Source organism: Phodopus roborovskii, unplaced genomic scaffold (genome assembly GCF_943737965.1).
Source record: "Phodopus roborovskii unplaced genomic scaffold, PHOROB, whole genome shotgun sequence".
NCBI classification, from domain to species: domain Eukaryota; kingdom Metazoa; phylum Chordata; class Mammalia; order Rodentia; family Cricetidae; genus Phodopus; species Phodopus roborovskii.
The window spans coordinates 377-144,555 of NW_026125098.1; the positions used below are offsets into that span (position 1 = coordinate 377).

The 144,179-nt window shown below is 46.5% G+C and overlaps 2 protein-coding genes across 2 annotated transcripts; one reads left to right on the forward strand and one right to left on the reverse strand.

Moving 5' to 3' along the window:
* Window positions 1-12,537: 12,537 nt before the first annotated feature.
* On the reverse strand, window positions 12,538-79,408 carry LOC127225904 (whirlin-like). The gene is given in 9 exon segments (XM_051189549.1): window positions 12,538-12,746; window positions 12,749-12,800; window positions 13,438-13,650; window positions 14,569-14,605; window positions 15,797-15,924; window positions 15,926-16,000; window positions 43,650-43,775; window positions 53,756-53,974; window positions 77,950-79,408. Coding segments are annotated over 9 exon segments (1,671 nt in total). The 5' UTR covers window positions 78,571-79,408; the 3' UTR covers window positions 12,538-12,546.
* Window positions 79,409-132,734: 53,326 nt separating this feature from the next.
* On the forward strand, window positions 132,735-139,959 carry LOC127225910 (V-type proton ATPase subunit G 1). The gene is made up of 3 exons (XM_051189560.1): window positions 132,735-132,912; window positions 137,110-137,210; window positions 139,204-139,959. Exons 1-3 carry the CDS (start codon window positions 132,831-132,833, stop codon window positions 139,375-139,377), a joined length of 357 nt encoding a protein of 118 aa, XP_051045517.1. The 5' UTR covers window positions 132,735-132,830; the 3' UTR covers window positions 139,378-139,959.
* The last annotated feature ends 4,220 nt before the right edge of the window (window positions 139,960-144,179 follow it).

A 144,179-nucleotide genomic window follows, 5' to 3' on the forward strand; every position in this document is an offset into this window, starting at 1 on the left:
CTAAATCCAGAGCTGAGCTCCCCAAGCCCTAAACCTGCCCTTCCACACCAGGACTGCTGCTTCTCAAGCTGAACTGGATAAAACAGCCATATTGGGTCTCTAGCCTATAAATGGAAGTCCTGGGATTGAGTCTCTAGCCTATAGATGGAAAGTCCTGGGACTTCCTAGCCTCCACGGTCACCTGTGTTGCCCTCATGAATCTTCCTGTGTCTTAGAGTAATTCTGTAGGCTCCTTCCATGGACAACGCTGGCTAATGCAGGCAGCATCAATGCTGAATGAATAGTCCTAGGCCGCCAGGGCTGGAGGGGAGGCATCATGCTGCCTTATAATTTGTGTGCATGCTAAGTTGGGAGGGGGCACGATTTAGATCCTAGAGGGCACCCCATGGCTACCAGCATATGGTACACTGGGGAGCAGAGACTAAGGAAGGCTTCCTAGATCGGCCAGAGGTAGACACTGGGTCTGACTGTGAGCAGGGAACATGTAATTAGACGCTGGAAATTGTGTGTGCATAAACACCGAAGGCTGCTTGAGAATTTTCGGCCAGCTCTTGTCTTGACTTGGACTCTGAGCCCGAGGGCAGTGGGCTGCCTCAGAGATGAGGTCAAGTTTGCTTTCCATGAAGAAGATTCCATTGCTCCGTCTCCCCCCTGCCAACTGGGAACGCTGCAGGCAGTGTAGCTCTTCTCCGGCCATTGTCTTGGCCTGGGCTGCAGATAGTCCAGACCTGCTGGCTCCCAGGTCACCTCCCCTGCATGGGGTCTACCTGAGCAGCCCACTCCTCCCTCCTGTCCCATTTTCCTTTTCCCTCTCATCATTGCTCCCCACACCCAGCAGCCAGACAGTCCTTGGAAAAGAAATCAAGTCATGGGCACCCCCAGTTCAAGCAAGGCCCCGAGGCCTTAATAGGCCACTTGGGAGAAATTCCCAGCCGCAAACTCACTGTTGGCTAAACGACCTGGCCCTTTCTTGCTGCCTCTCCATTATATTGGCATCTACCTGCCCCAGGGCCTTTGCACTAGCTGTTCCACCACCTGCACCTTTCATGAGTCACTTCCATCTTTCTTTGGCTCTCGCTGCTTGAGGCCTCCCAGACCATCCCTGTCTCCTGGGTACCACAGATAGCATCTTTCATCTATCCTGACCTGGTCCACTTTTTCCATACCCAGGTCACACGTGGCTGCATTATATCTTCTTCCTCTGGGTATAAACTAGGGCAAGACTTAGGTCACTGCACCTTCACTGTTCAGAACTATGGCTGCTGGGGCTACCAGGTAAATAAATGGATTTCTTGCTTTAGCTACTGGGGGCTGAGCAAACTGGGAGTTGAGGAGGGGAGGGGTGCTGTGTTCTTTGTGGGGGCCAGTAATGATGGCTGGAAACAAGAGGGAGGCACAGTTGTACACAGAAAGGCCCTGAGGCGGGAGCCTCCTTATATAGATTCCTACCTTAGATGCTTCTCATATTCTGGGGTGACAGTGGATATGTGTTTGCAAAAACCAGTGGTGAAGTCAAAGATGGACAGGATGCTGGGTCCTCTCTCGAAGGTTACTCCTGAGGTTTTCATGGAGCTCACATCCCCACAAGCTCTGCCTTTATGGCTGTGTGACAACAGGGAAGTCATAAGCCCTCTCTGTTCCCCACTGTAAAATGGGTAGCTGGCCATGTCATGCGGCTGATCCTCTAACCCTTGATGGCTTTCCCACAGGGGCCTGGCACTGTACCTTGAAGGTTTACCTCCACAGAAATCCAGGAAGCCTCTTAAACTGCCCCCACAGAGAAGGGCCTACAAAGTATACCATGGCGCCTGAGGGTGAGGCCCTCAAAGGGAAAAATCATGGAGCTTTCCCACAATCCCTTGTCAATTTCCTGAAATTCCAGGTGGATGCCGGGCATCCGAAAACCCCCTCCTAGTTGAAGTGAGTGGTAAGGCCAGTTTGTCTATGCAGATGCTTCCAGAATTCCACAGCCAAGCTCTGGCCTCAGTAGGAAATGCAGAATTCAGGAAAATCCATGGTATCTATCCCAAGGACAAAAGAAGCCTCTGCCATAGGCACACACATGGCCAGTGTCACCTGTTGTGAGGATACTGGGGGAGTAGGGTGAGTCTCAGATGACTGCAATTGGGCAAACCCGCCCTGTTCTGGGATCCTGGAACATCATTCAGTCACTCAGCAAACACTGACCATGATTTAGGAGGGCACATAGGAAGGTCTTGAGGGTCATGAAAGGCCAGGTGAGGATTAGGCAACTAGCTCATCTCCTTACCTTACTGTATGTACCTTCATGGCCCTGAAGCAGGTACCAAGGCTTTGCTCCATCATCTGTCATTATAGAGCTAAAGGAATATAACAGGTCCAAGGATACAGGGCCCCAGTCCTGCCTAATTTTATGTCAACTTGACACAAGCTAGAGTCACTGAGAAGGGAACCAAGTGAGAAAAGCCTCTAGATCTGGCTATAGGCAAGTCTAAGTTCTGATTTTAATTAGTGATTGATGGAGGAGGACCCAGCCCACTGTGGGTGATGCCATCCCTTTTGGCTGGTAGTCCTGGGTTCCAAAAGAAAGCAGGCTGAGCAAGCCAGTAAATAGCTCTCTCCATGGCTACTGGCTGCACCTGGGTTCTCACCCTGTTTGAGTCCCTGTCCTGACTTTCTTCAATGATGAACTATGGATGCGGAAGTGATAAGCCAAAAACCCTTTCCACCCCAACTTCCTCGGTCATGGTGTTTCATCATAGCATAGTATCCCTCACGAGGACAGCCATTCTATGGTAACTTGGGCAACTAAGCCAGGCCTGCGCCATACCACCCTGGAACTGGACAGAGCCCCGGATGCTTCAGGGAGAAGGATGACAGTGAAGCACACAGCAGGATGCTGGTTGGAACGCAGTGCAGCAGCTAGCCTCCATCTGGTAGACCCATACACCTCTGAAGCCCCAAGTCCTCAGTCATGTTTCTGAAATAGTTGCAGCAAGCCCAGCCAAGGACTAAGGCAAGCCATCATACCCCAAGAGCCGAATCTGAGGTCTGAGGCCACAGTGAATGCCTGCACGTCCTGGACACTGCATCCCAATCCCAGCTGCCCTGCTGCTTTCTCCAGCCCCAAGGGGGCTGACACATGATGAATCCACAGCCTAGTCTGAGCTTAGGGTCCAAAGTCACCCATCAATGGGAGTGCTTCCCACTCAGACCCAGAGAGTGTCAGTCCTTGATCCACTGTTCCCTTCTCCATCCTCCTCATGGCTGTGGGTTGCAGAACAGTCCCTCCCTTATATTTGAGCTGGTACCATAAGGGTCCAGACTCTCACACATCTCCAGAGCAATGGAGGAGGGGAAGAGGGTAAGGTGAAATGAATGGCCAGGCTAGTGCTTGGGCTGACACTCCACCCAGATATATTATGGACAGTAACAAGTTTGTTTTTGATATCATCAGAGAGCCAGGTGTTGTGAGCTGCCTCAGCAAAATAATGCTCCTCCTCACTCTGCACCTCCCTGCCACCCCAGTTTCTGCTTCCTTGCTTACATAAAAGGTGCTATTTTTAGCTCTTTATTCTCCCCGACTTGTTACTCAGTGTTAGGGACACCCTCCCCAACCACAAAGGCACCTAAGGTCTGAAACTGGATGGCCCATTTCCAGCCTAGTATGGAGAAACTGAGGCACTGAATTACAAAAGCCCAATGACGTGTGTGTGTGTGTGTGTGTGTGTGTGTGTGTGTGTGTGTGTGTGTGTGTGTAGCTTGGGATCTATGCATGACCAAAGGAGAAAAGGGAGACTCATAGGGAAAAGTATGACTGAGGGGGAAGATAGGAGAGGTTCCAAAGTAAAAATACAGTTGGAGAAGGCCAAACAGTTCAGCAATGGGAAAACGAGAGGCAGAGAAAACAGGGTGGCAGTACGAATCAGGCTAGTCTAAAAAGCTCTTGTCACCCCAGGAAAAGTGAAGGATGATGATACGATTTGTGGGGTAGAAGTCCTGGCATGGCTTGGGCATGGCTTCATCCAGATTTGGGAACTGGGGGTGATTATGGCTATCTGTGGAAACAGTCCCCATTCCATCACTCCCAGAACAGACAGCTCTCTCAGAAGGAAGGGCACATTCACCCTCTCAGGCAGGGCACGGTGGCAGAGAGTCATATTGCATAAACCCAGTCAGGGGATGCTGCTGGCCCAGAACGTGCTTCCTTCACTGACACCTGTCCCGAGCCTCCCTCCCTGTTCTGGGAAAAGGATGCCAGACCATGGAAAGAAAGTGTGTCCCACAAATGCCAGGTCATGAGGAGCCCTGGGACAAGTTTGTTGAAGGGGAATCAGGGTCTCTAGAGAGGGAACACAGGGACAGACAGCCTGGCACAGAGCCCTCTTCAATCAGCAGTGAAGGCAGCCACCACCACCAGGGATTTTTCCTGTCACTCAGATGTCAACAGCATCTCCCAGTATCCATGCTGTCCTTACAACCATAGTAGTTCCTGACTCTACTACCCCCCTCACCAGGAGAAAGCAAGCAAAACCATGGCCATTGTGCATTCATGTTTGGAGAGCCACATCATCAAAAAAATTGGATGCTTTGTCATCCTCTCTTCTAAATTCCTAAACAGTTACACCACCATCCTGAGAAGGAAGACAGGGGCTCCACTAGCCTCCAAAGAGGCCCAGGGCTCAGGCAGTGAAGGACTCTCTACAAGCTAGCACACTGGCAGACTTCTCCATTTGTCAGCTAGAAGGCACTTTCTTGAGACAGCAGAGCTCAGCTATTCAGAGAGGAGCTGAGCCATGGATGTGGTTACCCCATCCCTCACAGGGTGAGGCAGATGTTCTGTGAATGCAAGAGGAGGGAACCATTTAGACTGGTTGAGGAACTAAAGCCCTGGGGTACCTCTGGTGATGGGATGGTTCTGGGGTGCTGGGATGTGTAAGATTGCTAGGATGAAGTGATGTTTGTCTCAGTGGGAGGGACACACCCTGGGATCATGGAGGGTAGGCAGCTTCCTGGCATGGGGAACTGTCAATAGTGAACACATCAAGGAATGAATCCACTGATTAGGTCACAACCCTCAGGATCCCATCATCTTCCCAAAGCTGATCAGCTGGTCACCAAGTCCTCATGAGGCTGTGGGAGACATTTAATATTCAAACTATTGACAGTTCCCCATGCCAGGAGAAAGAGGAAATAGGGCCTAGTTGGAGGATGTTATGTCACTGGGAGTGTGTCACAAAGCTATGACTTATCCTAGCTTTTTTTGTACCTCCTTCTCTGCTTCCTGCCCACTCCTCCAACATGTGAACAGTCTCCCCTTTACATGTTCCAGCCACTATGAGGCTCTACACACAGGCACGGGACTGAACAAAGATGGGCAGAACCTCTAGAACCATGAGGCAAAATAAGTTGCCCCTCTTAGTTATGCAAGATAATTTGTCATAGCACAAAAGATCAAGCCAACTTGGCATGGCATGTCAGCTCACCAGGGACCTACATGGTGCCCACCACTTTCCTGTCCCTCTATACACACAGGTGGCTCTTGCCCCACATCCCATCACTCCCAACATCACTCTTCATGCGTCCCTCAGCTTAAATCAAAGCTCCCAAATTGTCTTGCTCCTAGTACTGCCAAACTCTAGATCTTAGTTTGACTATTTCTCTGTGGTGTCCTGGTCATCAGGCTTAGATCTATCCTCTCATATACCCTCAGGCATTGAATTAGTAGATTATTGGCATAAGGCAGTACAGATGGAACCCAGGGCCTGGCTCATCTGGCAATAACTAGCTACAGTCTTACTTCTTATATAGGACTCTTTATCAAAATTTTCTTTCACTGGGCTTGTGAGCTCCAGGTGGGCAGGGTAGATGGTAGGAAGGGCTTAACTCAATAAACATTGCATTGCAAGGGCAGGCTGAACAAATGAATGGATTAATAAAGGGTTTCCTCCTGAACCTTTAGACCCAACAGGTCAGTCCTGAGTCAAAGGAGGGAGCAGACCCTGTGCTTTCTTGTCCCATTTCTGAATGACAAGCAGATGACACTCAGTCCAGAGTGGCTTGAGCATCTCTCCTTCAGTATGCACCAAAGAAGAGGGAGGCTTGGGAGCTGATGCAGCAATGCTGGGTGCCTCTCTTGCCTCCCTGTGGTAAGGAAGAGGACAGTGTGGCCTTCAAGGGTGGGGTACCATCCCAACATCCTTGTAAGCCACAGGGCCTCACTCCAGACATAGGAGAGGTGTTTGATTCCAGGCAGGAAAATGTGGGGGTGGTAACCAGATTTCATCCAGTTGGTATGAGTGAACAGCAGCAGCCTCGACCTCTAATCATTTTCTGCCCAACCCTTAGAGTAGTACCATGGGCAATTTACATGCTTCCCGCACATGTCCACCCAGTTTCCCTGAACAAACCAAAGCTACCAGGTATTTCCAATCCAATGCACAGATGTGGGAACAGGATCAGAAAGCTTATGCTACCAGCTCAAGACAACCCACCAGGAGTCTGGAGAGCCAAGCCCAGCTGGTAGGATTCACAGCCTGGGCAATGATGCATTGGTCCTGCTCACACTAAAGATGCACAAATGTTGGCATTTGTTTTCTTGGCCACTTTGCAGGTCAACAATTTCTACAGGGAACATGATACTGTTTAGAGGCTGGGGGAAAGTTCCAGGTTGAGTGGTACACAAACTGAAAGAGGATGTCATTTGTCTACGGGTAGGGTGGGGTAAGGTGAATTGGGGTGGGATGGGGGATTTCTTTTGATTGATGGCTTCTGCTCTGAGCAGATGTTGCCACACACACAATGAACCATGTGTAACCTGGGATGGATCGTTCTACCATGTGACCCAAGGAGTCTAAGTTCAGTGGAAAATGAACCCATCTGGGATGCCTGGGCCTCTAGGTCACCAGTAGCCAGGTACTGGAACAAGGTGCATTTCCCTGAGATAGAGAGGCATATGTTGGAAGACAATCCTATGGGTGGCTGAAGGCACTGCCTCCTGGGCTTTTGTTGGTAGGATGCAGTCCCTGCCTGTCCCCAACTACTGTCCTTGCTACTGGGGAAGTGAGCTCATTCAAGGGTCAGAGCAAGACTGGTGTTTCTGATGATGTAGTTTGAGTTCTGTAGGAAAAGGAAGGAATGGGTTTGGCTGTCTTCTACAGATATGCAGGCTTTTTTTGTTTTGTGTTCCTGCAGTGGAAGCTGCAGTCTAGTCCCCAGTGCCTGGTGCAGGAAATGTCTCTTCCACATCTTTCTCCCTCTGCTATAGCCCTTGTTCAGATGAAGAGTTGGGGCACACTGACACCATCCCCTGACATGTCTTCCTGAATACTTTTTAGCACCTGTAGTGGTTTGAATGAAGATGGCCTCCAAACATAGGGAGTGGCACTATTTGTAGGTGTGGCCTTGCTGGAGTAGGTGTGGCCTTGCTGGAGTAGGTGTGGCCTTGCTGGAGTAGGTGTGGCCTTGCTGGAGTAGGTGTGGCCTTGCTGGAGTAGGTGTGGCCTTGCTGGAGTAGGTGTGGCCTTGCTGGAGTAGGTGTGGCCTTGCTGGAGTAGGTGTGGCCTTGCTGGAGTAGGTGTGGCCTTGCTGGAGTAGGTGTATGGGGGGGGGTGGCAAAATGGTGGGGACCTTTGAGGTTTCAGGTGCTTAAGTCAGGCCCAGTGTCACTGCGTCTTCCTGCTGCCTGCTGATCCGGATGGAGAACTCTCCGCTCCTTCTCCAGCACCATGTCTGCCTGCATGCCACCATGCTTCCTGCCATGATGATAATGGACTAAACCTCTGAACTGTAAGCCAGCCCCAGTGAAATGTTTTCCTTCATAAGAGTTGCAGTGGTTATGGTGTCTCTTCACAGTAATAAAACCCTAAGGCAGCGCCTCTCAACAGAAAGTATGTTTGGAAACTGAGGAGCGGAGGACTGACTGCCTTGGTCTTAGAGATGAGGAGACTAAAGCAAGAGTGGGAAGGGCCTTCCCCCAGAGGCACATGGCACTGGAGGGAAAAAGAGGTGCTAGAATACCCTAAAAGAGATGTTTCCAGGTGGAGAGGTCTCCCTTGTCCCTCACCCAGGTGGTCTCCATGTGCAGGGTCTGAGGCTGCTATGTTCAGGAAGAGCTGGCACCTGCTCAGTCCATCACTGTCTCTTAGCAACTGACTGCACCGTCTCCACAGAGCCCTTGCTGTTTCCTGGGAACGAGTCTGTGTGTCCCTTGATGATTCTCAATAATCAGAGATCAGGTTGAAATAAACCAGACTACATCCTCCCGGGTCAGGGGAGTTCACAGTCAGTCTTCAGCACGTGGCCTGCTCTTTGCTGTACTCACCCTGCTTGGCCTCCACTTGCCTCCATTTGTGCATGAGGGAGGCATGCTCCAACCTTAGGGCCTTTGCTTATGCTGTTCCTGCTGTCTGAACTCCCCACCCCAGAAGCGGGTGTGGTTCTCTCTCACCTGCTTCAGGCCTTCCGCAAGGGTGCCCTTGCCAATTTCCCCCAGCTCCAGGGGCCCTGCCCTCTGTACTATCTTCTCTAGCTCTTATCACTGAATGTGCCACTCATCTTGTCCTCCGTCAGTCCTGCTGGCCTCTGAATTCCAGCCGAAGAGAGTGTCTCTATTATGTTCTGCTGCACTGTAGCCCCTGGGCTGCACACAGCACATGGCATGCACCCCATAAAGATTAACAGAAAGGAAGAGGAGGGAGTTTGGAAAAGACAGATTGGTACAGACCAACACGCTGACTGCTAGGTGATACCTAGCAAACAACTTTTGGAAGAACGAGGGTCAGAGGACAGGGTTCACAACACCACACAGAAGCAAGCAGGCCAGGGACCCGGTCTAGGAAGCTGTGTGACCTGGCGTAAACAGCTCCCCCTCTCTGAGCTTCTCTGTAACAGGAGGGCCACAAGTTTGAAAAATGCTGGAGCCAGGCCTTAGAGAAGATTCCCCCAAGTTCCTGCTGTTATCAACAGTATTAACAGGGGAGGCTCCAGCATTCACACGGGCTGAGGTGTGTGTTAGACTCCAGGGACACCACAGTGACCCAAGACACAGTCACTTCCCTCAATCACTGGTCACCAATAGGGGTAACTGAGCACACCTCTCCTGTTCACAAAAGTACAATGAGGCAAGAGCTGGAAGTCACCCCCTCAAGGGGGCCAGGGAAGGCTTCCTGTAAGATCTGCCATCCCAGCTATGGGGACAGGCCCCAGGGAATAGGAAGGAGAACATTGCAGACAGGCAGAGGTGATGACATACAAAGGCTGGTCACGTTCTCCACTGCACAGCACGGGATGATCACCTTCCTTTCACAGATCTTAAAACTAAACTCAGAGAGGCAGAATTACTTGTTCAGGTCACACAGCAAGTGATGGGCTAAGCCAGGATTCAAATAGGGGTCTCAAGATATGCATAGAGGCCATTGTCCAGGGCATGAGACCACGTGAGGTGGGGACCAGCAGACAGACTGAGCAGCAAGAACACTGGGTCCCCAGATGAGACAAATGCAGAGGCCAGGGGCAGCAGGGAAGGGCTCAGCCCCCACCTCTGCCCTGCCTAAGGGACTCCCCAGCCCCCCACCCCTGCAGAAGGACGGTACCTCCATCAGGTCTATAAGCCACAGCAGCCGCTCCTAGGGAGGGTGGATGGGCAAAAGGCAAAAAGAAAAAATATATGAAATGAATGTCAGGGGATCAAGAGGCAGAGTCATCTCCCCCCCCCCCCCCCCCACACACACCCCATATACAAACACACCTACTGAGGGGAACAGCAGGGTCCTCAGAGGAAGCTGGAAGGCCCTGCTGCTCTGGGGGAGCTGACCCTATCCTTCTCAGGGGTCCCCAGAGGTCGGCAACTTGGGGCAGGCTTGGTGCCAGCATTTCCATTCACAGATGGGAAAAGCAGGCTTGAAGGGAGCAGTTTGTCCCAGGTCACACCTGCTGAGGGCAGGCAGTGATTCATGGGGAATCTGCTTGGAGACTTTGATTCAGCAGGCAAGGCCCTCAGGGATAGCTGCACACCTAGAGCTGAGCTTCAAATAACTGCCCCGGGGAGTCCCTGAGAGAGGGAGGCCGGCAGCCCTCAGCCAAGGGTCTTCCAAAACCTTGCAGTACATCAGGCCCAGTGAGCTCATCTCCAAAGGGGTTGCTTAAGCAGGAAGGGAAGCAGGAATAGGCAAAGTGGCATCTGTTCCAACGCTGTGGCCACATTCCAGTACACATCCTGGGCCCAAGATGGCTTTCTTTTTTTGTTCTCCCTACAAATTGGGAACTTAGCATAACAATTCCCCAACAAGGGAGGAAGCTAAGGCATAAAGAGGTAAAAGGACTTCCCCAGACGCAAGGCTCTGTTAGGCTCCAGGCGTTCCTCTCTGCCTGGGGAGTGTGTCCTGTTTTGACACTTTTGGGCACCCTGATTGGTCACAGATTCTGGAGTGGTCCCCATTTTAGGAACTATGCAAGGGGACTTTTGGGTACTCTCCCATCTCCCCCAAAACTGCTTGTGCAAAACCACTCATGATGTGTGATCTGCTGGCCCAGGGTGTGCCCTGCACACTGGGGCCTTGCTAGTGCTGTTCTCAGCTAACCCGAGGAAAGATTTCTCAGGGATGGGAAGGTCACGGCTACTCTCTACAGACCCCTACCCAGGCACAATGGCCTCTTGGCTCCTCTTGTCCTGTAACCTACTGTGTTCTCAGGACCTGAGGTTGCTGCAGCCAGAGATAGCAGGACGTTATGCAGCTGATGCAGGGGAAACTGAAGCACAAGGAGACTAGGACTTAAACCCAGACTTCCTGCCTCCAAGACCAGAAGAGATTCCATTCAGGCACTCTGGTCCTGACCAAACAAAAGCTGCATGCAGCCTGCACGAACCCCCCTGGGTTTTAGAGCTAGCTGTGCTTAGTGGCTCTTGGAGCTCCTCATGGGCATCTTAAGGCCAAGATCATAAGAATCAGACTTAGAGAAAAGCTGAGTGCAGACCTGGGTCCAAAGCCTGAAATGACCTCATTGTGAGATGCTTCAAAGCCTGTGGTTGGAGCAAACTTAGCAGCATGGGTACAGGGCCTCAGTCTGGCCCTGGAAATGACTTGCCCTTCTGGGGACTTGAAAAACAGTTGTTGCCACACCTACAGCCCTGGAGGACAGGCATGACAATCTCTGGGGTCATCTCAGGAAAGGACAAGGACACTTGAAGATGAAAGAGATGGAGTGAAAGGTCCTCCAGACTCCAGAACTCTAGTATTAAAGAAAAGCCAGAATCCATAGGAGTGAAGGCTGCTCTCTGTGGGGTCACCAGAGAGCCACTAGCTCATTCCTCCTACAGGCTAGCCTGTCACTGAACCTACCAAAGTCTGGCTTCAGAGTCACAGTTACTTCATGCCCTTTCCAAGGATGACAATACCAACTTTGGGCCTCCAGCGCACCCACCTGACTCTCTCTCCTATAGGATACCTGGCTGACCCCTAAGTTAAGAAACAAGGCATTTCAACAAGATGATGGGACAGACTTAGTAGACTTCTTAGGGGAGGAGGCCTTACCCTCTCCGAGGAACAGATGGGAGGTGATAGGGGAATAGGGAGAAGCAGGAAGAGAGGAGGGAGGGGTTACTGGGATTAGGAAAAAAAAAAAAGTAAATGAAAAATAAAAGAAATAAGGCATTTGTTGTTTGGTGTGGTAGCACAGTCTACTCAGCACTCAGGAGGCAGAGGCAGGTAGATCTTTGTGAGTTTGAGGCCAGCCTGGTTACATAATAAGTTCCAGGCTAGACAGGGCTGCATATGTCTCAAAACAAAAGGAAAAAAAAAAAAAAAAAAAAAACAAAATAGGCCAAACAAAACAAACAAACAAACAAATGAAAAAAACTCCAAAGCAAATAAAACCCAAGGCATCTGCCCTTGAGAATCCTGGGAGCAGAATCACATTCCAGGATCAATTAGGTGCTGCACTGGGAGCTGCTGAGTTGGGAAGAAAGCCAAGCCAGGCTTGGAGCTCCAGAGACAACAGGTGGCCTCTTGTAAAACCCAGAACCAGAGTCCAAACCACCATGATTACTACTGTGTCAACACTGATCCTGAGTGGAACACCATGCCTTCCTGTTTGATTTGATCTTCCTGTAAAGTGCACTTAGATAGCTTTTGTTTTGTCTAACTATACTTTAAATTTTTATCATGTGTTTACTCTCTCTCTCTCTCTCTCTCTCTCTCTCTCTCTCTCTCTCTCTCTCTGTGTGTGTGTGTGTGTGTGTGTGTGTAAAACTTGTACAGCTGCCTGCAGAGGTTAAAACAGGGCATCAGGTGGTGCAGAGGACAACTTGCAGGAGTTAGTTTTCTCCTTCCACCATCTGAGTCCCAGGGACTGAACTTGTTTGGTAGCAAGCACCTTTACACTCTGAGGCGTCTTATTGGCTCCTAACTGTCCCTTAAAAAATCCTTTCCCTTAGGATCCCCAGACTAAGAGCCCCGAAGGTGTATCTTTCTTATAGTTCCACTATTCCCGTGTCCAGCACAGTACTGCACAATAGCCAGGCTCTTACAGACGAGGGACCCGAGGCTGGGTGAGGGGAAGGTTAACATCTTAACCCCTGACCTTCTCACCAGGGATAGGGCAGGGGCAGCTCACCCTGGCTGAGCTGACAGTTGTGGAGGTGCCATGGCTGCCTGTGGATGAGCCCGTGTCACTGTAGGATACCACAGAGTAGGTGTCTCCAGCACCAGGGCCTGACGGCTGCCGCGCCTTCATGGACTCGATCTCCCGCCTCAGCACCAGGTGGTCAAGCGTTCCAGGTCTTGGGGTGAGATGGTGCTCCTCACCTCAGACAGAAGAGAGAACTGCAGGGGAGGGTGTGACAAACAGGATGCTCAGACACTCAGTGGAGAGCTCCACCAGCATGTGAGGCTGGTACCTTTATTCTCAAGTGAGCTAGCTGCATGCAAGCCTGCTTTCCCTTCTGTAACCTTCTGTGCTCTCCAGTGTTCTCGGGGGAGCATCCAAATATCTTTACTCAGACACCAGGCCCAGCATCTCCTGACACCTTCTTCTCAGTCGCTCTTCCTTCCCAACACACACAGGTGACAAAGTCCCAGAATACACTACCAAATTCATGCCACAAGGTGTTTGGCCGTCCTTTCTACCCAGAGTGCCCTCTCAATCCTGACTGCCTGCAAACAGTATTTCCCCTTACCTGCCTGAACTTACACCCTCCAACTAGATGTAGTTACTCCCTCCTGTCAGCAGTTTCTGACCCAGACTTCCACATAAGCAGGCTTCTCAAACTGGTGAGCCCCTCCCCTGTCACCCTGGACCCTGTTTGCGAGGAATATTGTGTAATAATGGCCACTGAAGGTGGTCCCTGTCCCCAGACGTCTGAGTTTGGAGGATGAGGCTGCCAAGGTCCCCTGTGTCTACCCAGGGTTCAGTTGAGCTGAGGTCTCTGGTGACAGGGTGGGGGCAGAAGGCACAGGTCACCTTGGCGTGGGTGTTGAACAACTCAAACAGTGCCATGACCAGGGCCTCCACAGAGATGGTACCACCACGGTACTGGTCCAGGTAGTACATCATGGTAGCACGCTCCTGCTCCGTCAGCAGGTGCCGGGCTTGGTCATCCAGAAGTGCACGTGTCTGATTCCCCAGGCTGCTCAGGGTCACCTGGGAGCCAGCTGGGCCCTTGTAAAATCCTGGCTGAAAGACAGAAGGACAGGGAAGTCTAGGCTGCTTGGGAGCCAGAGGACCTGGGGAGAGCCAGCAGCAACAATGCAGAGGGACACCGTGGCTTCTAGGTGCCCTTGGATGATCTATCTCTGATGGCACTGTGTGGTCATCTCTGGCCACAGAGCATTCACGAGGCACCACTTTTGTATTTGTCTCCTGTGTTTCCTTGTGCCTATCCTGTCACACACTATAGATCCTCTGGGCTTTGCTATCTCTCAGTAAGCCGTGGTGATAAGAGCCCCTGCATTTCTAAACTATAACTCAGATCTATGTCCCTAACTCATTCCAAATTATACCAACAGTCTTCATCGCTGGCCAGTTGATAGCACCAGTCTCTCCTCAGTTTCCTGGGCCCACACTGTAACCCTGCTAAGAGAGTCTAAAATGATCTTGGAAACACAAACTCATTCAGTGGCCCCAAAGCCTGTGAGCACAGGTTAGCCTGCCTGTCACTCTGCTCCTAATCCCCACTCACTCTCTTCCATTCTTCCACTAACACATATCCTCGCATACCCTCGTCTGTCTGTCCCAGGGCCCTGGCTCATTCTCTTGCCTTGCATGGCTTGCACCTCTCCCTCTGCTCATTGTCGTCCAGATTTAGTGACCATTTCTTACTCTTTCCTAATGCACCTGGCCTTGACGGTTCCCAGTGTGTTCTCTCATTAGATATTTGTTTGAATGCTTGCACTGGCTTTATTTGTGAGCCTTCCACCGTCTGTGACCTCCCCCGCCCCATTTCCAACCTCGAGGGTAGGGACCTGGCGACTTCTGTTCACTGCCCTTAACCTCTGGAATGAGCACAGTGGCTGGAAGCCAACAAGCATCAGGACTGTTGGGCAAGCCTGCCTGAAGCTCCTGACAGTGTGTCCCACAGATGAAGAGATGTACCTTGTTTGTCCCTTCTTCTGTGAGGTCCCCTGGAAACCTATGGAGAGAAACAAGCCCTTTCAGTGCATGTTAGCACATGGAATGGAGCACACAGGGAGAAGGCTGACCTGGAGCAGGAAAGCCAGGCTTTGTATCTGGCATGGTGGCACATGCCTAGGATCTCAGCACATGGGGAGATCTGAAGATGAAGACTAGCCTGAGCTACAGAGCAAGCTCCAAGCCAGCCTAGGGTATGTGATCTTATCTCAAAAAAATCTTTCCATCCCAAAATAGAGCAAAAGTGTGAGAAATCACATACCCATGCATCATGGCCACTGCTTGGAGGCTGCTGAGGGGTAGGTAACCCCTGAGAGCTACAGGTGGCTTTTAGCCTTCTCCTTTAGCAACATGATGAGCATTGATACATCAGGTAAGGTAGCCTCCCGAATGCTTTCTGTCCTAATGGGACCCAGAGTTCTCTGGTTGACATGGGAGCAACGGGGAGTCGGGAATCATGGGTGTGAGAGCATGAAAGGCCTCTGGCAGGTCAAGCATCCAGGTCAACCATCTCATCCCCTGGGAGGGTGGAGAAACAAGGCTGGGAAGCCCCTAGGGGCAACACGCAGGGACACCTCAGCTTTAGCTCATATGATTATGAGAAAATGTAGGCTTAAGCTGCAAGGGTTTGGGAGTTTAATAAATAATCAGAAATCCAGTTTTTAAACAGGAAATCTCATTTTAAAAATATGCTGGAAATTAAAGTTTTAAAAATATGTAACACTATGTAGGAGAAAGGAAGTGAATAAGGGAGAGAGAAAAGACACTGTTAGGGTGTCTGACTAGGAGTCACCAGCCACCAGGTGGAGATGTCTGTTGGGGACCATGGGTGACAGGGGTCACATTGCTAGCAGACATACAGCCACCCAGCCACTGTGCATGAATTTTGACTTCTAAGACTTTCATCCCAAGAGGACATCTCCTGGTGTCCTCTCTGGCAGTATAGGATGAGGGTGAGAGCCCACTAGGCAACCAGAAATAATTAAGTGGTTTGCCTGCTGGCAGAGACTAGGGACTCTAAGTCCTGCATTTCGGCTTTTCCTGGGGACACTGAGGCTACGACAGGAAAGGGAAGAGCCCATGCTCATCCCAGGGTGGGGACACCAGGCTGAGTCATGTGGCAGAAGATGAGAGGAGCATTGCTTCTCAGAAGTCACCCAAGAGTCCCTGAACCCTGTGCCTGAGGTCAGACCCTGCTGAGTTGGTGGTGCTTTCCCCAATCCGGGAACTGGCAATCCACTTGGTCTGGTCCACGGTGGTACGTGCGTGGGGCAGCCTTCCAACGTCCTTCACAGTCAGGATGAGGTGCCGGGATGACTTGGAGCAGCTTCACCGCCTCGTCATGCAAGATGCTGAGAAAGCTCCGCCCATTCACCTCCAGAATCTGGTCCCCAACCTGCCAAGACCCAACACCATCACATGGGCTGCCCTTGCCCCAGCTCTCCATTTGCCTGATTGAAATGAGGTCATTAGGGTTTAGACAGACTATGTGGATGGCTGAGGGTCACATAAGAAGGAAATGACAACTTCCTCCCAATGCCAGTCCTGAGCCCTGCTCCTGTTGCTAGAAAGGGCACCTCCTATCTAATGACAGCTCTGAGAGTAAGTCAACTATGGCTTTCCCCAAAGTCCCCTGTCTGAAGCAAGCCAGCTCAGAGACAGGCGTCACACGAACTCACTGCAAGATGAGGTGAGGGAAGGCAGACACCTGTTGTTTCCATATCTTATTGAATACTGTTGAGATTTCTTATCTAGCACGTTTTTTTTTTTTTAAAGATTTACTAATTTTATGTATATATAAATGAGTGCACTGCATGCATGTGTGCCTGATGTCCTCAAAGGCCAGAAGAAGGGTTTGAATCCCCTAGAACTGGAGTTGCAGGTGGCTGTGAGCCAACACATGAGAGCTGGGAACTGAACCTGGGTCATCTGCAAGAGCAACAAGTCCTCTTAATCATTGAGCCATCTCTCTATCCCCAGTTCACATTCTTTTGTCACTTTAGAATGTCAGCACCACTTTAATTTACTTAAGGAAAAAAAAAACCCTCAGAAAACGAAAACCACAATAACAGACACCCAGCCTCCCACTGAAGGAGTACACACTGCTCAGAGTCTTATGACAAGCAGGCAGTTTTATTTCATAAAATAAAACAGACAAGCAAGCATGAAAAGATAAAAAGACAGACAAAACCACTAGCTTTCCAATGACAGCAAATCGGAAACAAAGCCAGGAGAGTCAGGAGGAAGGTGCTTCAGTGTGCAATGAGGAGCACTAACTACCCTAGAGTGTGGGGACTCAGTGGTTGGCTTCTCTTCCAGAAGGTTCCCAAGCCCACGGATGGAATGCTGTAACCTGGAGGGTAGCCTACGGGCTATTCTCCTTCTTAGCCTGTATTATCAATAATGGGGGAGTCAGGCCTTCCCATGGGATGAGCTGCTTGTGGGGGTGTACTTTCTGTTGATGTTGCTGCCTCAGAGTCGTTTATGCTACTGTAGGTAACTTCAGTGAACTCTCTGGTTCACTAAACTGGACCTGGGAGGAACTGCTTCCTCTTTGGTTTGGCACTGATGCCTTGTGTAGGGAAAGGAAATATTTGTTTATTTACCCTCAGGAAAAGCTATACAACAGGATACTCATCCTCGGTTTGTGGTCACAGCACTAGTAAGGGGAACTGCATCATGTAAAACATGGGTCAATGTGGCCCAAGGCCAATTTGCTTCCTATTCCTGCAGCCTGTTGCTCCTAGGGAACCGTATGGCTTGGCTCCCAACCCAGCCTAATCCAAAGCCACCTTCTTTAGCTCTGCCTACAACAGCCAGAGGTTGACTCTGACCCAACCACCAACTCTGCCTGTATTTCACCAGCAAGTCTCATTCGCTCTTCCCCTTCCTCCACTGATGGCCTCTCTCCTGGGTCCCCACCTGGTCATCTGGTGGCTCCTGACTCAACATTTCATCTCTGTGGGTTTATATGCAAATGACCACAGTCATCACGTAGAAGACTGTGGTTAAGGTCTTCAGAGACCATCAGAATTGGGTTCAAGTCCTGTTCCTGTTATTCCCATGCCATATGACATAGCCCCACAACCTGCCTCCCTCCTAGTAGCTTTCATGCCCCACTTTCCTTGGGTGGGTACGAACTGGGGCCTTGGCCCAGGATTGTCCTCCAAATGTCTAGCTATTTGGGCTTGTCTTTATACACCACCAAACATTGACAACATTCATAATGACAAGTCTCACTCACTTGCCACTGGCTTCCCTAGTTAGAAGACTGAGTACCTGAGATTGTAGACAGCCCACTGGGCTCCCAATAAAGAATGTGGAACAGGACTCAACAGTGCCTTAGGGCATTGCCAGCAAGTGCTCAGTAAATGCAGCTTTCTCCGGATGGTTTGAGTTTTGTGAGCTCTACCTTGGCCCACCTTTCTTGGCCTACTCTGAAGCCAAGCAGCTGAGCCCAACACAGGAGAGCCCAGCACTAGCCTTCCTGTGCATAAAGGGAAAAATGACCTCTCTCCACGGTCACCTGCCTAGAGCCTGTCAGGCAGCACCCCTGGATATCTGATATCACAGCACTGTTCTGGAGTCTCTGCCACGGGAGCCACGGCCAAGGCTGTACCTCTTATATTCCAGTGTTTTGTTTTTGTAAGTGTCCCTCTGCAGCTTCAACTTTTAATCTTCCTTTCCACTCACGTTATTACAGTTTAATTAAAGGCACTGTGTCTGGGAGAGCAGCTGTGTCCAGGCATGCTTCAGAGAGCTGGGCTCTGGATCCTATCGGGGGATGTCCAGGAACGAATAAGCTCATTCATAGACCTGTGAGACTGGACCAGGAGCCAGATAAAACACAGGTCATCTTGTTAAATGGGAGCTTCAGATAAGTGGCAAATACTTAGAATGATGGATGCATACCCCCAATATCCAGGGCCACCACTTCAATTCCTCCCAGTGGTCCTCTTTGCTCACATGAACCGTCTATGGCTGTGGGCCCCCTTATGCTCACTGCTTAGGTCCAAGAGAAGCTACAAATCCCCTAAAGGGACCAGGCTACTGATGGGCTATTGTGATTCTGAATTTCAGCCTGACCCCTAGCTTAGATTCAGAGCCTATCATTTCTATAGTCTGAGCCTATGAGGGGGTCCAGCATAGTGCAGGATTCAACTACACCCTGGATATCTATGTGTTGGAATCTCAGGTTGACTGGCTGAGCACTGCTTCCTTGGGCCTGTTGAATAAGCCTGTCCCTGTGGGAGGAGGCTGAGGTGACAGGGCTTCCCTGCCATCCAACTGGAGAACAGATGGGGGTCAGAGTAGGACACATGTCACCCAGATGGATGCCTATGAGTCCAATTCCCTCATCCCTTTTTGGCCTCCAAGGGCTAAGCAGAAAACTCCCATGTTTGAGGGGTTAGTGATGGGCCCTCCATGTTGACCCCCCCTAGTATGTGACCTGGTCCAAGTCACTTCACTATCTAGGTTCCTTTACTCCCTCTATCCCTATCATCGTCGGACAGTCTAGTGGTTTGAATGAGAATGGCCCTCATAGGCTCATGTTTGAATGCTTGGTTTCCAGTTAGCTTGGGAAGGAGGAGGAGGTGTGGCCTTGTTGGAATAGGTGTGGCTTTGCTGGAGGAGGTGTGTCACTATCAGTAGCCTTTGAGGTTTAATAGCTCCTACCAGGGCCAGTCTATTCCTACCTACAACTTATGCATCTGATGTGAGCTCTCAGCTAGTGCCTGCCTGCTCTGCTCCCACACTCCTAGCCATGATGGTCATGGATTAACCCTCTGAAACTGTAAGCCAGCCCCAAATCAAATGCTTTCTTTTAAAAGCTGGTGTCTCTCACAGCAGTACAACAGTAACTGAGATCGAACGAAGGCTTCGTGCACCCAGCAGCTCTGTGGGCTCAGACACTGACTGCTCAGTGTGACTCTTCAGGTGACAAATCACTCTCAAGAAAAGCCACTGGGCCTCACTCAGTGTGCTCCATGGAGTGTGGAGCTGTGTCTCCACTACAGCCTTCCTTCAGAGGTCAGGCAAAGATGACAGTAGCCAAGTGGCCTACACTACTCTCTCGAGTATTCCCCAAGTCTCAGTGTTCTTATATGGTGTTCTAACCAGTCCCCCGGGTCACCGTGAGAACCACTAGGAATTCCACAAACAGAAGCAGATGCACATGGCTCTCTATAGCTCTCCATCTGTTTCCTTCCAAACAGAAGAGACAAGTTCAGAGACACCAAAGTCATGCCAGAAATGAACAAATGAACAGCACTAAGCCCACACTCTCAGGTTCAACACCCCCCACCCCCACCACCTTCATTAGCTCAGAGAAGGGTAAGGCAGTGAGGGGATGTGGATCTCCATCTTTCCATGGCTTCTTTTGGCTTGTGTCATAAAGTTGGGGGGGAGGGTATTCTTACCCTCTCAAAGGGAAAGCTTGGGTTCTGCCCATTGAGATGTGAGTCTTTCTTCCTAGCCCAGACTGAGAGGTCATGTGTACAAACAAGGTGAAAATAAAGGAGCAAAACACTATATCAGAACCTTTCCTGGGGTCTCCTACACGTGGAGAAACTGAGGCTTGGCAAGGACATGTCACAACAATGCCCTGAAACCAGTGCTCTCAACCCTGGTCCCTGAGCAATGTGATGGACCATCTATTACTGCTTAGCTTGCTGTGGACACTGCCAGGAGGATGGAGAAGGATAAGTGAGGAAAGGCAGCTTTATTTTATTGGTCACCATGGCCACCCTTTGCAGCATTAGTGATGGAGGAGAACTGGGCCATGGGAACGCCCTTCACTTTAAGGCAGAGAGAAACCTGTGCCATCATCTCCAGGCCCCCTAGGGGCAGGCTCATGTTCTAGTGCTCTGAGAAAGCGAGAAACACAGGGCACAGGGCTCTGGCTTTCCTGAGAACTGGGCCACCAGGAGCCAGGATCCACAACCTACAGTGTGGGACCCATTCAGGAACACCACAGGGAAGTGGCCCTCAGAGGCAGCAGGGTGGCTCGTGCAGCCTCCAAGAGACCTAAGAGGAACTTTTCCATGATTCTAAGCCTCTACCCTTAAAATGGGAACAACATCTTTGTGACTGGGCCACCCAGACTGCTGTGTCACAGACCATAGGGAACAAGGGTTTTTGAAGAGGATCTTGGAGTCTAAGCCCAATTCCGGAATCTATTTATTTACCCACTGGGCTTCTGTGTTACCTTCTCTGGAAAACCCAGAAAATATCAGTCACTACTCCTGAGTGAGTTAGCATGCCTGCACTGTGTCTTCCATACTTCAAACACACTTATTAGGTCCTCAACAAACACAGGATGGACCTGCGAAGAGCACAGGAGACTGCTTATGTTCAGTCAGCACTCAGTGTGTTAGCTGTATTTCTGAAGACTCCTGCTTGTGCCGATGGCCCTCATCACTCACCAACAACTTCCTGCCATTCTGTCCCTCAGAGTCCCGCCCACCATGCCCACCTCTACTGCTTCCAGCATCAGCTGACCAACCTCCCGGCACTGAACACCCTAAGTTCCCGTTGCCATCTTGATTTACGGACATCTCGGCTTCCGCCCAGAAGTGAATGTGACAAGACTGGAGATGTGATGTTGTATCTCCAGCCTGCACTGTCCCTCAATTGACCCCTCCTTTAAGAAAAGACACACAGTGAGGGGCTCTCATGAGAAAGTTTCTAGTCTATCTACGCACGCGCGCGCACGCACACACACACACACACACACACACACACACACACACACACACACACACACAGCCCCTTTATGGATTTGCCGGCTTTTAACTAACCAGAAACTACAATGGGGGTTTCTTGTGCGTCTGTGTAGGGAGGGGCTCCAATAGAAGAACAGTCAGCAGCAGCAACTTGAATTTTTTTTCAGACTGTGAAAAATGGTCATTAGTGTAAGTAATGTTCCCAAAGGCTCTCTAAATGATAATCATCCCATAAAGCTTTTTACTAGAAATCCAAAAATTAAAAAAAAAATAAAAAAGATTAGGAAAGACACTCTGACTGCAGTGAAGCATGCATGAAACCAGTGCCTTGGAGCTGAGGCAGGGGCATCACAGGTTTCAGGCTGGGCTGCCAACAAGGAAATAAGCCAGCCAGCCTGTGCTTTCTTCACCTCGTGCCCTGCTCTCATCCCGGGCTTCACGACAAGACATGCAGGGACTCTATTCACGCTGGTGACAGACAGCTTGAGAAAGAGAAGTGAGAAGAACCCAGGGTGAGCGGCAGAGGCTCTGAGAACCGGTAGCAAAGTTTGTCAGGAATGAAGTTTGCCGAGAACTCCTTCTCTGTTTCCTGCTTCTGGCCCTCATCCTTCCCAGGGCTCCACAGAACTGAAAGGTTTTGTGGATCTCTCTAGGGCTCTACCAAACTCCAAGGACCCACTGAAGCAGACTTGGGGGCCCCAAGTGTGGCTCCGCTGAATAGTGTCACCACAGTTAGCATTCCCATTCTATTAAGGAGTTTTATTGCAATTATGAATCTTTAATAGTTTTCCATGTCAGCTATAAAAGTTTAATGGTTCCCCTACCCCGCCCACCCCCTTCACTACAAGTGAATAATGCAGTTTTAATGAGACAACATTAGTTTTTCCCAGCAGTTCAGAAGCAGGCAAACCTTGCGCGTATTTAAAGAAACAACAATGAAAGACTGAGGTCAGTGTGCAGCTGGAGTGGGAGTAAGGACTAGGTGGAAAGGGGCTGGTCTCGCGCTGCGCCTCTACAAACTCGGATCCTGTCCAGGCAGAATCTACGGAAAAGGCAGTGGGCGGTATAGGAAAGCCCATTCAGGCTCAATTCCAGCTTGTGGCACCTGCTCCCCTCCTGCAGCCTTGGCAGATCCGTAGTCTCCACGGGGGGTGAGGGGGCGCTGATCTAAGGCTTCAGGTCAACATGGGAAACCTGAGGTCAGACCGGGTCAAGGTCAGAGCTAGGTCTTTCCATGGGGAGCTCACCAAGGGTCAGATGCAGGGAGAATAACCCACAGGGACCCTCTGAGTGCCTGGCTTAGGCCAGTCACCCACTTCCTTTAGCTCTGACCTTAAACCCACCACCCAAGGCAGATAAATATTAGATAAGGTTTCCTGTTTTATAGATGAGAGCAGTGGAGATCAGAAAGGTAAAACCACTTGCCCAAGGATGCCCAGCATGCCAGCTGCAGAGGAGGATGACCCCAGATGGATGACCTCCCGCTCCAACCCCAGTGGCACATCAGGCCATTTCACATTTCAGCTCTGATGACATGGGGACATCTAACCTCATCACACTAGATGGAAATACCACAAGGAAATGTTCTAGGAGTAACCGCTGCATGCACATTTTTCAATTCTCCCACTTTCATTAAACATAAATCCTTTTCTCACATAATCTAATCAGAATAGTTTCCCCTCTCTCTACGCCTCCTAGTTCATCCCAGCACTTACATTTACATTAATTAAAATTAAGTAAAATGAAAGCCATTCCCCAGGACAGAATCTCCATTTCTCTGACCACCTTTGATGATGGCTACCTTAACAAACTGAGCTCTTCGAACCAACCCTTCTCCAGTGTCTTCTTGTAAGCCCACTTTTCCCCTGTGTTGTGGAATATTAATTTAAGATGTGTTACATTCACTTATGCTGTGGAATATTAGTTTAATGATGCAAAGACGTGTTGCATTCTTTTCAGTTGTGTTTGTTTAACTCTGTGAAGCTGTGTTATTGAGCCTGTCTAAAACACCTGATGGTCTGATAAAGAGCTGAATGGCCAATAGCAAGGCAGGAGGAGAAAGGATAGGCGGGGCTGCCAGGCAGAGAAAATAAATAGGAGGGAAAATCTGGGAAGAGGAGGAAGAAGAAAGATAGACCAAGGGGAGGGAGGGAGACATCAGGGGCTAATGTCCCTGCTACACAGCAAGGCACAGAGTAAGAAAGCTAAGGCCGGGCGTAAATAAGTAAGAATAAGCCTCCGTGTGTGATTTATTTGGGACCTGGGTGGCAAGCCCCCCAAATAGTAAAAGAGTAAGAGTAAAAATATAACCATCAACAGGCCTGGACTTATGAGAGGCAGGGACTTGAAGCCTAGCTCCACAGGATGAATGAAGCAAGGAAGAACAGCTGAATTTTCAATCACATGGATGGCAAAGAGGTAGAAAGACAAATCTTAAGTTTGTTTTTGCTGGAAGCACAGGGCTCTGGGAAATGGAATTAATTACGAATCCCCTCATTCTACAAGAAAGGAAACCAGAAGGCTAGGGAGATGGCTCAGTGGGTAAAAGTGCCTGCTGCCCAAGCCTGCCAACTTGAGCTCAAGCCCTGGAACCCACATAAGAAGCTGGATGTGGTGGTGTGCACGTGTAATCTAACACTCCTAGTAGAAGACAGAGTTAGAGAGACAAGAATTCCTCGGAAGACCACTGCAAGACAGTGGCAGAAACAAGAGAGACCCTGCCTCAAAACAAAGTGGGAGACTCCCAGAAATTGTTCTCTGACTTCCATTTATCATCTGGACTCCACATACACTAGCATGAGTATGCCCGCATTTACATATATGGATGGAATGAGGAAAGAAGAAAGGGAGGGAGGGAGGGGGAGGGAGGAAGAGCAAGATCTGGAATAGCAGGTGGAAGGCTGGTATCCCAGCCCTTAGACTTCCAGTCTACCAGGGCAAGTGGCCCAGACATGGCCTACTGAATCACATTGGGATTCTCAGTGGACCTCTCAGTTCTCAAGTTCAAGTCCACAGCCTTCACAGACAAACAGTGACCAGTCAGAAGATATAATAGAAGGGGATCCCATCTGTAGTAGCAACAGGGACAAATCCTTAAGAAAAGAGAAGAAATGTATAGTACCATATGAAGCAGACTTGAAGCCATTCCATATCAAAGAAACGATTTCTAAGGACAGAGGCAGAGGCAACCTCTATGCGAGGATTGGGTGATGCCCAGTTGCAGCTCTTCACTTACTTTTTGCAATGGCAGCCTAGTAAAAACTGTAGCCAGAATTCATCAGGAGTTAGCATAAACAAAATGGATAAACAAAATCATACTTCAGTGTTCACTGCAGAATCGTAGCACTGTACCTATTGCTTGTAACAGTCCTTAGTCCATTAAAAAACAGCAAAGAGAAGAGTCGTCAAGGTCCCCAGCCCATCTGAGCAGATGGAAGTGTCATTTCCCCAGGCTGGTCCTGGCAGGTGGTGGACCCAGGTGCAACTGCTGTGCTGGACCCTCACAGTGAAGCATGATGCTGTGTCTCTAATAAATATGTTAGAAAATAACATGGCAGAGGAAGAGGCTGATCTGAAAAGGCTCTACGGTGTATGCTTCTAACTCCATGACTCGGTGGACAGACAGGAAGATGGGGACAGACAGAAATATTCACAGTGAGAGGATCAGAGGGGCTTGAGACCTGGAAGAGGGAGGGACTAAAGGGGAAGGAGGCTAAGTGGAACATGGAGGTTTTTAGGGAGGTGAATCTACACTGGATGACACTGTGACATTGGCTATATGGCATTATTCACCTAATAAAACGCACAGAACTGCGAGCATGAATGCAAATTACAGGCTCCAGCAGATAACGTAAACCTCACTGGCTCATTAACTATAACATGTGTCTCTTACACACTTATACTCAAGGTTGCTAATAGAGCTGAAGGGAAGCTCCGTGGTAGAGCACCTGCCTAGCATGCAAGAGGCTCTGGGCTATACTTCCAGTATCACAAAAATAAAGTGAAACACACACAATAGAATAAAAATAACAACTGGAGGGGAAACTCCATGAACAGACAGGGAAGGGGCACTGCATGCAAACGCTACTGTAAGCTCAAATTTTCTCTAAATCTTAAATAGCCCTCAAAACACATCTATTGCCACCAGGCTATGGTGGCAAACAGCTTTAATCCCAGCATTTGGGAGGCAGAGGTAGGTGGATCTCTGTGAGTTTGAAGCCAGCCTGGTCTACAGAGAGAGTTCCAGGATGGCCAGGGCCACACAGAGAAACACTGTCTTGAAAACAAACAAACCAAGAAACAATAGCCAACACAACAACAACAACAAAAAAAATGTATGAATCAGAAATCATTTAAAAAGTAAAATAATACATTTCTTATTTTAAAATGAAATTAACTAATATTCTTTCTTCCTCCCTCCCTCCTGTCCTTCCTTCCTTCCTTTCTTTCTTTCTTTCCTTTTTAAGGTACAGAGCAATGAACCCAGGAGCCCATGCATCCCAGGAAATTATCCTGCCTCTGAGAATATAATCTCACTAAGTTGCCCAGGGTGGCCTTGAATTCACTAAATTGCCCAGATTGGAATTGAATTTGAGATCCCCACCCTCCCACCCCCACCCGCCTCAGCCTCCAGAGTAGATGGAATTACAAGCCCATGCTTCCAGGACAGGCAGTTTTTAATCTTTAGATATAAAAAGTAAATTAAAAAATTACAGAAAAATTAAAATGCAAGACTGGTTCGGCAGACCCTGCTGCAGAAATGAAAGGGCCCGAGGGGCACCGTCTCTCTGTTGTTGCCTCAGGGGACCCTGATTGGGAGGAGACAGGCAGTGGGGCTGACCGGAGACAGACCAGGGACAGCTGGAACTGCAGATGTGACACTGGTGTGTTACAAACCTCTGTGACAAAGGAAGACTTTATAACTTGCAGCACCAGGATCATGGTAGCTGCACTGGTTTACACCAACATTTCCTAACTAGAACTTGGTGTCAACAAAAGGACCAGGATCGACTGATAGAAAAAATGACAACTTAGGCATTGGAAAAGGCCACTAAGTCAAGAGAAAATGACCAGTGAATACTATCGATTGAATGTCTCCAACACCCCTACCCCCAGCTCATCCCTGTATCAGTGATGTTTCCCGTCACTGTCACCAAATACCTGACAAGGAGCAGGGAAGATGGCTTGTTTTGGTTCACAGTCTGTCTTTTCTATTGATGTGATAAGACACCATGGCCAAGGCAACTTCAGAAGAAAGATTTTCTTTGGGCTTATAGTTTCAGAGAGTAGAGTTCATGCCATCATGGCAGGAAGCGTGGCAGGCAGGCATGGTGTTGGAGCAGTAATTGAGAATTTATATCCTAACCCACAATTATGAGTTAGAGAGAGATAACTGGAAATCACAGGGGTATTTGAAACCTCAGAGCCTACTCCTTGTGATGCATCTTTAACAAGGCCACACCTCCTAACCCTTCCCAAACAGTTCCATCAACTAGGGAACAACTATTTGCCTATGGGAACATATGAGCCTATGGGAGCCATTGTTATTCAAACCACCACACAATCCAGGGGGTACAGTTCACTTTGAAGGAGATGGCATGGCAGCAGGCAGCTCCATGGTGGCAGAAGTGTGCAGCCAGGACACCCTCCTCCTCACATCTTAGCAGAACAGAAAGCAGAAAGGACAGGAAGTGGGGCTAGACATTTCATATTCAAACCGGGAAGAAAACGGAGCCTTTGCAAAAGAGATACAGGTCGGGAGGTCAGATGGATGGAGACCTAATCAAAAGGGACTGATGCCTTCTAGGAAGGTGAAGAGACAATAGAATCCTCTGTTGGGGACCTGGGGAGAAGCCAGCCACAAAATCAGTCTCCACAGGAATCAGCCAACCACACTAACCTGGCACTTCCCAGCCTCCAAAACTGGAGGAAATAAATGTCCATTATTTAGTCCACTCTATCTATAGTGTATCAATCAGCCTAAGTTGGCTCAGACACGATGCAGGTGTGTGTGTGTGTGTGTGTGTGTGTGTGTGTGTGTGTGTGTGTGTGTAATATATATTACAGGTAAGGGCCAATTATTGGTAAGGCTAAAGAATGCTTTCATTATGTGTGTGTGTGTGTGTGGCGGGGGGGGGGGGTTATCCAAAACTCTAATAACAAAATATAAGCAAATGACAAAATGGCCCTTAAGCATATGAAAACACATTCAGCTTCACTCATAATAAGAAATCCACACAGTAAAACTACACCAAGATATAATTTATAGCCCATCACACTGGAGGAAAGATTGAACAGGTGGCAGTACTTGTCAGAGCTGGAGAAACAAGCAGACTCTCATGCCCTGCTGGGAATTCAGGGTGGAAAATGTTAGAACCTCCTTTCTAGAAATTTATCATGAAAACATACTTCCAAGAGAAAATACATAAACACGTGACCCTCATTGTGGTGGCATTTGCACTTGCAAAAATAAGGAAAACAAACTAAATATTATACAGAGAATAGCCAAATAAACCATGGTACAGAACTACGTAACTATAAAACAAACAAAAAATGACAAAAGGCCACTGTGCATGGACACAAATGATTTCCTGAATAGCACATTAACAGTCACAAGTGCAAAAGGATACCTATGGTGCACTTCCTTTTACATAAGAAATGAAGAGTGGTCTGCAGGAAGGTGCAGCAGGTGAAACTACACACCCCCCCACACACAATTAAAGCATAAAGAAAGGTAGAGGTGCCCATGGCGAGACTTTCTGCTTTTACTCACTGCTCTGATAGTGTATTAAGTGAATGTCTATGCTCCTCTTAGGAGATGGAGATGAAAATATAGAAAAGCATTTGGGTATACAGCAGTGTGAGATGTATGACCCTTTGGAGTTCTTTACAGTGTTGTGACAGCGGTGTGTGTGTGTGTGTGTGTGTGTGTGTGTGTGTGTGTGTGTTTGTGTACGTGTATGTATGTTTATGTGTTCTTGCCTCTATGTGCATGCTGCCATCCTGGTCCTCCCTTCCCCTAAACTTCTCCAGCTCATGGGCTCCCCCACCCCCACCCTATCCAACTCATTTCTCCTTATATCCCAGCTATACTTGTTGTGCCAGGTTCACAGAGCCCCAGACCAGCCCAAGGAGCCAGACAATTCCGATGCAAACGCAAAGGTTTCTCTTTATTGTTCAAGCTGACCAACTAACAATCTGAGCAATAGTGGAGAGGCTACCTTAAATGCCCTTCCTGATAATGAGATTGACAACTACCTTATCTGCTATCCTAGAGCCTTCATCCAATAGCTGATGGAAGCAGAAGCAGACACCCACAGCTAAACACTGAGCTAAACTCCTGGAATCCAGTTGCAGAGAGGGAGAAGTGATAAGCAAAGGGGTCAAGACCAGGCTGGAGAAACCCACAGAGACAGCTGACCTGAACAAGGGGGAGCTCATGTGCCCCGGACTGGTAGCTGGGAAACCAGCATAGGACGGACCCAGACCCCGTTAAAGTGGGTCTCAGTTAGAAGGTCTGGGCCATCTATGGGACCTCTGACAATGGAACCAGGATGTATCTATCCCTGGTGCACAAAAGGATTTCATGAGCACATTCCCCATGGAGGGATACTCCCTTAGCCTAGAGACATGAGGGAGAGCCTAGGTCCTACTCCAAATGACTTGATAGGATTTTGATGATCCCTCCTGAAAGGCCTCACCCTCCCTGGAGAGTGGATGGAGAATGGGACAGGGGGATGGGAGGGAGAGGGAACTGAGATCAATATGTAAAGTAAGAAAAAATTATATTAAAAAAAAAAAAGGAAGGAAAAAGAGTTGCTGTGGTCATGGTGTCTCTTCACAGCGACAGAACACAGATGAGAAGGAAAAAAAGTCCTAGAAAAAAGATCTGGGGGTGCATGGCTTAGCCCCCCTCTGCCATTTTCTCATCTTTCACAAACATTTCCCTCTGCTTTGGGGGTTTGGAGAAAAGGGGCCTGAGGCAGAACTGCTCTGCCCCCTGCCTAGCAAGAGACACATCCTCACCATGACCAGAACAAGCCTTTTAGCAATTTGAGCTAAATCACTCCTGCCCCCAACCAGGCTTTGCAGCCTTGCAGGCACAGATAGGTTGGGTTGGGAGGGGGTTTAAGCTGCTCTGCAAAGTTCCACTGAGGGTCCTCTCATTTTGTTGCTCTTTTTGGGAAAGCCTTACTTCAATTAAAAACAGCTAAATGCTTGGCTTCAAGGGAACAGTCAGGTCAATTATAATGCAGCCACGGATGGAATATTATTATGCAACTCTTACGGATTGTGCTTTAGGGGGTTTTAATCACTGCTCCTGGGAAGACACAGGCGGAAAATGTGACACACAATGCGGTCTACACAACTTATTAATCAATCACCTAAAAAATTATATAGAGAAAAGAGTGGAAGATGCTAACAGATGAAACCAGTCCAATAGCCCACCGGCTAATGAAGGAACAGTGTGGTACCACCACATGATAGTATATTATTTAGCCATAAAAATGAACTTACTGACACAGGCTACATTATGCTAAGTGGAAGGAGCCAGTTCAAAGGCCACATACTGGGTGATTCATAGATATCCAGTGGCCCAGTGGCAAAGATGGAGACAAGGATATTAGAACTCCTGGGGAGGTGGCTCTATGGGTGCAGGGAGTTTTGGGGGGGGTGTTGCTGCAAATGTTCTGAAACCTGACTGTGGGAGTGGCCACAGATGTTAGAAAATGCTGATGAGAATACTGGAGCGGGACAGGCTTATGAATCATAACTCAAATGAGGTTAACAAGGGGGCTGGGGACATGGTTCAGGGCACAAAGCACTTGCCACATGAGCTTGAGGATGGACGTTCAGATTTCCAGTACCCACATAAATAAATACCAGGCAGGCGTGGAAGGCACAGTCAGGACAGACTGGCTAGCTATACCAACCAAACTGCTGTGCTTTAGGTGCAAGTGAGAGACCCTGCCTCCATATGTTAAGATATTTGATGCCAACCTCTGGTCTGGTCTCCCACACATGTGCACACACATGCACATGTATCTGTATGTGCCTACACATTTCTCATGACACCCCAAACTCTGGTAGTCTGGTTGCCTTCCACCTACCAGCCTCAGCTAACAGCTCCTGGGCTTATGAATTTTGAAAGTCCAGGTGCATCTAGCTGCTGCTTGAAATGGCTGTTGGAGCTGGTGTCACCTACCCTGTCCTCTTTCCTGCCCCTTCTGCTGCCCCCTCCCTGCTCAACACCCGGTGTGCACCCTGCCCCCCAGTGTTCCTGTTAATCTCTTCTTTAGTTTCTCTGTTTGTGAGTCCCAGCTCCACATCTGCCCACTATCCACATCACACGGGGCACCGGCTTGGTTCTGCAGCTTCTGTCTAGGCACTGGGCATGCAGATGGCTGGCAAGTATTTGCTCATCCTACAGGGCCCAGCCACACAGACACTTTCTGAGAAAGACTCAGTCACCCTGCCTGAGTTGGAGCCTGGCTTTGCCATGTCTTAGCTGTGTGGCTCCTTACCTCAAGCTTGCTGTTCTTGCTGTGGGATTAATGGAGTCAATGTTGGGAAAGTGGCACGGGCAGGGCCTTGGCATGATAGCTATGTGGGCTCTGTCAGGTCCCCCAAAAACCTGGGACAAGGCTTACTAGGTGAGTGTAGCTCCTTTCAGCACTTCTCACCCCACCCCTACCCTGGACCGCTCCAGCCCAGGGGCTGGGTTTGATTCCCCTCCTCCAGCTGCTCTACCATATAAACCCACCAGTTTGAATATGCACTCTCTTGGTCCTTGGCTCCTCTCTTGGTCTGCTTGCCTTCTCTTCTCTCCTCTCTCACTCTCCCCGTCTCTCTTCTCATACATAGCCCTACTCAGTCTGGACTCTTCCTCAAATCGACAATAAAATCCTTCTCCTTAGCCACACCTGGGAGTAGTCATGTCTTCATTTTCATTCAGGTGCTCCAAGTACTACAGTATCATACTAAGGATATGACACCACTCTTAACACTCAGGATATGACACCACTCTAGACTCCCAGGCCATTTATTCCTCTTTCTATTACTCAGAAGCAATTTCCAAGCAGAACCTCTGTTACCTCAGAGGCATCTGTGGTAGTTTCAATGCTTGTCCCCTCCAAGCATTGACTTGTCACTGTCACAGTACTAGGTAGATGGGACCTGTGTGCTGGGGATACAGCTCAGGGGAAAAGGCGCTTCCAGTTGCACAAAGCGCCGGTGCAGTTACCAACACAATGTGACCTGGGTACTGTAGAGGAATGTCCGAAGTTTAAGGCCATTCATAGCTACCCGGTGAGAGGCCAGCCTAGTCAGCACAAGACCTTACCTTTAAAAACAAGAACGAAACCAAAAAACTTGAGGTAGGCCCTGTCCTTGGAGACGTTATAGACACGCTACCATCTCTGCCTCAGGTCCCCATTCTGCAGAGGGCTGGCACTGCACTGAGGCTAAGTGACAATGCAGCATTCTTCCTTGTAGGGCCACAGGGTACAGGGCAATGACAGCCACACTGATAACAAATGTCTGTGTGCTGACAGGCTGCCTGCTGTCGTTGGTAGTGGGTCTGGATTTAAAGAAACTGGTCAAAGCCCCTGCTCAAACACGAAAAAGGTGACCGGGAGCCTTTCCCTTTGGAGCAGGGCTTCCTGTGGGAGGAGCCTCTGGACCTGCCTCAGCTAGCCCACTCAGAGCTTTGAAACAGGCTTGGTGCAAGCTGCTGGATGAGGCCTGGGCCATCAGATCCTCCTCCTAGAGCTGCCTGAGGACAGAGGACATGACTCAGAGGAGGCACCTGGAGGGGCATAGCCTGCCGGGAGAGGGCGTGGAGGTCACTTGTCCATCTTAGTCTATCATAGTCATGAAGATGCAAGTAGTGTCCCTGGGGAGGCCTGAGACTGAGCAGACACACCCCACAGGGAAGCATGAGGCAGAGACACCACAGACACTGTACATGCTTAGGGAATGTGTAACTCAGCAGTCTGCAACAGAAAGCCCCACGTCTTGTCCTCCCTTGCATGCTGAAAACCACATCAAAAAGGTACCGTGGTGACAGCGGCCAGACTAGTTAGAAGGGCATGAGAGGGAGGGCATGGGAACAAGATTTTTCAGGACTGGATCTTATCCCTTCCAATCCCAGCAGCTCCATCTACTAGCTGTGTGACCTTGGGCAAGTTGTTTAACTCTTCTGTGCTTCAGGTCCCCATCTGTAAAGTAGAGATAACATCGATGCCTCCTTCCTCACAGAGCTAAAGGACTGTGGCTGGCACAAAACAGCCCTCTCCAAATGCTGGTGACGGTTGTATTTCTGAAAAAGCCAAAAGAGTCATCTGCCTCACACTGCCATCCTTTGTACCATTCCCACCAGGGTTTCACCACTGAGGTCGGAAGTGACAGAACCCTCCAGATCCCAAACCTTAAAGCAAGACAGGCAGGAATTAGGCCGGGCTGTCAGTGTGCTGAAGGGACACATCAGAGGGCACAGCAGATATTGGGAGCTTGAGATAGGATGCTCATTACTTCTATTGCACATATGTGGGGTTCCTAGCCAGATGGTCAGATACCAGAGTAGGGCCACCATTTCTTCGTGTGACCTTGGGCAAATGTTGACCTCTCTGTATCTCATCTTTAAAGGAGGCTGGTAGGCTATCTACCATTGAGATTGGTCGGGACTCAGCAGGGTGCCTGGCCTATCCACCTCTCAGGGCATAATTGGCTGTCCTGGCTTGCTGGGATGGGGGTGGGTGGGAGGTGTAATCAGGTAGGCGAGGAAGCCTACAGATCTAGTTAGGACATGTTTCCTCTTCTCTACATCGAGCAAGATTATTTCTGCAATTGGAAAACACAATTGTGTTCTAAAATAGTATTATACCTGCTGGAGTCTCTGGCTCGCCCCTCCATGGTACAGGAAGCTCTGTTCCTTCTCATTCCCCCTTCCCCAAACCCTGCCTGCTCAGAGTCTCAGAACAAAGGAAAGGTGTCAAAAAGTCCAGTTCTGCATTCTTGGCTGCTATTCAGCTTCATCCCCTGGAGTTGCTACTGCCCAAGTCCTTGCCTAGGTGCTCAGCTTTCAACCATACCAGGGCACAAACTCAGCTTGCGGTGGACGCATCATCACCCCAGCCTACAAGCCATACAACTTTCCTGGACAGGTGAGTTCTCTGGCCTTCTTCTCTGAGATCAGTGAACCCATGGGGTATTGCTTTGCTTAACACACCTGTTTTATACTTTTTCAACTCAGCTTCATTTGGCTTACTGAATCGAGGCAGAAACCCATCAGGGGGGTTGGGGGGGCAGAAAACCTATTACCATCCAGCTCAGTTTGTGGTTAGCACAGCTTTTTCTCCACCCTCCACTTTATGGCCCCCCCGACACACTAGAAGGGATGCTCTTAAGAAACAGTCTTAAGTCTGACTTCTGCCCATTCTTCAGCCCTGTTTGGAGCCTCGTCCATGAGGCAGTGATGACTTGACTATGAAGCTCTAATGTAATTTCCAGCTGCATGTCCCTATGTTATGACAGTGTCAGGTCCAAAGCCCTCTCCCCGCCAAATGACAGTGCTGGTGACACTGTCCTAAAGCACTCTGGCTGGGTAAACAGAGGACCGTTATCAGGCAGGCAAGCCTAAAGGTTTCTGTTTGGTACATAAGATCTCTCAAGGTAGTTCCTTTCTACAAGGAACCAGCCTTAATCCTCTAGGAACCTCCTTTAACCAAAGTCAGCTACCCCTGGCAAGGGCAATTTGGACAGCCCAGTGTAAGGGGTATGGTTTTTCCACCCGCCGCCTGGTATTGTCCCGCTGCCGCGCCAGCCCCAAATAACACACAGAGACTCTGTATTTGATATTATACTGTTGGCCAGGTACTAGTTTCTTATCGGCTAGCTCTGCCTTAGTTATTAACCCATTTGTGTTAATCTATGTGTGTCCACGTGTTCTTACTGGGAGCCGGCTGCTGCATACTGCTCTCTCCTGACTCTCCATCTTGACCCCCTCCTTCCCTACTTCCCTATTTCCTCCTTGTCTCCTAGTCCCTCCTATCTTCCTTTCCTATTGGCCAACAGTGCTTTATTATTAACCAGTATGAGAAACATATACAGAATGACATCTCCCATCAGCCCAGACTTTTTCAGCTCAGACCCCCACCCTGCTGACTGTCCTACAAAATTTTCTTGCTTTTCCACCATTTTGCTCTGTACTTCCTCTCCCCAGAGATTGCCTTGTAGGCCTGACCCCCAATACACCTTCCTTCCTGCCGATAGAGTGGTCTAGTCCAGTGGTTTCTCTGTGCCATCTTGTATAAATACTCAGTCTTTCCTGTAATCACCTCAGTACCGAGCCAGGCGCACTTGTTCTTTGACTGTGGGCGCCCTCTTGGAAGCACTATGCACACTGGATATACTTCATTTATTTACCTTTCTGCTTGATCCCATTTTGGCATGTCTTTGCATTCTGGCACCTGAAACTACAAGCTTGGGCTGGGGATGTAGCTTAGTTGGTAGAGTTGCTTGCACAGTATACACAAACCCTAGTGTTGGATTCCTCAGAACAGCATAAAGTGGGTGGGTGCTACAGGCCTGTGATCCCAGCATTCGGCCTTAGAAGATTAGAAGAGGGGCAGAAGTTCAAGGTCATCCTCCATTCAAAGTGGTTTGATGTCAATCTGGGCTACATGAGAACACCCCCACACATGCACACACACATACGAAGACAGGGTTTCAGTGTATAGTCAAAGCTGGCCTCACGTTAGTACTATTCCTGATTCAGACATAAAGTAACTGGGATTACAGGCATGTAAACACAGGATTGCAGCATCCCTAAAATAAAATCACAAAAGAAAGAAGTCACAAGCCTATCTTAGATCTCTTCCTCACCTGACATCAGTCCTTTTTATCAAGAGCTCAGGTTCTTAGGTTGTTTTTACCTGAAGAACAGTACTCAAAAACCCAGACATGAGTGTATGTGGGGAGCATTATATGGGGTGTCTCTGCCTCCAGCTTCTCCAGCCCATTTTATGCATGGATTGAGGCATTGTTCATGCACACATGTGCCATGCACCCTCTGTGTGGTTCTGAATCTGCTCCCTTTCTGTGTGAGTTGACTAACCCTGAAGCACAGGGCTTCCCCGTCTCCCCTTTCCTGTAAATCTATACTCATGACTTTCGTGACCTCAGGCTGGCCTATCAGGTGATTTTCTTGGAAATGACATGTTTTCACAAGTCCTAATCCACACTCTTGGAGAGGAGAAAGAACTTGTAGCTAGAGTTACAGAGTGAAGCTAAAATGCTCCGCCACAACCCCCCAGGTTCTGCTCCTGCCTTCCTGTTGGCAATACCTTGGGAGGTTGTGGGGACATTAGGAGGTGCAGCCTGGCTGGAAGGAGCAGGTCTCAAGGGTTTTTATAGAGCCCTGTGACTCTGCTCCTTCTTTTATGGCCCAAGCTTCCCCTGCCTAAGGCCACTCCACTCACTCATGCTTTGCCATATGCATTCCTCTAGCCCTCAGGACCCCTTTGGGAGTCACATGACCTTTTACATGGGTCATCTAAGACTATCTCCATATCAGATATTTACATTATTATTCATAAGAGCAACAAAATACCATTATGAAGTAGCAACAAGATGATTTTATGGGTAGGGTTCACCACAACTTGAGGAATGGTATTAAAGTGTCGCAGCATTAGGAAGGTTTAGTTAGAACCACTGCTCGAACAGCACGAGACACCACTGGATCCCCTGTTCACCTTCCGTTGCTCTGCAGTTTTAGGCAAAGACACTTAGTTCTTCAACATGTGAATAAAACTTCATGATCCATGTTTGCTATATGTGTTATTTTAAGATGTTATTTTTAACTGTGTGTGTATGGGGGTATATAAACATTAGAGTAGGAACCTGTGGAGGCCAGAGGAGGGCATCAGGTTCCTGGAACTGGAGTTACCCAAGTTTTGGGTTCTGCAGTAAGTGTTCTTAACCATTGAGCCATCTCTCCAGCCCTTGCGTATTTTTTTTTTAAAAGATATTCTTCATTGATTCTTTTCCTTTAATCCCGAGTTTGCTAAGGGATGTATGTGTGTATGTACGTGTGTACATGTACATATGTGTGGATGCACATGTATGCATGTGCATCTGGAGATCACAGGACACTACATATCTTATGTGATTTCTCTCTACCTTAACTTATTATGGCAGGATCTTTCAATTGAAACTTGAGCATGCAGATTTAGCTAGTCTAGCTTAGTCAGTTTGCTCTTGGATGCCCTGTCTTTGTCTCCAGAGTGCTGAGATTATAGGTGGCCACCACACCTGTGGCATTTATGGCCTTTATGTGTGTGCTGGGGATTCCAGCTCCTGCCCTTGCACTTATGCAGTCTGAGGCACATTACCCACAGATTCATCTCTTGGCCCCTTTGTTCTTTCAAATACTGGTGGATTTGGTGATGTTCTCCTAGGGGTGCTAGTGCCTACATTCATGAAGGACCATGCTCTGTCATTTTCTTTCCTAGTACTGAGTTTGCTTGGTCATAGTAGTATATCGTGCTGGCTTCATAAAATGAGCTGGGAAGTACACCCTCATCTGTTTTCAGGAAGAGACTACACTACACAGAACTCTTGGTAGCTTTATCTGTGAAAGTGTCTGGGCTTGTGTTTTCTTTTGGGGATGGTTTATAACTACAAACTTAATTTCTCTGACACACAGCTTGGGTGCACAAATTACCTATTTTTCTTTTCCTAAGTGTGAACAGTTTGTATCATTCAAGATCATTGCTTCATTCATTTTAAGTTGTGGAATGAAAGGGGAAAGCACTGTTTGCAAAATGCTCTTAGGCTCCCAAGAACTATAGAAACATTAGACGATTATTTCTGTCATCTTAACTATGACTGCCACAAAATCAACTAACATTTCTTAGCATCGCCAAGGAATCCATCACATTCTTTGAGCTGAGGTTCTTTTTGTTTTTATTTTTTTTTTTTTTTGTTTTTTTTTTCAGGAGTTCTATAAATTTGAAGACAGTGTGTGGATTATTTTCATTATGATCACCATATGATCAACAGTGTTTCTAAAGTATCTCCGTGTTCTTTTACTATCTGGCCAACTTTGGGTCCCTAGGAGCATGCGACGACACAAAGCCCATTTGTAGGACCTTCATTTAACAGCATCATAGAACAATAGTTATACCCTTCTCTCACCCAGAGGGAAGAGAGAGCAGCCATGGACTCTGCCAGACTCCTCTACTCCCGCAGGATACCCCCCCCCCCAGGGAAGGGGAAATGTGAGGCCCAGCTGAATGGTGGGAGGGATCCTGTGGGAATCCACATCTTAAGACTCTTCCCATCCTCTGGCCTTCTCTCAGCTCAGGTGTAAATGAGTAATTTGGAGGCTGAGATGTGAGCACGGACTTGCCTTCTACTGAGGAAGCAGAGAGTGACTCTGGAACGTTCCCAGGGCACCTGCAATGAGCAGCCTCACTGTCACTGTGGGTAGTGGTGCTATGCAACCTGCTTCAGCACAAAGGAATGAGCAGAGGAACAAGGGCTGGTTGTGCAGTCTGCATCCCACGTGGGCAGCAAGTTTAGTATGATGGTTGGCGAATCTTGTCGTTTTGGCTAGACTTAAAATCCCACAAAAACATACCTCTGGGTGTCTAGAAAGGTGTTTCCAGAAAGGTTTAATTGAGGCTTCACCCTAAATGTGTGTGGTGTCATTCAGTGGCGTACAGTCCCAGTCTGAATCCTGCCTGTGGGTGGGTTCCGACTGGCTGCCTTGCGTTCCTGCTGTCATGATGGATTGACTGTACCCCCCCAAAACTGTGAGCCAAAATAAACCCCTTTATAAATTGCTTTTGTCACGTATTTTGTTATGACAATGAGAAGAACGAATTAATAAGCCACCGACACCACTTCCATCAACAAGCCAGCCCTGCTGTGTTCAAGCTGAGATACAAGGGAGACAGGGCTCAAGATCTGAGCTTGGTCAGGTTCTGTCCTTCCTTCAACCCACGAGCTGTTTCCTGAGCAACAACTATGTATAGCTGATCTGTTGTGGGCAGGGGCACCAGGGAGCGAAGTACACCATAGGCTCTACCTCACACAGCGGGGGAGCTGGAACACTTCAGACAACACACTCCTGACACACCTGGGACCCCAGGTTCCACCACTCTTGCTGAGTTGTGTGAAGATGTGAGTGGATGAAGCAAGCAGGTTTCCTGCCACCCGGAAGGTCCCCTGCATGAGGTATTGCTCTGAGGAAGCTTGATCCAAAGGGACCAGGAGGACAGAGCTGGTCTGTGGCGGGGTCAGTCCAGCCCCACGAAGGTTAACACAGCAATCCAGGTTTCCTGACAGACCTGCAGACCATCCCTGTCACTGAGATACTGTTTCTTCTCCAGATGCATGACAGGCCTGCTCCAAAGTCACAGGCTGTAGAGCAGAAACCCCACAAGTGAGACATTCCCAGGAGCAAAGGTCCTGCTCCAAGGATCCTAAGACAGTGGTCTGGTCCCCATGATGGGAAAGCAATGGGCTCCCAGCCTGGACAGACTCAGCAGAGACCACGGAGTTAGTTAGGTCAACCTGGGATAACACCAATAGGGCAGTGGTGGAACCAAGTATATAGGTAAGAAGACCAGAAGGGCCAGCGCTGGGATCCTTGTATGACCCTGGGCAAGTTACTGCACTTCTCTGAGCCTCAGTTGCTCATCTGTTAAATTGTGTTGTGAAGGCTCCCCACCCCCATCCCACAGGGCTAATGGAAAGGATTAAATGCAAGCAGATGCATCTAAATGTTAGCACCATGTTTCACTCATAATAACCCGTTAATGAATGGCAACTGCTATTAGATTGCTTCTGAATGCCATTCAAGATGGGCTGTCCCTAAGGGAACAAAAGAAGTTTAGTGGTCCACTCTTTGTAAAGATTAGAGAAATAGGAGAAATCCAAAGATAAACTGTGATGTGGGGAGGGGCTGTCCCTGCTGGGAAGGTAGACAAGCTCCAATCAGCACAGACCTCCCCTGGATTAAATGCTGGGGGTCTGGCTGACCTCCCAAGTGTTTTTCCACTCAGGGCCTGGGCGTCCTGCCCCCTCTCTGGACTCACACTGGGCCCTGGAAGCTAAGTGGGCTGAGCAGCTGGAAGCCCATGGAAGGGCGGTGTTTTCCTCCCAGGAAAGCGCTGCACCACAGCACGGAGCGCTATTTACAAATAAAGCCTGTTCTGGCTCCACCACCCACACAAGCAGGCCCTTTATTCCATTTCAATATGCCTAATTCCACAGAAAGTGCACTGCAATAAACAGAATTAATCAGTGCTGGATGCCCAAGTGAGTGTGGGCAGGTGTCAGCACAGGCAAGGGGCCTGTGAGGGGAAAGGAAAGTGTAGCTACCATCAAGCGCCTTGCTGCTGAGGATAGCATAGAAGGACTTAACCGAAGGTGGGCAATTTGTTGCAAGCAAATTACCCGAGTGCCTACAACCACCTGGCAATCTCAGGCAATGGTAAAGTTTTATAAAATGTGCCTCCCTTTGCCTTCATTCTAACTAAATGAACAGAGTATCTTTGTTGCCCATCTTCCCAATAGTACATAACTCTTGGAGGTCAGAGACAGTGTCCCCCAGCACCCACCGTGTGTGTGTGTGTGTGTGTGTGTGTGTGTGTGTGTGTGTGTGTGTGTGACCCAATGAGTTTCATTAAACCTACAGGTGCAATTTAAACAGTAGTTGCATCACTAAAGAAAATGTCTCTCCATCCTCCAGCAAATATTAGCTGCCTATTAATCCTTGCTGAGGGCTGGGGAGGAAACTTGTGATCCCCTATCTATAATGTAATGTTGACAGGTGCTGCAACAAAATCCCAAAGACAAAATGGCTTACGCACTGATTATTGCTGACAATTCTGGAGGCTGGACAGCTCGACATTAAAATGCCAGTGGATTCTGTGCCTGGTGAGGACCCTCTTGCCAGGTCACTGATAACATAGATGAGGGTTCCACCCTCATGGTCTAGTTGCTTTCCAAGGGGCCCCAACTCCTGAACCCAACACTGAAGGGTGAGGATTTGAGTGTGTGAATTTAAGAGAGACACGCAGTCTACACCCATGTTTACTACAATAACTAATGGTGCCATTAGTTTGTTTCTTTTTATCTTTTCAACAGCCTTGAGTCAAGCATGTTCCTTAGTAGGGACAGGGAGGCTCAGACAGGTAGAAGATGTTCCAAGATCACACAGCCATGAAGGAATGGAGTAGAGCTGGGACATGTGCTGTCTTTCCTCATTAGAACCCAAAGCACTTTCCAAATGCCCCACATTTCCCAAAACCCCATTTTGCCTTATCTTCCCTATGACAGTCTGTTTGCCATACTGAGTTATGGGGTCCTGGGATCCCAAGATAAATGTATGCATGCAAACATGCATGCATGTACACACACACACACACACATACACACACACACTCACATGCATGCTCCAGACCCTTTGTTGCAGACTCCAGCCTTGCCCTTGGGCTAGGCACTCTTTTAGTCACCTGTGGTCAAGTCTATGAAATCATTCTGCACTGCATCCCATTTCTCCTCAGTGTGTTTCATTATCTACCTCTCTCAAATGCCACCTGGGCCCAATATCGGCACTCCACATCACTGCAGGCCCAGCATCTATGACTATTCAAACACATGCTGTCATGTATCACAGTGATTTGGGTCCTGGCCAGTGTCCTTGCATGCAGAGTCTCTGGCTCTTGGATGAGTTGTTAGTTATCCCTAGTAAGGGGTTCAGCACTGCACATTACACCCTGGGCTTTGGGATTTAGACAAGACTCATTAGGCACAAGCTTTGTTTCAAAACCTACTTTAGGCCAGTGAGTGGGACTTCATTACATCTGGAAGAACCTGGGACATCACCTCACTCCACCAGGTAGCATGGAATGATACATGTGAGGCGACACAGCTCTGCTTAGAACATGAGCTAATTAATCATGCACTTGCAGTAGCTGCTGGTCTGGATTGGATGCTAGCCCTGAAGCTGCCTGCTATAGCCATAGCCTAGCTCATAGCTTCCTCTCTCCTGCCCTTTGCATGTGTCATAACAAGTCCTGGTGTCAGGGCTATCAAGGGTATCCACAGTGTTTGCAAAACAGCCTCAAAAGAGCTGGGCTGTAAGAAAATGCTCCACATCCTTAGCTATCAGGGAAATGCAAATCAAAACAACTTTGAGATACCATCTTACCCCTGCCAGAATGGCTAAAATTAGAAACACCAGTGATGACTTATGTTGGAGAGGATGTGGAGAAAGTGGAACACTCCTCCACTGCTGGTGGGAGTGCAAACTCATACAGCCACTTTGGAGATCAGTATGGCGGTTCCTCAGGAAAATGGGAATTAGTTTACCACAGGACCCGGCAATCCCCCTCTTAGGCATATACCCAAAGGATTCACATCAATGCAACAAAGACATCTGTTCAACTATGTTCATAGCAGCACTATTTGTAATAGCAAGAACCTGGAAGCAACCTAGATGCCCTTCAATTGAAGAATGGTTAATGAAGATGTGGCACATCTACACAATGGAATACTACTCTGCAGAAAAAAATAATGGTATCTTGAAATTCGCAGGCAAGTGGATGGCACTTGAAGAAACCATCCTGAATGAGGTAACCCAGTCACAAAAAGAGGAACACAGTATGTACTCACTCATATATGGATTTTAGACCTAGATCAAATGATCACCAGCCTATAATTCACATCACCAGAGGAACTAGGATACAAGTTGTATTCTAAGAGATTCATATAAAGTCCCCTCACAGAACTGGGAAGGGACAAGTCCCCCAGACCTCAGGTATAGTGGGGGAGGACAGCTAATGGAAAGAGAAGTAGGAGAAAATGAGAGGGAGGAGAGGAAGGCATGTGTGACTAGGAGGATTGAGCCTGGTTAGGAATGGAAAATAGGAAAGAGAGAGAGAGACAGAGACAGAGAGAGAGAACATAAAAGAGGGAGCCAATATTGGTTTGAAGATAAAGTTGAACACAAAGAAAGGTCGAGGGAACTACAAGACTGCTCCCAACTAACAATCTCAGCTTCCGTGGAAAGGCTATCATAAATGCCCTTCCCGGAGAGTGAGATCAACAACTAACTTCTCCATGGAGTCCTCAACTAATGCCTGTTGAAAACAGGAGCAAACACCCATACATAAACACTGAGTCAAACTAGAACCCAGAAGCAGATGGAGAGGACAAGACCATGCGGTAGAAGTACATAGAGACAGCTTACCTGAACAAGGAGGAGCTAAGGGCCACTAGACTGATAGCTGGGAAGCCAACAGAGGTCTGACTCGGACTCCCCTGAATATGGGTCTCAGCCAGAAGGTCTGAGCAGTCTAAGAGACCTCAGACAGTGGAGCCAGGATGTATCCCTGGTGCACAAAAGGACTTTGCAAACATATCCCCCATGGAGGGATAACTGCCTTATTCTAGAGATAGGAGAGAAGCCCTAGTCCCTACTTCACAGGACCTGTCAGATCTACATGACCCCAACTGGATGGCATTCCCCTACATATTGTATTGTGGTGGGGGGTTGGGAGGGGAGGGTGTTTAGAGTGCATGGGAGAGGGTAGAGAGGGCAAAGGGAGGGAAGGAGGGAGGGAGGGCTTGGGGGGAGGGAGGGAGGGAGGGAGAGGGAACTGGGATCGACATGTAAAATAATAATAATAATAAAAAAAAAAAAAAAAAAACGCTTTGACTCCAAAAATTTAAGTTGAAGAACAAGTTACTGGGGAAAAGTATTTCTATTTTTGTTTCCACAGAAAATGAAAAGATGTGGATTCCTTCCAGACTAATGTGGTTTGATCACACCAGACCGCCTGAAACAGAGTACAAGCTGATCCTACATTCCAAACAGCTGGACAAAACAGCCCTACAGACTACAGCTAGGATATCTGAATCTTCTTCGAATCCCCCAAGACAGCGCCCCTTACCAGCAGGAAGTAGTTTGGAAAGAACGACGCCCAAATTCCCAAATATTGTGTATAAATGTTTGTTTTCATTTAATTGGACTTTGTTATATAAAATTAAATAAAAAATACTCTATATGCAAAAAAAAAAAAAAAAAAAAAAAAAAAAAGAGCTGGGCTGGCCCACTGCCTAGCGCAGTGTAGGAGGCCACCCTGCTGATGCTCAGAGCTGTACACTATGGACCCAGCAGCCAGCAGGGGCTGCCCAGCTGATCCTGTCCTCAGCTGGGCCACCACCTGCTGAAGTAAACCAGCTTTGGAGATCTTCCCCACCCACATCCCCGCACATGCAGTCCGTGGCCCGTCGTCCCCTCACCTTGAGCCCACTGCTTTCTGCTTCAGAGCCTGGGTCCACACCAGTGATGTAAATGCCAAGGCCGTACTCAGCTCCACCTCGGATCGTGAGGCCCAGGGACCGGCCGTCCCCCAGCACTAGGTTCACCTATAGGAAGAAGAGAGGTAGCTACATTAATCTGGAGGGAGCCAAGCTCTGGTGGGGAAGAGCAGCACACCACAAAACACCCTCCCAAGTCCCGGAAAACACCAGATCCTAGCCAACACAGCAGTGCTAGGCAAGGCCTTGTGGAAATCCCCAAGGCTTGCCTCAGCCCTGCCTTACCTGTCCCTCTGTTCACTATAGGAACACAGGCAAAGCAAGGCACTATCCCCAAAGGCCCCTTAGCACTAACATTCCCAATGCATTCACCCGTGAGGATGGTGTCTATTAACAGTACATCTTGGGGCTGCCATGAGCATCACCTAGGCTTCAGCCAAAGGTGACTTCTTGCTTCGGGGGCTCGGCCCACATACTTACTCCTGTCTTCCCTCCATAGGATCAAAGCTTGGTTGCAGCTTGGTGCCACAACCATTTGAACCCAGGAGACCTCCCTGGAGGGCCTCCCACCACTGCAGGGTTTCCAACACCATTGTTCTGCTGCGTTCCACTCCATTCTGCACACTCAAGGCACACCAACCCAGTAGTAGATCCCTCTGCTGATGTGGGGGCTATGGAGATGCATAGACATTACCCTACTCAGGAAGTAGTGCCACAGATCCAGAGCACAGGGAGGGACACATGAACCACAGGGCCACAGAGAGACACAGGCCCAGATAGAAATCCAGGGAGGCAGGGTTTTCTGGGAAAAGAAGTGTCTCTGAGAAAGTGGGAGGCTGAACACATAGGTAGAGCTGTCAGTGCTGAATAGTAGGGGCACAAGCCTTGGGGGTGAGCCCCAGGGTCCTCTAAGGGGAGAGGTGCATAGGAGAACAAGTACCTCAGGCATGTGATGATTATGGGGAAAAAAGAGGGGCTAGCTCAAACCTAGCCCAGAGAGATAAAAACCCCCCCCCCCACCGCATCAAGAGAAGACTCATAAAAATGTAAAACACCCATGGTGGAAAGTGGAGGACATGACCCTCAGGCATCACGGAGGGCAAATGTCACTATTGACTGTCTTTTTTATTTAATGATCTAATTTTGATTTTACGTGTATTGGTGTTTTGCCTACATGTGTGTCTGTGTGAGGGTGTCAAATCCTGTGGAACTGGAGTTACAGACATTTGTGAGCAGCCATATGGGTCCTGGGAATTGAACTCAGATCCTTTGGAAGAGGAGCCAGTGCTCTTAACCACTGAACCACGCCTCCAGCCCCAACAATGAACTGTTTTATTCTCCAAGGTGAATAGTTACAGTATGTTCTATCCCAACCCCAGGAAGAACCTTTTCCATCACTCCAGTACCTGGTTTATTCAGCATTCACCTGGACAGAGGTACCAAGAGACGAAAGAGCAGGGAAGTCATTTAAATTCTCTGTCTCGGCTCTGCTTATCTGAACACGAGAACAAAGCTGGTATCTGCTTTTCTTTATAAAGACACAAAACTGGTGCCACATAAAGTTTTAATAAATTTTAGGACATGTTCAATAAATGGGATCCATTGCTGGGTGGTTCCATTTTGCATGTGGTAAAGCTCTTGTAGGGAAAAACAAAACAAAACAAAATTTTAAAAAACCTGCTGACCCAGGCAAGTCTATCTGACTGTAGCCAAGACCAGTCCAGGTGCTTAGCTTTCTCCTGCTCTCTTCCTTTACCCCTGAGCAGCACAGAGGGGTGGTGAAGGGTCCAGCTATGACTCTGTGAGTGTGGTAGCCACTCAGGATAGCCTTCCTCAAGCTACCAAGGGATGCACGTGACCATGAGTCAAGGGGGATCAGAAAAAACAGGCCTGTCCTCCTGAACCCATGGCTCTACAGACTCCCAGCTCAGATCCAAGAGCTGCTGCCCAGACTTGAAGTTCTGCCCCACCACCCTGCTATAGGGCCCACCTAAGGCTTGTATGGACTTGAGTTGACCTAGGTCTGATGCCCACCCTGGTCCCTTGTCACATATGGGCTTGTACATCTGGGAGGTAAACTTCAACCCCTCAACCTTGGTTTCCTCACCTAGAAGGGAGAAGGGTAGAGACACACTGAGAACACCCAGATTGTTGCTATTTGCAGAAGGGCATCATAAGGCAAGCCACTGGCTAAGCTTCCAGAAGCAGAAACAATTCTTGGGAGGTGATGACTGTTGGCTGCCTCATGTCCTAGACAGACTGGTGGATATGAGCGGGCACTGTCCTTCTATCCAGACATGTGATCCAGAACCTTGTGTCCAAGCATAGACAGAGAAAAGCCTGTGGCAGGGTCAGTCCCTGGAGAGGCTCCTGCCAGTGTAGGGTAATAGGGAAACAGAAAAGGGGATGTGGGAAGGTGCAGGAGATCCCCTGGGACAAGGGCTGGGGTGTTCACCACTGAGGCTTCACCAGAGTCATACCCAAAGCCTCCCCAGAGCTTCTCTCACTTCCAGCACCAGTGAAGCCTCTACTGTGACAGCCATGCAACCCCCTCCTTCCTTGCCAGGCCTGTGTCCTCTTACCACCACTGGTGTCTGCAGCACTGAGGAATAAATTGTGGAAATCAGAAGCTCAGGACAAAAGCAGTCTCGAGAGTGGACAGTTTGGATCAGACAGCTAGGCTGCCTTCCTTCCGGAGGCTCAAGACTGTGCCAGCATCCAGGGGCCTGTCTCATCTCAGAAATTAGAACTCCGCCCCTCCCCCCACTTCCAGCACCACATCAAGTCACCTCTGACCCATACCCTCCTATGCCTCCTCTGAGGACACTGGTGACACTGGGCTGCCCATATAACCCAGGACAATTCTGTATCTCAAGACCCTTCACTGAGTCACCTCTGCAAAGTGCGTCTGCCACACAGAGCTTGTAGGTTCCATGAGGGAAAAAGGAAACAGTACGTGTCCTTAGACACAGCAATATCCTGTTACCCTGGTATCCTCTTATGAGCAATCCTCTTTCCATAGACCCTGGGCTTGGTGGTACCGAAGCTTGGGAGCAGAGCCCTGGGAAACAAACCCAAGAGCCCTGTGAACTGCAGGGAGGGAGGGGGGAGTGACCATTCCACGGCACAGCCTAGCCACTGGGTCATACCAGGACTCTGTGCGGCTGGAGTGTGGTGGAGCTGGGCTAGCATAAGGCCAGAGTAGGTGACAGACACAGGCTAGTGTTTTAGAGTAGATGGAGAGAAGCCAGGTCAACTTCTGGGGACCCCTATAAGATGAGACGAAATACAGAGGTGGGCTTCAATCAGCAGTAAGGGTGAGGATGACTGGGGTGAGCAGATAGCTTCAGCCTCAAGACTGCTCCCCAGCAGGACAGAACCATTCCAGCTGTGCCTTCAGGGCATAGGCACAGCAGAGACCCCACCCTACACCTAGGCACCTGCCTCACCAGGCAGGCCCTTGCAGCTCCCAGGCACAAGGATGTGAAGATTCCACAGGCAGGGAAGAGATATGCTGTTAAGACTAGGCACCCAAGCCCAGGACACTAGGACAGCAGCAGGTACCTGAAGCAAGCCTCCCTGAATCCCAGAGATGAAAACAGGGCACCTCCCATCTCCTTGATTCCCCCAACAGATCATTCACATTAGACCAGAATGGAATTTTGATCACAGAAATATAATAAAATTCTACCAACCACAAGGTTATCTGCCTCCATCACATGCTGGAAATGCAACCAGTGTTTGACATGAACAGAATTCATTTATGGGGGAAAATGAGGGTGTTCTTGCCAAGCAGGAAGAACACCGCTGCCATGATGCATTTACTAGATCAGGAACAAATCACTCCTGGAGTCACCAGACTTGTCTCTTGTCGCTGTGGAGATGGTGCTCAGGTTGCAATACAGTTCCTCCATTAATGTCACTCTTGGTTTCTGTCACCAGTCTCACTTTCTAGAGAAGGAAACTGAGGCTTAGTTCTCATTGGGTTGCAAAATGATGGAGCCATGATCCACACAGGCCTGAGTTCAGTCCAGGTCTTGTCCTCCACTGCTGGGCACCTGGGGACAAGCCTCATTACTTCTCTATCTTCATGTTCTCCACAGGCAAAATGGGAATCATACCAACTGCCTGGGGCATGTGCTACTGGTGGCCCAGCCAGAGGCCATCCCCTGTCATGTCTTGTGTTGAGTCCAGAGATCAAGGGGAGTTTCCCAGAAGTCAGTATCTTCCCTCTGGCAGCTCCAAAGCTCCTTGTTTCCCCTGTCAGGGTACCTAGGAGGTTGGTCCTGAGTCAGTTTTAGCTAAGAAGCATTGTAATGGCTATCTGGTAGCGATTCTCAGAAAAATCATTTATTCTAAAAAGTAGAGACTGGGGGTGCTTCCTCAGGACACAGCCGTGAGGGGCTATGATGGCAGCAGCAATGGATGCAGACTTGTAGTCATGAAGCAACAAGCCTGGAGGTAAAAGCCAACAGTGAGAGGAAAGGAACACTCCAGCTCCAGACTAAGCTGCCTAGTTGACTACCTGGTCAGTGCCACTGAGCAATAAGCACGCTTCATGTATAAGTTCCTGTGACCCAAGAGTGTCAGTTATCTGCAGCCCAAAGCATTCTTAATGCATTCCATTCTTCAGAGCTGTGGTGAGGGCTAGGATTCTCAGATCCTCCATCCCCCTGTACCCCGACATCAGCCTGGCATCTAACATGGATCTTGTCCCTCTTCTGCTCTAAGCTTCTCTTCCTTAACGAGGAATGTTAAGGCTTTGCATATGGTGAATGGTTTTTTTTTTTTTTTTTTTTTTTTTTTTTTTTGCCTCCATCTTCTTTAACTTTAAAACAGCCCCTTGAGAATCATCTACCCACAGGATGGCAACACACCTATTACCTCTTAATGGAACCTTCTCTGCCCTTTCTAAAGCCACCCCACTGTGTGTTGAGCCCTTCTTTGGTGAACCCACCCCCGTATTATAACATGCTACACACCATTTGTTCCAATACTTGTGCAGCAGGCCCACATACTGGAGGGTCACCCTCCTGGATAATGGCCATCTTTGTACTTCACAGAGGTGTCCGTAATACCCAGGGTGGTTTGGGGCCCATCAGAGGCATTTGATCAGTATGCTATTATTAAAATGAATTGCCACATCCCCCCGCACAGCACTCTGAGCTTATATGCATGGCTATTCTTGATACAGGCTGGTGGGAAGGTCCCCAAGTCATGTACAAGGGCACTTAGGTGGTTCACTCAGGTTTGTTTCAAGTCAGTAATAGAAAGTTCTAGAAGCAAGTTTCAACCTGCTGCTGCTGAAGTTGAAGCTGCTGCTCTTTTGGGACCAGGCTGGCTGGTCCTGCTTCTGTCTATGAAGAACCTTGAGTTGTGGCAGGTTTTAACGGCCTCATCTCAGAAAGAAGCCATACTGTGAGACTACAATGAAGACACTTGGTGTCATGAGCAGTGCAGCTCAATGTCTATGGCTGTGCAGAGGCCAGCTCCAAGGCCAGAGCCAGGGGATACTGAATAGTTAAAGACAAATTGGAAAGTGAGGCCTCCTCAGCCATTTACCAGCAGTGTGCCCTGGGGCAATGCACTCTGCCCCTGCTTGCCTCCATGCACTCATCAATACTAATGACACCATCTGCAAGAACCACATAGCTCTGGCCTTTGAGCCAAACGATTCCACAACACCCCACTGCAATCCTGGAAGCTGTGGCTGGGGTAAACAGCCAGCCAGCAGGCAGATGTCCATCAGCAGAAGAATGGCCTCTCTCAAACAAAAAACGGAAACAGCATTATGACATGTGTGCACCAGCAGTAAGGAAGATCTTTGTAGAACCCCAGTCTCTGGGACTGCTACAACTGAGCTAAGGTCAAACTTTTACACACAGAACACAGGAACAGAGTCTCTAGCCCAACCTGCTTCCCCATGGAGGGTCTGCAAGCCTCCTGCCCTTTCATTCTGAGAGCCCCAGCAACACGCGCTCTCCCTCCCACCCAGCTGCCTCCCTGCTCGGCCTTCTCCCAGTCCAAACAACATTTCAGGCCAGGGCTTCGCATGGCAGTTTCACTGCAAGCTGTTTCTAAGATGCAGTCATGCTCAGTGCAGGGACTCTCTCACCCTGGGCACACGCATGGGGCGAGCATGGTGAGCTATCCAAACAGAGACAGGGAACTTCCTCCTATAAATTTGTTTCCATCTTGGCTACAACCAGCCCCATCCTCACTGGCTCCAGGACTCTTCCAACTTGCTCTTAACCAATCCCTTCCCTTTAAGAGTGTGATCCCTTTCATTTCCAGGACCTTGCCAAGGTCCTCTGCAAATGTGGAATCCATTCTTTTCATCTCCCCTATGGTCTATGTCCTGCATGAAAGCACCCTCACACACCAACACTCACAGCCTGTATCACAGTACATGGCTGCACAACCAAACACACCACTCAGGGCCTGTCTTGTTCTTCCAAACTTCTATGTCACTATCACCTGTCCCCTTTGCCTTCAGCTCCCTCTCAAGGCCAGCCCCTTCTGCCTCTTCTAGGAATCCTGCCTTCACCTCCAGGTGAAGAGGAAAGCACCCTTCCCTGTCCTTTAACGCACCTCAGGCAATGTGTCCGGAAAGGTTCTTCAGAGGCATCCTAAATGTGCCGCCTCACACTGGAGTAGTGGAATGGTGTGCTAGCTAGAATGGGAGGCTTGGAAAGGGACAGCCTGGCCTTGCTTAAACTCTGTTGTGTCCCAGCTGTGACCTCCAGCACTGTCATCACTCAGCTAAGGTGTCACACAAAGGTCCATGGTGAAGACAGATGAGGAAAAGGCTGACCTGTGTTAGGATGACTGATTGCTCACAAACAGAGAAGAGACACTGGTCCTTGTGCGCTGTGGATGGAATAAAACAGCACAGCTGCTGTGGAAAATGGTACAACAGTTCCTTTAATAAAAGAAATAAACATTGAGCCAGGTATGTGGCACACACCTGTAGGTTGAAAGCCACAGCCAGCCTGGGCTACATGAAATCCCATCCTTACAACTCAAATCAGGGGCACAGGAGATGACTTGGTGGCTGAAGCCTTTGCTGTGCAAGCAGGAGGTCCCAAGTGCTGATACCCAGCACCCATGTGAAAAGCTAGGTGTGGTGGTGTGTGCCTGTAACTCCAGAGCTCGGGGAACGGCAGGGACAGAAGGGTTCAGGAAGCCTGCTGGCCAGTTAGTCTAACACGAAGCAGAAACAGCGAGCTCCAGATTCAGTCAGAGAAACCTAGAGCCTCCACAGGGGCATGCAGAGTTGGGGCTAGCTGGGCAGAGAAAAGGAACTAGTAAAAGTGGGAGGGGTACAAGAGAGGGTTAGAGAGATAAATATGGTCAAAATACATCATGTACGTATTTGTATGATGTATGAAATGTCATAGTGAAACCCACTATTATACAGAATTAATATATGCTGATAAAACATCAAAACAGATTATAGGTGTACACCTAAAATCCCAGTATTTAAAAAAGTAAAGGTAGAGGGGCTGGAGGAGACTCAGCAGTTAAGAGCACTTGTTACACTTGCAGAGAACCTGGGTTTGGTCCCTAGACCTCTATGATTTCTCAGATTCTCAAGACAGATGCGAGGCCAGGGAGAGCACCAGAAGAGAGGGAGAAAAAAAATGGTCTCCACCCACCTTCCCAGTGTTAGTTGCTTTGAATGTTGCTATGACAAAATATCTGGCAAGGCAACCTAAGGAAGGGAGGCTTTGTTTGGTTCAGTGTGAGGACAAGGTCCATCATGGTGGAGAAGCCATGGCAACAGGAGAGTGAGGGAGCTGGTCACATGAGGGAGGTGAACGGTGGCACTCAGGTGGCTTTTCTTTTTTGTGTAGTCTAGGACTCCAGCCCATTGAATGGTACCTCTCACATTTAGGGTGACAGTTCCAAACTCAGTTAACATAATCTAGACAATCTCTCACCAATACACCTAGATGCTTGTCTTTTGTAATCTTGTCAAGCTGACAGTCAATATTAACTGTCACTGCCCCCAAAGGCTGAGAGACCTGTTGGCTTTGGCTGCATGTCCCTATTTAGGAGTGACATGGGACTGGCAGGGTCTAGGAGGTATTTTCCATCCCTAGAGGTCGGGGGCCACGATGAGGGCTGCTTCTTAAAAGCCACCACAAGGATGCTACCAGCTCTTCTCTGGGTGGCTTCACAGAACAGCATGCCTGTGAGGATGCTCCAACCAAATTCAGATTAGCTATGGAGCAAAGACTGAGCCTCCATGTCACTTCTAGGCAAAGTTATATCACTTGCACTCAAGTAATTCCCATCATGACATCCACCGAGGACTGAGGAAGAATTAGGGCTCAAACTAGAACCTCATTACCATGGAGATTCCACGGGGGTGTCAGAGGAGGAAGCCCGGTTCAGACAGGTTATACAACCTGTCCAAGGTCACAGCTCACCAGCAGCAGAACTACCACTTGAACTGTTCCTGCTACACTGGTGTGGTCCCTTGTAACCCTGTGACACACTCAGCTGTGTCGCCTGTGGCAGACTCCTGGGCTGTCACTGGGGTAGACCCTGCTTCCTGTGGAGTTTGCATTTTCCCTATCTCTGGGATGCGCCTTCTAAATTCTTTTTGTAGGCTGCCCCTCTGATGCCCATGAATTTGGGACCAGCCAAAATTATAGCAATCTCAGCTCTGAACTCAGGTTCTGCCCAGGACAGCAGTTTCAGAAAATAAAAAGTGGGTTCTGTGCCTATTGCTGCAAAGCTGGCTTTGACCATAACTCAGGTGACTGACTGATAACTCTCCCCTTGGGGTGGCCTAAAGTGCATGTGCCTGGTAGGGAGGCATGAAGGCCTGACTGCTGGCTGCCATCCTGTGCACAGCAGCTAGTTTCCCAGACACCAACACCTCCCCACAAGCCAATGAAATCTCTCTGTGTCCCTCATATTGATGTTTGATCAAAGAACACAAACCACTTTAAGTAAATGTTATGGTCTTATCGACAGGAAGACAAGAACTGAGAGGGAGTCTGCGGAGGAAGGAGCTTGGCTTTAGACCCCATGCTATGTGGTCTCCTGTCTGTAAGGATCAAGATCCTAAAACAGAAGAGAGATGCTGGCAGGTGGTAGTGACAGTTATTCTTGATCCCAGAAGAACACAGGGTGATAATGCAAACAGAACCATGCAAACAACACCCAGAGAGGCTAAGGTGTCAGGGGGCCCATTTCAATCATTTCCCCCCATTCTTCCCTGTAGGAAATAGCTCACTTTCTGAAGGAGGAAGAAGGCTTTATAGAAGAATTTTGCTGATGCCTGGCTTTCTTCCGGCTACAGAACCCCTTTCCCCACCAGCTAGAGGGCTAGTGGTCCTGTCAATCAAGGTTCAAGATATCCTGCCAGCCAAAAAGATGGTCCCTACCCTGAAATAGAAGACTGGAAGGGAAGGATATGGTGTAATTGTGGTGGGCATCCTTCTGCAGATGCACCCTGAGTTTCTCGGCTCCGGTTCTTGGATTGCTCACACCCTTCAAGTACATTCTCAAATTCCAGAGTCAATCAAGTTGGTTTCTGCTATTTACAGCCCAAGACCCCCACTGTCTAAGACTCTTCTAGAATCATGATGCAGACTGTGCATAGTCAGTGCCTGGATCTGGACCCTGAAGAATTCAATGCATATAAAGTTCACGTGTAAAGACATATCCCAACTTTCTTCCCCTGTCCTGGGTGCTAAAGCAGGGGCCTACTGTGGCCTAGATTCAACTACTAGAAGTGACTACCCCTAGGAGCCAGTGGATGGCGGGGATCCACATGCCTGAATAAGCCCTAGTGCAGAGCTGTATACCAGCCCTGAAGGTCCCCTCTATCTTGCTGTGAGAGAAAGATTCATAGTAAGCCACAGTATTTGTACTACTTTGTGGCAGCAGCTAATCCTAGAAGGCAACACATAGCTTAGAGGTCACAAGCAGAAGCCAGGAAGACCAAACCTGAGGAAATAAAAAATAACAAAGCCTGGGTCCCTCCTTCTATCCTTGAGGGAGCTCTCGAGTATACAAGAAGCTTGGAAACCCAAGGCCCCTCCAAGTCTACCCACTTAGACAGATCTCACCTTTTTCTCGTCTCCACTCTGCAGGAGGTGTAGGGCACTCCTCCGGTCACTCTCATGCTGTCTCAGGGTGCTGCCATGGGGCTGGGTCAGGCTGGAGGGAGGGGATGTGCTGCGACCCTGTGGGTCCACCCAGGTGTAGATGTGGTTGGTGACATAGCCTCCGGGGATACGCCCAGCTGAGTACACAGACAGCACAAGCTTCTTGGAGCCCTTGAGAGCCTGAAGAGAGAGCGACACAAATTTAGAAGGAAGGGGGCACTCCCACTTGGCCATTAATTCACCTCCTATTAAGAGTCCACACATGGAGGAGGAGCCCCGCCACCCGCCCCCAAACCCTTAGTGTTGGCATGTAAAAAAACGGAGCATCTATCCCACACTATTTCAAGTGGTCCAAACCCCACCCGCCCCCAAACCCTTAGTGTTGGCATGTAAAAAAAACGGAGCATCTATCCCACACTATTTCAAGTGGTCCAAACCCCCACCCGCCCCCAAACCCTTAGTGTTGGCATGTAAAAAAAACGGAGCATCTATCCCACACTATTTCAAGTGGTCCAAACCCCACCCGCCCCCAAACCCTTAGTGTTGGCATGTAAAAAAATGGAACATCTATCCCACACTATTTCAAGTGGTCCAAATACAAAGTCATCTCCCAAGATATCTGTGCAGAGGACAGTGAACTGAGCAGGCCTGAGGCTGCTGTCCCTGCAACGCCTGCATGCAGGACTGGCCCGGCACTGGTGTTGGAGACCTTGGCTTTGGAATGTAGCTCTAGGGTCTCCCTGTTGGACACCGCCTGTGCACAGTGTGGTTATGCTAAGCACCTGCTCACCTTCTGCAGTCTGGAATGTGGGTACCTCAGAGTTCCTATGTGACTGGACCCCAATAAACCAGATAGTATCACATATGTATCACAATTTGATGTGTATGTAGGTGACTCTTTGGGTGCCTCCTCTGGATTTCATTACTGTCACTCTAAATCAGAGTCATGGAGTTTAAGGACAGTCAGCCCTCTCTACACATAGTTTCACACCCACAGATTCACTCAGCCTCAGAACAAAAGTGTTTTTACTTTTGTTTTGTTTTAATGCACCCAGGGGCCTGGGGGACAGGTGGCTCAGTGGTTAAAAACATTTGTCATGCACATGACATTAGATCCCAAGGACCCTCAAGTCAGGCTGACAGAGCAACCTCTTATGATCCCAGCAGTTGGGAAGCAGGGACAGGATCCCCAGGGCAAGTTGGCTAACTAAACTTGCTGACTCACAAACTCTAGAAAGAACTGAGAGACCCTGTCTCAATAAATAAAGTGGAGGGTCATCGAAAAAGACATCAAATACCAAATTTGGGCTTCCATGTGCATGTGTATATATGTACACACACACACACACACACACTTGAGGATTTATTTTTAAGTCTGAACCCGTCCTGAACATATACAGACTGTTCCCCATTAGCATTCCCTAAATAGTACATTGCAGCAGCTACTTGCATAGCACTTACATTACATTAGGTATAGTCCTCTGGAGATGATTTAAAGTCTACAATGGGTATACTATACCATTTTAAGTTCTTTTTACATGTATTTATTTGTATTTATGTGTATACACACATGTACCATGGCACATGTGTGGAAGCCAGAGAACAACTTGTGGGAGTTGGCTTTCTATGTCCACCAGGTGGGTCCTGGGGATCAGGCTCTGGTCCCCAGATTTAGAGCTCCTTCATCCACTGAGACATCTCACTAGCCATTTTACAAAAGGGTCTTGAGCGTCAACACATGCTGCTGCCAAGTTGCTACAGATTCTAAGGGACAGGAATATAGGCTGAATATGTGTGAAACTGTCTAGCCTAATAGTGGTCTCAGGACCCCAATAAAATATTAGATAAGAGTCAAAAACAGACACATCTGTAACAGTACAGTAGCTTAGCACCAAGCAGGAGCCTGTATGTGGCAAGGATTCCGACCTACACCTGGCATGTACAATCTCAAGGAATCCCTATGAACTCCTATCACGGATAAAGGACCCCCCCCTCCCCACACACACACAAAAGAAGAGCCAAAACCATAGACTGAGCTCAGAGTTGCAGGAAGCCAGCCATTTGCAGATTGCATAAGAGAAACAGCTGCCCCCACTGCAGACACCAGGTGGTTGTAAATGAGACAACAGATTCTGCAGTTTCAATAACAGCTTGTTTAAGGAAAAAGGCTGACTTCCCCTTTCTGCCCCTAATGAAACTCCCCAACCCCCTTTCCTATTCCTTAACTACAAAATCCTCAGCTTGAAGTGTGTAAACTGTGTCGTGTCGAGGTGCCTAAACTCTTGTCCTTCATTTCTTCCTACAAACAATTCTTACAATTATGGGTGAAGAGGGATCTGCTGCTTCTGTGAGGAAGGGTACGGACTCAGTGTTTTGCATACACAGTAAGGGGTTCCTTTCACACAGCTACTAATTTCAAGTGTAGATACCATCTTTGCTGTACAGTTTTCCAGTATAAGGATGGAGAAACACAAGGAGTAAGGAATAAGTCAAAGTCTTTGAGCTGGAGTAGAAGCTGAGGTCAGTCATATTGCTTTCCCACAATGTACCTGTAATGGAGATGAAGGCATAGATTCTGGGAGACAGTCACTTTGTATTGGATTAACAGCAAATACACCTCATGTTAGGAGTTCCAATTTGTAACTTCCCTCAGATTTAGACACTGTTATAGTGAATGTGAGGATGGGGCCTTTAGGGGGAACGAGGCCATGGGGATGGGGTTTTCATGATTAAATCAATGGCTCTACACCAAGGGTGGGTAACCATACCAGAGCTTGCTTGCTTCCTTTCCTCTATACAGGACACAGGAAGAAACGTGGCCCTTTGCAAGTCTGGCAGGTCACCTGATCATACCCACATGCTGTGTCAGGCTCCAGCCTCAGGAAATGTAAGCCACCCACTATGTGATGGTCCTACTAAGGCAGCTCCAGCTGACAATGCACCCTACAGTTGGGGCTGGTCTGACTCTGTGAAGGTTTCTTCAGGTCCTGGACTTGTATGCTTGCAGGAAGAGTACACCGACAGAGGCTTTGCAATGTCACGGACATGACGTATTCTCATGCTAAGTGGGGTTGACAGGCTACAAATCATGGCTTCTAGCACAATCTCAGTTATGTTGGGTGAAAAATCATGCAAGAAAACAAAACATTAGAGTGCATCAATGCCCAGCAGCACCTCCCTCTGGGTAGGATTGTCCATGGCTGATATTTTGCCTTTCTTTTTTTCTTTTTTGCAGTGTTTTTCAAATGTTCTATGATGAAAGCACATAGCTTTCAATATAAGAAAATAAGAACACCTAAATTGTGGGAACTAAACTGTTAGCCCAATCTGCTTCTCTGAGCTCTATGAACTCCACAATTCTCAAGGAACAATTGGGATGAGGGATGAGGTTTCCTTCAGACAGCTTGGGGCCCTGGCTCTCCCAGGGAGCAGGGTCTAGCTCTCCCCTCCACAGGCAAATGCCAGGCCCTGGTGGAGGGGTAGTGAGTATGGCAGCTCTCCAAAACTCTTCTTAGAAAGATTCATGAGATGATGAGCAGGGAAAGATTTACAGTGTTCTTGAGTATTCCCCACGGCTCCCCTGATGGAATGGTGGGGGAAAATCAAACCTTTGTTAAGTTGAAGGTGCAGGATGGAAGGGTGTGTTTCTGCTCCAGCAAAACAGAAAGTGAGTGTCCAGGTGAGGGTCCAGGTGAGATCAGCAGAAGCAGAGGTTGCCTACATCCTCTGTGCCTTCATCTTCCTGAACCCTCTTCCCTGCCTGCTGCTTCCTGTTCCAAAAGGGTAAAGCTTCCCTGTCCAGTGCTGTTCTGACTAGCAGGAGTCCTCCATCCCATCCTAGGCATATGATGAAATTGAGCCTGGACAATCACCCTGTAAGCCCCAACCAAGAACCTACTGTGTACCAGGCCTGTCAAGGGACAAAGTACTACCTTGTGCACAGTAGGCGCTTATGATACTTATGTTTTAAAAGACAAAGTATTGCCAAGTGCACAGTAGGGTCTCACAACACTTGGGTCAGATAAGTGACAGGCTGTGCCTGGGGAGACAAAGCAGCTTCTGGTACACAATAGGCCCTCAAAGCAGTTATAGCCTGGTAAAATAAGGTATGAGTGCTCACACAATGGGCCCTCACGATGTTTGTCCTTGCTGAGGGGCAAGACATCATCAGGTAGTATGTTAGGCCTCAATGACATCTGCAGTCTGCTGATAGACAAGACATCACTCGGCATAGAGTAGGACTTCATGACACCTGCACCTAATGAGAATGAGGTAAGACACTGTCTCTGATATAAAATATGTCCCCACAATACCTGCAGACTAATGAGAGACATAGCTTGGGTTATCACACAGTAGGTCCTGAAAAATGACTGACTGGCCTGACTGGATGATTACATAAGAAGCACCCCACAAGAAATCACAACCACCAGAGGTATCATCATGCAGCCAGGCTAGCAACAAGGGTCAAGTTGCACTTGCCTACTGAGAGGCACTGGGCTGGTGGTTTGCCCTCTCAAAGCAATATGTGTGAATGGGGAGAGAGACACACCTTGATGGGGTGGTATGGGACAAGTGGGACTATGGATATGAAATCTGGGCGTCTGTACCCAGTAGGTGTTCAGCAGACATCAGAGCTCCCCTTCCCACCTCCTGTGGGACTCTCCACGGAGAGGAATCCACAGGAAAGCATTGTCTGAGAAGTCAGAAGGGAAAGCGAGGGAAGAAGAGAATTGCTGCAGTGAGCATCAGCATCATTTGTATTCTTTCTCACAGGCAACTGGTCGACTCCACTTGGTCAGTTCTATAAATAGGCGGGCAGCAACCTTGAGAAAGAGGGAGGTTAATGCCTTTGACGAGAACACCATTGCTGGTGCTGCTGAGGTTCGGCCTTGAGTGCCCACACTAGTGTCCCCATGCTACCTGCCCTAATGTTTTATAGAAGGGCTGCCTAAAAACCTGAGATGGGAAGGGACAGCGGGCGAGGGTAAAAGACACTGCTCAGGACATGGAGTCCCAGCTCTAGTAAACTCCAGATTCCTCAGTGCAAGGCTGTAGGGCTGCCAGCCACATCCCTCCGACCATTCTGCAGCCAGATGCTGACTCTTCTTTCAGGACAAATGTGGCTTTCAGGGATTGTGGAGGGCAAGAACATCTGTGGCTCTCTGTATTTTTCTGGAAAAACAGAAATAAACAAGATTCCTTGGCACTTCCAGCTGCCAAGCATGATTGAAACGCAGCCTTGGCCCACTGGAATTAGAAGGAGCATGCCTACCACACCACCCTCTTTAATTAACTAGAGGTGCATGTCTTACTGGAAGATGTTACAGCCAGTTGCTACCTCCCAGTCTCCACCATGGCTCATCTCAGAGGGGTCATTAAACAGAGGAGTGCATTCTGAAGGACAGCTGGGACATCCACTATTCTGGCCTTCCACACTGACTCAAGGCTGCTGCTACCTTGACTCCTGGTGGTTCTGGCTATCTGGGGACAGCAAGGACCCACTCACAGGAATGCCAGGCCAGGCAGAGTGTACCTGGTAGCCTGCAGCCTCAGGCATCAGGGAAAACTGCAAAGACCTCAGGCTGGTGAGACAGAGAACCAGGCCCGACTCTGCCATGTGCATTCCGGTTAGGGAATCTGAGGTTTCTCCCCTGCCCTTGCTGGGCCTCCATTTTGCCATTTGGCAATAAGCAGGTTGGACTGGTAAGGTACTGTCCAAAAGGAACTTTGATTTGGGGCCATAGAGTGAGTGGTCATCCATGACAACAGAGAGGTCAGGGCCTTGGGGACATGTAGAGACAGACTACAGGATATCCAGTTTCCTCAACTCTGGGGGTGAACATAACTGCTAGCTGCTGTTCTTACCATGTCACTGGCCCTTACCCTTGAACCTGGTGAACTTGGGACATTGAGGTATCCCTACCAGCTGGGGGCAAGAGGGGTTCAGAAAACACACACACACACACACACACACACACACACACACACACACACCAGGGCATATGGAGGAAGCACCACAGGCATGCCAGAAGCAGGCCCCAAATTGAGTTTATCAGACATCTGAAGGCTAGGGAATGACTGCTCTAATGGAGAGGTAAAAAGCGCAAACACTTTCTCAAAAGGGGCAGGTATGAGCTGTGTGTGTGCTGACATCAACACTCTTCCCCTACAACAGTGCAACAGTGACCCTGGGACCAGACTGTCTGCATCAATCAACTACCCACCAGCTGTCTGCATCATGTGAGTCACCACGCTTCTCTGTCCATCTGTTTCTGTGGTGCAAGCTGAAGATCATCAATCCCACTCCCTCTGTGGGTGGAGGAGCCCACTGCAAAGGCAGTTGTCAGAGTGCTAGGTTCTCACCGTTGCCATCACCCACTACTGGAAAAACCAGACCCAGGGGTTTGCCCTGTGCTTGTCCAGTGCAAATCAGTGTGGTCCCAACCTGAGTAGCAGATGATGTGGTGCTATCCATCACCAGACTGCCATTCAGGCCCATGTCAAGATAATGGGAATATGGATTATGCCTGCGTGTCACCACACATGGTGCTTCCAGGAGACCAATCGCCTTTCTTAGTTCTTTGGAGCCGACTCATGCCCCTCCACAGCAGAGGAGAACAACACAAGTCCCTGTAGAGGACAGAGGAACAGCCTGGAATGGCCACAGTACAGGACTAAAGGGGCATGCCAACACAGGGATAGATTGTGCTCAAATACATGCATGGACACAGACATAAAGAGGGCCACAGGAGTATAAGGCTACCAGGTGGCAATTAATGAAAAAAAAGTTTTCCCACACCCAAGGTAGGATGAGGTGTTTCAGGACTCAGACCTCAAGGAGCAGACTCTTCCCTGTGAGAGCGGACTCTAACTTTGAGGAAGACCTCCTCTAAGACCCATGTTAGTGGTCTGGAAAGGAGGGGAGGATGAAGCACGCCCACTCTTCCTAACCCCACCTCAGCCAGGGTTCAGAAACACTGGAAAAGGTTCCTAGTTTCCTAGCTCTGCTGACAATTTGCTTTGTGATGCTAAGCAAACCACCTAGCCTCCCTGTGCCTGTTTCTGCAAGAAGGAATTGTTGAAAAGATTAGTATGACAATGTACACTGTCTAGACATTAGGGGTTAGTAAAATAACATACTTACTCTGCCTCGACAGTAGGAGTTAGTATGATAATTTACACTGCCTAAACAGTAGGGGTTGGTTTGACAATGTAGACTGCCTAAACAGTTGGGGTTAGTATGATGATGTAAAGTACCTAGACAGTAGCTGGCATGTAGTAGGTCCTACTTCTCCACCTCACTATTTCCAAGTCCCATCAGTTCTGGAAGTCTTCCTAGACTGTGACGGACTCTCTTCCAAGGGCATCCAGCATGCTTCTGTGTTTCTGTTGCAGCTCACTCTAGGTTCTAAGTCAAGTTCACCCAGCTTTTAAGGAAAATACCTGAAGGCGCATTTTCATGTTCTGTTTTCTCTATTATCTTGCCTTGCTTATCTTCAATATCTATATAAAAGCCAAGAGCATGTATGCAGTTTCAGCACTGGGCAGGGTGGAGGGTAGGTAGTCAGGGAGCCGAGACAGGAAGATGGAGGAAGGGCTCGCTGAATCAAAGAGTGCCAAGTGCAGTAAGAGACACTGTCTCAAAAAATAAGGTAGAGATTGAGGGAGACACCCAAAAGATGCTAACCTCTGACCTCTACATGTATACACATGGGCGAGTATACCTACAACACACATGTCCATCCACCCATCATCCACCCACCCATCCATTCATCCGCCTGTCTATTCATTCATTCTTCTATCCACCCATCTATCCAGCCTTCCATCCACCCATTCTTTTGTCCACCCATTTACCAGCTATCTATCTATCCACTCATCTATCATGATATTTAAAGAGCTTTCTATAGTGACAGCTCTCAGGAACCTGTTCAAATTAGGACATGACAGAGAAATATATCACACTTGAAGTCACAGACTGAGGTCACCAGCCTATAGATCTCCATACAGTGAAAGCACAGAACACTTGGACTCATGTGAAGCATGACCACACCAACAGAAAGAGCAGCAAGAGCCACGCCTTCAGAGACTCCTTAGGAATCTGTCCTAGCTTTGCTACTTGTAGCCTGTGGCAAGTCACCCATCTATACCCAGCTTCCTGGGCCTCATGCTGAGGCCTCATGCTGAACAACAGTGGTACCATGTCTCAGACGGTTCAATGAGCCAATATCTATTTAGGTGGGTGGCTCAGTAGATAAAGTGCTTGTTATACAAGCATAAGGACATGAGTGTGGCTCTCTGGCACCTATATAAAAGCCAGGAGTATGTCTGTAGTCCCAGCACTTGGCAGTGTAGAGGGTAGGTAGTTGGGGAGCAGAGACAGGTAGATGGAGAAAGGGCTTGCTGAATAAAAAGCTCCAAGCAAAGTGAGAGACACTGTCTCAAAATGTAAGGTGCTGACCTCTGTATGTACACATATGGGTGAATATGCCTGCAACACACATGTAAACCACACATATATATTATAATAAAATAAAACTAAGTACATGTGCCTCGAACATATGTTAGGAGTTCAAAGGGTCAGGCATTATTCTAACAAGGGACCTAGAATTCCACTTTGTTATCTGTCGTTTTTGCCTCAGTCTGGCATCTTGCAAAACCATCTATGGATATCTACAAAGCTGTCCTCTGGGGCTTAGGAGATGGCTCAGGGGCAGAGCATTTGTCTATCATGCTGTGCAGGCCCGACTTCAACCTACAGCACTGAAAAACAAACAAACAAACAATATTAAAACTGTCTTCTTTACATGCAAATGGACTCATAATGGTATTTTTTGATTCATCCATCCATCCATTCTTTATTGCTTTTGGTGTTTTGAGATAGGGTCTCATGAAACCCAAGCTGGCCTCAAACTCCTGATCCTCCTGCCTCTACCTCCCAGGGGCTGTGATTACAGGTATGCCCAATCATGCCCTGCTCCTCTTCTTTTAGATGAAAATTATTTGGGGGTATTTCATGACTAGTTCAGTGAAGCCCATGTGTTTCCACACTGCATGGAGTTCTTACCCCTCTGACACTGGAAATGTGGGCTTTCACTCACTTCTTTCCAGGAGAGACATTTGTGATTAGCATCCTCTTAGGTACAGGTTTGAGCACACATGCATCTAATTTTCTAGATTGGGCATATTCATTTATGAACAATTACAGTTTCTGTGAAGATGTCCCCAGGACCTGCTGCTTCTCTGACTGCTGTAATTGCTACGACCACCTGCAGGGGGCAGCAATAACAAAATCACAATGACAGCCATAGTCTTCCAGAGCACAAATGAGGAGGAAAGATGTGCCTTATGCAAGGTCACAAAGAAAGTTAAGAGGCTGGGCTTGGATATGAATCTAGGGTGAACCCACCACCTCACTGGGGGTTCAGGTACCACAAGCCCAGCAAAACCAACTCTACACTTTATCCCAAATAGAGGAGTTTTAAAGGGGGACATGGGACTTCCAAGCTGCAAGCTGGCAGTAGTCCTCAGACTTCTGAGCTCCAAGCAGGTGCTAGGATGGCCACATGGTCTGAAAAGGCCTCCCTTTTCTGCCTGCTTTGGGACAGAGTAGCATTGGCAGTGTGGCCTCTGCCCCAGCAGCATATTTCAATGCTGTAAGTAATAAACACTGAAATGAGAGTTATTTCTTTAGTGTTAATGACCTCTAACCACAGGGCCTCCAAAACCCTCGTTCAGTGCCCAGACCAGCACTACAGAGTGACCAGACTCCCTTTAGATTGAAAATGGCCCCTGCACCTTCCCTGGGCCCTCTAAGGAACCAAGCAAGCTTTCTTTTCCGGCATTGTGCCTCAGGCCCGCGCCAGCCCCGCCCCCTGGCAGCTGCATCCCCTGCTGGCCACCTGAGCTTTCTAGCAGTATCAGGTGCTGCAGGCTCCTTTCCATCTCAGGCCTCTGCACGTAGGGCTCCTGTGCCTGCAGGCTCACCTCTCTACATTCCTACCACAGGCGATCATGCTATCTACGTTGTCCCCAATACACTGAAAGGCAGAAAATTCTTCTGGCTTGACATCGGGTGTATCCAGGGGTAGAAAACATAGAAGGGGGCAAGGGATTCCACATAAAGCAGCAGGCAGTGACACATGCAAGAAAGCCTTCCTCTTAGGGTTGGCCACTGGCAGGGATGTTGATGTTACATATCAGAAGGGTTCATGACTTGTCTAGTAAACTGAAAACAATTCATTTCCTATTTCACTTAAAAAAAAAAAAAAAAAGCTAAACAGCTCAGCTGAAGTTTAAATCATAGTCTTCCTGCATCCACCCCTTGACCTTAAGTGCTAAGATTATAGGCACTCAGATACTGATTCCTATTTTTGTTTTGATTCTAGAAACCTCAGAATTCAATTTAAAGGTGAAACACACACACACACACACATACACACACACACACACACACACACATCCTAAGATCATTTTTGTTCGTTTGTTTGTTTTGTGTATGTGGCTTAAGTGTGTATAATACATGCGTGTTTAATGAGCACACTGGTACCCACATGTCCCTTGTTCACGTGAAGATTAAAGGACAACCTTAGATGTTAGTCCTCAATTTTCACCTTCTTTAAGATGATTAAAGGACAACCTTAGATCTTAGTCCTCAATTTCCACTTTCTTTAAGATGGGGGGTCTCTCTTGAGACTAAAGAAATGATGGCTCAGTGGTTATGAGCACTAGCTGCTCTTGCAGAGGACCCAGGTTTGGTTCCCAACACCCACATGGTGATTCACAATTGCCTATAATTCCATAATTCCAGCGCTAGGGGATCCCTTTTCTGGCTTATTTGGGCATTACATGTATATGGTGCACAACAGGCAATGTCCTCTTCTGACCTCGAAGCACATCATGCACATGTATACAAGTATTCAAAGCACTCATATACATGAAAAATAAATCTTTTCAAAACAAACAGATAAAAACATCTCTCTCTTCTTTTTTCTCTCTCTCCTTCTCTCTACCCCATCGTTCTCAGCCTCATACACCAGACTAGGTAGGTTCTGGGGATTCTCATAGGGCTGTTGTGATCATAACTGTCCTTTCATGTGGGTTCTGGGGATTAAGCTTGGGTCTTCACAGCAGTATGGCAAGAACTTTACCCACCAGCACTGTTCTCAACCCTTTAATTATTAGAGTCTATCTCTGATCCCTCTGCCTTTTTTTTTTTTTTTTTTTAAGATGGGGTCTCTCCCTGCATAGCCCTGGCTATCCTATGTAATCCTTGCTATGTAGACCACGATGGCCTCAAACTCAGAGAGGTCCACCTGCCTCTGTCTCCTGAATGATGGGGTTAAAGGTGTGTGCTACTGTGCCCAGCTCTCTCTGTCTTTTTAATGATGCACTTTTAAAGCTTAAATCGCTGATCACTTTTTACCTAAGTGGGAATATTAACTAAGATGTCTAAAAATAAATGAGTTAACCAGGTAGAGTATGGAGAGGGTGTTAAATGCCACCACTGTGGTGGGTGCTCACTGACACAGATGCTGGGTGGATGAACATGTGACCCTTTTTAGTCTAGGACTAAAAAGCTCTGTGCGGTCAGAGACAGCAATCCTCCTTCCTCTCCCTAGCTTGGCCTAAGAATACACACAAGTTATATACATCCCCTTACACAAACAAAAGTCGCACACTGTTATTTCTGTATTGTCTTGGGATGATGGCATACTTGTTCCGTGGTCTGATAAGAACATGCTATCAGCCGACTGCAGCTTGACTCCAGCATCACTGACATCTGCATGCCAAATTGGGAACATGATGTGGTCCATCTGCTCCAGATCTGCATGTTGCTAACACGGAGAAAACACCCTCTTGGGGCGTCTGTGGGAGTCCTTCAGGGCCTGTTCCTGCATCACAGCTGAGTGAAAGAACCCTGAAAGAACTTGATGTACATAGGAAGGGAGAACTTCAAGGAGGCAGGGGACCCCATGCACAGGAAGTGGGCTCTTGGGCACAGGAAGTGTGACAGTGCCAGAATGCTGAAAGGAAGGCCAGGAGGTGGCGCACAAGTGGGAAATGATGGGTTTCTTTAACATTGAGAAATTTGTCTTTCAAGGGGCTCCTGAGGTCCTGCCCCGCCCCTCCCTGAGGAGCCACAGGTATGTTTGCTATGGAAGGGAACATACACCTTTATAGGAGGAGCCATTGGTAAGTTGCCCATGCTCTTGTAATAACCCCCAACTGTGCTCCTGTCATCAACACTACTGAACTCACTGAGACACACACACACACACACACACACACACACACACATACACACACACACCTACCATGAAAGCATAACTGCTAATTGGAGGTGAAAGGGAATGAAAAGGGGGTGATGATCAAAATGCACTGCAGTCCTGTAGAATGAAACCCATCACTGTGTGTAATATATGCTAACAAAAATAGAAAAGACACTTGCCTGTCATTATAGCCTCCCTGAGGGCTCATTCCCTCCCTCTTTGCTTTGAGTCTTTTACCTCCTCCAAAGTCTCTGTGGGAGAAAAGAAACCTTCACTCCTGCCCTGGGAACATCTGGGGCTGGGACAGAGATCTGACATCTAAAAGCCCCTGCTCTTTACTCTCATTGCTCCTAATAACTTTACTGGGTCGTAGCTTGCCATTCAAAAAGAATTTTTAAAAAAACACCAGCAAGCAAAAGAAGGTATGTGTTGGGGGCGAGGTGTGACACCCTGACCTTGGGAGGGATCTGTAAGAAATCTGCAAGGGAACATGGGTGACAGGGACCATAACTCCCAATATGAGGGCAGAGACGTTTCCAGAAAGACATTGATTCCTTTTCAATGCAATTCTTCAGCTGCTCACAAGGTTGCCTTTTGGTGCCTTAAAATATAAGTAAATAGCTTTACAAGTGTTTTTAATTTTGTCTTTTTTATTCTCCCTCTTTTTCAGAAGAATTAGCAATTCTCTAGGAATCACAAATACAATTGCTCTAGATGAATCTCCATGGGTTTGCAGTGGAGTGTTTTATGGCCTGAGATCAATGGCCAAAGCGCATGTCTGTTTCTATCAGTGTCAATTTCTCAGCTCAGGAGCAGCTATGCCAAGGGGCTTGATTTTCCTCCCAGCCTGGTTACAGCTTCAGCCCTCACTGCTAGCTGACCTTTCTCAGCTGAAAAGGGATGGGCTTTCAATTTAACTCAACCTCAGCCTGAGGAACCTGAATTCAAGGTGGGTGATCAACCATCTTTTACAAGCCAACCCAGCAGATGTCAGAAAGGAAAAGATTGATAGAGTTGATGACATCGAATACAAAACTTGCTATTAAACAGGCAGTATACCAATAGGAAGTTACATGCCGAAAAGCATGAGCACATTCTCACACACAAACCATGGATATGGAAAATGGGATAGTGTCTTATCTACCAGCTTGGAAAATGGAAAAGAAATACAATAACCAGTGTGGGCACAGATGGTTAGAAATGAGGGCTCTCACTCACATGCTGCTAATGTGGGCAGGAGGGACTGTCAAAAAACAGCCCTCTTCCTAAGAGCAGTTTGGCCACAGTTACCAGAAGATGTAAAATGATGCCTGTACCCCGATCCAACACCATCTCCAGAGAGGCAGCCTGGGGAATTATTAGAGACATGCTTAAAGATTAATGTGCAATGATGTGGAATGCAGCAATATGGATAACTCTGAAAATAAAAACTGTCCAACAAGAAGAAATTAGTTAGATAAATCACTCATCTCTTCTTTCCAATATATTATGCTGTCATTAAAAATCACATACTAGAAACATTTACCAAGGTGGGAAAACTGTCCTATACATTGTTGGGTGAAAGCAGCAGACAGACAACTGAAGTCAGACAGGCAGGTGTGTGAAGACTCCCAAATAGCAAGGTCCTCCCAAGGGGAGTGGCGACTCCCAAAACAGTGCTCATGGGGACTGGGAATACACTAGTCAAATTATGAATAAGAATCGCTTCTTGGTAGATAGGATTATCTATAATTCTAAGACCTCTGCTTTTTTTTTTTTTTCTTTTAAGATTCATTAACCCTGGTCTTGCCTGAATGTACATGTGTGCATCACATCCTTGCTTAATAGGTGCAGAGGTCAAAAAAGGGTACCAATCCTTGAACTGGAATTACATACTGCTTTGAACTGTCATGTGGGTACTGGGAACTGAACCCAGGTCCTCTACAAGGGCAATAAGTACTCTTAACTGCTGAGCCACCTTTTCCAGCCCCCTGTGGTTTGTTTTATTTTTCCTTATACATGTGCTTTTCTGAACCTGAGAACATATTTATCATTGTGTGTTTATAAGGTATGGGGGGGACATGCACTTGCCATGATATGTACACGGAGGTCAAAGAACAAAAGTACAGAGTCTCTTCTCTTTTTCCGTGTTTATGTGGGTCTCAGGATTTAGCCAGGTTGTCAGGCTTCCATAGTAAGTCCTTCTATTAGCTGAAGCACCTTGGCAACCCACTGCTTTTCAATTGAACCCTTATATTACAAGTCATACAACTAAATACAGAGAGGAACACGTGCACATATATATAGACACCTACACTACATTTTACTTTAAAGATTTAGGCAGACTTTTTACATGTTTTCCTATGAACCCAGCAAATTGGACCTGAGATGTGTCCAATCAGACAAGTGGATGGGTGGGTAGCCACAAGCTTTTTCTGGGGGAGCCAGAAGTCCTCTGATCCTGTTTGGATAGCTGCATGGATAAAGTCAGGCAATGCACCATGCAGGATGACTCACCAGCACTGGGTTACTCCAATGGCGAGAGGAGGAACAGGGAAGTGATTTGAGGTGACTGACATCTAGAAGAGAATTTTCATCCACAATGCATAAAATAAAACCTTGACAAAGCCAGGTATACTGGTGCACACCTTTAATGCCAGCATCAATAGGGCAAAGGCAGGCAATCCTCACATGATCAGGCAGACATAGCAGACGACCCTCATATGTTCAGATTAATGGATGTACCCAGTATTTCAGTACACTCTCTGCATGGCCACCTGCACCTGCATTTAGAGGTGAGGAAACCTGAACAGAGAAGTCAGGTGACTTGCCTACACTGCATGATGGCTCACACTTTAAAAAATAAAAAAGTTTGTTTATTTATTTACTTTGTGTGTGTGTGTGTGTGTGTGTGTGTGTGTGTGTGTGTGTGTCCGTCCATGTGTGAAGGTTAGAGGACAACATTCAGGCATTTCAGAACACTTGCCTTGTGAAGGATCAGGCTTGAACACTCCTTCTGTATTGGGGCTAGAGCCATCCCCACAGAAGACTGGCAAAGAAAGACATATCAAGGCTACTGGTGGCTGGCATTGGCATACATTAGAGCACGAGGACATCATGGATAGCAGGGCTAGGAAATGTATAGAAATACAGACATTTGATGGGAGAGTAGAAAGAATCCATATGTATTGACTTTAGCTCTTTCTTAAGCCTGGAAGAGAAGTCTTGGGAGACCCTGGGGCTCCAGGAAGAGAAAAGGTTATGAAAGTGCTGGTATTTGCAAAAAGGAGGAGAGAAAGAAGCAAAGGAAAGGGCAAGCTTGGTCCACATACAACAAAGCAGGCCACCTCCCTTTGAGTCAGAGGATTAAAGGGCAGAAGGAAAGCCTGTATCCTAATGTTTGAGTGCAAATTTGCACAGCTACATGGAGATGAACTTCTGAAAACTGACCACATTTCTTAATCAGAAACCTCTTAAAGAGGTCTAGTACACCATTACAGATGTGGTTTAAATCAATTACAAGTTTTTTTTTCTCCTTAAGTACAAAATGTCTGTGCTATCAAATCAAACTCTCACCTGCATTAATTGCTTTAATGGGCTCTGGAAATAGCAGCCTCCTCTCCTTCCTCATGGGGACCCCTAGGGAGGCCATCAGAGAAGAATGCTGAGAAGCAAGACCCTATCTTCTCTGGGCTGCTATGTCACGCATCTGTCTCATGAGCCTCCCATTATTTAAAGCCTCACACAAAATAATCAGAAGGCAGGTGAGGACACCCAGTTCCATTTATCCAGCAAGCTTTATTGTGGCTATAAAGCAAAACTGCAGATACCAAAAGTCAGATAGGAGCCATTGCATTTTAAAAGAAATGGGATGTTGACTACACTGAGCACATGACTCTGCAACTCAAACAGCTACAAGCAATCACACAGGCTCCACGTCCTGCTACTTTTTACTAATAACACTTAAAAAGCAAAGCAAAACAAGCAAACAAAACCCCCAAACAATTAAGTAGGCAAGCTTTCAAAGCCCAATTAGATCCATTGACAATATTTTCATTGTAGTGCTTACAGTGGGACCTTTATGGGCCAAACTTTCAAATTTTCAACATGCAATGATATAAGGACAACGTCATGTTTGTGAGGACCATGAGTTATGTTCAGTATGGGGGATGCCTGAGTCACAGAGAGACAAGGAGACATGCCCAAGGTCACTGCTAAGAAACACTGAAAGGTAAACCCAGACCTACCTCCAAACTCCATCTATAGACCTACCTTCCTTAGACTTTACCATCTATCAGCTGACCTTACACATCTAGATTGATGCTCAAGGGGGTGGAGTATGAGAGTAGTTGGGTGGGCCTAACTCACTGTTTGTTTTTGAAATAGGGTCTCCTGTAGTCCAGGAACCTCTAACTCCATATGTAGCCAAGGATGACCTTAAACTGATTCTCCTGCCTCGATTTCTCCAGTGCTAGGGCTATAGGCATGTACCACCACACACAGTTTACATGGTCCCAGGGATTGCAGTTAGGACTTTGTGTTTATGAAGCAAGCATTCCACCAATTGAATACATCCCCAGCACCTCTGGGCAAGTGTGTGTGTGTGTGTGTGTGTGTGTGTGTGTATGTGTAAATGTTGGTAGAGGTGGGGATCCTGAAGCAAGCAGGATTCCCCATAATTTAGTGTGAGTGTGGCTTGGATTTGCCCAGGGACTTTATCAATTCTTGGTCTTAAAGCTAACATTTGTGAGTTAACAAGTTAGCGCTAGACTCTAGATATTTATAGATACCCCCTTTCCTAGTTATTTCTTCAGAATCTTCCCATGCAGTCCAGGCTGGCCTGGATCTCCTGTGAAGCTTACAGTGACCTCAAATACAGGATCCTCCCAAGAACTGGGTTCTCCGTGTGTGCCATCATACCTGGCTGCAAATGTCTCTTTCTGATGTCACTTTCCTATATCCCTTCTTATAGCCTACAGCTTTAGACCCAAGGGACAAAGCCATCTCAGGACGATGGGGGAAAAACGATGTATTTGCTTTGCTTTCTGTGTCAGGAGGGTGCTGATACTAGCAAAGTCAGGTAGGGACAGAAGGCTGACCGACAGGCTGACTGCCAGCTAAAGCACAGCCACAGCCAAGTTAGCAGAAGGCACACACATTCTCAACGGGGAAGGAGGCAAAGGTGCTGGGACTGGGGAAGAGAAGCACCGAATCCGCGTCTGCATTCTCGACGGATACTGGGCTGAAGCGCAGGTGTGATGACTGGAAGCCTAGCCTGGTGCATGCTGGGGCTTCTTGCAACTTGAAATTGCTCTAATACAAACCCCCAAAGCCAGGTGAAACTCACCCCCAAATTGGCTCATTGATTGCATGAGAATGCATAAACAATTCTATTTTGGAACCACAGACACAATCAGAGTGCTGAAATAATCTACTTCTGGGAATGTGGCTTTAAAATTAAGAGCAAAGTGATAAATTAGGTTGCCAACAGGGTCTCACAGAGTGGAAGTGGGCCACAGAAGGTGGGAAAAGCTGTTGCCTCCCCAGACAGACTATGGCTTTTAAAAGTCTTTAAATAAAATAGAAATAGAGGGTTCAAATGTTTTCTCACCTAGTCAGTCACCAGATACCCAGAACCACTCCGGAAGGAGGCAGATGGGAGGTCTATGCCCATTTCACCAGCTTCACGCACAGCACACACGTCAGCTTATAGCTTTCCTTAGGTTTCCACTCAGTGAAATGAAGGCATGCTTACTAGCCTGGGACATCATTTCATCCATCCAGCACTGTTTTATTGAAGTTCACTGTTTTATTGAAGTACCTGCAGGGTGCCATAGGAGGCATGCCAGGGCTATGGGGGCCATCAGGGCACAGGCAACGTTGGCTGTCACAAAGCTTGTATGTGGTGGGGAGGTGGATGGTTGAGAGACATAAAGAACTGCTTATCTTGTGGTGACAGCTGTGCTGAAGGGAACCAAAGGAGGACCCAGGGTTAGAAAGATGGGATGGAGGTGAAGGTACTGCTTTCAATGGGGGTGGCAAGGATATGAAGGCACAAGGACGTCACAGCACTTAAAATGCTTGGTAACTTGTAGATGCTGTTGGAGCTGTGCCCTCCTACTTGACTCACTATGGACAGGGGTTGTGTCCTCCGCATCTCTGACTTCCAATGCCGTAGGATTGTGGCTCAGAGAATGTAGGGACAAATGGCTCTAATGGACAATGAGATGGCCTGAAACACATCACTTTGCTCTGAGGTTAGGGTGTCTGAGTAACTCTCTAGTGGCCTCCCGTTGTCAGGCTCAAGTTAAGACATCTACCAGTCTCTCAGAGGGCTTCTGACATTGCCTTCCAGGACACTGACTACACAGCCCTTGGGCTGGGTCCCAGTCAGAAACCTCCTTGACCATGATCTTTCTTGTCCCCACCCCTACCTCCCACCCCAGGACAATGAAATAGCACAGGAGGCTCAAAACACCTAGCACAATGCAAGCACTCTGAGTAGTGATCTAGTAAAGCAAAGATGGGACATAGCAAATGCCAACTCTGGGCTCTGCAGGATGAGGCTGTGTGAACACACATGCGGCAACTGTAACATCTTCACCCTGACAGGGCTGCAACCATGGGGAGGGGGCTGTACACGACTGGGGGCTGGGGCAAGTGTAGGGAGTCTTCTTCTCACTCAATTTGACCATACACTTAGAACTCCTCTCAAGGGCTGGCGATGTGGCTCAGTGAGTAAAGTACCTGCTGCAAAAGCATCGGGGTCTGAGTCCAGATCCCCAGCACCTACTGAAAAGGCAATCATGGCAGTGGCTATCTGTACCCTAGCCCTGGGCAGTGGAGGGCAAGCAGACTCCTGGAGCTCAATGGCCAGCCAGCCTAGCCAAACTGTTGGACTACAGGTCAGCAAGAAACCCTGTCCCAAAAAATAAGGTAGAGAGCAATAGAGAAGGTCACCTCATGTCCACTTTGGCCTGCTCCCTCCCCCGTCTTACACACACACACACACACACACACACACACACAAACTTGCTCTCAAATATTAAAAGAAAACGAAAAGGAAATCAAAAGCGAGGCCCTTGTTCTCTGACCCTTGGTACTGCAGCCTGCAGCTGCCACCTGGAATGCTGGGAAAGGAATGAAAACATGCTTCCCACTCTGCACCTGCCCGGCTGTGAAAGTAAAAGGAAATGTCGCAGCCCAGAAACTTTTTAAAAGCTCCCCCACCCTGCGGCACAATTAGACATCTGTGAGCTTAGACTCCAGCTTGCATTCTTGCTTGGGGGGGTTGAAAATGAAAGAAGGAAAAAAAAAAAAAAAAAAAGGAATGGGCATTCAAAGATTGGTATTTCAGCCTCCAGCTACTTCCAGCCATTTAATGTCATTTCTTCTAATCAGATTCTCTGCTCCTGGCTGCAGACTCCGACTGATGTCCCTAAGCAATGGGGACCAAAACCCATAAAAGAGCCTTGCTAGAAAGCCAGTTGAAGCCCTAATCCCCTCCAAATGCTTCTATGCAAAGCCCTTTGCAGGGTGGAGGGAAGATTAAGGATCTGAGGAGACATGCATGAGCAGATAGGCAGCCTGCACTTGATAGGTGCATGTGGGGCTGTGTTCCTGCATGTGGCTGGAGGTGGGCAGAGGTAGCAAGCAGCAGTACACACAAAAACCTAGGATGTAGCGGCAGTGGTGTGGACCCACACTTCTCTCTACAGCTCCATCCAGATGAGCACCTGAGGCAAATCATAAACTGCCTGGGGTTGTCAGCAGAAGGGGGTGATTGGAGTACCATAGCTAGTGCTAGGCTGACTCTGAATCTCTTTCATGTCCAGCTTCAAGTCAGAAGACAAGAAATCCACCAGACCATCAATGCTTCCATACAAAGGCAGTACTGGAAAAAAAAAAAAAAAAGTAGCTTTGATTTAACGGCAAATAACCGGCTGCAAGAAGATTTGTATGACACAGGCATGGTTTTCTAAAGTCCCCGGTGTCAGCCTGAGCCAATAAATATACAAGACGGCATTAAAGATACAGACCCTTTCCTGGACCTGGGTAAAGATTATGAGGTAACCAAGAGCTTTCTGCAGGTCACAGCTGGCAAGATTCATGAGACCCAAGAATCGCTACTGGGCCAGAGAGGAACTACTGTGTACCCATGGTTTCCAACTGGAGCTCAGAAAGAGATCAGGTGCAGGAAACTAGGTTTCAGATGCAAATCTGGAGGTGATAAGAATATATAGTAGCCTCACTAACCATGGACCATGTAAAATGACAAATGTGTCATTTTGAACCTTCTGAACCAAATATAATGACTTATATTAATGTTGACAGATTCCTCCTGGGTTATTATGCAAAGGAAGGGAAAAGTGATAGCTCTAATTAATTGGAAGGGCCCACAAACACTTCTTAATATCTGGAACATTTCAAATTCTAATTTGCTGCTCAGATTTACCTGTGGGAATGCTGAGACTACAATGAATCTGTTAAATTTTTATTAAACACACACACACACACACACACACACACTAAACAGAACCTGAATATTCTAAGGGCTGCTACCTATATCAACATGGGACTAAAAAGCTAGTGGGTGAGTGGATTGTCTCTAATGCTCCCAAGATGGTGCTGTTTGTGACCCAATACTACTGGCAGTTCCCACTCACTGTGGATTCCCACCAGGACTTGGGTTGAGAGATGAGAGTGAGAGACAGCCGGGCTCCCGACAGTACAGTGTGTAACCCATGGAGTTCCTGATTTAGCACAGTTATCCAGGAGTGCCAAGCTTCTCTTCTCCCAATCCGCAGCCAACTCTTTTTGCCTTAATTGAAGGCAATTCCAAAAGAACAAGAACACACATGATCAAATGGTCTACATGCCTTCTGGGTAGAACAATCTAAACAAATCAGACTCCCAGAGCAAGGAAGGACCTTGAACAGCCCCAAACTCACCTAGCCTAGAGCAGAAAATATCAGTCTTGTCCAAGGTCACACATGGCAAGTGTGCAGAACTTAATGCAGCAAGTAGTCTATGGATTCCTTGGCTGCCCGATCTAGCTTGCTGGCTGCAGACCTTTGAAAGAGCTACTTTAAAAAAAGTTACTAGTTTGAGTCTTGTTCATTCCAAATAGATTTTTTTCCTCTCAAAAATAAAACATTTCAACAAATTTTACAGTAAGTGGCTAGCCTAATCCAGACCTGTCACTCCTGATTGGACAACTGGCCTTTAAGAGAGGATGGGGCTCCTGTTGGGTGAAGGGTGAAATCCTCAGCAAATTGCTTTGGGTATCAATGAATGCAAGATCAGTCAGGAAGAGAAGCTGAGCAAACTTTAGTTACTTGATCCTTCTTTTAAAAGCTGTGTTCCTATCTGAAGCACAGGCATCTAACACTTTGATTCTTAGAGGTTTTAATTGGATTCTCTTTATGTTGTATACATACATCATACAAACAATCTGTCCTCTGGGAAAGTTCTGAGGTTCACTTCCTTTTGCCATCATAAAAAAAAAAAAAAAAAAAAAAAACAGATTTTTTTTAATTGAACAGATATCTTCTATTAATTAGAATGGGGGATCCTGAGACAGAAATGAGACACAAACAGACAATTCAGGGACACTGAATGAATCCTGGAGCCCAGCTAGCCTCTGTGTATGTTGACCATGGAACCCTCTGAGTCCCACAGCTCACGACTGACCAAGAGGCCCCACTTACAAAATTCTCAGGTGATGACAACGTGTGTCTGTCTCCTGGAGTAACTGGGGCCCCTCCTGGGTCTCAGAGAAGGAGCTACATTTTTACATTTTATACAAAAGTGTCAACAGTTCTCCAGGTGTTTTAACTGTTCATCTGCATATGATACAACCCTGCAGTAGTGTCCTCTGTTTTATATCACCACTGCAATTCTGTCCCCTTCCTTCCCTGGGGTTTGGAAGACACAACAGTCCTCTGTCCAATGCTTCTAAAGGGTCCCAAGATCATGTGTCTGACATTGGTTAGAAGAGGGGCTCCCTTAGGCCAGAAGCAGATGTCACCAGGAAGAAAACACATGCCCAAGTCAACTCAACTTACACAGGCCCCTGTGATGCCGGTATCACACTTTAAGGATGTTCCTGTTCTTTTCCGTTCAACCCCAGGGCCAGTGTTTCTCTGCAGGCTGCCTAAACTGTGCTTGCAGAGCTGAGGTGTCCATCAGCAAGCATCAAGCATGAGCCGCTGATGCTAGGTACTGCCCTGAACCACAGCTCAGCAGCACCCAAGCCACTCAGGGAGGTTGAGACATACAGTCCTGATCGTGACCTTTTTGATGCCAGAAACTGAATGGTACACAGATCTGAGGCACAAACCGGTTTGGAAAACCTGTGTTGCTCAGATTCAGGTTGCCTTTCCAAAACCTCTCATCTAGTGATGATTAAGTGACTCCAGTTTTGCCACTAAATTGCCACTAAAACTGAATCCGTAAACTGAATCCGTGCTAATAAATGACATTTGGATCAAGTCTCTTCAGAGCATAAATTCATCATTTGCAGCTACTTTGGACCTGTTAGAAGAACGTTAATGGACTAATTTTTTATAGATATATGGAATATAGATAAAGAGGAGAGAATCATGATGGGGGAGGAGCCTGAGAGAACGGGAAAACCATGAAGAACTCTGTCTGCTAGCCCCCAGAATAATGAAAGGATATCAAGCTTTCCCCCAGAATCAGGAAAGAATTTTTCAGAAACCTCAGGGGCCTCCTGAAAGGGGGTCCTTGAGTAAAGAAGCAAATGACCAAAGCCAAGGTCATAGACAGATGGAGGTATCTAAGGTGCACACAGTCAGCCAGCTCGACTCAGCTAACCACAAGCCACCGCACACCACGCAGGGAACAGCCTTGGAGTTTTGCTACCAAGGAGTTTCCCAGCAGCCAGTGTGCTCTATTTGGTACAATTGTGTGAGGTTAGGCTGGAGAACAGAGTGGGAGGGGCTCACAAGTCGATCCAAATCAGGGGAGAAGCATTTCTCTGCAGAGAGAAGATGGTCATTCTTTTCCTTCAAAGTCCCCACTTCCTGTGTAAGAAGCTATAGGGCTGGGGGCTACATGCTTATGAAAGAAAGATCCTTGAAGCCACCCTGGGACCAAACACTGTATATATCTCATACTCCAACTGGCGGTGTTTCCTCCCTCACCTAGTGCAGTAAGATTAGTAAGCACGAATGCTCTTCCAGGCAGTAGGATTAAATTCCTACTAGCTGGTTGTGGTGAGGTTATTTTTCTCAATTAACAGACACATACACACACACAAAAGTACACATTTCGATGGGCTTCATTTCGAATGTTCAGGCAGCAGCCTAGTTTGCAACAAAATCAGGAGGCACTTCTCTGGTCTGGCTCGTTCCAGGATACCCCAGCGAGCCTACAAATAGCAGGGTCAGCCCCAGCTAAGTGGTCACTCAGCCTCCTCCTGTGTCATCAGCAGTGGAGCAGAACTTTCCTTCAGAGGCAAAAACCTACGGATCCAGAGAACAGCGCGGCGGCGGCGGCAGAGGCGGCAGCAGCGGCGGCAGCAGCAGCAACATCGAGAACCATCAGTGACTCAATGCCAAGCAGGGGCTCTCCGCTAAGACTCCACAGCCCTTTTCTCACATTGTGACCAGACATTTGCTCATGTGATACTGTGTTTGTGCCTTGGCCTTTAGGTCACCCAAGGCAAGAATCACCACTCCCTCTCTGTTTGCAACACCTATCTGTGCCACAAATTAGATATTCCTCTTTTAAAGTCGGAGCAGGGGGCAAAAACAAAAACACAACGGAGGCCAGAAGGGTCAAGCGATTTGGTGTAAGAGACAATAGCCCAGCGCAACAGAAAAGGCAGCACTAAACTGCCAGTGCCGTCCTCTTAACCACTCCCACAAACCCCAGCCCTACCTTGACAGCCTCGGCGTGGGTCACCCGGGCTAGAGATTTATCGTTGACGCGCAGAATCTGGTCCCCGACCCGCAGCCCTTCCTTCTCTGCCAGGGAGCCCGGCTCCACTAGTGACACGTAGATTCCCACGCCGTGTTCCGAACCCCCGCGGATGCTGAAGCCCAAGCCCTCGTGGGCCTTGGCGCGCCGCAGGCTCACGAGCCGCACCTCCCCGGGCCCCGCGCCGTCGGGAGCAGCCCAGACAGGCTGCCTATAGGGGGTGGTGGCGGGCAGGTACAGACCCTCGGCGGTATACTGGTCGAAGAGCAGCTGGTCGGAGCGCGGGATGACCAGTCTCAACATGGGCAGCAGACGCCGCTTGACCGGACTGTCCAGCAGGACGCGCAGGGTGCGCACCAGGTCGAAGACGTTGCGGCGCGCGTGGTACGCGTTGAGGCAGTGAGTGAACTGCTCCCGCTCGGGCTCGCTCAGCAGCGCCGTGAGCGCCTGGTGCAGCTGGCGCACGTTGGCAGACAGCAGCCGCAGCCCCGCGCCGCCACCGCCGCCGCCCGCCGCGGCCGCCGAGCCCAGCGAGCCGGTGGAGGACGAGCTCATAGAAAGACCGTCCAGCTGCGCGTTCATCTCCCCGCCGAGGCCGGGCCGCACGCACTCGGGGCGCGCGGCGCGGGGCGGCTGCTGCACCTGCGGCCAGCGGCGCGACAGCTGGATTCGCGGGGCCGCGGAGGTCACGGCTGGAGTCTAAGCTTGGGGGAGACGCGGAGACGGTGACTGCAGTCTAGACCGGCCGGCGAGTGGAGACGACGGCAGCAGGGTGGGTTGAGGGGGAGGGTGCGCAGGAGCGGTGGCTGGATCCTGGGGAAATGGCAGGGACCGCGGCCGGTGGCCCAGGGGTGCGAAGGCAAAGGGGGGGGGTTGGGAGGATGGGGAAACTGGAATCCGGAGGACGAAGAGACGGCGGCTGCAATCCTGAGGACGCGAAGAACGCGGCGGGATCCTGGGGGACAAAGAGTTGGAGGCTGGAGGTCGCGGAGACTGCGGCTGGAGGCCGAGGGGAGCGGGACAGCAGCTACATGACGGAAGGCGCGGGGACCACGTGTGGCCGCAGTGGGGGGCACAGCCACGCCGCCCGCCCCGTCACACCATGCCCGGGGCTCCCCCAGCCGAGCTATCCGTTCCTCTAGGGCTGGGGGACCCCAAAGTCAGAAGTTGGGGCGCTGGTCGATCTAGAACCAGAGTTCGGAGCAGTCGTAGCCAGAGGAGCCACGAGGGCGTCCGGCGAGGGGTGCGGGGCATGTCCCGGGCCGTCCACCATGCAGCAGCCCGGGGTCCCCGCGCCCCAGCGCCGCCCGGGCTCACAAGGAGCCGCGCGCCCGTGAGCCCAGACTTTGAGAACTGTTGAGCAGCTCTGGGCCGAGTATTCCAGCGAGTTCCGACGCCGTCGCTGTCGCCTGCCGGGACTTGGCCCCGCCCCCCTCGCCCCTCCCCTCCCCGCCCCGTCCCCCCCCCCCCCCGCGGGCTCTTCAGGAAATGACGTCCCGCCTGGTGCGCCTGGCTGTTGCCTGGATACGGGGTGAAACAGTCCGGCCCTAGGGAAGGAAGGGGTAAATTTGGGGTAGCAGCAGGAGGCGCCCTGGGGACCCTGCGAAGACTTCCCACTTTCCCAGACCAGGGGTGAAGGTATGGGGTCCCCAAAACTGTGCTCTCCGGCGATTATGGCTGAACTCCAGGGTCGCTTTGGAGCAATTAGCCGGTTTGCCAATTCACAATTGGAAAAAAATAGCTAACTTTTGGTCTCTAAATTATTAGATGCTTCATGCTTCGCTTTCCTGCCTTGAAATGTTGTTGCTGCCCTTACACACGCGCTGACAAGTTTAAGTGTGTATGTGGACGATTGTCAGTCACCTGCACTGTTCAAGAGATGAACATAAGCAGCACGGGTGCCAGGGGGAGCCAAGTCCTGTGCTGGGAAGAATCAGCCTGAGCCCCCTGCCCTAGTGGTCTCTGAGATAGGGAAAGCAAGGAGCTGTTACCAGAAATGTAAAGTATGCAAACACACACGGGTGCATTTAAAACGATGTCTGAAGTAGGTAAGTGAATTGTAGCAACACTAATGTCCAGCTCGTTATCTTTTCCACACTAGGGAACTGGGAGACCGTAACATGACAGTTTTATTCTTTTTATATGGAAAGATGCCAGAGGCCATGGTCTGAAGTCTGTCACCAGATACCCACTCTCCTAAATAGGATCATGGGAAGAGGGCTTCTACTAAAAGAGTGTGTGTTCTAAGGAAATCCACAGTGCTTTCCACAGTCACCACAACATGTCCTGTGCATCTCTTCCTACCTGGATTGCCTCTCCTGAGCTGCTCTATGAAAAGCTGCCTTTCCCCTAAAGCTGTCCTGGATTGCCATCACAGTGTCTAACTCTGACAGGGGAGAAGCAGAAAAGGAGAAGGGTTATCTGAACTGGCTTTGATCTGGGTACAGAAGAGTGGCTTGTTTGCTGCTTACTTCTTGACTTATTTACCTCTTGTACTGGTCACTCTTTGTTCAACATTTTCCAAGCACCTGTTCTGCCACTGAGTCATATGCTGGATGCTAGAGACCCAGGATGAGAGGGGGGAATCTCTGACCTAAACAATCACAGTTTAGCAAAGGAAAGATCGTATATGTCAAGGTAAAATGAAAGACAAACATCACAGTGTCTGGGAAGGAGAGGCAACTAATAAGTGAGGACAGGAAACTAATAAGAATGGACTTTCTGGGCTGCCAAGATGACGCAAGTGGGTAATGGTGCTTGCCACCAAGCCTGACAACCTGATCTCCATGCCTGGGAGCCACATGATGGAAGAATCAGCTGCTGCAAGCTGTCCTTTACAGCATGTGTGGCAATCCTGTAGCACATAATAAATAAGTGAATAAATAAGTAAATAAATATAATGAGATGTTTTAGAAGACTAATCTTTCTTCTCTGAGTAATAGGAAGCCATGAGAAGATTTCTAACACTGTAGTCTAATGCATTCCCAAAATGGAGGCAAAGAAATAGAGCTTTACCTTCCCCTGAAGCTCTCCCCTCCTCTTAACGAAGACCTGGGTTGAATTGGTGCCCAATGAATATATTTCACAGGGTGTCAAAGAATGATGGCTTAAGTAACCATTTGAGTGACCCATTGACATCTGTCTTACAGCTCCGCATGTAGCAGTTCATGCTATGCATCCTTATTTCTCCTCTTCAAGTCTAGTTGAAGCCTTTAATGCAAGCAGGTGGAGATTTTAAGAAAAGAATCTGTTCCAGCCCCTCCCCCCATGTATTAATGGCATACCTGGAAATGCCACCACACAGGGCTTAATTACATACAGTTCAGACTTTCTGAAAATGCATTTTCATGCTTAGCATTCAGTGTGTTTATGTTCTAATTATAATTACTGTGGTTGGTTTGATAAATGCATCCCAGGAACTAAGATCTCTATTCCCAATATTTTCTATCTGTGCAAAGGATATTTTTTGACATTATTTTGCTTTAGGCAGAAGAAGCCTCTGTACTCAGTCTTAGAAGAAAAGGAAACACTTTCTTCTGCAAACATTGGACACCATCTGGGAGGCTGTGCTATTGTTTAACTTCATAGAGGTTGATGTGAGTGAGTAGGCCAGAGCTGGAGCGCAGGAAAGGAAAACGGGAACCCTCCCATCCATCTTGCATAACCGTCTTCGGTATCAGTTTGCACTGTGTCCCTCTGAGAGGCAGTATGTAACTGCTCAAACCTCAAGAATCCTATTTCATGTGTGAAGACGTGTTTGTCTTTCAAGAAATAAGCTCTTGGAAACCCAAGCTGCCTGGGCTCCTGAGGGCTTTCCTACCTTCGGGCCCTGGAAGGAAATCATGAGTACCTGTTTGGCCTTGGCTGCATAGTGCCCTCTTCAGTGCTAAAACAGTATATTCTTTCATTTGCAGCCTGTTGTTTTCTTTCCTAAAGCCACTTTCCCTCCAGTGCTGGAAACTGAACCCAATACATACATGTGCTAAATATGAGCTCAGACTACTGTGCTATGCTGCAAGTCTGGGCTCTCTGAGACAAGATCTCACCACACAGCTCAGACTACCCTGGAACTTGCTGTGTAGTTCAGGCTGACCCAACATTCATGATCCCCCCTGCTTCAACCTTCAAAGTGCCACCATAGCCAGAACCAAAACTACTTTTAATTGTCTGTTGTTGACAATCAACTTGAGCTAATTCTTCTGGTTCAGATGTTTCTGGGGAAGTTAGACTCTCTTGGGTAGCTGAAAAGACAGAACAGGAAGGAGGAGGAATTGTGTTGTATTTTGTGCTTAGCACAACTTACAAGTGCTTAGATATGCTCTTTGTTGAGCTGGATTTTTGTCTGCTGTTTGTCTACTTTTTAGTTACTTTTACATTGCTGTCACTAAAATATCTGACAAAAACAAGTTGGGGGGGTATTGTTTTTTGGCTCAAGATTCCAGAATGTCCAGTCCATCATAGTGGTGACACCATGGCCTAGGAATTCATATGACTGGCCAGGAAGTAAAGTGAGACAAGAAACAACCAGGGTCAATATGATTCCCCAAAGCTGTTTCCAGTGACCCACTTCCAACAACTAGGCCTCCACCTCCCAAGTCTCCAACCCCCCCCCCAATGTCATCAGCTTGGAACTAGCTTTTCAAACTGTGAACCTATGGTGCTCATTTTCAGATTCTTGACATCACAGTCCTAACAAATACAGTATACACATTTCATGCCCTATGTATTGAATGAAACATATGACACACAGAAGGACAGAACGCTGTTTCCTTTTCTCTCCCTTTCTCTCTCTTGCAATCTTTAAAAGCCCTTTTCTATTTCATAGTTATTTGGAGCCTATCTCTCTCTTCCTCTAATTCACTGAAATGTCTCCTTAGAATGTGATAGAGATTAATTTGAGATGCATTTCCTGTGGGACATAGAGAAATCTGTAGCTGGTGACTTTTGAATGGCACTGTTTTAAACACATGTTTCCTTCTCACTCTACCAGCTAGTAAAGGAGATATACCACCACTGTTGTCATCTTCCTGGTATAACGTCGAGGACATTCAGACACCAGGGAATGACTGTCTTCAAGATGACAGGTGTACCTACAGGGAGAGTTAGACTTTGAATCCCCAGAGATCCACCCCTGAGCTCTGACTTTCAGTCTCTCTGGTGTAAAGTTTCCCAAATGTTTGGTTCTGAGATGTCAAATTGTTCCAGCATTCCTGCTGGGACCAGTCAAGGACTGCATTTCTCCCTTGAATGGGAATATTTTCTTTAGGGAGTTTGAGGTGAGAACTCAGAGGTTAATAACGAGCCATGCACCAATAATTCCTGGTTGGTAAGCTGACAGAGTAGAGTTTAGTGGAGAAAACATCATTGAAAGAGATCTCCCACAGGGAGGATTTGGGGGACCTCTGGGGTTCTCAGCTTGGACACAGGGGCTCAAAGCTATCTGATACCGGGTGTCATGAGGAACTCTTTCCAGTGTGAAGACTGTTGGCTGAAAGGACTGTAACAACTGGAGCTATCACTGGCGCTGCAGGACCACAGCCTGTCTCATCTGCAAATGTCAGTAGGAATGGATGATGTCAGTACAGAAGGCGAAACAGTCTATGCTATGAATTGTAGATAACACCAACAGTACTGATGGAGGTGCAGTGAGATAAGAGAGAGGAGAGGGCAAAAGAGAAAGCACCCAAAGCAGCAGAAGATGGGAGAGAGACAGGTATTTATCTTGGCTCAGATAAAATCTGCCAAGAGTCTGCTTCATAGTCCCAGAGACTCATGTGACTCACATGTAAGAAAGGTGTCAATACCAAGTTGATCTTCAACTTCAAATTTCTGCTCTTTGTTACCTTTGTGACCTTGAGCAAACCACGGAGGACCTTCTCACTCCAATTTCCTTATCTGTAATATTGGGCCAGTGATGCTGTCATCGGTGTTATCTTAAGCATTGATTGTACTGAGGTATGCAAAGTCAGCTCCAAAATGCTTGGAATCCATCTCGGTTAAAGCTCTTTCCACATGGGAGCACAACTCCTTAATCAGCTCAAGGGCGAGCACATGGGAGGAGCACCTCCATGCTGAGTGATTCTTTACCCCCTCCCTCTTGGCCATGGTCTTACACAATGAATGGGGCTTGCCCACCATCCCCCATTGCCAGTGGTGCCTGTTCAAGCTCTTTCATTAGAAAGTAAACAGACAGTGTCTTGGATGGGTACAGAAGGCTCTGTGCCACCCAGACATCATTATTCTTTGTTCTTCCCATCTTGTGGAATGAATGTCATTACTACTCATTCTGACTCTATGGATGAGGAAACTGGGTGTCTGGGATGAAAGTGAGCCCTCTGAGGTTTGTGCACTTCCCATGCCTCCCTGTGCTTTGTAGTAGCATAACAGAACTCTTGCTAATTCCTCTTGCACAGCTCTGGGGGAAATAGCAAACTATGATGATAGCAAAAATAAAATCCCAGGGAGCCAATTTGTGAGCTGGAAGGAGTCAGAGGAGGGAAAGTAACCTTATCAGGCATGCTGTTCTATAATCCCACTGCCACTAGGTCTGTATGAGCTCTCTTAATCGGAATTATGATCTGGCTACACCAGGACACTAACTCCCACACCAGCAAAGCTCAGATTAGAGAAACCCTGAATGCAAATGTCCTCACCTTATTCAAGATCTCAGCACGATCAATGGGGTGCCCTTTGCTACATCCCCTCCATGGTTCTGAGTGCCTCTGCTGTACTGAATTCCCAGAACATTCAGTAGGAGCCATGCCTTGGTGACCATATCCTCCAGGATGTGTTGTGTTGTGGATACCAGATGTGACTGGGATGTGGCTAGACAGAAGCATTTGGAATTGTAAAGTGAAGGTCCCAGACCTGTTTCACAGCCAGTATTCCCTTCTCAAAGCCTCAGCTCCCCACTTATTCCAGCACCACAACCACGAACAGCACTGTAGCCAGTTAGAAAAGTGATTATGTAACCTTGCACTTCATTGGACTAGCAGTTGCCTGGCATGCACAAAGCCCTGGGTTTGACTCCCAGCACCCTATAAACCAGGCATGGTAGCAAAACCTATAACCCCAGGCCTCAGGATGTGGAAGATTGAGGAACATAATTTCAAGGTCATCCTTAGCTACATTGTAGGTTCAAGGCCAGCCTGGAACACATGAGACCCTGTATTTAAAAAAAAAAAAAAAAAAAAAAAAAAAGTGAGGTACCAGTCTCCTTTCCATGTAATTGTCTTCTTCCTTCAGCAATCCTTGGGGAAACTTTTTGTTTCTTAGAGAGATTCTGGTTATCAATACTGTGCTTGGGCACCAACCTGTACTGTTTGGCCAATTCCTCCATTCCTCCATTCATCAGTGCCTCAGTCTGTCCATTTAAAGTGAGAGGGACTCAGAAGTGGTGATCTGTGGGCCTTCCTAGCTCCAAGAATTATTTCTTTCATTAGGGGTGTGTGTGTATGAGTGTGTGTGTGTGTGTGTGTGTGTGTGTGTGTGTCTGTCTGTCTGTCTGTGTGGACAGAGGTCAGAGGATGACCAGCAGGAATTAGTTCTCTCCTCCTACCTTGAGGGTATTAAGGATCAAACTCAGGTCATAATTCTTGGCAGCAAATGCCTTTATTTAATGAGCTATCTCCACAGCCCAAGAACTTTATTTTGTTTTGATGACAGAGAAGGAAGGGGTAGGGAAGGCAGAAAGATGAGGAATGGAGGTTCTCAGTTCATATGGATTTGGAATTCTGTCCTTGCTTCCATGGCTGACTGATGGCTTTCTCTGACTGGTTCCAGGCGCTTAATGTCTCTTTGCCTGTGGGTTTCAAATAGCAGCTAATGATCCTCACTGCCTTTAGCTGGCTCTGTGTTTTTTTGCCTTTGACAATGGTCAAAGGCACCCAGAAGACATTGTTATTACAGTTACCGGGCCCAGTGTGCCCAAGTACTTGGCAAATTGTGTCAAAGACTCCGCCGCTGTTACAGAAGAATGCTTGCTCTCTTGTACTTCTTTGTTCCTTAGAAATTTGATACTCATTGACTTTCCATGAAGGTCATAGGAAATGGAGTTTCAGCATTCTAAAACCAGTCTTTCCCTTTAACCTTAAAAACTCATATTCCTGTTTTCATCCACTAAATATGTAGTGCCTATGACTCCCATCTAGTTGAATGACACATAAAGAATGATCATGTGGCCTGTAGAGATGTCCCATTGAGTAGAATGCTTACCCCACAGGTCTGATAGTTCAAACCCCCAGAACCCATGTAAAAGCTGTAAAATCCAGGTGCAATAGCTCCGGAAATACTGGGAGGATGATGCTTGATTAAGTAGGGGGTCACCAAGTGAGTAAAGTAAGAAAGACACTCTAGGCAGATGTCAAAGGCATGGCTAAAGAGATGAGGATAGGTCTGAGTTGTGGCAAATAGTGGCTGTTCTGTTATATAATGTTGGTAGTGTTCCAAACGCTAGAGCTAGCCACTGATGGGCAGGCATAGTTCTCATTTTCCCCAGAGGAACTTTATGCACCTTCTTTATCAGCTCTCAACATTCATGGACACTCTTGTACTTCACAGGGCTCCTCAGAGAGAGTGGCACTCTTTCAAGAGAGTGAGAGATGCCAGGGCTAGCTGGGAATGCGGCTGTCCAATGTTGCATTTTCCCCTTACCACCAATGGGTGCAGCTTGGCTAGGTGCAGCTTGGTCAGGGGTGTCTGGCACCAACATTATACTGACCTGGGTTCAAATCCTTGCTCTACCAATTGCTACCTGGGGTAAGACTTTCACTGAGTGCCCAAGCTTTCCTATTCTGTGTCCTGTTTAATAAGATGATAAAAGGCACAGTGAACAACAGATGCACTGTTTAATAAGACGATAAAATGCACAGTGAAGAACAGATGCAGGGCCGTCTTCCTTTAGGCATACATTATGGATTGTAGCTTAGCCTACCAGGGCCTCCACAATAAGTACAGACTGTTTATCTTATCTCATTGTTCTGGAGGCCAAAAGGCTGAGGTCAAAGAGTTGGTATCTTTGAAGCCCTCTCTCCTTGACTTGTAGATCCCCCCTCTTTTTCCTTACCTGGTCTTGCAGTTTGTATACACCTGGATCTAATGTGTTTTTATACTATACACTTTTTAGTCCTGGCTGGCCTGGAATTCACTGTATAGACCAGGCTGGCCTGTCTCTCCCTCCTGAGAGCTGGGGTCAAAGGTATATAGCAATACACCAGGTTAACTTTTCTACTTCTTACAAGTCTCCCTGGGTTAGGGAATCTCACTAAAGCTTTATTTTAGGTAACTTACTATTTCAAAGATCCTAACTCTGTGGCTGGGAAGATAGCTTAGTAGGTAAAAGTATTTGTTGAACAAGACTGATGTCCTAAGTCTGATTACTAGAACTTGTGGTGGAAGGAGAGCACTGACACTAAAAGGTTGTCGTCTGACTGCCATATGCATGTTGTGGCATGGGTACAAACACAAAGGCACACACACCACTATCACCAGCATCACCGCTGCCATCACCACAGCCACCATCACTGCCACCACCATCACCACTGCCACCACTGCCACCACCATCACCACAGCCACCATTGCCACAGCCACCACTGCCACTGCCACCACCACCACCACCACCACAGCCACCATCGCCACTGCCACTGCCACCACCACCACCACCACCACAGCCACCATCGCCACTGCCACCACTGCCACTGCCACCACCGCCACCATCACCACAATCACCACCACCACCACCAATAATAATAATAATAGTAATAATAACAAAATTAAAAAATTTTAAAGAGCCTAATTCTAGCTGGGCCCGATGGTACACATGTGTGATTCTAACATTGGGAAGCTGATGCAGGAGGATATCTGTGAGTTAGCTCAAGGTCAGTCTGAGCTACATAATAAGATCAATACCAACCTAAACAAAAAATAATTCTAACTGCAAATATGGTTACATTTTTGAGGAACTGAGTGAGGATTTGAGGCTTCAATATACAAATTCAAATTCAGTCCAGTTCTACTGGGGATATAGTCAAACTCTCCTTCCTTTATTCACCCCATTGACCGCCTTTCAGAAGGACACTCCTTCCTCACTCTTTAAATAACAGTAACAGCCCTGACAGCCCCAGTGTTGCTGAACTGTGCCTAATGGCTGAATAACCTTTCTTCACTGTAATCCAATGGCAGTGATTTTTCTGGCATGCACTATTACAAGAGAGCAGTTTGATCTCTGGGGTTTCAGGATGCCTAATTAAAAAGCGCTGTAGCAAGAAGCAGAACACAGTTACATACCACAGCATCGCATTGTTCTTATTTCAGAGTTGGAAGAAACAAGGACATTTTTTACTGAACTGTGTGAGAATACTGGAGAAAATGGTCCATGGAGACAGTGGGAGTCTTGCTGGCCACTCAGAGAAGGCCTTGGGCCATTGCTTTTGCATGTCAGCAAAAGCCAAGGTCACTTAAGCTGGCTGAGAGTCCACCTTCCTTGAAGGTGATGATCTGGGAAGGTTTAACCCATGGCCTGAGATGGGCATTCACTGAGGACTATAGGGGAATTTGACCCTATAATTTCAAAATTAACTCCTTCAGCAGAACCTCTTAGTAAGATCTATCAGAAACTGCAGAGGGTGGGTGGGCCTAGGTCCTAGTTTCCTTTCTGTTGCTGTGAATAAGACATTCTGACTAAAGCAACACAGAGGAGAAAGAGTTACATTTCCAGGTCACCGTCCATCAATGGAGGAAGTTAAAGCAGGAACTCCAAGGCAGGCCGACCTGCTATTTCACACATCATTGTCTCCAACCAAGGAACAAGAAATCACTACACACACACACACACACACACACACACACACACACACACACACACATCCAGCAGGAACAACCATGGAGGATGCTGCAAGCTAGCTGGCTTGAAGGCTGAATTATACTCAGCTCATACTCAAAGCTTGACTCTACTTCCTTAAGACAGTGCAAGACCACCTGCCTAGGGATGGGATGGTACTGTCCACAGTGAGCTGAGCCCTCCTCAAGGAACAGCCATAGCAATCCCCTACAGACTTTCCCACAGGCCAGTCTGCTCTAGGCAATTCCCCATTGTGGCTGTCTACTAAGATGACTCTAGGTTGTGTCAAGTTAACAATTAAAACTAACCAAGGCAGTATACCAATAAAAACAATTGAAATTTCTAGATATCTCTAAGTTGTAGGTTCTCAGTTGGAGCTATGGCCTTGGAGTCTCTATAAATTCCACAAACTCATGCACAACATTTTGTGCATGTATGAATTTTTATTTTCTAAATTTTATGGTCCATGACACAAAAAGATTAAACTCTGCTATTCTTCCTTTTTCTGGATTCAAATAGTTTTTTTCTAATATATTTTTATTGACAATTTTATAATGATACAATGTATTTTGATCACATTCCTCCTCTTTTCCTTCCTCTAACTTCATCCACTAAGTTCCCACCCCTCCTAATTTGGCATTTTCCCCCCACTGAGTCAAATTTGTGCTGCCCATACACTCATGGGTTCCAGGCTATCAGCTAGAACATGGTTGACCTAACAAGAGCCAGATCCTAAAGAAAACAAACTCTCCCTCCCCCAGAAACCAACCATCAGTGGCTTCTCAAATAGGGGTGGGGGTCTCATGAGCCCCTTTCCCATCTATGCCAGTATGTTGAATGGCTTGATCTTGCATAGATTACATGCAGGCAACCACAACTGTTACAAGTTCTTGAGCACAGAGGTCCTGACATGCCTAGAAGATACTGTTGCCTCAGACCTCCCCTCCTCTGGATCTTGTAATCTTTCTGCTCTCTCTTCCACAATGGTCTCCAAGTCTTGGGAGAAAGGATATCATAGAGATATCTCACTCGTATCTGAGCACTCCATGGATATTTATCTGTACTTTGACCAGTTGCGAGTTTATGCATTAATTGTCATCCACTGAACAAAGAATTCTCTTACGAGGTCTGAGAGCTTCACTATTATGGCCATAGAGATACAAATTCAGAGGACAGTTGGAAACTATGTCAATTTAGCAAATTAATGGCAGTAAGGTCATCCTTGGGGCCTGTGAGCTCCCCACCGTGGATTCTTGGCCAGATTTATAGCACCAGGCATGCATTTCCTCCTGTGTATATATGTGTGTGTCACTTGATTACCCCATGACATTCATGCCACTATTGCACCCATGGGCATATCTTGTCACACAAAAGTTCCCCTTGTTCTCAATGCTTGGATATACTGGGAACTCTTACTATTTATTTACCAGGCACTTTATATTCCTTCCATCATTTAACATTCATGTCAGCTCTCAAGATTTTTGTGTCATCTTCACAGACAAGGGAACTGAGGTTGGAAAGCTAAATCTTAAGCTGCACAGGATGGGTTTCATCCTTCTAGGCAACCAACACTTATGAATTTCCATTATCTAAAGGGGAGTTAGAAGATTAGTGCATTGTGGGTAGTCCAGTAGAGTGAAGTAAATGGAGCCTAGAGAGAGCACCTGGCTCAACATGGAGGCTGGAATCAGAAATGTCTTCTAGAGAAAAGCCTAAATCAATCAATCAATCAATCAATCAATCAATCAATCAATCAATCAACCTCTCAATCTCTCTGTCTTTCTCTCTCTCTCTGTGTGTGCACATGCACTCAGGTATGTGTCCATGCTCTTATATGTGGGTGTGGTTACACATGAAAGTATGCCCAAAGTCAACCTCAGATGGCTTCCTGGGTGTAATATGAGCCATATTCCCAAGTCCCTAGCATACACGTCTGGAAGAAACCATGGAGTCGACAAGCTCAAGAAGTGGTGAAGCACGTATCTGACCAAGGTTGCTTCTTTCTAAATGAATGTATCCAGAACCCTCAACCTCACCTGTCAGCAGGGAATTTCAAGTTAAAACAACAAGATACCATTTCACACATAACAGATTGGCAAAATCAAAACATCTGACATTACCAGGTTTTGGCAAGACATAGTGCAAGAAAGAACATACTTGCAGGACTGGTAGGAGTGTAAATTGGCACAACCACAGCTGCTTGGCACATTCTAGTAGACTTGAAAACTCTCCAGCTTGATACCCAGCAACCCTGTACCCTGATATGTTTCCTGAAGGCCCTCTAAGACCTTTGTATCTTGAATGTCAGTTATTTTCCACCACATAACAACCATTTCCACAATTCGGTGTGTTAAACATCAGTGGCTGAGCTCACATTTCTGTGGTCAGCTAGGCAGTTCTACCTGTCCCTGTTTGTCTCATCTATGCTAGAACTTTTTATGTAAAGTGAGTGAGAGAGTCCACTGGCAGCTGAATGGCCCAAGAGGACCCCACTGCTCAGATTGTTGTTTCTTGGTTGGAGTTACATGAACAACTGGGGCTTCCTGTCCCTTGGCCTCCATCTCTTTACCATGATCAACAGCCTTGCTTGGGTATAGGACAGACCATCTTGTCAAAATTCCTGTCATATTAGATTAGGGACTTACTCTACTTTCTGTATAATGTCATCTTAGTCATTACATTTACAAAGATCCTATTTCCAAAGAGGTCCTGGAGGTTAGTGTTTCATGACTCAGGATACTTTTGTCTTTTTTTTTTTTTTTTTTTTTTTTTGGTAAGAAGGGTACATATCCCAGGACAGGCACAGCATGACTCTGATGGCTCCTTTACCATTAAAGATAGGTTAAATGCTGTAGAACAAAAGTGGAGGGCAGAGTACAAAAATCCCAGTGGCCACAGCAGTCTATTTCTGACAAACACTACATGTCCAGTGCATTTTAGCTAAGGCGTTGCCCATGTCATTACTCTGGACCACAAAGGACATCAGCACGAGGCACACCAAAATGGCCATGCTGCTCTACAGAGTATGAACTGAAGAGGCTTGCTTCTTCATGTGCCAGAGGATGGAAAGCCCAGAAAGAACAGTGAGGTTCCAGAGGTCAATTGCAGGGAGCAAAGATCACTCTAAGAGGGGCTGGAGAGATGGCTTAGGGGTTCAGAGTACTTACTGCTCTTCCACAGGACCGGAGTTTGAGTCCTAGAACCCATATGGTGACCAACAACATCTGTAATGGGGTCCTGATGCCATCTTTTGGTCTCTATGGGCACTGCATGCATGTAAGACACATACATGCAGGCAAAACACTCAAATGTAATAAAAATAAAAATCTCCCTGAGGCTTCAAAGAGCAAAGGGAAGAAGTTGGGTTCTCAGAGTCTAGTGACCCAGGAGCTAACAGCCATACAGAGCTGTAGCCATTGATCATGGGCTATAGGTACTTCATGAGAGGGACAGTGTGGCTAAGTCTGAAGAACAGAAAGACCTGAAAGCTGGAACTGAGTATCAGGATGAGGGGTTACTGCTGTAGCCACACTGACCTGGTCAGTGGGAAAATAGGCTAGAGCAAGAGCCTTCCTTCTTCCAGCCTTGCAGCCCCCACCAGTGTTAACTCATGGCAACATCAAGGAGAACAACTGGATAAGGAGCCCCAGCAACTACTTACCATTCCGTGTCTCTAACCTGTTGGACTTTATACATCCTTGGAAGGCCTTTCTAGAACCCTCTTAAGAAGTGTGGATGTGGCTGGAGACCTACCTTGGTGGTCAAGCTCTGCCTGGTTCCATCCTAAGCACTGCAGACAGCAGCAGGGTCATAGAGTTTACCCAAGCTTGCTCTAACAAATTTCTACCAACTCTGTGACTTACAGTCTCAATGTCCAAAAGTCCACAATCCTGTCCTCACTAGGGGACATTTCTTCTGAAATATCTGGATGAACCCTACCTAACTGCTCTCTATTTCTGGTAGATGCTGGCAATGCTTGTCTTGACTTGCAGACTTGCAATGGGTTCCTTCCCATTACTGCCTCAACTCCAAGCGGTCTTCTTTCCTTTGTCCCTGTGTCTTCTCTCTTCTCACAAAGACACCAGTGATTAGATTTAGAGACCACCTTAAATCTAGGTTGATTTCATCTGTTTTTTTTTTTTTTTTGACTACTAATGTTTGTGAGGATGGCCTTGTTTCCAAAGAGGGTTACTTCCTGCAGTTCCAGGTGGACACGAGATGACATTGTTCAACTCACTACAGGTAAATAGTAGTTCTTGTAACTTACTTCCAAAATTGCTTTGTCGGTTCATGGTTATTCCATGAGATACCATGAATGTGTTAGCTTCTTGTCCTAAATCTATGCCAAGGCACTCTTGTGATACAGGCAAATGTTTCCCTGCTCTGAGCTTGCAGTAGGCTTCAAATCCCAATGACAAAAGATAGGTTAAGGGCAAAATTTCTTTGACTTTGCAGCTTTCAAACCCTCTGTATTAATGAATGTAAAGAACCAATTATTTTTGAAAGTGTTTTTAGTTTTTTATATCTGAGGATTCCCCTCCAAGAAGCAACCTTGGGCCTCCCTAGGAAAGGCAGACAAGACTGGTTATTTGAGCATTAGGACCATTTTTCTTTACCGTAGAGATGCACCTAGAAGATTACAGTCATCTGCCTACAGAGAACTCTGAACATGGTGTTGAGCAAAGATCATGTTGTACCCCTCCTTTTTATACTCATAGAAATTTCCAGAACACCGAAGCCACCTAGTCATCTTTGATCAGATTTCCCTAAATGGTACCTGAAATGAAGATTCTGGGGCACATGACACACAGAGACAGAGGAAACAGACAGGGAAGAGAATGAAGGTCACCAAATAGGACTAGAGCTAGGTGACTAAGTTGGCATACATGGTACACATAACCCCAACTCACAATTTCCTAAACTTTGGGTCCCAGTAGTCTTATTTTATTTAAAAAGGAGATATTTTTTTGGGGGGTGGGTTCAAGACAGGGTTTCTCTGTGTGACAGCTCTGGCTGTCCTGGAACTTGCTTTGTAGACCAGGCTGTTGTAATGAGTAAGTTTTTCCCCACCGGGTCTAGTCCCACCGCCATGCCAGCCCCAATTAACACACAGAGACTCTGTATTTGATATAATACTGTTGGCCAGGTACTAATTTCTTATTGGCTAGCTCTGTCTTATGTATTAACCCATTTCTATTAATCTAAGTATTTCCACGTGGTCTCATCTTACCAGAGAGTGGGGCCGGCGTTCTGCTCTCCCCAGTTTCTCCATGCTGACTCCTCCTTACTACTTCCTCGAATCCTTCTTGTCTCCTAGTCCTGTCTATCTTGCTTTCGTATTAGCCAACAGTGCCTTATTCATTAACCAGTATGAGAAGCATATTTATAGAATGGCATTTCCCATCAGGCTGACCTCAAACTCAGAGGTATCTGCCTGCCTTTGCCTCCCAAGTGCTGATATTAAAGGTGTGCACCACCACCGCCCAGCAAAAATTTACTGTTTAAAAATTTTATGTGTATGCATGGTCTGTCTGCACATCTGTGCACCACATGTGATTAGTACCCTTGAATCCAGAAGGGGGAGCCAGATGCCCTGGAAAAGGCATTACCAACGGTTATGGGCAACCATGTAGGCTCTGAGACCTAGCCCCTGGTCCTCTAAAGGAGCAGCAAGTGCTCTTAAGTGGTAAGTCATCTCTCCAACTTTCATCCTCTCTTACTCTAGTCCTTTTCCTGTGGGAAGGATGAAATTTCATACAAAATCCCCCAAAGTCTCTGGAATGGAAATTACCCTAGTCAGGGACCTCGGGCTTTCTGCCTCCTGTATGTGTATATACCTCAGTCCTTGAGGGTGTAGTTCCCAAAAATAGTTCTCTTAAAAGGAGCCCCAGGTGCTGGGTGTGATGACATAACTTGTAATCCTGGCACTTAGGAAGCCAAAGCAGGAGGCTCATGAGTTTGAGGCCAGCAAAATATCCCTAGCTTCTGGCTATTATAAGGAAAGTAGCCCTAAGAAGGGGAGTGTGCAGCTAAGAATCTGAAAGGAGGGATCAGGATAGAACAGTGATGGCGTGCCTCACAAATGTCCACATGAACTGAAGGAAGAAGTATATAAGCGAATTAACAATTGAATGGGTGAAACTACAAATTAAGGTCTGAGTATGAAGTACTCCCTTCCCTAAATCTATGTCCTTAGTCCCCAGTGCAACAGTATTCAAAGCTCATTGGATCATGAGGCTGCTCACCTCATCAATAGACTCATCCATTCATTGACAGATGCATGGCTGAATAATCAATGGAGAGCTGGTAGAAATTGTTGGAGGTGGAGTCTAGTTGGAGAAAGTAACTCACCGGGCAGGCTCCCCTGTAAGGTGTCTTTCTTCTTCCTTGATCTCTGAGTGCCACAAGGTAGGCAGTGTGCAGCCTCCTTGGCCATACACTCCCACCACTGAGATAGTGTATCTTGCCTTGGCTCCAAAAGCAATGGAGTCAGAAACATCTGAATCCATAAACCCAAATAAGTCTTTCCCACTTTAATTTGACTTCTCTAAGGTTTTAGCAGCAGCAACAGAGAGCTAACACAAGAATGCTAATGAAAACCCCAGTCAACTTAAGTTCCCACTCCACTGGCTGGCTTGCATGGAGCTGACGTCTACTTACTGCCAGGCAGCAAACCTTGAATATACCCTTGTAACAGAGTCCATTTCTTCCTGCCAGGAACTTCCCATGGCTGGTGGATACATACAATGCCCCAGGACACAGCCTAAATGTGAATAAACCAGCTGAACAGGGAACAGGGCAGAATTGCCTCTCTGCTCCTGTAGCACCCCTTCCTAGACAGGAAGAATGGAGGAATGAAGTCATGGTTTCCTTAGGCCTTGGCTGATGAGCTCTTGCCCTCTTAATCCCTGCACCCTGCCCTTTAATGAGAGCTTCTAAAAGCAGCCTGGTACACTGTGTGACCGACCATTTAAGCTCCCTTCCCTGATGACTCTCATTACCTTCCAAAATATTTATTCACTTGATAGCTTAGAATAATTACTTCCTCCCAACCTCTGAGACTGGAAATGCAGAGCAAATAAAATTCTCATCCTCGCTTGACTCACTTGCTGGTAGTAGAGATGGGGTGGGGCTACCTGTCACAGGACAACAGGAGCACTCAAGCATTCTGCCCAAGAAGCCTCATGCAGTAGAGACTCCACCCCTGTTTACACTGTGTTTTCCTGTTGGGGGTATCATCGTTGTTCCAAAGGCCTATGTTATGGCTCAGAGTAATCTATTAAGTCATTCAACACATTCTATGTACCCATTTTGGGTCTAGCTTTGTGATAAGACATGAGTCTGTGCTTCAGCTGTTTGGTAGATGATCTATTGTGTACTTGAGTGCTTTTCAGTACCTGGCATAGACATGCTCATTAGACAGACAATGATTAAATATATTTATGAATGGATAGGTGAGCAGGTGAGTGGTGGAGTGGATGAATGGATAGACAGGATGGTTGATCTGCTGTTTGTTTATTAAATGCCTACTGTGATTAGAAAGTCAAAGGTCCCCTCACATAGTCACATGCCTGAGCACTTGGCTCCCAGCTAGTGGCATTGTTTGGGAAGATTCTAGTACCTTTAGGAGCTGAAGCCTTGATGGAGGAAGTGGATCACTGAGGCAGGCTTTGAGGCTTTATACTATGCCCAGCCTCACTTCCTGCTCACTCTTGCTTCCTGGGTAGGGATGCACATGACCAGCCAGCCTCCTGCCCCTGCCTACCCTGATTGCTGCTGTGTCTTCTCTGCCATGATGGGCTGTTTCTGGATCTATAAGCCAAAACAAAGCCCTTCTCCCTTAAGTTGTGCTTGTCAGGGTGTTTTACCATAGCAATAGGAAGTTAAGTCAGTACCTTCCCCTCCCTCTTCTAAGAACAGGATTCTCTTTTGTGAGGGATACATGCTTCTTAAGTTGGTCTGAGCTTGAATGACTCCTCATGCTGCCCACCCATAGCACATATCCCAGGCCCTGACAACCAGACTGTTCCAACTTCTTGCTATAAAAATTGGTATTGCCTAAAGGACATGAAACATAAGCCAGATGAAAGCCCTCCCTTGGTATTTCTGGCTGATGTGAACAGTAGATGACACCTGTTTCCTGGTTGCTGAGCCCCTAAAAGGTGTTTGTTTGTTTGTTTGGTTTTTTGAGACAGAGTTTCTCTGCATTGCTGTGGAGCCTGTCCTGGAACTAGCTCTGCAGACCAGGCTGGCCTCGAACTCACAGAGATCTGCCTGCCTCTGCTTCCTGAGTGCTGGGATCAAAGGCATGCGCCACCAACGCCCAGCCCTAAAAGGTTTGTTTAAGGGTACTGAGTATTCTTTTATATGCCACAGGGAGAGAAGTTGGCCAAAAATAGGAAGATGAAGGGAGGAAAGAAAGGAAAGGAAAAAGAGAAAGAAGAAGGATGGGGAAGGGGAGGAAGAGGAGAACAAAGAGGAGGTTAGGGAAGAAGAGGAGAGACACTTCAGACAGAGCTTAAGCCCTGGGTGCAGGAAGCCAGTTGAATTCTTAGACTTTCCTTCTACACAAACAGTGACTCCCTTTTCTCTGACTTACTCCTTTCTTATTGAGTCTGTTTCTTCTACATGAAACCATGAGACCCTTGTCAGTGCTCAGTGGAGGAGTAACTAATTGAGTGGATGCAAGATTTAGTGAATGAATGAGTCCCATAGATATCAAACTAGCTCATAGTTTCTTCCTGGAGAGCTAGGGCAGCACAGGAAAGGAATCAATGAGGTGGTCCTGGTTCCACCTGGAGCCTATCTGGAGGCTTCTATCATGCCCAATGTTGACTCTTACTCCTGAAATGTAAATGAGAAGTGAAAAAGCAGAAAACAGCCCACTAAAAATAACAAACTTCTGGGGCAGACATTTAAATCTGGCTGCAGATTGCAGACTCCAGGAGTTATAATTAAAAGAGGATTGAAATGGAACCAATTAAAACTTAAAATTCCCCTAAAGACCGATGCCCACATTCCCACCTGGTTTAAATCACAGTGAGTATGGGACACATCCATGCTCTCCTTGGGTACTTCAAACATGATCAGGCATAGCTCCTACTGCAGAATCACTTAGGAAAGGATGTGTTTGTAGGATGAAGGCTCTGGGTTTATATCAGATGCCCCAGGGATTTGGATGCCTGCTGAGGTATGTGAGCTGTTCTACAGTGGATGGAAGAGTCTACCAGTTAAGAATGACCTCAGTGACAGAAGCCAGGGTGCAGTTACTGCATCAAATAAAGGTTTCCTTTCTTCACTCAACAAGAAATGTAGAGCTAGATGGTCTTGGGTTGTACTGGCTGTCCCAGGAAGACATCAAGAAAATAGACTTCTGCTAGCTTTCTGCTCCATCTACCCCATGAAGGACTTTCATTTTTCCTTGGTGTCAGGATGACACCCCTCCTCCAGGCATAGAATTGTGTCAGACAGAAAGATGGGTGAATTGCAAAAGGTGCTTTGTGTCAGTGGAATATTTCCACCACTGTCAGGAAACCACAGCATCCCATGAAGCCCCACCCACAGAATTCTGCCTCATCCTACTGACTGGAAACTGGTTGCAATGCTGTCAGGGAGTCTGGAAAGAGAGATGTGTGATTTTGCAAGGTTCAGATTCTTCCAGAAAAGGAGACACTGGGTAGCAGGTTAATATAGGAACCCATGCTAGGCTTTCAGGAGAGTGACTCCATGGATAGAAGCCAGCCATTCTCAACTGACACAGGCAAGGAAGCAGGAGAAGTTTCAGTGGGGCTGCTACCACCATCAGATGAGAGATGACAGCAAAGTTTGGGTTTGGTGGTGCACACTGGTAATCTAGCACTTGGGAAGTGACCCCAAGAAAATTAGAAGTTCAAGGTTGTTCTTGCTGGAGTTCAAAGGCCAGCTGGGCGACATAAGGCCCTGGCCCAAAACAATGAAAAGTGGGGGCGGGGGAGGGGGGTCAAGAAAAGCAAAGAAAGAGAAGATGCCAGTGCCCTGCACAGAACGGGCAGGTTCGGGGGACAATGCAGGATTCAGGAAAGAAGGCAGGCTCCAACGATGCCCTGAGTTGTGTCTTCAGTCCTTGGGAAGAGGGTGAGTTTGCATCTACAACAGTTCAAACAAACTGAGCGCGTCAGGAATGCCAAGGGTGACTGTGCTCTATGTTCGCAGATCTCCGTGTGCCTGGAACTGAGGCTGCTCGAGTCTCCAGAGGGACGGACAAGGGAACACTTTTGAATTTTCTTGACATTTGACCTGCAGAAATGTACTCCAGGCTCCAGGGCTCCACCCTCTCTCTGGCCCAGGAAGTTCCCACCTCCCTTCCTGCCTCTCCTGAAGATCATCTTCGATGACCTCCTCCTTAGACTGAAAACCCAGCTAACACGGAGGTGCCAACTTGAAGGATGCCAGAATGCCTTCCAGACCTCTGCCGGCATGCATGTGTGGCTGCTCTTCTTTCTCACTTTACAAATGAGGAGAAGCGAGCTCAGGAAACACGAACACTTTCAAGGAGAAGTAGCTAGTGAAGGTCAAAGTCAGTAAGCAAAGCCAGGTGTCAGGCTTTGAAGTCCTAAATATTAACTACTGTGAGATGCCACTTCCTAGCTGGAAGCATTTTGCCATGTGTTCCGATGATATACATCATTGTGTTGTAGCCCCATTGAACTGCAGGTCTCTGAGAATGGATTATCTTAGACCTTTTCCTATTAAGTCTTGAAGAAAAGAATTAATGCAGGACTAAATTACAACCCCAGGTCCAACTACAGACACACTCCCAGTTAAGTCAGGTTTTTTTTTTTTTTTTTTTTTTTTTTTTTTTTTTTTTTTTTGTATTCCTGTACACCTAGCATACCCTTCAGGACCAGACTTTGTCCTATTCAGACAAAGGTATAGCTATTTTGTGAGAATTCTGTTTGTGGTTGTCTTGATTTCAGAGATGAAAAAGAGCAAATTTCAATGAGATGATGAACTGCAGGTTCCTTTATGAGAAAACAGTGTACTAAGTATTTGCTAATGATCTGAGCATAACGATTTAGTTCTCGGTGACCTCGGAACTGCTTTTCTAAAACAAGAAAAAGCTGTTGCATAATGAAAGTGTAAGGGGCTCTAACAGAGTCCTGAGACACAAATCTTTCTCCATCTGAGTAGAGATGGATTCGGGGAGATGGGCTCTATGACGGGAGCAACAGACAGGGAGAGGTCTTAAATAGCTGACCGCACACTTTGTATGACAATTTGGGAAAGCCCATCCTGATGTTCAGGTGACACTTGGTGACCTACTGTGATGGTTAGTGTTGTCAGCTTGACAGAACCTAGAATCATCCAGGACATGGGTCTCTGTACGTATCTAAGGGAGAATATCTTGATTACATTAATTGATGTGGAAAGGCCAATCTTTCTTTTTTAAATGTCATAGATATACAACAAAATATGGTAATGCAAAAACCCCACTTTCCCCCTCCAAATACCCTCTTCCCTTATCCTCTCAACACCTCTCACCTCCTATCAGGGAACATTTGGGAAGAGGAGCACAAGAAAAAAAATGTAGGAGCTAGAGCTTGGAGAGGAAGGCTGTAAAGTGCTGTCTTGTAAACGTATCATAACTTTCACTCATGAACTTCCACAAGACCTACACACAATCAACCCAACCCAAATCCCACATAGACAAGATGAGGGAAATTATCTCCAGGCCCCACAGCTTACTGAGAATCTATTGGCAGTGGATAGATACTGGGGAAGGGAAAAATCATGGCCCCTAATAGATTTCCCATGCTGCAGAGGTGGCCCCATATCCATTAATGTATGGGCAGCACTAGTTGGAATTAGTGGGTTATGAAAAAGTGGGGTCAGAAAGACCCATCTTATGATTGGAACCGTTCTTTGGGTGAGGGATCCTGGACTTTATCAAATGAGGAGATTGAGCCAAGCAGTAGTATATATACATTATCCACCCACCCCACCTTGTGGATGTAATGGGACCAATTGCTTTAAATTCCTGCTGCCTTGCCTTATCTGTGGAGATGGACTCTGTAGCGGTTTGAATGAAAATGGCCCCCATATGTCCTGGAGTGGCACTGTTAGGAGGAATGGAGTAGGTGTGGCTTTGTTGGAGGAAGTGTGTCACTGGGTGAGAAGCTCTGCTGTCCCAGATGCTCAACCCAGGCCCATCTCTCTCTCTTCCTGCTGCCTGCTGATCCCTAGAACTCTCAGCAACTTCTCCAACACCATGTCTGCCTGCACACTGCATGCTTTCCACCATGATGATAATGGACTAGACCTCTGAAACTATAAGCCAGCCCCAGTTAAATGTTTTCCTTTATAAGAGTTGCCCTGGTAATGGTGTCTCTTCACAGCAGTAGAACCCTAAGGCAGACTCCACTCTTGAATTGTGAGGCAGGGTAAACTCTTTTTCCTTCAGTTGCATACAGCATCAGGAGAAGAACTTAGGCACCTATCTTGAACTTAGGGTTTCCCTCAGACCTCCAGGAGGATCCTGTCAGATGTCCAGATGACAAAGGATTGTCAAGATTGAGCCTGAAACAAATCACATGAACCCCAAAGGAGGAAAGCAAGAGGAATAAAGTAAGAAATCTAAAAACCTGAGGTTGCTCTTTTCTTATTTTCAACCACATATGCTTTCAACTGTGTGTCTTTACATATCTCTTTTCTTTCAAGAGCAGAGTTCTCTGAACCATTTGCCTGTGTAGTTGGCTGCAGTAGGGCTGGGATCAGCTCTTTTTTTTCCTGCCCTGGATTCCTCCAGCTAATCTAGATGGCAATCTCCAGGCTCATGACTTCAGCTCTGCTTTGCTCTTCAGGATATCCTTGTTACACTAATTTAAGGAGTGTAATAAATCTGGAGTGAAATATGTTTGCTGAAAATGCTAATTAGCTGGATGAGACTATCAATTAGGTCCTCAGGGCACAGAAATCATAGCTGTTAAAGATCTCAAAGGTCATTCTTAGCCTGTTCTAAAGTAAAATGATAGTGATTACCACAGAGGGTGAGAGGTAGAATGGGTGAGTAATCGATATTTAATAGCAATGTAGTACCAGGCAACATGCGGGAGACTGAATTTTCAGGGGTCCCAGAAATCCACCCATAGATCTTCAGTTATCACAGACAATACCAACAATCACTTCTGCTTATGGAGCACAAAAGATACCAGGTTATACTAGGAGTTTAGCTAGTATTAATTCATTTAATCCCCATAAAGTCTCTCTGAGGTAAAAGGAATCATTATTGTTTTTATTTTGTAGGTGAGGAAGCTGGGTTTATCACAGAGGATTTAGCTAACCCTCCTGGTTCCTACTTCTGGCTAACCTGAAGTAACAGGGATTATTTAACTCTTGCACCTGGAACCACAGCCCTCAAGACTCAGGCATGCATCAACAGAAGACAGCCAGCTCTAGGAGATCGGAACAAATAAAGTGAGCTTGATGATTGCCTGGCTTGCTGCCCAGGGAGAATTTCTGATCCATCTGTGGGCAGAAGGGTCCAGGAAACTTGGATGCTTCTTGAGCTGAGGATACAGAACTAAAATGATAGATGCTGGAGTTCACTGAAAAGAGCAGAGAGAGAGAGAAAAGAGCTGAATAGAATGGGAACTCTGAACCCTGCAGGAGGTCAGTCATAAGTGCTTGCTGATCAGTTATAAGTAGGAGGAGGCCAAGGAAAGAACCCCCATGAAGGAATCAGAGGGTTTGTGGAGTAGGGGGGTCATATAAGACTGGGGGAAATGTCTGTTCCTAAAAGCCAGAGTGGGAAACTCTCCAATTTACTGGAGATCAATTGGGGATTAAGAACGCATTGTTTGACTAAGGGGGAAAAATTAACAATAGATTAAATGCTGCTTTTAAAATTGGCATAGTGACCTGCACTTGTGACTAGCACTCTAGAGGCTGAGTCAAGATGATCATAAGTTCAAAGCCAGTCTAGTCCATGTAGTAAAATTCTGTCTCAAAGGGGAAAAAAAATTACCGCTCTAATCATGCCTAATAAAACTCAAAGGCAGATCTGAAAGGATCAAAGTGCTTCCAGATGACTTAACCATACATTAGAAATATACCACAGCCAGGTGGATAAAATGTTCATTTGGGTGAAATAAATGTATACAAAGAAATCTATGCATTTTTATCACTTCTGGGTGTGAGCATTTATCATCAGGCTATTGTGGTCTAAAAATACCATGAAAGCATCTTTCATAGACATAGGGGCTGATAAGATCAAGGCATCAGCACTTTCAGTATCTGATGAAGCCCGCATTTCTTGTATTGTAGATGGCACATACCTCTTGGATCCTCACATGTTGGAGGGAGAAATGAAATCCCTAGGTTTGGTGGTTTGAATGAGAATGGCCCCCCAACAAAGGTGTGTGTCTTTGAATATTATATTTGAATATTTGGTCCCTAGGTGGTAGAACTGTTTGGGAAGGATTAGGAGGTGTGGCCTTGTTGGAAGAGGTGTGTCATTGGGTTGAACTTTATTTTTATAAGGGCTCACTCAATGATAGGTTTTATTTTCCAGTACATACTTTTGAAATAGTCTAGCCTGAACAACATAGGGAAACCCTGTCTTAAAACAAACAACAAACTCACTAAAGAAATTCAAGTGGTGAGTGTGTACATCAAACTCCAATAAGACACTATTACATAGCTGTCTAAATATAAAATAATGACCATATTGCTGTGATCTGAATGTTTGCATCTCCCTAAAATCCAGACAGTGAAAACCTAATCACCAAGGTTTTGGTCTTAGAAGGTGAAGCCTTTGAAAGATGATTAGGTCATGAAAACAGAGCCCTCTAGAATAGGGTTCTTGTCTTTAGGAAAAACACCCTCAGAGAGCTCTTATGTTCCCTCCACCATGAGAGGACACAGCAAGAAGGTGTGGGCTATGAGGTAGAATGAAGCGCTAGATCTTCTGATGCCTTGATCATCCTAGGCTTTGTCATCCCCAAGATGGAAAGAAATAAAGGTCTGTTGTTTTGTTTATTTTTTTTACCTCCTTAATTTTCTTTGTGTTTATCTATAAGCATTTTTTCTTTTTAAAGTTTTGTTAGTTCTTTGAGAATTATATTTTTTATCATATTCACCCTTCCTCCAACATCTTCCAGATCTACCACCCCAAATTCCTTATCCATTCAACTTTGTGTCTATTTTTTTTAAATACCCATAAAATCTATTTTTTGCTGCCCATATATTTCTGGATACATGGTTGACTTATCGGGAGCTACACACACACACACACACACACACACACACACACACACACACACCAAACAAACAAACAAACAAAAAACCAAAACAAAACAGAAAAACCTGACTCTCCCTCTTGCAATGGCTAGCAATTGGCAACAATGCCTCACCTAGAAGTTAGACCTCCTTTTTCCAGGTTTGGATTTGGTCTGGCTTGAGTGTGCACTGGTATTGTGCATGGTGTTAACAACCATTGAGAATTCATATGTGCACATATGTAATTCATTATTTGCTTGTAGTCATCCACTCCCTCTGGCTCTTACACTCTCCGGACACCTCTTTCACAATGATTCCTGAGCTTTGGGAGGAGGTGGTGAGTTATAGATGTCCCATTCATGTCTGATAATTCCTGGTTTCTTATTCTCTGCACCCTAACCAGTTGTCATTTCTGTGTTAATCACCACATACTGCACATAGAAGCTTCTCTGGTAAGGGAGGATGAGTTGATAATTGGCGGTCAGTTTAGTACTGTGTCCATTTAATAAAATAAAAGCTGTATGTTTATCCCCTAGTGTTCATGACCCAACTAGATTCAGGTTCTTGGCCCAACAATAGTATATAATTTCATTTTATGGAATGAGAATTAATTAGACAGTGGTTGGTTACTCTCATGTTTGTGTCATGCCTCTATTGCACAAATGTCTGCTGATTCTAAGCCACATACTATTGTTTTATTACAACAACCCTGAGTAAAGTGCAGATCCAGTGGTTGTGATGATAAGGTTATTTCAGCATGGAATTGAACCCAGGGCCTTGTGCATGTCAGGCAATTACTCTTTCTCTGAACTGCTAGCGCTTGTAGGTCTTAGACAATACAGGAAGCACAGATTATATTAACCAACCATTCTTATTTTAGACATTTATAAAAGAGAAATGAAAACACGTCTCTGTGTACAGACTTACATAGAAATATTCATTGACACCTTACTTATAGTAACCTCAAGCTATACATCATGTAAGTGCTGAGTTGTGTGGAGCCAGACCAACCCAAAGCTTTCCCTGAGGCCCTGATGAAAGGACAAAGGGAACTTTAGTTCTGTGTCCTTGTTCAGGAATGGACTTGGTAGGAAGTCTAAAGCCGGAGCCGTGCCCCAGAGGAGTCAAGGCTGTAGTTTCTGGGAACCTAACTCTTCCCTTTGAGATATGGTTAGCAGCCCTTAAGCAGCTGTGCCTGAGTTCTTTTTGCCAACATTGTCTGATTCAGTTCTTTGCTGACCTTGGTCATATCCTCTCTTGCAAATGGTATTTTCTTCTTCTTTTTTTCCATCCCCTTTGCTACTCACTTTATCACTTGACATTGCCTATTACTGCCTGTGGATACATACTCACTAGACATTGATGGTTTTCACAATGACTTTTTTCCTTTTAAGTCTCAGAAGAATAACTGTACATATAGAGAGTAATTTGGAAAACCACCACTACAGACATTTCTTCAAGACCAAAATACTGTGAATGTTCTGTTGCTCTTGTATTTCTAAAATCAGTCTTAAAATTTTAAGATATTGCTTTTCCATGACATTGTTAGATAGCAAATCCACAGTTGTAGAAACATGCCAACCTCTTCAATAATTTCTGGGATGCCCACATGTTCCACTGTTGGGAAAAAGATTCTACTCTCAGCTATGTTCCAGGAGACAGACCCAATTTAAGATGTCATTTCCTCTCTATTTACCAAAACAAAAGGCTCCTGGCTACCTTTCCTACCTAACATCATCAGGTCGGGGCTGGGAAGAAAACTAAGGTGAACACCCACCATTAATAGACTAAAAACCACCTAGATCATATAACATATGTGTCTTGTTTTTTCTTTGCTTGCTATTTGTGTGTGTGTGTGTGTGTGTGTTGTTGTTGTTGTTGTTGTTGCTGCTGCTGCTGTTATTGTTTTCCTAAAAGTGCCCAGGCGGGCTTAAGGTTGCCAGACACACACACATCTACTGCAACAAGGGCTTCTGTCTATCCATCTACATGTGTGTGGGAGTATGTGTGCAGGAAGAGAGATGGGGAAAATCTACCTCCCCAAAATCCCACCACAAAGAGACCTATGTGCCAAGCATAGTGGAAGTGTGTGCTCTCTCATAACTGGAAGCTATGCTTCTTAATAAACTTGCTTGATATAAGTCATCAGCTTAGGCAAGACCTCCTGGTGCCAGTTATTGCTTTACTCTCTTCATTATTTTTCATCCCCAGTCCTCCCACTTGACACCTAACCTCGGGACTCCTACTCTTGTGGGTTTGGGTCACTGAGTAATAAGATGAATGGATAGATGAAACATACCATAATTCCACACAGAAAAAATGTTACTCCCCCAATGAAAATGAATGAACTGGCCAGACATGGTATCACATGCCTGCAATCTTAGCATTCAGGAGGCAAAGGCCAGAGTATTGTGAGTTCAAAGCCAGCATGGCCTATATGGAAACATCTTGTGCCATAAACAACAAACACCAAGAAGGGATGAACTGCTGCTGTGCATAATGGTAAACCTCAGAGGCATGTGCTCTGTTGCCTAAAAGCAGGCTGCCTAAAGGAGGACATACTGTATGATGTCATCCATACAAATTTACTTTAAGGTTTGTTTTTAATTATGTGTTTATTTGTATAGCTGAGGAGGTATGTGTAGCTGCCCATGGAGTTCAGAAGAAAGTATTGGATTCCCCTGAAGCTGGAGTTATAGATGGCTGTTAGCCACCTAGCGTGGGTGCTAGTAACCAAACTCCAGTCCTCTGCAAGAGCAGTAATCACTCTTAACAACCAAGTTATCTCTCCAGCTCCCACATGGATTTCTTGAAAGGCAGACCAAAGGGAACTTTAATTCTGTGTCCTTGTTCAGGAATGGATTTGGTAAGAGGTCTAAAGCTGGAGCCATGCCCCAAAGGAGTCACGGTTGTGATCCACTGCGTCTGAAAGCAGATCAGTGGCATTCTGGGGGTGAAGGCAACCAGAAGGGGTTGGTAGTCGCTCAGGGAAACCTCTAGAAGCAAAGGATTTATTCATTTACTCTCCACACATGTCAAAAATTGTGAAAGTATGCACTTTGAGGTATGTGATTCAGTGTGTGTCAATAAATCTGTTACTGTTTAATGAGAGCCTGAAAACAGACAAACGAAAACAGGCTTCCCGGGGCACACGTCTAATAAACCCAGTGTGGCTCCACACGGTAAACATCTGAGCTGCATTACACTACAAAGTACGTGTTGTTCCCATTTCATAGATGAAAGGGCAAGAATGAAAGGGCTGGTGGGACCTCCTCAGGGCTGCAGGCTTGTGAATGGTGGAGCTAGAGTTTATAGTTTTGTCCAAAGCACTCAACATGCTGTAACACACCCTGCTTTGCCTCTAATTTGAAGCCTGAGGGCAGTATACCCACTGCCTCTACTCTCTTGGGGCATCTGTACCTCTCCTGCTTGCTGAACTGAACCCCACCTTCCTGCTACAACTTTCTCCCTCCATTTAGAAGCCTATTCTGGACTCCTAACTGCCACCCATTGCATCATCACCCAGCTGCCTTCCTTCTGTACCTGCAAACAGGGAACAAATCAATTTGTAAATGCCTCAAAAAGAACAGGACTCTGAGTGATTGCCAAGGCGTCTTTGTGAAAGTGGGAGCTTGCTGGGCTCTTGGAAGGCAGCTTCTGCCTGTTTTAAAGAAGTAGGCACTCCAAGTGGACGCAAGTGGACCAACACATGCACAGATCTTCCTGGTTTCAGAGACCTTTCTTGTCTCTCATCACTTTCCAAGTTAATGAAGCTCAGTATCTTCACACAGTTCTTGTATTTTATCAGATAAGGCAACCAGGTTTGGTGATGAGGTTTGAAAAACTCAAGAACATAACTTTCACTTGGGCTCTCTTTCCAATAAGAGGGCTACGTGGGAGCCAGATGGCTACAATAAGTAATTATTTGTCTAGGCCAGGTAGCATGTGCCTGTAACCCTAGCACTTGAGAGGCAGGGACCGGAGCATCACTGGAAGTTTGAGGACAGGCTTGGTATATACAACAAGTTCCTGACCAGTTTGGGCTACATCTAAAAGAGGGGGAAAAGAGGAGGGAGTTATGCCAAAGGAGCCATGGTACTCAATTAGATAGAGGTAAGAATGTAAGTTCATGATGCTGTCTCAGAAGGGAAATACACAAAGGAAGCCAAGCGTGGTATTTAGCCCATCACACATAATATAGAGTCCTGAGCATTGTGAGTTCAGATTATGCAGAGATCCTCACAAGATCTCCACGTAGGATGGAGACTAGAGCTGGCAACTTGAGGCCCTTTCCCACATAACAGTTTCTGACTAACAGGACACTGAGCTCACTCTGAGAACTTTGGGTTGTTATGTGAGAGGTTGGAGGTGAAATCTAATCTCTACTATCTCCTTGTCCTGGAAAATCCAGCACCTCAGCCCTGAGCTCTTGATCCATGTCATGCAAAGCTTGGATGAGTGAGGAAAGCTCTTGTTACAGCTGAGAAGAACTACTGTTTTGTGTTATGCATTGGATGGACACTGAGTGGGGAAGTTAGCAAACTCAGGGCAAGGCAGGGTCATAAGTCTGAACTGCATGAACTAGAATTGTTGTTATAGAAGGCTATTTTCCAAAAGATTTATTTTTATTTTATTTTTGCCTGCAAGTATGAGTAGGCGCCATGACTGTGCAGTATACACTGGAGGCCAGAAATATGTAAATATGTGTCCCTCTGATTGGTCTAATAAAAAGCCAAACAGCTAATACCTAGGCAGGATTCCCAGGCACAGAGGATTCTGGGAAGAAGGCTGAGATGGCAAGAATGCAGAGCAAGCAGGATGGGCACTACAGAGATGAGGTAATAAAGGTACATGCATAAAGTAAATAAATAGAAATGGGTTAAATTATAAGAGCTAGTTAGAAACAAGTCTTAGCTATGGGCTGAGCTTTCATAATTATAAATCTCCAAGTCATTATTGGGGAGCCTAAGGTCCCAACAAAAGAGTTCAACTTCACTTAACCACTGAGCTATCTCTCTAGTCCTTCATATGCAGCTATTAAGTTAGCTTTATTGTATATAAAAACATTTGAATTACTTTAAATTATCCTAAGCCAGTGGTTCTCAGCCTTCCTAATGCTGTGACCCTTTAATATAGTTCCTCATGTAGTGGTGACCCCCAACCATAAGATCACTTTGTTGCTATTGTTATGAATTGTAACATAAATACCTGATATGTGACCCAAAGGGGGTCGAACCCCACAGGTTGAGAATCACTGTCCTTAATTGATGCTGCATTGTGAAATAATTATATATAATTTTGATAGAGGTGGGGTAAACTGTGTGCTTGGTTTAGGCTGCTGACTTCTGCCTGTGCCTCTTCCCCAGGGAAAATAAAGTACCTATGTTCTTGGACAGGGGATTGGAGTTCTAGTTTGTCCCCCAAGGTTTCCTACATTAAAGAGCTATCAAGAGAGTGGAAAGTTCATGGTGGAGGAGAACCTTTTGGAAGTGGTTAAAATTAGATAAGGTCATCAGAGTGGAGTCCCCATGACTAAAGTCTGGTGGCTGCAGACTTAAAAGGATAACACTGGACAAGGCGCTTCATGCTTGGACTTGGGAAGCTGAGACAGGTGGTTCACAAGTTCAAGACAAGCTTGGACTACATAGAAGGTTCAAGGCCAGCCTAGGCTGTGTAGAGACACAAACAAATAGGGCTAGGTAGGTGGTTCAGTGAGTGAAGTGATTGCTGATCAAGCATGATGGCCTCCATTCAGATCCCCTGCACCTACACAAAGCCTGGGTGTGGCATCCAGAGCTGGCAACTTCAGCAGTGAGAGGCGTGGAGATGGGTGGATCCCTGGAGCTTGATAGCCAGCTAGTAGAGCCAAAGTGACAAGCTAGCATCTTGTTAACATTTTGACAAGACCTTGTCTCAAAAAAATAAAACGGAAAATGATAGAGGAAGCCATGTGACACATACATCCCTCTTACTCCCCACTTATCCCCATACTCTACACATAAAATAATATAAATGTAAATTTAAAACATGCCAGTAGACAATAAGCAGAAGCAAGGGTAGAAATAAAGAGCAGGAAAAGGAGAGAGCATAAGAGAGACATCATATGTACCCACATTCCCCATCTCTTGCCATCAATGCCCCACACTACCTTGAATGCTGTAAAAACAAAACAAACAAACAAAAACACAGGCAGTGAGGCTTGTGTGTTTATTTTACATCATGCACATAGGGGAATCATTTAAGGTGAACTTCTAAGCTTCTAGGAAAGGGCTTTGTCCTCAGCCAATCATCAGAGTCCAAGTTTCCTGATTGAGAACTTCCCTAAAGGACTTTGCCTTGAGCAAGAATACTTGCTGCAGCCTGATCCACTCTGCCCTGTATGGAAGCTGGGTTATTTTCCTTCTCATTTGATGATGAGTTATTATTAAGTACCCGGAGAAAGATCTGAGGCTATGAATGTGGGTGTCATATAACCTTTTTCTCAAAGCTGTTTAATGAGGAGCAACCAGAATATCTGCTTTTAATCTCCTTTGATTAAACAGCCAATGCCACATCAACATGTTGAGCTATTCAGAACCTTGTATGTGCTGCAGTCAAATTTTTCATGGGCTGTTGTCCCAAGACAGATCTACCTTTGTTCTGAGTTGGCTTCTTCCATTAAATCTTAGTGTTTCTATCAGTACAACACAGCTACTGTGGTTGCTAGGTAAAAGGAAAAACAAGATCTTGTAACTTTTTGGCATATAGAAAATGCTCAATAAATTACCCCCCCTTCCTAGTTGGTATGCCAAGATGCACCTCCCAGGCTAAGCTTTCAAGTAACTCCTGGGTCTTTTCCAAATGGGACGGCAGATGATGAGCTCAGTGATGCTATATTTGTGAGAGATGCTTCCACAGGCGGATGGCTGACAGTCAAGCCACCATCAGACTAGCCCTATTTGTACCCTATGAAGGCGGTGAGATAGCGTCAGGAACTGTGGCTATGGTGTTAGTCTGTTCTCAGAGGAAGAGATAGCAATCTAAAAAACAACTAGGAATTAATGAGGGCCGTGTGTGAAGATGTGTGTGTATTGCTGATTAACTCTTGGGAATAAAAATTCTAGAAATAGTACAACTGGCTAGCAGTGCTGGCACATTGTAAAGGCTTTAGAACACAATGTGCCAGAGAGCAGGACCGTGCCACCAGCAGCATGAGAACGTCCCCACAACAGCCAGTGTCCCTCCCTTCACAATCTCATTAAAAGCCAGCATTGCTATTTTTCTTTATTATTGCTGAAATGAAGCCTGGAATTGTAAGGTCTAATTTTCCATGTTCTGTTCAACATTTTTCATATATTCATTTGCATATTGAACTCTTCTTCTCCTTTTCCTCCTCCTCCTCTTCTTTTCTGGTGTGTTGGCCCTTCTTTTTTAAAGGTGAAATTTTACTTGTGGATTTATAAAACATCTTGGTGGTATAAATGTGTAATTCTTTCATCACTTTTAAAATTTATTTTAAAGCCAACCATAGTTTCCCCTCCTTCTTTTCCTCCTGTCCCCTCCCCTGTCACCTCCTTTCTACCCCTTCCTCCATCCACTCCCCCTCTATCTCTGTTCGGAGGGGGTAAGGACTCCCATGGAAATCAATAAAATGTGGCATATCAAGTTGAGGCAGCACCAAGCTCCTCCCCCTGCCTGCATCAAGGCTGAACAAGGCATCCCACCATAGGGAATAGGTTTCCAAAGAGCCAGCTCATGCATCAGGGCCAGATCATGGTCCCACTGCTAGGGGCCCCACAAACAGATCAAGCTATATAACTGTCACCCACTTGCAGAGGGCCTAGGTCAATCCCGTGCTGGCTCCCTTGCTGTCCGTCCATGAGCTCCCACAAGCTTAGGTCAGCCATCTCTTTGGGTTTCCCCATCATGATCTTGACTCCCTCCTCCCCTTGCTCATATAATTCCTCTACCCTATCTTACACTGAACTCCCGGAGCTTGGCCTAGTGCTTGGCTGTAGATCTCTGAATCTGTTTCCATTAGGTACTGGATGAAGATTCTATGATGATAATTAGAGTAGTCACCAATCTAATTATAAGGGAAGGCCATTCAAGCACCCTCTTCATTATTTCTAGAAGTCTTAACTGGGCTCATCCTTGTGAGTTTCTGAGAGTTTTCCTTGTACCATGTTTCTCCCTAATCCTATAATGGCTCCCTCCATCAAGCTATCTTTTTCATTACTTTTCCCCCTCAATCCTGTCCCCAACTCGACCACCCTGATCCTTCTTGCTCCCATCAGCTCATCCACTCCCCCAAGTTTATCCAGGACATCTCATCTATTTCCTCTTCCAGAGTAATTGATCTATGCATCCCTCTCAGGATTCTCCTTGTTATCTAGCTTCTCTGGTGCTAGATTGTAGTGTGGATATTTTTTGTTTTACACCTAATACCTATGTATGAGTGAGCACATACTGTGTTTGTCTTTCTAAGTCTGGGTTATTTCGCTCAGGGTTTTTTTTTTTTTGTTTGTTTGTTTCTGTTTCTATCCATTTGCCTGCAAATTTCATGGTGTCACTGGTTTTTTTCCACTGAGGAATACTCCATTGTGTAAATGTACCACATTTTCTTTATCCATTCTTCAGTTGAGGGACATCTAGGTTGTTTCCAGGTTCTTGCTATTACAAATAACGCTGCTGCAAACATAGTTGAACAAGTGTTCTTGTGGTGTGATTGAGCATTCTTTGAATATATGACCAAGACTGGTATCAATGAATCTTGAGGTAGACTGATTTCCAATATTTTGAGAAACTGCCATACTGATTTCCAAAGTGACTGTACAAGTTTGCACTCCCACCAGCAGTGGAGGAGTGTTCTACATTTTCTCCAACATAGGCATTTTTGATCTTGGTCATTCTGACAAGTATAAGATGGTATCTCAGAGTTGTTTTGATTTGTATTTCACTGATAGCTAAGGATGTTGAACACTTCTTTAAGTGTATCTCAGCCATTCGGAATGCTCCTGTTGAGAATTCTGTTTAAATCTGTTCCCCATTTTTATTGGATTATTTGGTATTTTAATGTCTAGTTTCTTCTTTTACTTTCTTTTTTTAAATTTTTTTCTTATTTTACATATCAATCCCAGTTCCCTCTTCCTCCCATTCCCTCCCCCCCCCCAAATCCCTCACCCCTGTCCCATTCCCCATCCACTCCCCAGGGAGGGTGAGGCCTTCCAGGAGGGATCATCAAAATCTGTCAAGTCATTTGGGGTAGGGCCTAGGCCTCCCTTCTTTTCTCTAGACTAAGGGAATATCCTCCATGAGGAATGTGCTCCAAAAGTCCTTTCGTACATCAGGGATACATCCTGGTTCCACTGTCAGAGGTCCCTTAGACTGCCCAGGCCTTCTAACTGAGACCCATGTTCAGGGTGTCTGGGTCTGTCCTATGCTGGATTCCCAGCTATCAGTCTGGGGTCCATGAAATCCCCCTTGTTCAGTTTCTGTGCTACTGGTGTTATATTCAGGAAGTGGTCTCCTGCACCAATGTGTTCAAGGTTACTTCCTACTCTTTCTTCTATCAGTTTCAGTGTAACTGGATTTATGTTGAGGTCTTTGATACTTTTGAACTTGAGTTTTGAGCAGTATATTAGCTCTTGATCATACATATAATGGCAGCTTAGGTTTGTTGTTCAGCATGGTATTTGATGGTTAAGGTTTATTATTGTGTTTTCAAAAGTTAGTGTCAGCTAGCAATTCAACTGATAAATATTTACAGATGGCTTGTTGGAAACATATACCAGGCTCTGTGCCAGTATCTGGTATCAGAAGAGAACAAAGCCCAAGTGTCTGTATTATAAGAGATCCCCAGGCCAGCAAAGGAATCTCTTCTCTCTAGAGACAGCAGTACCATTCACAGAGGGTTGTGCAACCCAAACATCCTTCCTTCACACAGTGGAGATGCTTTGAAATCTGAGGCTTTCTGAACCCTAACATGCAGCACTAACAGGACATTATCTAGGAGACACCAGGCCAGCTGTTATGGCTGTATGGACCAGACCATCACCTATTTTACAAATAACATTTCACTAGAACACTGCAATGTAAAGGTATCCATGCAGTCCCTGCTGCTTCTGTGCTGTGTGACCGAAAAGCATGTCTGTGACCAAAGCCCACAGACTTAAAATGTTGCTAGTCTTTATGTATGTGCATGTGTGTTTGCGGAAGCCAGAGGTCAACATTAGGGATCTGCCTTAGTCACTCTCCACTTTATTTTATCTTGTGTGTAGTGTGAATATGTGATGCACATGTATGAGCATGTGGATGCACATGCCCTTGCATGTATGCATAAAAGCCAAAGGCAGTCATTGTATGTCCTCCTCCATCACTATCCACCTTGTTTTCTTGAGACAGAGTCTCTCACTGAAATGGAAAGCTCCTTTTGGCTAGACTGACTTTATAATGAGCTTCCATAATTTACCTGCTATGTCTGCCCTCTGGTGCCAGAGCCACAGGCACACACAGCCATCTTGACTTTTTTCTTTAATGTGGGTGCTGGGAATTAAAATAAGATCCTCACAAAAGCACAGCAAATGCTCTTACCCACTAAACCATCTCCCCAGCCAACTATTTTAAGTTTTGAGGCAGGGTCTCTCACTGAACCTGGAGCGCACCCATTCATCCAGACTAACTAGCAAGCATCAGGGGTGCTCCTGTCTTAGTCTGTCCAGCTCTGTCTGAGAGTACAGGCAGATGTGTTACTGTACCAAGTATGATGTGGTTCCTGGGGATCAAATCAAATTGTTAGCCTTATCAACTGTATCAACTAAGCCACCTTTCGAGCCAGTTTGGAAGTGACCTGAACCAGACAGAACACTTAGTCAAAACTGCACAACAGAAGTTCGGAACAGAATGTAAACCAAACTTCAGGACTCTTTAACCCAGATCTCTGCTTCCTGTGTCATTCTACGAAGATTAAGTAAGTACTGACGGTAACATATGCCTGCAGTGGCAAGTTGGAAGATGACAGGGCTCTCAGATGTTCCCCGAGGGCCCATAAGCAGCATCAAAGACATCAGGCAAAGAAATAACCATATAGAAAAATAATCTATCATTGGGGTGAGCCTGGGAGAAAGCAAATACCACCCCATCCCCACCCCCACCCCCATCCCCACCTCTGAGACAACTGTAAGAGTGGCAAGAGCTCCACATACCTCCTTAAAGTCTACTACCACTTCCTGCCCCTGTACCTGGACTTTCCCCACAGACAGCCATCTCCAGCACAGCTACTTCAGGGTACAGCTCCAGGCATGGCCAGCATCTCTGTCCAGGGATTCCCAGGTTGTCTCTTCTGCTGGATCTTCTAGGACACAGCAGAATTCTGTGCCTGGATTGGGTAAGCTCGTGGGCCACCAGCCTATCATATAACACTGGTTAAAGAGAACCAATCCCCTGGAGAGGCAAATGACTGCTAGACGGCCACATTTGGGACATCACCTATTTTATAAGTAATTGGTGGGCAGGGAAGATGACTCAACTGTTAAAGGCTAGGCTCACAACCAAAAGTATAAGTAATTGGTAGTTGCTATTGGGAGGTGTGATCAGTATTGAAGCCTACATAGAAACAAACAGAGATTCTTATGATTATAAGTCAGATATAAATCTGGGCTCTTCCACTGTTCCAGTCAATTTCCGTAGAGCCTTCCAGCATTGGGATTCCCTTTGTCAGTAGACAACACTGGCTAATAATGCTTCTTTTCCAGGCAACTGTCACCCCACCCTCTTCTGAACCATTGCCTCCCACACATTCTCTCTGCCTGCTGGTGACACCAGCCTTCTCCATCTAGGAATATAAATTTAGGAAACTGTAGTGCTAACAGCATGTCAAAGTAGAGCTGGCCAAGTCTGACAATGAATCCATCTGACAGTGTGAACCGATCTGCACTTATTCAAACCCCATTCAGTGCTTTCCACAGCAATGATAAGCATGCTGTTCTTGGTATTGTCTGTCTCCAGCTTAATGATGTGATGTTTCCACTTAGGATCTTGATAGGCTCATGGCTGTGGAAGCTATGCCTTTTGGAGGAGGCTAGCCATATGTTGTGAGTCACATGCACCAGAAACATCTGGGAGTAGGAGAGATGCTGGTCTGTAACTCGTGTTTTCCAGAGATTTCTCATTTTGGAAGGCAGTTTTTCAGTCCCATTTGAATCTGCCTCTAGAATTGGCATCTTACTGTGGCAGGGGGATGCTAGGAAAGGGGAGATTAAGGGCTTTCTGGTTTGGCTCCATCTAGGATCTCCAAGATCTGCTTCTTTCCTGTGGGGTTTTCTGAAAGTCTTGATTCCAGGCTCCATCCTTCATAGGACTCGAGTCAGTAAATCTGGGAAAGGCACTTTCCATTCTTGCAGAGGCCTCTAGTTCTGAAGGGCAGCCATGCTGCAGACTTATTGACATATGTACAGGAGCCAGAGTTCTTCTTTGTCTTCAGGATCTTCTCCTTTTGTCCACTATTCCTGTTTGTCAAGCCTTTAGGATCCCTCCTGGACCCTGCCTCCAATATACCATAGGTGGAACTGCTTTTGTGGTAAGCAAAGGGCAAAACTACCAATCAAATGTAACCCCGATACTTTCCATTGATTATACCATCCCAGGACCAGGAAAGGCCAAATGAGTGTCCAAGAGTTCATAGTAAGCCCTCAGGCATATCAGTCATAAGCAGTCCTGGAAGGCTGGATGCTGGAGACTCTCCTGGGCTTGGTCTCACATCTTCTGGATTGTAGGCTTGGGTGCTGTCCTGTGGGTAGCTCCTTAGCCTCCCACCACTGTTCATGCATTTCTATTACCAATAAGATAGGTAGAAATTTTCTGCCCATGGAGGAAAGAGGCTTCTTCCCTTTCTTTTCCTTTTCCTCTCCTACATAGTTTCAACTATGCAGGGACTTCTGAGAATGTATATGTGTGGGGTAGTAAGTGTGTGTGTGTGTGTGTGTGTGTGTGTGTGTGTGTGTGTGTATGCATTTGTGTTTTTGCATTTTGAGTGTGTGCGCATAGGTGTGCATTCATATGGAGACTAGAGGTTGGGTATCTTCCTCTATGGCTCCCCCACCTTGTTTTTTGAGACAAGGACTCTCAACCTGGAGTACACCTACTACTGGCTAGACTAGCTGGCCAACAATTCTTCAGGGGTCAGAGGTCTCCCACCCCTGAATGCCCAATGGTGGAGTTATAGATGCACACCAAGGTGGGTTTTGCTGCTGGGACTTTAATATTGATTGGACAGCTCACTGACCCCAGCCTTTATAAATAAGCTACCTTTCATTCCTCTTGGGCGGGTGGGTGAATCCAAGTTGTGGGAACTTATTCTTCTCCCCCAACCCTTCTGTCTCCTGTACCCACCCCCAGGGTTTCATATACTCATGCAGCCACTGGCACAGACCCAACTATGTCCAGTCCAATGTGTTGGCAAGAGTGAGTGATGGAGCCCGCAGACCATTACTCAGGAGAGGGTGATGGTGAGTCACTTTGAGAGACTCTTTTCCCTGTCTGGCCACTCTACTCCAGGCTGTGCTTTGAGACAGAGAATAATAACACCCTTTGAAATTGTCTCTTAAAAATAGAGTCAGTGGAGTCTGGCGCTGTGGGAGAAGGCCTGGAGTCAAGTGCCTTGGCCTGCTGGACATGGTTCAGTACAGGGCACTGGCTCCTGCTGTGCATAGCTGTCAGTGGTGAGTGATGTCCTAGGCAAGTTGTGTATTTGGGTAGAGATTCCAGTCTTCTGAATCTTGCAGAATATCAATGCACAGATTATGATACACAGGATGAGGTAATAATATGGGTTATATATTTTATTCAGGGAAAAGTCATTTACACGAGAAACCAGCTCCAAGGATCCATGCCCAGGGCCACTCTCCTTGACCAGACAGGAACCAAGAAAGCCCCCAGACCTAGCCTTCACCATCATGTCTGCACCTGTGACCATGCCCAAAGGGGCGTGGTCAGTGCAACAGGTGTGGGCGGGGGATATCTCACTACAATTTACCTTTTAGTCTAAAGAAAAGATTTAGGCTTGATTAAACAACTATATACAAAGACAGAAAATATCAAGTATGCTCTAGGAGAAGGAAATGTAAGGACAGCACACTTAAGGCCTATTTCCATTGAGGTAACAAGAGCAAATGGCAAGAACTACATATCCAGTCCTAGGGTAAAGGCATAAAAGAGGTTGCTATAGAGTTGTTTAAGTCTTGTATCTAAAATTTCTATCTAGGAAGAGAGATCAATAATTGTGACAATCTCAACTTCAACCTCATCAAAGACCTGAGAAGGAAGATCACAGTAATAGGGTAGGCAGGGAGGTGCAGGCAAGCAACTTCCAAAAGGTGCAGCAAAGACAGAAAAAGCAGGCTACCTGGACAGTCACCCAAAGTCTCATAGAAGCATAGGGACAACCAGCTTTGGCTAAGGCCTAAATTATCTGACTGACCAACACAGAAGCAGACAGGTATACAGGCTGTCTTACTCTGACTTGGCAAGGTTTGGCAATCTTCTATGTCTTTTGTAAGCACAGTAGGAGAGCGAGTCCAAAGTCAGCAGTCGAGGTGGGAGCAGTTCTTTGCCCAAGAGGCCATTAGCCTAGGCGAGGATGGACTCCAAAAGGAGTGACATCAGTGCCCAACATACTCTCAGGAATAACTTGGTGCTATCAGAAGCAATTGTGACTCATGTCAACAGAGTACCAATATCAAAACATTTAAATGCCACATTCTGCAGGTCTATGAAGTGTTTGAAGATAAAACATCTATGTCTTTATACATCTCATAGGTATAAGAAACATGGGCAATATGGTTTGTAATACTCAGGAACATAGCTGTACAAATGTCTGAAACTTCCTAAAACAATTTAGCAAGGACAATGATTTCAGCAATATAACTATATACATATACATATATGTAAATCTCTAGAACAGAGGTAGAATAGAAATGTCTTGACCTAGCCAGATGTTGGTGGCACATGCCAGCACTTGGGAGGCAGAGGCAGATGGATCTCTGTGAGTATGGGGCCAGCCTGGTCTACAGAGCTAGTTCCAGGACAGGCTTCAAAGCAATACAGAGAAATCCTGTCTCAAAAAAAAACCAAAAAAAAAAAAAAAATCTCTTGAGCAGAGGTAGAACTGTATAGTGGAACATGACAAAAATCTCCTAAGCCAGCATTGGTTTACATTAATTAGGAATAAAGAGTACTAGGAAATTAAGAGAAATAGATTTTTGTATAGAAATAGTTCACAGAATTAGATATTGGTACCAGACATCAGATTCTTCTTTGTTGACTACAGCAGAACTTTTCTGAATGTAATTTATAGCAAGGACACAGTCTACCCCAAATTCATATACATACCAATGCAAAATTTCCATGAAAACCCCTGACAGAAGTCACAGGCTACTAACAAAGAATTTCTGGTCTAGGGACTCTTTTGGCATATTATATAATAATAAATAATATAAAATATACTTATTATAATATATATTACATTTTTTTTAATTCTGCACTTTCTTCCTTAAAACACAAAACTTTTCTGATGTTTCTTTCAGTCCTTGTGGAATGTACTCCTAGTTGAGAGAAAACACAAAGGTTTTCTTATTTAGGATGTCTGCAAGAAGGGCTTGGGTATCTGAGGGTGCATACACAGAACAAAGCCCACCAGCAAAGCAAAGGGAGATGGATGGTAAAGATGGTGTAGCTAACGCCAGCTATAAAACACCCTTCCACCCTTGCCCAAGCTTGCTGTGGAAGCTACATCCTTCCTTCCTTTGGCTGTAGGCATGAGTCAGCAGGTGTAAAAACAAGGCCTTGCAAACCCATACCCCTTTGGTGAGTGCTTCTTGTTCCTGCCTAGCCAAAGAGATGTAAAAGAAGTCAACCTTCAGTGCCAAAACAAGATAGAGTCTATCAAGGAGGACATATTTTCCTGTGACTTTTGTCTTTGGGAGGTTGTTCTGAATGTTAGTGCCGTGTGAAGTGACATAGAAAAGGCTGGTGACACCAGTGGTAGAAGAATTTCCTGGGACACAAATAGACACACAGAGAAAGTTTATTGAAATACACTGCAGGAGAGATGCAGACAAGTTCACAGAGAGGGCCATGCCATAGAGAGGAGTAGAAGCTTTTTCATTACAGTGGTTTTTCTCCTGAGCTGAATGTGTGGATTATTCCCGGAGGCAGGCAGTGTCTCACTAACTTGTGAAGTAATGCATTTCATAGCTTACAACTTTTTTTTTTCAAAACTGCATTCTGGCAAGGCATCATATTACGGCTTTAGATGTCTGCATAAGACATCATACATCACTGAGTGTCAGGTTCCAGATAGTCTGGGCCTGGTTGTTAAAGTGTGGGTCTTTATTATTATTATTATTATTATTATTATTATTATTATCTCTTTTCTCTCTGTAGTTAATACCTAACTGCTATGACCACTTTGTGACCTTGAGATAACTAGTGTGAAAACGAAAAGCTAACCCCACAGAAGGAGAAAAAGGAAGGTACAAAGTGATTTCCAGAAGAGGTATATAGTCAGTGTACCATTAGATCTCAAAATGGGGTAATATATTGTCCTCGAATGGGGGAGGCATTGAGGAATACTTGAAGAGGCAGTGGTCTTGAGACAGGCCAGTAAAAGATTATCCAGTCTTCCTTTTTGACTGTATTAGACAAAAATGACTGTTACTGAACATATGCTCAGTACATATTTGTTAATTGATACAAAATATGTACATGAGTATTTAATGTTAGTCCCTAGAACTCAGTGAAGTCTCATTATTATGTGTAGTGTTGCCAATTTGACATAGCCTAGAATCACTTGGAAAGAGAGTTTCAATGAGGGATTGTCAACATTCATTGGTCTGCAGCCATTATTTGTTAGCAATTGTCTTAACTGAGTTCATTGATGTGGGAAGACTTGCTCATTATAGGCAGCACCATTCCCTAGGCAGAGGTCCTGAACTGTAAACTGAACACATCCAAAACAGCAAGTGAGGATTCGTGCTTTTATTTCTCTCTGCTCTGTCTGCTCATGACTGTAGATGTGGCATGACTAGCTGTGTCGAGTGCCTGCTGCCTTGCTTCCTCTCAACAATGGACTATAACCTCTAAATTGATTTTTGTAGGTTTTTTTTTTTTCACAGCAGCAGCACAACTGGAAGCAGGGCATGGTAGTAAACACCTTTAATCCCATCAATCTAGAGGTGGGGGCAGGTCAGTCTTTAGATTTAAGGCCAACCTGGTCTACACAGCAAGTTCCAGGTCACCCAGGGCTATGTGGAGAAATCCTGACTTGAACAACCCAACAGCAACAAAAGAAAAAGGAAAGAAACTAGAACACCTACCAAGGTTTCTAGGGGGCAGATGGGGAAGTTTCACATTAGCCTATGGTAAATCATTCTTCTGCACTTCCTTCCAAGCAGCAGTACCTCCCAGTGGGCTCACCGCTCTGCTTTTGTCCCCCAAAGCAGGTTTTACCATTTTACCAAGAGAATATGGAACTGGTCTGCACCTTTGCCAAGAGATCCAAGAAAAGGACTGAGTGGGTGGGAGCTCCAGCCTGGGACAGCACAGGCAGGAAGGCCCCTTGTTTCTTCTTTAAGACCAAAGCATATTTAGGGCTCTAGTTGGGCATCTCTAGAAATTTCCACAATTGAACATCTGGTTAGCAGGTGACTGGCTAAACTTTCCATTTAGTAACCAAACGGGAGAAAAGAAAACCTTAAGATTCAGAACCTGTATTGTGGCATCTGCTACTAAGATCTGCCCCCAACCATTTGCCTGCTTAGATCTCCTGGAGGGGTTATGCTTAAAACTTGAAGGGTTCTCTGTGATTCATCTGACACAAACTGGGTAGGTAGATCTCAACACTTCATCCTATTCTGATTCCTGCTACCCAGCATTATCCTGAGACTCTACAGACCAAAGGCAGGCATATTGCTACAACATGGTCTTCCTTTAGGATGCTGGTCTCAAGTCCTAGGTCCCTTGGCTATTGTGATAGTTTGAAATGTATTTGGCCCCCATAAGCTCATAGGGAGTGGCCTATTAGGAGGCCTTGTTGGAGGAACTGTGCTCTTGTTAGAGGAGGCAGGAGGATATAGCTTTAATCTGGGCCAAGCCTTCTGTTGGAAGTGTGTCACTGTGGGGGCAGGCAGGTTTTGAGGTCTTTTTCTTAAGCTTCACTCAGTGTGATAGTCAGTTGATTTCCTGTTGCCTGCAAGATGTAGCAGGCTCCCCTCCAGCACCACCTCTGCCTGCATGGCGGCAGACTCACTGCCGTGATGGACTGAACCCCTGAACTGTATGCCAGCCACCACAATTAAATGTTTCCTTTATAAGAGTTGCTGGGGTCAAGGTGTCTCCTCACAGCAATACAAACCTCACTAAGAAAGCTACCTACATTTCTGCCCCAGTTATCTGTGAATTCAAGTAATTCTCTGTGAATGCTTCCCCTTAGGGTTCAATAATATATTGGAACGATTAACAGAAGTAAGGGAAATTTTATTTACTACTGTAGTTTATTACAAAAAATATAAGTGAACAGGCTGAGGTAGATAACATAAGGGCTGGAATGGTCTTGTGTATGGGAACCTTGATCACCATGGCATCAGGACACCACAACACAAGGATGTAGTCACCTGCCCAAAGTCTTCTGGATCCCACTGTTTAGGATTTCCATGTGTGAGACTGCCTATGTGTGTTCTATGTATAGTGTATATGGGATGTATGCCACCTGTGTGTGGGAATGCCTGTGTCTGTTTACAGATTCACAGAAGCCAGAGGGGGACGTCAGACATCTTGTTCTGTCACTGCCTATTCCCTGGATACAGGGTCTCTCAGTGATCCTTGAGTTAGGCTGACCACCAGCAAGCCCCAGGGATCCTCCTCGGCTGCCACAGCCCTAGGGCTGCGGACACCTGTGAGGCCATGCCCACCCAGCTTTCTCTATCCACCCCCCAATGCATCTGTGCAGTTTGTGTTCCTGTTTCATGCAGGTGAGGTGTGGCTGCCAGAGGACAGCAAGAATGATTTTTTTTTTTAAAGCAGTCTCTCTCATTGGTCTCAAGTTCACAGATAAGGCTCAACTGGCTGGGCAACAAGTTGGAGGTCCACCTGTCTCTACCTCTTCAATGCTGGGCTCACAAGCACAGGTCAGCACACCTGATGTTTGCTTGGGTTCTGGGGAATCTACTCCAGTCCTACTTACCAAGCAAGTACTCTACTGATTGAGCCATAAAGGGACTCCTCTGCATAACAAAGCCACTATAGACCCTTAGGAACTCTCAAGAGATTTAGCCCCTTGCCAGGAATCACCAAATATATATTTCTATTATGCCAGGCTTGTTTCTCTGAATAGTTATTGAGAAGTCTTGACTTTTTTGGAATACAAATAGACTTGCTAGAATTCATTTGAGATTGAGTAAACTGAGAATGTGGTCTCCCGTGGAAGCAGTGCTTGTCCTCCCAGTAGGTATACACAGTACCATCCACCACCCTGGTCCCTCAGTGTCATCGTGGTGAGATTCCTTAATTTACCTTCTCCTTAGATCAAAGCTTTCAAAGACTTGGCTGTGAGAGTTCAGGAACACATGGAGGAATGAATCCCTTTGGCCTTTAGCATAGCCAGGAGAGGCTCGGAGCATCCAGAGCTCTGGGTCTGTTGCCTTGGGCCTTCAGGGTTTCAGCAAGGTGAGTCTTCCAGTGAAGTTCAGAAGTGCTGATTGGTTACTGATCAAGTCTCACCATACAGCCCTGTTCATTCAGTGGCCTCAGCACAAGGAAAACACTTTCTCTTCTCTCTGAAGTAGGTTTCAAGCAGGTGCCCCATCTGGGTGGTTTGGATAGGGCGGGCTACAATCTTGCTGGGCACTTGCAGCCCTGGGGAACACACACTACAGAGGACATTGGGTGTTGATTGACTCCCAGACATTTCAGGACCAGCAGCCCTGGGCAGCTTTCTTTCTAGAATGCTCCTGGAGTGCCATTGCTAGAGCTTCTACTGTAACATGGTGTATATATTAAAGTTAATGTGCTGTGTAAAACTGTGCAATTAAAAATGACAAAAGTTTGGGGGGAAATGGGATTTGGGGCGCTTTGTTGGTGATTCCTTAAAAAAAAAAAGTAAGAGAGATGAATGAGTAGTTCAGTGGTAAAGTATGTGTTTAATATAAAAGGCAATCCTCCAAACACACACACACACACACACACACACACACACACACACACACACACTGAAAGAGAGAGAGAGAAATGGAGAGACAGAGACATACATATGGGGGGGATTAATTATAAAACTGGTAGCCATTTTATATGGTTAAAAATATGTAAATACCACAGCCAGTGAGCATGGCACTTTGTTTTGCAGAGTATCTGAAGTCAGCCTGTCCCAGAAAGACAGGGTCATCTCAAGTCAGAGTAATAGCTGTCACACCAAGTGTAGACAGATGTGGCTCATAACACACATGGGAAGTCAGTGGACAGAGTTTTCAGTGTGTCAGAGCTCTAACTGGTGATGTCAGGTTTCACTGGAGACCTCTGATCTCAAAAACTGGAAATGGCTGGAGAAATCCTCTCTCCTTTCTCTGTTCCAGACCAGTTCACTGCAGAGAACCACAGCGTCTGTGTGCCCCACAACCTCAGTCCTTGATAGAATAAGTCATGGACTCTCCAAATTCCCTTTTGTTGCCATATAAGTGATGAGTTGAGTTGCTTTGTCTGCCCTGGTCAATCTGAATCAAACACTTCTAATCAAACATTGCGTACTCTTCTGTTCTCCAGGACCCTGAGCTTTGGGGCCTTCCTCAATCTCAGCCAGCATCCAGCCTCCTTAGTCTTTTCAGAGGGAGCTGACTCCTCTGGTCCACACAGAAGTCACCATGCCAACCTTTCCCCACTCAGTTCTCACACTTGTTTCTTTCTAGTTGTGTTTACTTCTGTCCAATAATGAAAGGCTGGGTTTGCTAATGCTTCAGATGCTTACAGCCTCATGCTTGACACATTCATCCCTTGCAATAGCCCTTCTACCTTCTTCCCTCATCCTGTTTGCTTGGCATAAAGGTTTGCTTCCCACCAGCCACATTTTTCACTTGACATGGCACACGTCTGTTTGGCTGCATCCAGTTTTCTGCTTTTCCCTAGTGTGTCGTGTGGGTGTAATCATGCAGAGGCAAAGGCAACATTTGCAATGTGTCCAAATTGTTCTCCAGTATACTAATTACATTAGGACTAATTTGAATATTCAAACCAGAATAGAGTATAGATGTTTAATTCAGATATTCTGGACTTCAGAGATGAACTCAAGTCCTTTACTTGCTGGGTCTCAATATTGTGGTAGGTTGCTATTGTTGTTTTCCTTGTTGTTATTGGCCCAGAGTCTTTCTCTGTAGCCTAGGCTAGCCTCCAATTAGGAATCTTCCTGCCTCAGAACCCTGAGAGCCAGTGTTACAGGTGTGCTAGGCCTTTCATATTTATGAATGAAGACAGTGTTTGATAATATCCTCAGAAGCACATGGTATTTTGATCCTTTCCCATCTTTATTTGTATCTTCAATAAAAGCCATTTTCCACACAGCTTCTGCTAGAGATCGATTCCGCATCCATAAAAGCCACAGAAACACAGGATGTGAAAGGACTTTTAAAAACAACTTGATCCAATATCTTCATGTTACAAAAGAACAAAAGGCATGCTGCTCACCTCTGGGCAGACTCTGAGCCAGAGTCAAAGCGGGAAAGCTCAGGACCTGCTGCACTTGGAGCTTGGTGCTGCGGACTCCAAAGGAATCACAAACCCAAAGGGAGGTGGATCCAAGGGCTGAGTGACAGAAGGACGTGCTTGGTGGCCTCTTGAGGGGTCCCAGGCTTTCCTTCTAAAGCCAGCATGGTTGGTGTGCTTCTCAGTAGGAAGGAGGCCCTGGGTTCTATCCCTGTATCCACAAAAACAAGTCAATACACACACAAGCAGAAAACCATAATGCCAAACAGCAGCCACTGTTGTCCCATCTAAAACCCAAGGCAGCTTCGTGCCCAGGTAAGGCTGACTCTGCCTTTCCCATTTGGTTATTTTTGCCTCTGTCACAGTGATGTGGATTTTAAATGGGCAGACTGCATACTCTAAAGCAATACTCCTCAGGGAGTTTTTAATCTATCCAAGACCCAGACAGGCACAGCAGGGAAAAGTGAAAATATCTCTGCTTCATTAGGGGAAATTTATAGCTTGCTTAAGGTTGCCATGGTGACCAGCAGACAGGAGCTATTTGTAGATGCTGGACTTGTGGAAGATTTCAGGTAAGGGACAGGAAGAGGTTTATTGACAATAAGCTATGTAGGTACCAGATTGCTCAATGTATGTTAACTTGGCTTAGTACAAATACCTGTGAATGGCCGGTATGCTACTATTCTATTTAGACCTGAAGAAACTGAGGCTCAGAGGCACTAAGCTGATGTTGAAAGACTCGCAAAACTCATCAGGATCTGTGCCTGTGTGACTCTGAAGCCTCTGTGAGTGGATTTTTTAAGATGTGAGGAAGTATAAGCTGGTACAAATGGTGCTAGTCTTGGACACTTACACAACCTGGGACCCCCCTCTCCATCCTCAGAGAAGCACAGTAGGCAGAAGAGGCTCAGAATTACAGCCTTTAGGATCCCACCTTTTCCAGGCTCCAGCTCACCTGGACTCTAACCATCAGCATGCAGAGAGGAATCTTGGCCAAGGGACTTGGGTAGGGTCATTCCTTGCCTTATCAGTTGAGCCTGGTGTTTGGTGTGGGTTATGTCTGAAACAGATTCAAAAGCAAGGATTTGAACACAAGTCTTCAATCTATAAGGTACTGACAGAGAGACAGGAACTTGTCAGACAGAAAGGGGGTTCATTATGGCTACCTTAATTGCCATTATAGAGCCTTCATCCAGGAACTGATGGAAGCAGAAGCAGAAATCCACAGCTAAGCACTTGGCTGAACTCTTGGAATCCAGTTATAGAGAGGGAGAAGTGATAATATGATCAAAGGGGTCAAGATCATGTTGAGGAAACCCACAGAAACAGTTGATCCAAGCAAGTGGGAGCTCACTGACTCCAGACTGACAGCTGGGGAACCTTCACAAGACTGAACTAGGCTCCCTAACTATGGGGGGGGGGGGGTTGACCAGTCTATGGGCCTCTGGCAGTAGAACCAGTATTTATCCCCAGTGCATGAACTGGCTTTTTAGAGTCCATTCTCTATGAAGGGATACCTGGCTCAGCCTAGACACAGTGGGGAGGGCCTTGGTCCCACCCCAAATGATGTGACAGACTATGATGCTCCCCCATGGGAGGCCTCACCCTCTCTGAGGAGTGGATGGGGGAGTAGGGTGGGGAGATGGTGAAGGAAATGGAAGGATGGAAGAGGGAACTGGGATTGGTATGTAAAATAAGATTGTTTAAAAATAAAAAAATAAAACAACAATTAAAAGAGAAAGCAGGCTGGGCAAGCTATGTGGAGCAAGACAGTAAGCAGTACCCTCCATGGCCTCTGCATCAGTTCCTGCATCGAAGTTCCTGGCCTGTTTGAATTCCTGTCCTGGCTTCCTTCAATGGCAGACTACAATGTAGAAGTATTAGCCAAATAACCCTTTCCTCCCCAAGTTGTTTGGCCATAACAATAGTAACCCTAACTAAGGAAGAGAGTATAAAAAATACATGTTTTGGAGGGGACAGGGAAACCATATTTGCCTAACTTCTATTATTATATATTGTTAGGATCATTTGTTTCATTATAAATTACTATGTTAATCTCTTATTAAGCCTAATTTATAAACTGAGCCATGACATAGGAATTTATAGGGAAAAACCCCCACAGCAGCATAAAGTTCACTACTATCTAAACTTTCAGGCACCCACAGTGGGCTTGGAATTGGACACCCACAGATGAGAGTTTGACCAGATGCTGTTCTGGGTGACGAGTTTAATTCCCTCAGGGGAAAGCCATCACAAAACACAAGCCTCAGAATTATCCCACACCAAATTGGGTGTTATAGAGCATTTATATACCAATTTCCTATTGTCACTGATTGGGTGGGGACTACTCTCTGGGATAGTTTATGGCCACTCTTACACTGTATCTGGTTAATGGCCACTGAAGGTGGGAAAGACTGAGCATCCATCAAAGTTCCAGGGAACCAGGTGGGGCAATGAGAGCTTCTACTACCTAAGGGTGGCAGGGTTCGACAAGCAGAAACAGAGTACCATGTGTGAGAGTCTGCCTTGTCCAAAAAAGTAGCAGATTTGGGGGGGGGTCTCAAGACTTTTTGCAATCAAAGGAGAAATCCTCCACTCCCTCTGTTTCAGGCTGCTGATGCCAAATGTGGGCAGAATATTTCCTCCCACTCATTCTCCATTGTTTTAGATGCCATCAGGGTGTTCGGTGATATGACCTCCTATTGGAGGTCAGTATGTACATGTGAAAGATTCTGTGCCACAAGACTTGCACCCTACCTCCCAATCAAGCACAGTAATCCCTTGTTACTGCTGCTCTCAATGCATCTCACTACCAGGATGGAGATAGCATTGTGGACCAAGACCAATCAGGCTTGAGTCATTTATAAATCTAAGTGGAGGTAGAGGGAGGGAGTTTGTTCCTGTGATATCCAACAGATCCCATGTACTCAGAAGGTCTGGAGCAGAGCTGGGTGGGTACACACACTGTCTCCTCAACCTGCCAGAGATGGATTGTTTGTTCTCTGGGAGCAGACTCTGTCATGCATGTCCCCAACCATCAAAGTCATACAGGACAATTTCTGTGACTTTGCCATCTAGGAATGTAGTTGTTGTTCATGGGTGTCATTTTTTCCTGTGGAAGTTGCCTATGACAGCTTACAGACAGCTCTGCCTCACTGCCACCAGTCAGTGTCCTCACAACCACAGAGAACTGCCTGCTTTTTTGTCTGCTTTGCATCCAGCTGTATTTTAAATATCTATTTGCCCCAATGACTGACAGTTTGAATGGTCCCACACATTATCTTAATGTTAGAAAAACTCAGGTGTCTCCTATTTAAAACCAAACCCCTTCCATTTACTCTCCCACCATTCTGCTGATTGAAGAGTTTCAATGTTTCCCCCATTTGTAATTGTGTTTGGTAGCAACATCTTCTGATATTTATTATATTAGTTCATTTTCTTCCTGCTGTGACCAAATAGGTGACAAGAAACAGCTTACGGAGGGAAGATTTATTTCACTTATGTACAGGCCACACACACACACACACACAAATAATAAAAATGTATTTAAAAAGGCTTAGGATGCTGGGCATGGTGGCACATGCATTGTATCCTAGCACTCAGGGGCAGAGAGATGTGAATGGATCCCTGAGAGTTTGAGGCTAGCCTGGACTACACAGAGAATTCTAGGCCAGCCAGGTGACATAATGAAACCTTGTCAAAATTTTAAAATCTCTCTCTCTCCCTCTCTCTGCCTCTCCCTCTCTTCTCTGTGTGTATCCCTCCCTCGCTCTCTCCATTCCTTTATTCCTTCCTTCCTCCTTTCCTTCCTTCCTTTCCGTCTTGTGTGTTCATTATATGTGGGTATGCACATGCCATATCATGTGTGTGGAGGTCAGAGGACAACTTTGGGAGTCTTTTCTCTCTTTAGACAACCCAGGACCTGGGAATAGAAAATAGAAATCAGCCCTCAGGCTTGCCAATGTTTTTGTTGAGTCATTCCATGGGCACATGGTTGAATACTCTTCTGTGGTACAAGAAGCCACATTTGTTCATCCGCTTGTTTGTAAGTGGGCATTTAAGACATTTTCTCTATCATCTCTTTTTTCTCCCATGCCTACAAAGCATATTGTTCTCCATTGATTGTTTGAGTATATTGTGTTTTCTGGAAACATAAACACTGGCTAATCTCCTCAAGAAATTATTGACTGGATTTACAAAGCCAGAGACTATTCTCATGATTCTCTTGTCATGTCCCACCTGAATCACGTGAGAAAGCTTTGAATTACGAATTTGCTCTCATTCTTCACTGTGCAGACAGATTTCTAGAAAAAAGACCTTAGCATTACTTTATGTTCTCAGCATTTCACAGACTCTAAGAGGTCCGCTGATCCTTTCCAAAGCCCACAGGAATCCCACAGAAGAGCACAGCTGGTTAAAGATGGCAGTCTGAAGCCCTAAGGAGAGGCAAGCATCTCATTTGGCAGTTAGTAGGGGTGTGAATGTCGACAGATTACTTAACCTGCTGAGCTTCCACTTAAACATTATCAAATGAGATTGTTATTCCATAGCACTTCTGAACTTGTTGGCAGGAGTCAGTCCAGGGTGTGGGACAGTGCAAACACAAGCCTCCCTTCCCATCTTGCCCATTATCCCGAGGGCAGAACCTGGTACAAGGTAGTTGTGATTTCTGAAGAAGCCACACCTGATGGGAGATGCCATTATGTATATATGTTTCTCATACTGGTTAATAATAAAACACTGTTGGCCAATAGGAAAGAAAGATAGGAGGGACTAGGAGACAAGGAGGAAATAGAAAGTAGTAAGGAGGAGCCAAGATGGAGAGTCTGGAGAGAGCAGTACTCGGCAGCTGGCTCCGGGTAAGAAGACCACATGGAAATACATAGATTAACACAAATGTGTTAATACTTAAGACAAGATAAGAAAGTAGTAACTGGCCAACAGTATTATATCTAATACAGAGTCTCTGTGTTTTAATTGGGGCTGGCGCGGCAGCAGGACCAGACCAGGCGGTGGGCGGAAAAACAATACTCCTTACACACACCTGTGTGGAAGGTCCTGAAAACTGACTGAATGGAAGTTCATGACTAAAGAGAGAAGAAAACTGACTGAATGGAAGTTCATGACTAAAGAGAGAAGCAATTTTGCAGCTGTAGAGCTAAAATGACCTTGGCCTATCTTTGGTTTCCTCAATAACTGTTTACTACTAACTTCTGCCCTGACAGCTCTCTGACCACTAGATGGGATGTTTGGAATGCACTGCTAAATTTAATAAGCCACTGGCTTTTTTTTCAACCTTGGTGCTATGGGTCTTACAACAAAGCATGCTGGACCTATAGAAGAAGTTTTTCCACACTGCCATGACCTGTCTAGTTATTGTACTCACCCATGTATTAGGTAAACACATTGAGTACATTTTTTTGGGTAAATGTATTTACAACCTTCTTTTGTTTTGTGACCATACATGTAAACTCTTTTTCAGTGGAACCTGTCATTCAGGAGAACCTGAACCTGTTGTTCCTGGGCCGTGATCATATTGGACTCAAAATAAACTCTCTTATTCTCTTTGGAGTGGAAGCTAAAATTTTTATCTACAGTAGGCAAGTGTAGAAACAGATCTGCTTGTCAACACAGCCCTAGAAATTCATTTTACATGTCATCCTTAGGATAGCCTTCACATCCTTGTCTACAGGGTCCTATCTTCATTAAGAGGCACTTCTTAAAGCACTGTGCATGGACCCTTCATTTGTTACACTAAATTATTTGTTTAAATTAATGTGGGTGGTAGTGTTAGTATATATCTATGTCACTGTGTTTGTGGAAGTCAGAAGACAACTTGCAGGAACTATTTCTCTCCCTGCTCCAGGTGGGTCCCTGAGGTAGAACTCAGATGGTTGATTATGAGGCAGGTGTCTCTAACCCAAGCCATCACTCTGACTCCTTAATCTGTCTTTCGTGCATAACCCTGAGCTCCACTTAGGGACCTTATTTGTCTTGTTCCCTGCTCTAACCTCAGGTCAAAGGTGGGTATGTACATACACTGGACATTTATCACCACTTACAGAAAGCTTCACTATTCATTCTCAAACTTAGTTCAGAAGGGGATGGCAGGCCTGGGGATACAGCTCAGTGGGAAGAGAGGGAGACTCCTGGAATGCCTGAGGCTCTAGGTTCCATCCCTAGCACCACAAAATAAATAGGGGTGGCCCAGAAGTCACAGGGGCTAGTGTCTGACTTTACATGGAATCCCCGTGAGTGTGAGTATGTGCATGTGTATTTGCTACTCCCCCCCCCATCCCCCTCCTTTCCAAAAAGGGTTTCTATGTGTAGCTCTGGCTGTCTTGGAATTGCTTTGTAGAACAGGCTGGCCTCAAGTCAGAGATCCTTCTGCCTCTGCCTCCGAGCACAGGGATTAGGCATGCACCACCACCGCCCGCTTTCTTTCCTTCTTTTTTTTCCCTTTTAATTCAAAACATGACTTCACTATGCAATCTAGCCAGACCTTGGCTTCAGTATCCTGAGTATTTCAGGTTGTACCTCTAATGGGCCGTGCTGCTTGCTAATAGGGTCTAAATTCCGAAGTTCCAGAAAAGTAGGGAGTCTACCTGGATGAAGAGTTTCTGGACTTTAACGTGGGCACAGCATCAATATAAGAGAGAAGGGGAACAACCACGTGGCAGGGCTGCCACAGGGACAGTACCGGCTCCAAAGATCAGCCACTGACAAATAACTCAGAAGAAAACAGCAGCAGCAGCCGCAGCAGCCATCCCTCAATGCGCAGGCGCAGTCAAACTGCTCAGCGCTCTCCTTGCTCCGCCCCGCTCCGCCCCGCCCCACCTCCTGGGAGTCACTGGACTCCAAGGCGGTCAGCTGAGGCGCCGGGGCGGGTCACCTGACGGCGGGAAGGGAGGGGCCTCAGCGGGTTGCGCAGGCGCAGATCGTGGGCCGCGGGTCAGCTGACCCAAGGGCCTCCTGCGAGTGTTTAAGCCGTCGATATAGGCCTTTCCTTTGGCCGAGAGTCCCCGCAGCGATGGCGAGTCAGTCGCAAGGCATCCAGCAGCTGTTGCAGGCCGAGAAGCGGGCGGCCGAGAAGGTGTCCGAGGCCCGCAAGCGTGAGCTCCGGGGCGGGGCGGGGCGGGATAGCAGGCGGGAGTCGGAGGTTAGGCCGCGGGCGGAGGCCCGAGCCCGGGCGGCGCCTGGAAGGGACCACACGTTGCCTGCCGAGACCCTGGTGGGTTTGTCCTCCGCTTGGGGTGGAGGGCGTATAGTGGCCACCGACCGAAACGCTCCTCACACCTAGTCCCTGCTCAAGGATCCCGCCCGGTCGCGGGAGTCTCCGCCGTGGTCATCTTGGCCGCCTCTCCCCACTTCACTTTAAGCCGTTTGCCAAGCCTCTCTGTCCCGACCCCAGTCCACCTCTTCCTCCAGCATCTTAGTTCAGCCACCTGAGTTCATGTGGCTGCCTAACTCGTTCATTCCTTTTGTTGTTGTTCCCCAGAAAATGTGCCAGAGTTCGTCTTCATCACAGGGTATTTATTTCATGTTCCAGCGGAGGAGCAAATATCAGTTAAACGGGTGTGTGTAGGTAGTGAAAGGCCAATGTTGAGAGGGGGTAAGGCGGCCAGAAAAGTCAATTTACCTCCCTGGTCTAACTGGCACTGAAGGAGTGGAAGAAGCCAGTCGTATTCTACAACCCATTTTTTTTTTTTTTTTTTTCCCATTGCAGTCACCTGCTTAAAGTGTGACACTATACCTTTCCCAGTACCTTTCCTCCCAGTCAGTGGTCCTAGTCCTGCAGAAGGTGGTATTTCATAAGGGATTAAAGGAAGCACTAACGTCAATCAGGCTTTTGTATGCTTTCCTAAGAATATCACTGTGAGGTATTTTCTTTCAGCTATACTGAATCACTGTGCGTCTTCAAGGCAGCGTTATATATGTCCCCACAAGCCTTTGCACATCATTTCCTCAGATTGGAAGACCCTTCCTCAGTGTTTCCCCACTGATACCCAAATGGTTAGTCTTCTTTTGGATTTCAAACTGTAGGCAGCTGGTCCTCCTCATCCAGTCTCCTTCCCTCAGACAAGGTTGGGAGCCCCTCCCTGGTGCTTAGTTTTTAACATAGTGTTATAGTAAATGTTTGGTTTACATGGCCCTGTCACTAGACTAAGCTTTTGGAATCTGGAGACTGTGTCTCAGTAACTCTATCTATCCAGGTTTCTAAGTAAGCAGACAATATATGTATTCACTCTTGTTTTGCAGGTGGGAAAAGTGAGACTCAGATGAATTGAGCAGACAGTATGGGGTTTAGAGGCTTTTCTAATACAAGGCAGTTTTCTTATAAAACTTGTACACAGGTGTGTGTGTGTGTGTGTGTGTGTGTGTGTGTGTGTGTGTGTGTGTGGTTTATTTTGAGGTAGGCTCATGAACTCCTGGCTAAGTGGGGACTCTCAGAGCTCTGCCTGCCTTGGCTCCTAGTGCTGGCATGAAAAGCATGTGTTACCACTCCCACCCCCAAGTAGACCTCAAGTGTGGCTCTGGTGGGAATTGTGCTCCTATTTATTTCCTGGGAGAAGTTTCCTCTGGGAGTGCTGGGGATGGTGAGAAGCATGTGTTCTTTGTTCTTGCGTGACTTGAAAGTCTGTGTTGCCATATTCTTGATCCAGAATTTCCAGAATGTCTGGTCAGTTTGTCCATTGATGACTCAGCAGCAACAGCAGGTGTATGTGTTGGGAAGTACATGAGACCATTTGGAGGAAGTGCAAGAGCAAATACTTGAACTGTGGTGGGTATGGCTGAATTCCTGGGAGGTTCAAACCTTTCTGGGCTGCAAGGTCTTGGTGTGTATCAGTTGTTATTTGCTGAAGGAGTTTGTTTTAAAGGGGTTAGCTTACAGCTGACTCACATTTTAAGATTTTTTTAGTAGTTGGGAAGAGAGGTATTGAAGAGAGCTAAAATTTGAAAACTGTCCCTTATTTGTGATCACACCTGACTTGCCCAGTTAAGAACTGGAAAGAAATGGCTCCTACTTAAAAGGTCTGGAAAGCATGATTTAAAAGAAATTTTGGGCTGAGGAGATGATGCATAACTAACTGCAAGGGAGGATCCCAACTTTGGGACCAGAGCAAGCTACATAAAACCTAAAATGGGGGAAGAAAAAAGGTAAGTCTGGGGACTCTGGGTGCTTGAAGTGTTGCTCAGTGGTGGAGTACTTATCTAGTGTGTAGACTCCCCAGTACTAGGTGATGTGTATTTCTGTTTGTGTCATCTATTGGTCCAGTAATATTGACTTTTTAGAAGTCTGTCAATACACCTTTGAAATTGCTTGCCAAAAGGCAGTGGTGGTCTTGTTTAAGGAGCTGTGGGAGTTGGAAATGACGGGATATGAAATTACCTTGGAGTTCCTGCACAATGGTTGGGCCATGGATGTCTTTGATAGACTCTTGGTTTGGAAAAGGTCTTCAGGTTTAAATGTGAACCATGTAGCAGATGGGGGCAGATAATCTCTAAAGGATTGGGCCCATCCGAGGAGGAGTGAGCTGAAATAAATACTGTGTTTAAGTGTAGACTTGCAGAAATAATCCTTGGGTGTGTAGGGAGAGACTGTTTCAGACTTGCCAGACAGTGCTGATGTCATGAAGTCATTACAGCTCCAGAATTCTCTCTCTTTGTGCAGTTCTCCAACTTTATTTTACAATCAGCAGGTTCTCATCCTCATTGACTGACTGTAGAGTTTTGAATTTGGTAACAGGCACATAGGTTATCAATGTGTAGAGCTTGTTTGGTGAGTCCTCATCATCGTTAGGTTTTCTGGACAAATGTCCACAGATACAGCATGGAACATTCTTATTCCTCTGGCCCAGACAGCTCTGCTGAGCCTGGATCAGTGTGCACATCTGGAGACCCAATCTACTTCATGGCAAATGTCCAGATTTCTTTGAGTGCCTGAGGAGCATGCTTCTTGAAGCACACGCCATGGTTGTGCTTGTGAATGTTGTGGTGTATTCTTGGATCACCACCTTGTTGATGGCAGAACTGCCCTTCTTCTCTCCACCCTCCTTTGCGGGAGAGCCATTCTGCCAGGCCCAAGTTGGAAAGCTCCAGAATTCTAATCAGGGACTTCAAGTTCACTTCAGTTCCATCTGTCCACTTGGGTAGAGTGGGCTTTGGACAGTTTGATAATTCAGTGATGTCTAACAGTGTTTGTGGAGTTTTTTTGTTTGTTTGTTTTTAAGATGAGTGCTTTCTTTTGCTACAAATTAACTTATCTAGGCTAATCTAGAACACCCTCTTGATGAAACTAGGCACAGTGGTATACACCTGTAGTAATCCCAGCACTTGGGAGACAGAGGCAGGCAGATCTCTGAGTTCCAGGCCCCTTGGTTTATGAATGGGTGAATTTCAGGACTACACAGTCTGTCTCTCTCTCTCTCTCTCTCTCTCTCTCTCTCTCTCTCTCTCTCTCTCTCACATTTAAAGCAGAGACTGTTGGCTGGACTTGTATCTGTCAACCTGGAGACTTTACAGATCTGTTAAACTGCTGTCTTCCAGAGATCAAAACCCCTGTTTCTTCTCCCTCCCAGTTGTGTGTGCTCTGGCATGGCGTTTTGCATTCTCCCCAGTCATGGCTTTGATTCTGCCACAGCCCTGGTGCCTGGTTTCCAGTATTATGTCATGTCTTTCCTTAGCTACATTTTAGGTGATGTCATTTGAGTGCATTAGCTCTCAGCAGATTCCTAAGAAGGTCTGCAGTTGTTAAAGTGACATGATATATTGCTGTTCACTATTTGGGGTGAGGAAGAGCTCCCCAGATAGCTGTCACCCATCTTACATTAACAGGTTTTTAATAGTTAAGATTGAGAGACTATACTGTGACATTCCATCGTTTATTTTTAAGTGAGTGTGCAGTTCTGGATCTTAGACTGAGGGCTTCGTGCACTGCTTACAGCTCTAAAGGGCATTCCTGTTTTGTCTCCTCTTACAGGCCAGAAGCAGAACATACAATGTTATGTAGATCTGTAGTCCCTCTTCCCTGTGTTTTTCTGGTATTTTTTGTTTGTTTGTTTTGTTTTTTGTTGTTATTATTATTGCTTTTGTTTTTTGAGACAGGGATTCTTTGTATAATAACCCTGGCTGTCCTAGAACTCTAGAGATCAGCCTGTCTTTGCCTCCTGAGTGCTGGGCTTAAAGGTTTGGGCCACCACTGCATGGCATTAATTATTGTCATCAATGACTACTAAGATTCTTTATCAGAATCTACTTGCTGTTCTGCTTTGGGACACATCTTTATGTCTTTCTCTTTGAAAAAACAGGAAAGAACCGGAGGCTGAAGCAGGCCAAAGAAGAAGCCCAGGCTGAGATTGAACAGTACCGCCTGCAGAGGGAAAAGGAGTTCAAGGCCAAGGAAGCTGCGGTGGGTTTCTTTTTCTTTTCATTATTGCCTTACTTTCTTGTGTAGATCTAAAAATACCCAGGATAGCTTGAAGACTCTCATTTAGTTTTGAGGTTTGGGTTTATTTTGAGGTTTGGGTTTGTTTTGGTTTGGTTTTGGTGGTACTGGGGATCACATTCTTGGCTTTTGCATGCTAACATGTTCTCTAGCCCCTAACTCCTATCCCCTGTCCCATCCCTATTAATTGTGTGATTTGTTTGAGGCTCATCTTGTCTCTTGGGATGGTTACTGTTGTTTATTGTATCAGATTCTAGTTTTCATTTATGCTGTTATTTAGAAATCTTTTAGGTAGTTGGCATGTGTCAGGTACCATGTTGGATGCTGGGGGATCAACCAGGAACAGTAGGTTCTGTCCCTGCCTTCCTCAAGTTTAGCTTACAGTAAGCCCTACAAACCTGCAGCTGTGAACACTGCTATGAATTAAATGGAACCTGTATCTCAGTAAAGTACAGACTTTTATCACTGTGGTAGGTAACTGTGATGCATAAAATGATGCATAGAGATCTTGGAGGGAAACAGGATCAAAGGGGGGAACAGAGCTGTGTGATATCCCATACAGTAAACAGTGGTTCACAGTTTATTGACTTAGTTAAAACCTAAGTAAAAGATTGAGTTTGCCCTCATCTAAGTGTCGAGATGACTGCTCTGGGCTCTTCTCATTCCTGTCTTTACATTTCTGTGCTTCATTCTCAGGCTCTGCATTGGTTGTCTCCAGTGGTTTTAGGCCCATACCTGTGCAGACCAAGGGCCAGTGATCATGGGCACCTTTGTCTCCTTCTTAGCATTAAGGACACAGGCTTCCATTTTCTTTGCACCGAGCAATCACAGAGCACATTAAAATATGCAGTGTTCCTCTTGGCAGATTGGTACTAAAAATTGTTACATTGCACAGTAAATTCTCTGTGTCAGGGCAGCCGTCTTGTGTCTACATGTGCCACAGTTGTTTATTGGATACTGTCAGTGTTGTACTATAAAATACATTCTAGTGTAGTCCCATGGTAGGCAGCACCTTTACTTTTGAGATACTTACTGGGGTATGGCACATGGCTCATACTTATGGAACAGAGGCAGTGTCTCATTATCCACATGTTGGAATTGCACTTATATATCTCCATGCTGGGTTATGAGTTTAGATAAATTTTCCCAGTAGTACATTTTGAACAATGTATTGTATGTGTATGAGTCCTTTTTGCCTACATATATGTATGTGCATCATGTTCACACCTGGTGCCCCCTGAGGCCAGAAGTGGGAATTGGATCCCCTGGATATGGAGGTACAGATGGTTGAAAGCCACCATGCTGGGAACCAAACCTGTGGCAAGGGCTTTTAACTCTTAAGCCATCTCTCCAGTGTCCATCCTTTCACTTTTGAAGACACATTGAAAATAATTTAAATGCTAATATCACTGATACTATTGTACTATTTTTCACCCATAAATTGCATATTTTACAGTTCATGTTGCTGAACAGTATTCTGCTGTATAGATGCTTTGTAGTTCATAACCAGTTTTAGTTGTTGGTGTGTGTGTGTGTGCACTTGGCTGGTTGACGTACTACTGTTGCTACTGCTGGGAATTGAATCCCTGTCACATTTGTATGTACTCTATTATTTTTGCGCTCAAGCAGTTTTGCTCTCACCTCACAAGTAGCTGGGATCACAAGTGTGTACCACTGTGGGTGGTGCCATAGTGGTTGAATCTTTAGGTTGGTTCCAGTCTTTACTAAGGACCATGTACTAGACAGTGGAATACTGCTGTAGATAGCAATGAGCTCTGATGGAATGCCTGGTTCGTCACATAGCTTTACTCACAGATTACATTGCCTTCCACTGGTATATTGATTGCCTTCTCTTGTTAAGGAGTTGGGGCTTTTCCATAAGCCAGCAGGTTGCTTGTTAAATGGCTCAACCAGAGAATCTTTAATGTATCCTTGTATTCTGTCTTCTCCACTGCAGGCACTGGGGTCCCATGGCAGTTCTAGCAGTGAGGTGGAGAAGGAGACCCAGGAGAAGATGACCATCCTCCAGAACTATTTCCAGCAGAACAGGGATGAAGTCCTGGATAACCTCCTGGCCTTTGTGTGTGACATCCGGCCAGAAATCCATGAAAATTACCGTATAAATGGATAGGAGGTGGAAGCACGTGCTCTGTGGGTTGTCATGGGAGATTCCCTTACAGAATAGGAGACCTCCACAGAGCTTGAGTTCTATTCTGGAAGGCATTAAATTATTTCTCTGTGCTGTTGTAGATCCCTTCACTTTATGAGAGTATCAAATCTAGCTTTTTGTACAACGTAGTCCCTGAAGTTTCATCTTTTTACCTTGTGTGTCTTTAAGAGTATATGTTTCCTGTGTGTTTGTGCAAACAATAGGCATCACTGTTGATTTTTTTCCTTTATTAGTCTAGTAGAAAAAAAAAACCGAAACACAATTCTTTGAAGAAAGCAAGGGAATAAATTGTTCCCTTCCACTTTCTTAAAGGTCAGGGGCGTTATCTATGAAAAAGTAGTAAATAGCATTTGTAACTCTTATGAAGCAGCAGCCAGCCTTATAGTAGTCCATTCTGGCTAGTTTAGGACAGTGAATATGCTTGTTCAGGCTGCTTTTAGTGTACCTTAACCCAAATTACTAGATGCTAGGACTCGATAACGTGTTACATGTTATTTGGTGTGCTTGTAATCACTTAAAAGTAAAACTTTGTCTTGCCTTTCATCCCTCTGGCTCCTCTTTTTGATAATGCAAAGTGTATCTTGACCCATATGTTGAGCAGAATTTCATTTAGGAAATCAACACATGTCAGATTTGTGTATTTTACTAGTAAATCCTCAAGGTGTTTGTTAGAAGGAAATAGCATGTGATTTCATCCTCTGTTTTAGAAAGCAGCAGGCAACCTGAGAGCTAGTAGTTAGCCTTTTGTCTAGAACAGTAGTTTTCAACCTGAGGGTCATGACCTCTTTGGGGGGTTGAATGACCCTTTCACAGGGTCACATTACCAGATATCCTGCATATTTGGTATTTACATTACAGTTAATGACTAGCGAAATTACATTTATGAAGTAGCAATGTAAATACATTTTTGGTTGATGATCACCACAACATGAGGAACCCTATTAAAGGGTTGCAGTATTAAGAAGGTTGAGAACCACCACTGTAGAGGACCCTGGGTCAGACATCCTTGGCAGCCTTGGGCAAATGAGCAAACATACCTCTCTGGTGAGTAAAGTGATTGATGTATAACTTCACTGGCTCCCAAATATGAGATACCTGGTGGCCCTCTTCAGGCTAACAATCTTTGATTGCAGAGTAATTGTGGGTAAAAACAGTCAAAAGAATGTTAGGGGTTTTCCTTTTCATGCATCATTGTGAGATAGTAAGCACAGATTTTTGTGCCTCTGGGTTATTTGCTGTTAGGCCACTTCCAGTCTCTGGTCACTGTTCTGTTTGTTCCTGTGTGTGTGTGTGTGTGTGTGTGTGTGTGTGTGTGTGTGTGTGTGTGTGCTGCGCGCGCGGCACACACTTGAAGGGTTTACTGCCTCAGGTTTTCCATTATCCTGTTAAAACACTTAAGGCTTGCCACTGCACTGGAGCTGCTTGCTGCTTGTCTGGCTCAGCTGTGCAGGTGGAGAAAGGTGGGTTTGATCAAGATGTCAGTCTCTTCTGCTTACACCACTTTCTTATATTGCAGCTTCACAATGGCATGATTTGCATCTCTGTCTTAGCCTGAGCATTGGTCCTTGCTTTTCTACATTTCTTTAGTGAGACCACTACAGTTTCTTAGCTTTACCACCCACGTTTATTTCTCCAGTCCATCTCTTCCAGTCATCCAATTGCTAGTTTGGACTTTTGTTCTGTCTATATAGTCACGATCTCTCTCCTTTTTTTTTTTTTTTTTTAACATGTTCCATTTTGTTTAAGACTTAAGTCTCCATCTGCTAAGCACAGAGGTTTCTAACCTCCACTTGTTGCCACCTGTTGCTTCTCTGAAACTGGAGGAACATGCAACAACTCTGGTACTCACACGTTTAGACCTGTGTGCCATACTACTGGGGGAGGACTAGATAAGCACTGTTAACACTGAGCTACATCCTCTATCTTGGGAATTTTGCTTTTTTTTTTTTTTTTTTTTTCCAGACAGCATCTCACTATGCACCCTTGGATGGCCTAGAACTTGCTATGTAGTCTAGGCTGGTCCCATACTCAAAGAGGACTCTTGCCTCTCTGTCTTCCCAGTGCTGGGATTAAAGGCACATGTGATCACTCTAAGCTCAGCCTTTAAACTTTTAACCTTGCTGCCCAGGATGTTTATCCTTTATTATTAGAATTGCACTGCAAGTCAGCTGAGGATTGATGGCACAGAGTCCAACAGAAGGTAGCATTTCAGTTGAGAGGCAAAGGTGAACATGAGCAGGGGAGGGCTTGGTGATTTCAGGGAGAGGAACCTAAGTACTTTGAAGAGTGACTGGAGAGATATGGTTGATGGAACAGGTGGTTTGGTGTGTTTTAGCATTGATGAGGAAAGGAATAGAGCAAGATGAGAGATGGTATTTTGGGAGTAGTGATATTCCTAAGGGGTCTGGAGGTCTCGATGTCACTGGGAATGGGATTTCCCTCGAGTCCTCAATCCTGATTGATGCTTCTAAGCAATTTGTAGGTCAGTTGACTGACCAGTAGGTCCCGGGCCAGTTGAATGAGGGTGGGGCCATAAGTGAGTTTGCTTGAAAGCTCTAGTTGTGCACTGTGAGAAATTAACATCTGAATGGTTGGTCAGTCACTAGGGACCTGTGGGTGTGTAGGCTCTGGGTGCAGAGTGAACCCGAGATGCACAGAGCAGAGCACTGTGTGGGATTTGTCTTCATTTGAGCATAAAAAGAAATGAGGGAATATGGATGTGTTCGTATAGACACATACGTATAGTGTGTGTGTGTGTGTGTGTGTGTGTAAATCTGAAAAAAAAATAGTAACTTTTGAAGAGACCTGGTCTGGGCTTCAAAGGGAGTTCTCCTTGGGTTGGTGTAACATTTGTTTATTACAGGGGTGTTCAGCAGTGTCCAGGTCTCCACCCACTTGATGCTACCAGGACCCCCTCGATAGTGACAACTAAAAATGTCACTGGGCATTGCCATAGCTCCTAGGTACCAGAATTATCCCCAGATCAGAACTGTTGTTCTACAGTAACAAGAAAAGAATTATTAAAAATACTTCAAAGCACTACATATGGTGCCTGGAACATTCTAGGTGCTCAGCAAATGTCTCCTGTTTCTGAAATACAACAAAGACCTACTTCTTAAAAGTTTGATACAAGTTGGGTTTCTTTGCGGCAGCTGTTGGGCATGTGGTGAGTGGGTGATGAGGCTATTCTACTGTGTGCCTCTACCTCAGCACAGTTGGCACTATTGCATATTGCAGAAGTAGGAAGAGTAAGATGACCTAAGAGCCAGTTCTCATGAGTGTCAGTCCTCAGATGACACCTGACACCTTGTCTCCCATTGACCCAACCTGTCTGCAAGGCAACTTAAGAAATGAGGGAGCTATGGACAGTGAAATTGTTTCTGCTGTAAGTGATGAAGACAGTTTTCTACATGCTAGCTTATGCATTAAGAATACTTGCATTTATATTTATCAGTTTACTCTAAAGTTTTTAAAAAATATTTAAAACAATTAAGTGTAGTGAGTGTTTTGCCTGCCTGCATGTATGTATGTCTACCACCTCTATAGCCTGGTACCCACAAAGTCTAGAAGAGGGAGTCAGAGTCTCTGGAACTGAGCTGTAGGTTGTAAGCTGGTGTGTAGGTGATGGGAATGGAGCCTTGGGCCTCTGGAAGAGCAGCAGCTGGTGTTCTTAACTGCTCTAGTGCTCTGACTTGTTGAATTGTCTCTCCAGCCCCTAACCAAGTTACCCCTTGGCAACTTTGACCAGATTTGAGGTATGGGAACTAAGGAACCAGGCAAGGGTTTGTGTGGTAGAGCCAAGATCCTTCAGTGCTTTTAAGCATCTTTGCCTTTAATTCTTGTGTAGTGTCTGCTGAGCTTTCTGTATGTCTTGTTCCCATCACTCCTCCCTCCCCTCTGTCATGATGTTCATCAGTTCTTCTAGGTAGTTATACAGTTTCTTAGAAAGGATGTTCCAATGGTCTGTTATAAATGAGATCATTCTGTTTAATGTCATAGCTTAGCCTTCCTCTCAGTTTCATAAAATAGCTTAGGTTGTGTAACCTTGTGGGTAATCTTGACAGTTTCCTGAATGGCCACTCACTGTGGATTGGTGGAAACTCAAGAGAGATGAAGTAATTTACACTGCACACACATCCTAATCTCTGCAGGCAACTAGTGGGAAGGTTTATTCTGTTTTGAGGCCTATAGATCCTGCAGCTAAGAGGTGTAATCCCACCTCCATGCATGAGAAAACCCCCCGCCCAGAGGCCTGAAGGATGTGAAAGTTCACAGAACAAGTAAGGGACATTTATTCAGAGCAGTATTGTGTACAGCACTGTCTGCTGCAAGTCAGACTGCCAAGCTCCATGTCAGGTTTGGGTCGGGTATTGTCTCCACTCACCTGCCAGGCCAGGGAAGCAAAGCCTGCAACAAACAGTCTGCATGCATTTCTGGGCACATTCAGTCTGTCTCCACTCAAGATGATTAATGATACCAGAAGTCCACTAAAATTGTCTTTCTAAAGGTTGAAGCTTTTTCATATCACCCCCTCTCCCTTTTAGGAGCAATATGGCAGATGCTAAGATTTTGTATATATGTATGTATGTATGCATGCATGCATGTATATCTGTATGCATGTATGTGTATATATATTTTTTTCCCTGTCAGTTCATCTCCCATCACTTCAGTGGCTCTGGAGTTACTGCAAAAGCCTGTGTACCACCAAGCAGTTCTAGCTTTGCTCTTTGTATTCTTCCTGTGCAGATAGGCAGATGGGACAC

Coding starts and splice junctions, on each gene's coding strand:
- LOC127225910 (XM_051189560.1), top strand. CDS start 132,831: ATGGCGAGTCAGTCGCAAGGCATCCAGCAGCTGTTGCAGGCCGAGAAG. Junction 132,913..137,109: donor GGTGTCCGAGGCCCGCAAGC/GTGAGCTCCGGG, acceptor TTGAAAAAACAG/GAAAGAACCGGAGGCTGAAG. Junction 137,211..139,203: donor TCAAGGCCAAGGAAGCTGCG/GTGGGTTTCTTT, acceptor TCTCCACTGCAG/GCACTGGGGTCCCATGGCAG.